A 144,179-nucleotide genomic window follows, 5' to 3' on the forward strand; every position below is an offset into this window, starting at 1 on the left:
ATTCATATTTTCTAAATGTCAATAGCATTGTATGATAAAATAGTATCAAATATACAACCATGACAATCCTTCTATGAGCATGTACAGTTACACCCTAACATGCAGACAGACTAAAGCTGAGATACAGAAGGAAGAGGAGCAGCAAACCTGGCTGGTCCCCAAGGAGAAACAAGGGGGGACAGGAGACACAGCCTAGATATAGTTTAACACGGTCAATTGTTCTCCAAAGTGCAGCTTTCAAGAACTGAAGCAATCAGAATTATTGTTAATTACTTTATATTAGTTCTGTCTGTCTACAGATGGCTAAATGTTTGGCCATAAATGGGTCAGACAAAATGGTTAAACTTGGTTTTCTCAGAAATGTGGACTTACTGTGAACTGCAGTATATTAGATTATGTGTCAGTGACTATCATACAGACTGTCGTAGTGGCAGGTTGCACCATGCAAGAATTGGCCAATTGAAGGGAGACAACTCTCTGTATATTCGTTTTATTTAAATAATATTGAAACCTTGCTTTATCATGCTTGATTTGTGTCGGTCAAAAATTTGATGTTCACGTTGAGTACGTAATTATTGTTCCTTAGTAGAGATCACAGAAACATGTTGTTATTCCACACTTTCTCTTTATCAGCATCAGCCATACAAGTGTTATTGCTTGCTTCTTCACTTTAACATTATGCATCATGCTTGTAATAGGACTTGTGACATCATCTTACATTAAATTTCTTCAAACTTTTTATTTTATTTAATTGAACATTCCAAAACTTATTAATCAACATACTTTCATTAATTTGAATAATCATCAAAATATTTGAATTCATTTTTTAACAATCATTGTTCAGGTTTCTCTCTGTGAAATGAAAACTTTACAAACTAATGTTAGTACACACGCATACACACACATTTCCAACTGGCCCTCTAAATGACACACTTAAGGAAGATTTTCAAGAATGAACAATCTTTGGATGATAAGACTTGACAGAATTTAAGAAAGGCAGCAAATGGTAGAAACTCCAATTCTGTGCACACAATTCACATTCTGAAAATCTGGCAAACATGAGAACCATGTGACACATGTTTCATCAGAAGCACATAATAAATATGGGTTAACATACAAAAATACAGTAACAAACCCAGTAGTCTGCTACAGTCGTATAATGAGGATTTGCTACTAAACAATTACCATGCATTATTTCCTACCTCCAACCTGCAAAAGTGGAATCCCTTTGTCAAACAAAACTACGACATGAGCAGAATGTTTACATTTCAAAATAGAAGCATTAATTTCATTTAGAATGAAACATGTTAAAAATGTCTACCTAAAACTTTTGGAATAAATAAATATTGAGCACTGCTCCTTTCAATATTTGTATAGGGATTGGTATATAAATCTGTATCTACAATACACCAACCAACAACAGGGGAAACGGCAAATTTTAACCATGTGAGTTAGACACATCAACATGATATAAAAGAACAGAATGTAACATGCAAACCTTAAAAGAGGCCATTATCACAGAATAACTCTGGTATAATCAAAACAGTCTAATATCTCGCCACCTAAACACCAAGATGCCAGAAATATTTATTTATCAATCACATATATATCCTTTAATGCAACCATCTATCACGACCATAAGATTAAAATCAGGATATTCAACACAAGATAGTGAACTTCTGACCACTCCATATTAAGACTTAAAATATACATGTCATTATGATCGTTAAAAGGGAAATGTGAACATAAAACAGACCTGTAAACAAATCTGTGGGAACAGTGTTGCTAAATGGGTGTAGTATTTCAATATTATGACATGCATAGATGATACAACAGTTAACGGAGTCTCCCAGTGATAAATACAAACTACTTCACTGGGTTTAATATAAAACCAATACACTCCCTATAGCATAGTTTCATATATAGATGAACAGAGTGACAATTTTATCTTTAAAAATGTTCATAGTAAATTAATTCTTCTTGTAACACATTAAAATAATAAGATAAAATATTCCTTGTGGGCCACGGTTACAATTGCAACTATGGTTATAGGATTGGTTAGATCTTAATGCATTTGTTTATTAATTAATATTAACAAAATATGTTTGCATACATGTTGGTTGTTGGTTCTTCTGTACATTTAACTGGTTTATTAACCTGCCATGCTTGACATGACAATATATATATATCTACACACATCTGAAGCAGGGCAGTATGTGACTAAGTGAATCCCCTATAAAAATAGAACTGTACACATTCTGAAATCCTCCAGCCAGGAAGTATGGACAATAATAACGTTGTGACTCTCAGTTGGTGGGCGTTGCCGGAACAGAGTGGTTGATATCATCGTAGATGGGAGGTCTTCACACTACGAGTATGAGGAACCGATCTGAAGGTAAAGAAGCACAAGTTAAACCTTCATTTACATTCAAGTAGTTGTTGAGAGAGAATGCACATTTTCAGCTTTAACATTTTCAACCTCATTTCAGCTACTTGCCAGTTCAGCATGTTCAACACATCATGTGCATTCTTAGAGTTTAATCCACCAGTTAATACTCTCAATAATCAGGCTATCATATTTCATGCTCAAGAGATTCTGAAAAAATAGCTAAATAAGACCAATGTCGATCTGATTCTGCTGACTGCGTCTTCAGGTTACACATTCATCCCATATTCCTGCAATTTGGTATAATTATTTCATTGCAGCTCAACATTAACAAACCATGATAATGAAAAACATGTATATACACAAATATTTTTCCCTTTAACAAAAACCCACATACATACAGTTTCTTGCATATCGACAACCTTACAGAATAAATGCTACATAAGACGAACCATGCACTTCTGCAAACATGAGGTATACATTTCTGGAATCTGCTAATTGTACACGTTGGAAACGAGTAGACAAGTCTACAGACGTCAAACCGACGACAGAGGACACGACAACACAGTCAAATCAAATCGGATCAAATTCCTTCATGACAATCTAGTCTATGGTTCAACTCTCTTCATGGCCAACACATCACAATAACATGCATCAGTTGGTTTACCTGATATGTCAGATGTCCACGTTATGAGAGGTGTTTTCATTCAATAATCTATGCATTATAGATGTTTCACTCAGTAATCTATGCATTATGGCTGTTTCACTCAATAATCTATGCATTATGGCAATATTACTCAGTAATCCATGCATTATGGCTGTTTCACTCAGTAATCTATGCATTATGGCTGCTTCACTCAGTAGACTATGCATTATGGCTGTTTCACTCAGTAATCTATGCATTACGGCTGTTTCACTCAGTAATCTATGCATTATGGCTGTTTCACTCAGTAATCTATGCATTATGACTTTTTCACTCAGTAACCTATGCATTATGGCTGTATTACTCAGTAATCTATGCATTATGACTGTTTCAATCAGTAATCAGTGCATTATGGCTGTATTACTCAGTAATCTATGCATTATGGCTGTTTCACTCAGTAGTCTATGCATTATGGCTGTTTCACTCAATAATCTATGCATTATGGCAATATTACTCAGTAATCTATGCATTATGGCTGTATTACTCAGTAACCTATGCATTATGGCTGTTTCACTCAGTAATCTATGCATTATGGCTGTTTCACTCAGTTATCTATGCATTATGGCTGTTTCACTCAGTAATCTATGCATTATGGCTGTTTCACTCAGTAATCTATGCATTATGGCTGTTTCACTCAGTAATCTATGCATTATGGCTGTTTCACTCAGTAAGCAATGCATTATGGCTGTATTACTCAGTAATCTATGCATTATGGCTGTTTCACTCAGTAATCTATGCATTATGGCTGTTTCACTCAGTAGTCTATGCATTATGGCTGTATTACTCAGTAATCTATGCATAATGGCTGTTTCATTCAGTAATTTATGCATTAGAGATGTTTCACTCAGAAAACTACGCATTGTTGCAGGTTCACTTACAAATCTAGGTATAATGGTTGCTTAAATTAGCAATCTATGCATTATGGCAGTTCCATTCAGTAATCTATGCATAATGGCTGTTTTGCGAAGAAATCTATGCATAATGGCTGCTTTGCAAAGAAATCTATGCATAATGGCTGCTTTGCAAAGAAATCGATGTATTGTTTGTTTCACTTTGCATTATGACTGTTTCACTGTGTAATCTATGCTTTATGACTGTTTTACTGTGTAATCTATGCATTATGACTGTTTTACAGTGTAATCTATGCATTATGACTGTTTCACTGTGTAATCTGTGCTTTATGACTGTTTCACTGTGTAATCTATGCTTTATGACTGTTTTACAGTGTAATCTATGCTTTATGACTGTTTCACTGTGTAATCTATGCTTTATGACTGTTTCACTGAGTAATCTATGCTTTATGACTGTTTCACTGTGTAATCTATGCTTTATGACTGTTTCACTGTGTAATCTATGCTTTATGACTGTTTCACTGTGTAATCTATGCATTATGACTGTTTCACTGTGTAATCTATGCTTTATGACTGTTTCACTGTGTAATCTATGCTTTATGACTGTTTCACTGTGTAATCTATGCTTTATGACTGTTTCACTGTGTAATCTATGCTTTATGACTGTTTCACTGTGTAATCTATGCTTTATGACTGTTTCACTGTGTAATCTATGCATTATGACTGTTTCACTGTGTAATCTATGCATTATGACTGTTTCACTGTGTAATCTATGCATTATGACTGTTTCACTGTGTAATCTATGCATTATGACTGTTGTACAGTGTAATCTATGCATTATGACTGTTTCACTGTGTAATCTATGCTTTATGACTGTTTCACTGTGTAATCTATGCTTTATGACTGTTTCACTGTGTAATCTATGCTTTATGACTGTTTCACTGTGTAATCTATGCTTTATGACTGTTTCACTGTGTAATCTATGCTTTATGACTGTTTCACTGTGTAATCTATGCATTATGACTGTTTCACTGTGTAATCTATGCATTATGACTGTTTCACTGTGTAATCTATGCATTATGACTGTTGTACAGTGTAATCTATGCATTATGACTGTTTCACTGTGTAATCTATGCTTTATGACTGTTTCACTGTGTAATCTATGCATTATGACTGTTTTACAGTGTAATCTATGCATTATGACTGTTTCACTGTGTAATCTATGCAGTATGACTGTTTTACAGCGTAATCTATGCATTATGACTGTTTCACTGTGTAATCTATGCATTATGACTGTTTCACTGTGTAATCTATGCTTGATGGATGTGAGGTGCCAAGTAATCACAACATCCTAGAAACACCCATCCTTGGTTACCCTGTGTATCAGATCTCCATTCTATTTTGATAAACACCCTGGACACATGGCTCCACAGCTTTGTTTTGAGTTTGAATGACATGATGCTATACATAGCCATCCTATTGCATCGCTCTATATTGATTGAAACAAGTCGTGTCTCAAAAACAACTGTGAATGCCTGACAGCACAAAGCCTTCCCTCCCACATGAAAATACACAGGAAATGATCTTTTCAAGCTAAAAGTTCACATGTAACAAGTTCACTTAAAATTGATTTGAGTAAATACATTGAGGACACAATTCTGATTGTAGAGCTACGCTGAAATATTATTCAGAATGTCATTTTGTTGATTTCACGTACAAGAGCAAGAGACATTTGCTCCAAGTGATAATTACCAAGTAAGTGATCAAAGTGATTTTACCAAGTGGATTGAACTATCGTTGATCTGGTAGTATGTATGTTGTAATAGCAGAGTTATTTCCCTTTAGCTGTGCCATCAATGCACCTATTACACTTGGTGAAACCAATGAGAACAGGTATGTGGCTGAGAAACCAAGAAACAAAACCAGGGCGAACCGGGATTCGAACCCACGATCCCAGGTTAGAAGGCTACACAGCGCATTTTATAAAGGAAACAGAAAGCTTGTGCCTTGAGGGCATAAAATACAATTATGAATTGTTATTCTACAGGTCAATATCACAAGGAAACAGACTGACAGGAAAAGAAACTACAGCTTTAGTTTTAGTTTTGAACATACCATTCACTGAAGCAGCTGAACTACTCTGTTACGGTTAAAACACCATCTGCATATCACCAATGATCAATATCCCCCCAAAATCCTCTACTATTATCATTACTGCAATGATTTAGTCAAGGACCTCAGAAACCCTGGAAAGCTAATATCTCCGCATCGTCGTTTATCCAGTGTATTGTATCTCCATTCTATTATGATAAATACCCTGGGCCTATCTCCTACCATAGCTTTGTATTGAGTCTGGTTTGAATGATACTAAAACTTAACAGTTGTCCGATCAAATAAACCATGGTTGTGTGAGGACAATCCTCCCTCTGTCTTCAATTTAAGGAAAAAATCTTTTCCAGCAAAAAGGTTATTGATAACATCTATTGTTCCGACTACATATACTGAGAGTTCGCTTCTAGGAGGCCACAGTATTGATTATTGAATGCAGATCTATGTTAAACTCTGTTTCAAAAGAGTCATTCTCAGTTGCTGTTTTCTAGCTCATGATCAAGTTAAACCCTGTCCTAATATACTAGTAAGAGAGATGGAAACGGTGACTTCCGAAACGAAGTGGCAAATTAGTCGAGCATATTTAACATAGTAGAGGTGAAATAAGGCGACCAGTGCTAGCAGCGTTAGAAATTGGCACTAGTCCTGTAGTCCTTGCCAATCTGCCCAATAGTTATGGTATCATAAGGACTAGTAGAAATTTGACATTCTTAAGGGGTTTGCTATATGTGATCATCATAAGGGATATTGGACGAAAAATGTTAGTGTCTTCCGCTGGCTAGCCTACAAAGATACCATGCCACAGTTTCATATGGATACCCAACAGAGTGCCAGGCAGGGTAACAGCAAGTACCATCTTTTGGTTTTGGGGATCAAACTACCAATCTTAAGTTCTCTGAGCAGATGTTCTTCCCACTTCCCCAAGATGTTATCATAATAACAAGGACACAACAAACACTGGATTATCAACGATGCATGACCCAAACAAGGATTATTTGCAGCCTTCTGAATGATATGACAATAATGACAGGTGATGCTCCACAGTTGTTCTTCCCAACTAGTAGGAATTTACTAATAATCAACTACACCTCTTCCATGTTTAGCATATTAACCACACCAGTCATTGTTCTGAAGTCTCCCATGCGTCAAGTACAGAAATATAAATTTTGTGATATCTGCATCAGTATTCTTGAATAGTTCACTAGTTGCCATTTTGGATACTATCTGAGTGACGGTGAAGGTTCATTTTAACAGGACAGGTGAAGTGATATAGATTATCTGGTGACAACATGTCTTTGTCATTTGTCCTGCAGAATCATGGCTAGAACATAGTCCTCATAAACCTAGAATTCACTGAAATAATTTTGAATTATCTCCTAAAATGCTATAGCTATGGTTAGGGTGGAAAGCATTGAGCCGTTTTGTTAAGGCGATAAGACTAAAGACTATTTTTTTTTTATAACGTGATAACCATAAAATACTAAAAACTAACTGAATTGACAAATAAAAACTAACTTATTTTCATTTAATGAATTCAACAATTGTGTTGTGCTCAGTTTCGTTGTGTGTCTGACAGAGTGAAAAATGAGTGGACTTGACAGGAGTAGAGAAGAGTTAGACTTACTGTATAGTTGGAGCGTAAGTGATATTTGTAGGGCCAGGAACTGTTGATATCAGCTGTGGTTTTATAAATATCCCTCGAACTAGAATACAGGTTGCTTTTATTGTCCAAACTCTTATTATCATGGTAGTCTGATTCTAAATCAAGGCTACGCCTAGTCCAGCTGCTAGATGAGACAAAAAGAAAGGACAAGGTCAGACATGTTGAAAACGTTCATTTAACGATCAAAGTGTGATCGAGTCATGCCACACAACAACATCTACATCTACTCTAGCATCCAATATAAGGTGTCACTCGTCACTTCACATGCAAAGCTAGGCCACTCATGCCATGGTTAGTTTCATAATTAAGAATCATGGTCAATCTTTACTGTTATTAGTAGGTATGTGAATATCAGTATTATATTCCCTTCACCACTTCAGATATTATTATTACTCCTTACATTCAATGTAAAATAAGTGAGACACTCAAAGTAAGACATGATTTGAAAATCATGAAGCTAACACCAACTCGACTTATTTTGGCAGTGAGAACAGTGTGAGACAGCTAGACTGCAAACATGCAGCAACATTGACTGAATTGATGACATTCTCATTCAAATCTGGTCTTAGTTCTCGCTACCGCTAAACAAAGATATGAGGACATACCATTACAGATCACATCAGAACGACCATTCGCTAACTTTAACTGACCAATGAAATTACTAACCCGTCAACATTAGCTAATCAGAAAGCAGTTTTCTCGGGTTATACGGCACTAGTTTTAAATTGGCAACTTCCATTCTAGACTACTTTTGGAAAAATATTTTGAAACAGTTCTCGATTTGAAAACTGAAGAAAAAAACATTCTGGAAAGTCCAATAGATGGCCAAGATTGTATGGCAGTACCTCTCAAGGGGCAATGCTAAGTGTCTTCCATTTAAATGTTTATCCTATTTAAACAAGAGATAGGTAATGATTTTGACGAAATCTTACAGCCCGTAACTGTCACTCAGAATACCCTGTTTTCACCAATTTGAGGTTGCATGATTAGAAAACACATTCCGACTGTCACTTTTCTGGTCTGGTAAGCGACGCTATGATTGGTCAGATGAAAGGTCGTTCTGATGTCCTCAGATCTTTGTTTGCGATAGTGAGAACAAAAATCTAATTTCAATGAGACTGAACTGAAGCAGGCCACAACAACCTGCTGACAACACTGGTGCACCTTAGAACCAAGTAAAGGGAAATGTGCACACAACAGTCACTAACGTTATCGCTGGTTACTTCAACTTGATATGTTTATTTATCACTGATTCGTGAATGATGTCCATGCTACCAGTGGGTAATTTACCATTAACAGTTCAATCATAACATGTAGATAGTCAAAACGAAAAACTATTTTTACTAAAACTTATAGAGTCATACCTCAAAAAATAATACTGAAGAAAATACTAGGAATGTTCTGGTCTTAAAAATAATTTACTATTGAAGGTTCACATCCCTACTAAAATCAGAGAGTAAAATTCAACTTGAGTGAGTGAGTGAGTTGGGTTTAACGCCGCTTTTAACAGTATTCCAGTTATATCACGGCGTGTCAGCTTAATGTGGGAGGAAAGCCCGAAGTGATGCAGGTCTAAGACGTTTACCACTTCGGTGAAACCCACGAGCACGGGTATGGTGCTGACAAACCTAGAAACATAATTGGGGCGAACCGGGATTCGAACCCACAATCATAGGTTTCCTGGTGTGCCCAAGGGACGCAACTCTGCACAGCGAATCGCGGCGCCTTAGACGACTGGGCCACCCGTGCCCCCAAAATTCAACTTGAAAACATGATGACCCCTGTCCATGTACAGCAGCAAGGACATCTCACTACAAAGTATTATTTTTAGTGCATAGATTATCAAAAGTATAACGCATGTAGGCCGTGCAAATAGAGGAGCACATACATCATAAACACGATAACTGTACCAGAACCAAATGGGAAGACAGACCACAAAATGTCAATAAAACAAAGATGCTAGTAACCATGGTAATGGGTGAATGAAATGGAACAAAATGAAGATGGAACATTATCTTGTGTTGTCATGCAAGGAGAAAAATAGCATTCAATAGTTAACACTGTAAGACATCAATGTGACTACAATGAAGTACCAACAATGACTTAATATGCACTAATGCATAGTGGGTGTCACACAACTGCACTGTGGGTACCTTCGCTGCTCAAAATCGAAGTGTTTTTGTCACATTCTACTTACTTCTAAATCAGTTTATGTAACCTCTGTGCCAAAATCTTTTGAGTCTACAAGCACGAACTTGTACATTCTGTTCGTGCATGGCTTATCACTGACCAACTCAAATCACAGTTGACTCTGTGAAATGGTAGTGGAAGACCTAAAGCCAGTGTTGTCCAAGGACTGTGTAATGCTTTTAACCATTTTAAGGAGATGAAGTTTTGTGCTGAGAATGGATGCTTTAGTGAGCTTCTGACGTTGGAGCAGCAAGGGTACCCAGATACAAATAAATAAAACACTTGGGACAAATTTGAATGGAAGATTATGACAGTTAAAAAAACATGAATAATGCACCACAAGGGGGATATAAAACCAATGTGAGCAATAAAACTTAGTGAACTAAATAGTTGATAAAATAACAATATCAAATGAGGAGGTACTGATAAAAGCAGGCAGTAAGTGTCGCCCAGGTCAAGGCGACCCAGGTGACAGGAAGCTGTACCACAGCACAATGCCCGCCTACCTAGACTGAATGGTTTTCCTCAAACAATACTGCTGATGTTTTCTACAAGAAAACAGGCACTTGTGTCAGTATGAAGGAGATAAATCAGCATTCAGTGAATCGTTAACTGGACTAAACGTTAAAGTGACATCTAATGTTATCTTGATGCCTCTGATTTGGGCATAAGCATAAAATGTTATCTGACAAGTGAATCAAAACATATTTCATATATCCAGCAGCAATTATATAAAACATATACTTTCCCAAAACATAGTTTTCCCTTATTCATACTGAATGACACATCTGGCATCTTCTCCAATAATAGATTTAGCCTGTCGAGCCAGACTTCATTGGGAAGAGATAGGACTTCTACTTAAATCAAATCAAACTGAGCTGTCTATCACTGGATCTGAGGTTATTCCTCCCATGTCAGCCTACCATCTCCCATGCACACTGTAGAAATATGTCACCTGTCCCTGCAACAGATGGGGTCATACGCTGATCTTTCCAACATTATATTTCCAAATGTTCCTGAGTGAGTGAGTGAGTTTGGTTCTATGCCGCTTTTAGTAATATTCCAGCAATATCACGGCGCAGGACACCAGAAATGGGCTTCACACATTGTACCCATGTCGGGAATCGAACCCAGGTCTTCGGCGTGAAATGCAAACGCTTTAACCACTCGGCTACCCGACCGCCCCCCAATGTTCCTGAGAACTTCCTCCTGTTCCAGAGCATGCAGCATCACCAACTTGGGGCTCATATGATCCTTGTAGACCCACTCTACTCTACTTGATATATATATATATATTTTCTATTCCAAAATATAATCAAACAGTTATGTCTTTCTGTTGTTTCATGCTGCTTTCGGTAATATTCCAGTTATGCCTGTAAAAGATCGAGTCCATGCCAGAAACACTAGTGCTTGACATGATAAGTGAAGTCATCAGCTGCTGGGGTATGACTAAACTATCATTTCCTAGTAAGGAAGAAAATTATTTTGACCAAATCGTTATTGAGTATCATTAGTGTTGCAATGTGTTATGTGATTAGATCCAGGTTGAATGTCCAAGAGAGCACACATAGACTGAATAAACACACTGAAAGGAGGGCGGTTATGATATTCTGTTGGAGCAAACTCTATGATGATCTCTATGGGGCGTGACAGGAGACATTTCTGAGCATTGTGCATGGGAGTGGGTAGGGGTGCTGATGTCCAGCAGGGAGCAGAGTTAGGATGCATACTGGCGACAGCAGATACATACCTCTTGGCACTTGATAGTGAACTTCCCGTCAGGCGGGTACTTCGCTTGGTGGAGGCGTTAGCATGGTTGTTTGCAAGCACAGCTGAGGAAACCTTGGAGGATTTCAAAGGGGACATAACTCCCTGAGCACTCTTAGATCCTGCCATGCGCAGAGGTTGTGTTGTCGACCTCTTGTGAACTTTGCCATCATCGATGCTGAGGGAGAGAGGGGTGGTATGGGTAAAGGTGCAGTGCGCAGGTTGCATGTGGCTTGTTGTGGGTAGAGGAATATTAAACACGCTCACACACACTTTCATAGGCTACTACATCCAAAATCTCAACTCTCAAACAGTGTCTGAAGTAACTTTTACTCCCAGCAAGCCAGGAGGGTTAGTGCATAGTAAATGGAACTAGGCCTTCTTGAAAGTTGCAGGCCCACATTTGTAAATAGATGCTAGAGTAGATGAACTGATAATCATTATCATTTTTTTCACATTAGCTCTGCTCGATACCTCTACATTTACAGCTTTAAAATCACAAAGGTATCTCCTTCTCTCAGTAAGTTATTCACATATATGTCCGATTCATAATTTTCAATGAAATTGGATGAAATTTACCACTAGACAGTCAGGCAGGTGGGAATAAATTTCACCTATCCCGACTTAATGTTACCAGCCACAGGATAGAGGGCAGGCAGCTATTTCGGACACTGTTCACACATGCAGGCTTCTTGCAGTCACTCGGTACACAAATTCATGTCATTCAGTGAAGAACAGTTTTGCAACATATGTCAGGAATATTGCTGTAGCATAATTTGGAGATAAATGGGAGAGAAAAGCCAAACTTCCTTACTTGCAAAATTATTCAGATCTGTACAAGAAAAGGTTTGAGTTATAGTGTTGTACAGGGCAGTCAGAACATGACAGCCACCACAGCAGCCATTAAGTGATCAACTACTGATCAGGCAAACCAATGATTGATCACATGAGCATCTATCTATGCCATGTGGCCACTACGTATTACTATCTCATACACTGTAGGATAATGACCACTAACTTATTAGCCAGAACAAGCAAGCAGTGAACTGGGAAACTATTGTATTCCCGAATCTACAACTCATCATTAATCATTATAAAAAAACAAATCCCAAGAAAACATTGAAGATCTCCACATGCAATTTTAGCAAACAGTAGTCATGACACTTTCTTATAATTTCTGCATATCAAACAATTTATTTTCTGTTCCTGGGTCCAATCAACATCTTTGAAAGACAAAAGGTCACCCATCAATCCCCAACAGCCCACTTTTTAAAAAAGAGGAAGAAGAAAAGTAAATACCCAAATACCCTTCTCCCTCAACAACCAGACAAGACTGTACTTAGGAAATGAATGCAATCTCATTATAATTCAATCTTAGTTCTCACTATCGCTATACAAAGATCTGAAGACATCCCATTATGGGTCACGTCAGACCGACCTTTCGCGAACTCTGACCGACCACTGAAAAGACTAACAAGAGTCGACATCAGCCAATTAGGAAGCAGTTTTCTCGAGCTTTACGGCACTCGTTTCACTTTCATTTCAGACTACATTTGAAAAGTATGTTGACACAGTTCTCGATTAAAATTTTGAAAACTGAACAAACGAACATTCCGGAATTTCTAATATATGGTTGAGATTGTATGGCAGTGCTTCCCACATACTGTGCAACCCCTCCTCCGATCAAATGTTTATCCCACAGACAATTTTGGCGGAATCAGTCATACAGATCGTAACTGTCATTCGGAATAACCTGTGTTAACGTTTTCGAAGTTGCATGATGAGACAACATATCCTGACTGTCACTTTCAAGATCTGGTAAGCGACGCTTTGATTGGTTGGATGAAAGGTCGTTCAGACATGACCCGTAATGGGATGTCATCAGATCTTTGTTTAGCGGCAGCGAGAACTCAGATCTGACCTTAATGAGATTGGAAAGGAATGTAATTTTCAGTAGGCTTATCTCCTCTTTCAGAAATCCTTTACATTAGCAGCCATTAGAACAGGTGTCACATAGTTCCTAAAACATATTGCTTAAAATCAGTTCATCCCTGCCAACTCAGCCTAGTAATAAAGTCATATTAGGGTTACAGAGGGCTAGACTGATGGTGTACGCACCCAAGTGCTCCAGTAGTGGCTGATCGAGGATGCCTTCTCTGCATCTTCAGCTGGTTCAGTTTGTCTCCTTGTGTCTCGATGGCACTACTCCTTGTCACGGGCCCAGAATAGATCTGATGACGAAAAGGTTTCAGTTGGATCCACTTGATATGTAAATAATATGCATTAGCAAATACCACAGATACAAACACTTGCTGAAGGACAGCAAATTAAACATACCTCATGTTAAAACATTTCTAGGTCAAGGCTAAAAATGATGGGCTTGTGTTAATTTCTTTACTACCCCTATCATGAAGAACTGCCATGCCTTAACTGTTTTCAACAAATGATGTGTCAAGAACCTACCAGTTCTTATAACCATAACGCTTAAGAAGTCGGGAAGGGGACGGTCACTTTTTTGTTCCCCATTATGTCACTCCAGATTTATCATTTCAATGAACTTTTAAAACGTAATTTGACAAAATCATTAACATCTTATCACTGCTGATGTCAGTTTAAATGTGTTTTTTATTATCAAGGACCTGTTGTTGAGTACAACAAATCAGTGGCTGACGGCATAACCATTGATGGTTGTTTGTTTTTTCTTTAACGCCGCACTCAGCCATATTCCAGCTCTACGACGTCTATCTGTAAATAATCAAGTCTGGACCAGACAATCCAGTGATTGAGATCATGAGCACTGATCCATGCAATTGGGATATGATGACATGCATCAATCAAGTCAGTGAGCCTGACCACCCGATCCCGCCTCTTACGACAAGCATAGTCGCATCTTATGACAAGCATGGGTTGCTGAAGACCTATTCTATTCCAGATCTTCACAGTTATCAGGGTATGATGACACACATATTATGTAGAGAAATGAAAAAACATAATTATGAATATCTTACGTTATCCTCATCATGATATTTGCCATAGCTGTATTTGTCGGAGTCCAGGGCATCTTGTATACACATGTCATCCACACCCGTCAGGATCTTTGACACGCCCCCATACCGCTCACGACTTCTTTCTTTCTGTTTGGCTCGGAATAGATCTCCTTGCATCCATAACCAAGCCTGTTTCCTAATAATATATACGTGGGTAGTCAGCAGAGCTACAGATAAGCAGTTTATTTGAGTAAAATACCTCCCCAAAATATTCAAAACCCAATTACTTTCAATTAACTTGCGTACAGAAACACATGCATTAAATGAAAAACTCAAATGTAAAAAAAAGGCACGTGTAAATACCCAATGAAGCTTTTTCAGCATGTGTACAAAGGAGCTAATTTCCGAAACACAATTATGAGCTAATTTACTTTCCAAGTCAAGCCTATATATTTACAACAGTTATATCCATCTAAAACATTATTTATTTTTTTTTAAATCTTAAAATGTTCACTAATTTTGGCAAAAACTTATAGAGTGATGAATAGATGAGTGAAAAAATATTGGTTACCCAATGAAAAATGTAATAACATAATTAAAATAGAAACCCTAGAGAAAAAAATAAATTGCTCAAAGAGTTATCTGGAGACAGGCACTTGTGTTGCAATTGTATGGTGAATTCCGGGTACAAACCACATCAGGATCAACAGGGATTACAGATCATTTTATTCAAACTCACATAATGGTGAACAAAAACCATTTCAGAACTACTTTTGTGATAACTTGATATATATCAACCTTGGAACACAGCATTCAAGCAGTGGTCAAGAACTTTACAATTTCAACATTTCAATTTTGATGACCCTTCACTTAAAGTGTTACTTATTCTACTTCATTTTTAAAAAAGAGAATGTTTAAATACAAGATCTAAATAAACACTAAACATTTACAAATTGTGTAAATGTATTACCAACTAACTTTCCAATTTGGTGATATATTATACGACTACAGTGCACTGCACAACAAGACTTTCTAAATAACAAAATGCATCCCTCCATACAAATAAAGCTGTATCAGTGCTTGGAAAGTAGTGACCAGTATCAACAGCTACCTGTGTCATGAATCTCTCATGAACAACCAAGGAGTTAAGTTAAATTTTACATCGCATCGGCAATGAACAACCAAGGATCTAAACATCCGTAAGAGTTAAGAAAGGGTAAAAAAAATAATAGTTTTGGTTCTCAGGCGCCGCATGCATCATCAGAAAGTCTGCTGCATGTTTTGATTTTGTTTCAATTTTCAAAAAAAAAAATAATCCTAATACTTAAAAACAATGCGATCCCATATAAAACACAGTTACTTCCCTTTACATGCGCACTGCTTTACTGTGTATCTCATGTTATGGTAATGGTGGCAATAGGAGTTTATATGCTTGTTGATGTAGGGAGGCCCTTTCAATGTTTATTTGGTTACATTCTAGTTTGAACAACCCAAAAAAAAAAAAAAAAAAAAAAAAAAAAAAAAAAAATGCCATCCTGCACTATATTTTCAAAAGTCATTGCCTGAGAACCAATTCTCTTATTTTTTTCAAGCTTAACAGGTGCTTGAAACTAAGGACTCACTCTTCTAGGAAGTTCTGCTGCGGCCCGATGACGGACCCAGGCCGCGATATCCTGTTCCAGCCAATGGCCTCCGCCGCTGTGAACTTGTAGTGCTTCATCATGTAGCAACATATCAACGAACCCGTCCGCCCCAGGCCAGCTGCAACATCATGGGGAGGGAGTGATGGGGGTGGTGATGCAGCCAGCAATGTAACAACCATCATCACAGTCTGCATGCACTATGTATTGGTGGTGGGACGATACACCGATGTATCGCGATTGTTTACTTCTCGATACAAGTAAATGTTTGATTTAATAACTGTTCCACTAAACACTAATCAGCAGAGCAAGTTAAAAGTGAAAACATAACTATTTTCATTTGTTGTGCCATACTTCTCACTGCCAACTGTAAATCATCAGTGTGCCAGTGCACCACAGATAAGAGAAAATGCAAGTATCGTGATACATATCGGAGTTGGTGTATCGTCCCACCCTTACTATGTATACTTGACATTTCAAGTTAGAATTATCTAAAAAGAAGCTGCACATACTTTTACTGTAACTAGACAAATAGTGAACCATCTTTCTTGAAGTAAGGGTTTTAGCCCTGAATATCAACAGAATATGAATAAGATGACTCAAAAGCATTTAAAGTGTTGTCAGATGACAACTAACAATAGCTTTAATGTGAGGTATGTTTAAAATACGAACGGGTTCCAAATGCATGGGGTATTGTGTGGTGTGTGTGGACCATATATCGTAGACTGTCCACAATTATTGATAAAGGCTTCACATATGTATCAGTGAAATCTAACTTTATATTATTCTATACAGAACACAGCAAAACATGTAGGCTACCTTTACAATGTACTGCAATACCCCCATCAGTGTTCTCAGACAACTCAAGGAACTGTCTGACGATGCTGTCGCTTGGAACGCTGCCATCGATGAAGAAAAGATCGTAGTGATCAAAGCCAGCATCTGTGAAGCGTCTGGCATCATAGATCTTCTTATTGAGCCGAACTATCGTTGTCACGTTGTGTTTCCGAAAGTAAGGGAAGTATGCTTCAGGTGCATGCAAAGGGTAACCTGAAAAGAGTAAAAAATAGTGTCTTGTCTAAAGAACTAAGGATGAAAGTTCAATAAATAAATCAAACATTATTTTAATTAGTTTTAGAATCAGGCGACAATTCCTTGCTTTCATTGTTAATCATGGTAATGCCTTTGTTGCATCTGGATCCCGAACCTTATAATGTTATATATTACTCAAAAGAAGTTAAGCACTACCTGATTCTTTCATATTACTATGGCTTATCTGCCACAGCATTACAGATTAACTATAGTAATATGAAAGAATAGGATGGTTCTTTTGAGCAGTATATATTATAATTCCCTACGATGAAGATGTTGAATACCTGGCATATTACCATACAGTCCTAATCAACTCCATAACAATTGGCAAATTAAAACACATCTTATAATGTCAGATATTGAATAAACAAAGATGTAACACCTTATAACTTCAAAATTTACACAAAGAAACAATAGCACTGGTCGGTAAATCAAAATATAATAGAATAAGGAAACCAAATTATATAAAAGCATGGTCAATATACTCAATGCAAAACCGAGCTGGCAACTTATGACACAACTTAAAAACATGCAAAACATGAATATGGCCAAAACAAGATCATATAGCAAAGGCATACATGCTTTAGGCTTCTGGTTAGTTTCAGAGATGGCATAAGCAAGGCATTCATGGGAAAAGCAAGGCATTCATGGGAAAAGCAAAGAGGAGGACAAAGCAAAGGAAGAGGATTGCCCGGATTAAAGCATACCATGATGGCTTGTCCCGTTACCCTCCAACCCACAAACAATGAACTCTGTCCCGTTATCCTCCTACTCACAATGATCTCCCCTTCCCGTTACCCTCCCACTCACAATGAACTCTGGTCTGTTACCCTCCTTCCCACAAAGAATGAACTCTGTCCCGTTACCCTCCTTCTCACAAACAATGAACACCGTCCTGTTACCCTCCTACTCACAAACAATGAACACTCTCCCGTTACCCTCCTACTCACAAACAATGAACACCGTCCTGTTACCCTCCCACTCACAAACAATGAACACTGTCCCGTTACCCTCCTACTCACAAACAATGAACACCATCCCGTTACCCTCCTACTCACAAACAATGAACACTGTCCCGTTACCCTCCTACTCACAAACAATGAACACCATCCTGTTACCCTCCTACTCACAAACAATGAACACTGTCCCGTTACCCTCCTACTCACAAACAATGAACACCATCCTGTTACCCTCCTACTCACAAACAATGAACACCATCCCGTTACCTTCCTACTCACAAACAATGAACACTGTCCCATTACCCTCCTACTCACAAACAATGAACACTGTCCCATTACCCTCCTACTCACAAACAATGAACACCATCCTGTTACCCTCCTACTCACAATGATCTCCCCGTCCCGTTACCCTCCCACTCACAATGAACTCCGTCCTGTTACCCTCCTACTTGCAATGAACTCCGTCCTGTTACCCTCCTTCCCACAAAGAATGAACTCCGTCCTGTTACCCTCCTTCCCACAAAGAATGAACTCCGTCCCGTTACTCTTCTACTCACAATTAATGAGCTCTCTGTCCCATTATCCTCCTACTTGCAATGAACTCCATCCCGTTACCCTCCTACTCACAAAGAATTAACTTCCCGTCCCGTTACCCTCCTACTCACAAACAATGAACACGTCCCTTTACCCTCCTACACACAAACAATGAACCCCATCCTGTTACCCTCCTACTCATAAACAATGAACACTGTCCTGTTACCCTCCTACTCACAAACAATGAACTCCCTGTCCCTTTAACCTCCTACTCACTAAGAATGAACTCCCTGTCACGTTACCCTCCTACCCCTGAACCCTGAAATCCCTGGGATGTGACACGTTACACACATGCTGGTAACAAACCTCTTTCATGATGATGTAGATGGTAGTTATCTTGTTACAAATGGCTCATGAGATGATGGCTAAATCATGCCTTCATTCACCCTTTGATGAAGAGCTTGTTTACATTTTTACTATTTCTTCACATAATTAATACCACTGTTCTGTCTTCGAAACATAGGAAATAGAGAGGACACATTTCTAATCAGTTCTGTAACATTAGCTTGATAAGAGGGTGTGGTCACCATCAAATAGATCCTTGTTCCATAACGTTTGTGTTTAGTAATGTTAATAATTTTGTATGCAACGTCACACTTAAATATAAATAATGGGTTGATGAGTGATTGAATGCTGTTATAAGATCTACAGCAAGCAACATTATTGAAAGAAATTCAAAACAAATTAATCCTTAAAATCAATTGAACATTGAAGACATATGCCTCTAACAAATCAAAATATGAGTACTATCCTTAAGAGCAAATGCTTTGCTAAAGGGAAGTAACTCTTCCAGGATTAACTAGACAATCACTGTTGATAAACCCAAAAACTTTCTTGTCCAAGGGTGGTTATTTACCTAGAAATCTATGATTCGTCAACATCAAAATGAAGGATGATCTGCCTTATTCCTCATGCCTTGCACATTATTCCATCAAATTACAAACAATACATGTATACATATCAATGATGAAAACATGAAACATGCTCAACCAAACGAAGAAAATAAAAAAAACACTTCCAAAAATTAAAATACACTACCATCACTAGTGTTATCTACACGCTGTCAACCATACCATAATCTAGACGACTCTTTGGATGCGGTCCGCTAAACGCGAGGAACTTGCCAGGAACGATCCAGTTAAGGTCGCCGTTTTCTACCCGCTGGATGGGGGAAGGAGAGTGAGACAAGACGAGGATTAGTGCGTGGCTGGACACAGCCCGGCAGGGGCGGGATCACACATGAATACGAGCTATGTCTGGCCCTTCTACATCCTGGTTAGTAAAGACATGCATCAACATCTCAAGGTGCATAGGTCAGTGGACCATCATTAGTTGACATGCATCAAAACCATTCCTGTTTTTCAGAGAACATGGATCTCTGTCCCACCACGACATCTCAGCTGTCTGCGCCTTTACTTTAACCAAGTTTCTTTCAGGAGTAAATTGTATTGTCATGATTCACTAGTACAAGGTATTAAAGCATCATATTTCCCCAACAATATTCAGTGTACCTACAGCATGTACAGCGCATCTAGAGCAGTTATGGGGTAATGTCATTTCATCCATCAAACATGACCACTGTCCACATAATCATTGATTCATTCAAGGCTCTTAAGCAATCATCAAAACGTACAGTGCACTACACCATTTTGTTACTTTAAAGAACCTTCGTATTGCCTGTCCCCTGGACCTCTCTTTTGTAAATCCTGGTGTGATAGTTACTCCTACAAGTGTTACCATACTGCCCATCATGAAACAAAATGCTGGATCTGATTATGTAATGCTAGCAGCATGAGCCTAAATTAACCAGAAATATGACTTAATAGCAATATCCTGTTTGAAGGGTCACATGGATCAAGGACAATTTTACCTCCAAATAGGTCAGCATTTAAGTTTGCATGGATCAGTATAAAAATCAAACAATAGGTGCCATTGTTAATAATTCTAAGAATATTACCTCCCACCCACCTCAAACATTATCTGCATTTATGTTGATATTTGTAATTGAAAAGAAGTGAGGTTTCCCATCTTTGGAATGCGCAAGAGCACTGTGCAGTGGTATTGAAGTGGTAGTGAGTATTGTCCGAACGACTGATTACAGATAGCTGACAGTAAAGAGGACTTCTCTTGAAAATCTGAACCTTTTTATGGAGTGATGACAGCCAAAATACAGGATTACGGCAATCATGCAACAGAGGTAAGCTATTCGCGCAGCAAATAATGCTTTTCAGGTTGTTTTTCTCTCTCTAATTTTCCTTTCTTTAGAGTGAACATTCTGTGCAGCAAGTACAGTACCCCAGTTCTTTTAAAAGTATATAAACCTTAGTTACAGACTAGACAGTAAGATATCCATGTGGGACAGCCTGTGTATCAATTAGTTGAATCTTTGAGGACGTACCAGAGCCACAGACATAGCTTGCTAACATAAACCACAACCGGGAACACTTATTTCCTTACAAAATACAACTGTTTGAACAACACAAACATTTCATTAAAGTTTCATCAAACTTTTCTTCAAAAATGACTTGGAAGGCTATCATTTCAATGATTCCATCATATTTGTTGTATTTTCAAAAATGTATTCTACATGTTCTGTGATGTTGCAGACAAGCTGTCAATTGTAGTGAAACTGTGCATTGCTAGTTAGGACATTCACATGGTGCTTTGTTTTCGACACAGCATACCATTTTCTATTTTAGACTTGGGGTGAGGTCCACAGAATGCCAGGTACTTCCCTGGCATGATCCAGTTGAAATCACCATTTTCTACTTTCTGAAAGAAATGGTCAACACTAAAATTGAAAAAGGGGCCACTACTCCAGCAAGTCATCCCAGCACTGATGGCTGCTCAATCAATATGGAAGAAAATAGGGTGTAATTATAAAACTGTCAAAGGAATTTTGTCGGCAAATTAGGGAGATGTTTTGTCATAAATCTACCACCCACTTTCTTGGCATATACTGAAATCAATCATTAACATTTCCAAATAATCTTCATAACAGTAACAATACATCTGTTATTCTCAGTCATAGACGGATCCAGAGAGGGGGGGGGGGTCTCCGGATCCACCCTTTTTGAAAGCCAAATGTACGTTGTAGACCGCAAAATTATCTGAGAAGAATTTTGAAAGTTTGGACCCCTCCCGTCTTGGCATATCATTCTTATTTTATTCTTAAGGTGTACTATGTTGAACTGGGCAGAGATCTTGTTAATTGACTGTCTGTTGTTTAACGCAACTCAGCAATATTCCAGCTACGTAACAGCGCACTGTACATAGTTAAGTCTGACCAGACAATCCAGTGACTGACAGTGAGCATCAATGAACACAATTCCGATACGTTGATACAGGACTACACATGCCGAAGCATTTAAATGAATGGAATAAACCAAACTGCAATTCCCATATGCTTGACGTGGCCTTTTGTTGTATCAATGGTGGGAAACAGGCAAATCTTCCATTAACAATAATAACATTTCCATTTTCCGCTAAAATAAACGACGACAGAAGTGACATCATCCATTACTCACCTCATAGTGCTCATACTCATCGACATCAAAAGTGTCAAAGTTGAAAAAACCATTAGCTAGAGCCTGAAAAAACAGTAGGAAGCATTAGATAACAAGCAGCATTGAAATTCAGTTCAGTCGGACTTCAATTAATCAACAGTGTGAAATCATTTCAACAAAATAATAGTCATGCCAATATTTTTTTGAAATTTGAAATAAAATTACAATTTGTAAGTTAAGCCACTTGTCCATGTTGTCCTAAGAGAGAATTTAGTAAAAACATCTTTTTTACAAGTCTTAACAGCTGCTAATAAGAAGCACAATTAATTGATTACAAGAATCTGAGACAAAATTCAGGTCGACATATTTCTTTGCAAAGGTCAAATCATTATATGCATTACAAACCTTACATCGCAATACTGAAAGTTACCACATAACTGCTGCATGAATTATTAATATCAGTGACCTCATTTATCCAATCAATTATTTACCTGTAAGTCAAATCTAAAAGTGCAACGAGCGATACTCTGAATGAGCACAAAAAGTCTGATGGCAAAGGACACAACATAAAAATTGAAGCTTGCTTCTACATGTTTTAGGATTGCAAATATATTTAAAAAACATATGGTGATATACTAATAACCATTCTTAGTGATCTCAATTATTCGGAACAATTGTTAAAGCACAGCAAGTAATTGAGAATACGTTTACCTTGCTCAGTCCATGAAGACAGTCAAGGAGGGTGAGGTTGTAGGTACAAGCCCCAAAAGACGCATCCCTACAACACAAAACAACAATAATCATCATGATCATCATCATTACAAATGTAGCCAACTGCAGGGTTAGACCTTACCCTAGCAGGGCCTAGTACAAGGGGCTGGTACAAACTTCCCAGTCACCCCACTGTTTTAACATCACATGGGCACTTTACCTTTACCAGGGCTAGGAACGCTGTAGAATTTAGTTCTAACCCTGTAACTGACTGGCCCGTAACTGTCTTGTAAACATTCATAAAGTCAGCTGGCTAATCTGTGTGGATACCATGATGACAAAGTCTACGGCAGTGTCACTTGTACATCCATTGCAATTGTCCATATGGCACCTGTGGCCCATATAGAAAGGCTGCTTGCAGGCACACCATACATTTATCTGTCACACACATCAATTTCGTGTGTGTGTGTGTGTGTGTGTGTGTGTGTGTGTGTGTGTGTGTGTGTGTGTGTGTGTGTGTGTGTGTGTGTGGTGTGTGTGTGGTGTGTGTGTGTGTGTGTGGTGTGTGTGTGTGTGTGTGTGTGTGTGTGTGTGTGTGTGTCTAGAGTCTACATTTTATGATGAAGGATTTGAAACCTAAGTATACCCAAAATGTATCCTTTTTAACATAACAATTGTAATTGTGAACATTTAGTCAACAACAAGTCCTGTGTTTCAAATAGCAAATGTTGCAACAGGTGGCACAAAGGCTTATGAATTTACATATTTCACGTTATTTGGTCAAACTTCTGATTAAAGTTTATTGTTCCGGGCCTAAACACCAAGTTCAGGCTCAGCCACTAGGGAAATAGGAAAAGATTGCCGACAATATGTAAAATTATTCAATGTTGGACATATAACCTCAACCTATGCACCGAATAGGCTGGTTCTCTTCCAGGGAGGATCTCTTCATGAGTTGCCGATAAGCGGCAACATTTTATGGTTTTTATGGTGCATAGAGTGACATTTACATTACATCCACCAGTTTTTTGTGTCTTTCCATATATTTTGATAAAATAATAGCGATGTAAAACAAATTGTTGATAATAATTGAACAAAATTTGAAGCCCCAACTATAGTCACAGTGCAAGAGAAGTAAGATGCCAAGTATCTTTGATCAGCCAGTCACCCAACAGGTGCTTGGAAAGACATGGATCAATCGGTCAAAGGCTTGCAAGCAGATTCAGATTACCAACTGCATAAGACATATTGTGGTAGCGTCACACTTGACTCAGCTGTCAACAGGTGATTGTGATCAGCATTATATATATACTGACTGCACTCGCTACGACTGCAGATCACAACAGTAGGAGGATTATCATTACAATGGTAACATATAACATTACAAACTAGCGTGCCACCAGCCTAACTGTGTGTCCACCTGATCTTACCTAGATATATGTAATTCCAGTTCAATAACTGAAATGTTGCATGGCAGTATAACCTTTCCTTAACCTGCTGTTTACATATTTCAGATGATCTGATGTATTCTTTTTCTGACAATACTAAGGAGAATGTCAATGTAGTTATTTGGACACTCTCATTGTTTGAGGGATATTGATGCAGTAATGATGCAATAAGATGCAATCCAACCTGAACTGATTGAACAATGAACCTCACGTAAGTGTTACATATTACTGAATGGGGTGCCAGGTCTAGTACCCCCTTACTTTTGTCCTCATCTATACCTGTTCAGGTTTCACTCTAGGAATTTTCTGACTGCGGACATTTATGGGAAAATTTCAAATATTCTAGAGGTACGCCCATACAGCACAATGTTAAAGTGCCCCATTGTGTTTGAAAATTGGGGCTAAAATTAGTTAAAGCACAAGGCCCCACCCTAGAATTATCCCTGCATATTAATCTATTTGTAAATATTTACCTTACTGTACAACATCAGGGTAATGACGAGAAACCCCCTCTTTGGTCATTAATTTCAAACACTGTGGACCGCTGGATTCCCATTAATGTCCAACACTGCTATTAGATACCACTACGTATCACACACCACACTGGGGGCATGCAACCAGCCTGGTAATGCTTGTGAAGCCCATGTCAGAAAATTCCTAGAGTGAACCCTGAACAGGTATAGATGAGGACAAATGTAAGGGGTACTAGCCTTGGGACCTGTCCCACAAAGTGATTGCAGCAATCATAGATCAATGTTGATGTACAATTGCTCCTTCTTGTGGAATAGAACCAGTGCCACACAGTTCAGTGGTTGGTACTATCAGCTGGTAACTTACACATCCCAGGCAGTGTGCTAATATCTAGGCGTAATATAACTGACCAGTAACTGACCATGTTGACAGCAGCCTACAATAGTATACACACATTAGAAATTGGCACTAGGCCTGTAGTCCTTGCCAAACTGCCCAATACTAAAGGTATCATAAGGACTAGAAGAAATTTGCATGTTAGTTTCTAAGGCTGCCAGAGCTACAGATAAGCAGCGTATTTGCGTAAAAAACGCCCCCAAAATATTCAAAACCCAATTACTTTTAATTAACTTGCGTACAGAATTGAATGTATAAAATGAAAAACTCAATTGTATAAAAACAGTTCACATAAACAGCCAATGAAGTTATCAGCAAGGGTACACAGGAGCTACTTTCAGAAACACAATTACAAGTTAATTTCCTTTCCAAGACAAGTCTATATATTTACAACAGTTTTATCCATGTAAAACATTATTTCATTTTTTTTAAATTCTTAAATGTTTACTAATTTTGGGAAAAAACTAATAGAGTGATGAATAGATGAGTGAAAAAAAATTGGTTACCCAATGAAAAATGTAATATCCCAATTAAAAGAGAAACCCTAGAGTAAAAAAACTAAATTGCTCAAAAAGTTATGTGGAGCTCTGTTACTCACTGTCTTGTAATTGTGAAGGGTAACATTAAGTGAAAGTGTTTGAAGCAAAGTGGGTCCTGGGGTCTTTCAAGAATGCTGCTGCTACAGTACTTGATTATAGAGTCTCCTGAATTTAAATATTTTAACATTTGAGTACTTCGCTTAAGTTAAAAAACTATTGATTTTCTTGATTGTTGATACAGAGTATACTCATGGTGAATTTAGGACTACTTCAACTGACCCTCACAAAGTTATTATGGCCATATGACACATTATCCCCACCTAGTAGCGAGGAGAATAGAGAATAAATCCTGTGGCTGATTACATGATCATCATTTCCATGATTTAGCCACCTGTTGCCACTAACAGCACCCATCTGATATGCAGGATATACACATACTTAGCAGTGGTATAATTAACAGCCTCTATCAGCTGATGAGTGAGTCAACATTGTGTGAGGCCAGGAAATGCTGAATGGAGATGTGTTCCATATTAATTTCATCATGCATGATGATCATCAGGATCATTATAAGCTTATTACCAGCTGGGAATACTAAGGCTCTGGCCAAAGCAAATTTCCCACATGGTATATGATAAAAATATGCTTTGGACAATGTAAAATGTATTTTTCTAATGGTAGTGAGTGTGGCGAGTGCTGTGAAAATGAAAGCAATTGTGCCAGTTAAAAAATAAGGAAGTTGAAATTTTACTCCACATAAACAATATATTTCTCCACCAGGACATGTCTGTCTATGTTGTGCTTATTCAGTGTAATGAACATGATGAAGAAACTCTTCGAATGTTATCAGTTTACTGATTGACTTAACCAAAATCAAATTAACAACACAAAACCAGTGGTGCATCAAGGTCTTATGGTGAGGTGAGTCAGGGACAACATGAGGTGCAGCGAGGCTTGAAATTCCTGATATACATGACACCAGTGGCGCAAATACTATAAATAGCACTAAAAACTATTCAAGAAAAGTGCATTTGAACTCTTCTCTATGTTCCGAATCAGTGAATTTGAAGCCCGAACAGTGTTCAAAATTAAGGGGGTCTTGTGAGGTTTGCTCCTATTGATTATGAATCCAGAGACCTATAAATCTTAAACTCTTAATATTAGAATAATGACAAGGACGCTTTGACATCCTTGCTGAAGTTGGGAGATCATAGGATTATACAATGCTTATGTAGTGTAACACATGAAATGAATGCAGAGTAGCGACTACGCCTGCCTCTTATCAACCAAGCAGAAAGGTATTCAGACATCAGTGTATACAACAAGGATGTAAGATAAACTAATCAGGTCACAGATGCTGAGCTTATGTGTCAACACTGAACAGGACCCATCACCAACTGTAGGTACAGGAGGAATGTGCCACTCCCACCTTGACCCACTTACAACCATAACACCTGGCTCCCTGCCAGCAGGTTACTATTGTAGAATACTACATGGCTAACTGCTGTGAAGCAGATGTTGAAGGCAGCTGTTAGTGATGTGGGGTTATATCATGGCGTTACACTTAGCAGCAGCCAGTGGTGTTTACAAGCTCAAGGTACAGCGCAGATATCTGGCGTAGTGGTGTATCTATCACTACTGACATGTCCTTGACAGTAAGCCCTTGGCCAAATTGTGCTTTCCTACGCAGTGTGGGAAAACAGTATCAAATTTCCGTGCCTGGAGTAAACATTGTCATATATAACAACTTCCACGAAAAATAATACAAATATATCATTGTGAAAACAGCAAATCTACAAAAATAGAATGAATATTATACACGACATGATGAAATGGAGAAACTTGATAATTACTTATCTCAATTCCTCTACAATTTCTGATGTTGTGTAGCCTAGGTGCATTTATTTCAAACATGATGTATTTAACAAGTCAATTCCTTAATTTCATGACCCTCCCGGTAATGCCCAATTATGAAAATACATTAACATAAACATGAAAAACATGATGAAAATTACACAAATATCACTATTTCTATTTTTCTATGATCAAATCATATTAATTTTCCCCCAGGCCCTCGCTAGATGATTGTGGCTCTCTCTTCTCACTACTTTTATAGTGACAATCTCAAACAAAATCCCTTTCTAATACTAAAACTTGTTGCAAAAGTGTGAAACAGAAAAATGAATTAAATTAATTATAAATTTTTTTAGAAGAGACTTGTGCTGGGACAAAACACCAACTGTGAGATGCGATACGTATCTCAATCCTAAATGTATCACTAGACGTGCATGTGCTCATATCTGTGGTGCGTAAGCGATCTTTTTTTCAGAGACAGGATGGCCAAATACATTCAGCAGTGTATAGCACAATGGATGAAAATATTTATGTTTTTCCAACACAATAAGTGTTTGGTTTGAAACTTACTAAAGCAAACATTTAAAGTAAAAATCTATACTTTTTACTTAGTTTGCGTGCAACTGTGACCTTATACTTTTATCAAGAAGTTAAAAAACGTGATCCACCAATGCTTCAGTGTGCATCAGAGCATTGTCCCACTACCAAAAATGACACTGAAAGATTTGATGCTGTTTTCAATCTTGTTTCCAATAGCTCACCTGAACGGTAGGAATGGTGGGTTGGACCCTGCAACAAGTGGCCGGTAAGCCTCCTCGGGTGTCTTCTTCAGGTATATTATCTGCAATATGATTGTGTATAACATAATGTTGGAAAAGGAAAAATATTAAAGATTAATCACCAATCATTAATAATGACATGGAATATTATGGATAACAACTTCTTTATCATACACACACAGTCCATAATACTTAATAGTTCCTTGTATTACTTATATCCAACTTCTAAATATCAAATAAGACTCTCATCCTTAATCAATAACAAAGAGGCAAAGAAAACAACAAGAGCATTTTTTCTCAGCATGCCAAGTGTCCTTATGTTCATGCAAATAACAAATATAAGGGCAAAACTTCAAAATGATGTCTACATTTATCATATAATGGGTAGGTTTCTCGGCAGGATAAAGCCAACGGATAAAAACAATATCCGTTGGGGGCATGTGCGGATAGAGATGCAAATATCAAAGGTCAAGTAGGGACTACTTTCAGTGTTTATAAACAAACATGGAGTCGCACTTGTCATTCGGCGATTGAGTCAGAATTAACCATCGTGAATCTGGATAAACTACAGGGATAATTGATACAATTATTTAAAAAAACAGTCTTATATACTGAAAGTCAGTGTCGAACTGCGACGTAACTAAGGAATTTTATAAGTTTGGGCAACTTTGGAGATATAAATTTCGAAACAATTTTGCGAGGGCACTAGGCCTAGCCAAGCGGGATCAGTAGCCATATCTGTGCTTGTAGACCTCTGCGGCTTGAAACCTTTTCCACAAATAAAAATAGTTGGGTTTAGGCGAAATATGTATGAATTGTTACCTTGTTTCGTTTTGGCGCTGTGTATACATCTGACTATACTTCTTAACGTTATGACAGAACAGGCCGACTGTGAACAATCACTGGCCGTGATGTCTCATAGACTAGGGTTAGAGTAGCTTCCCTTTGACAAAGGACAGTTACTCTAGCGGACAGACCGATGGATCGTCGCGAAAGGCAAGTTAAAACAATTGATGTTTTGCGTATATGTTGCTTCGCCACTGTATAAGAAACAGATTTCAGTTTGAACTATATTGGCTACTGTCACTGTCCGACTGACACAACACTTACCCTGTGACGTAATAAATATTAATGCGCGCATTCCAGGAAAACTCGCAATGTTTAGGTAATGTTTGTGAGTGAGGGGAAGCGATTTTCAAGCACAGAATTGAAGAATGACATTATATGATAAAGAGGTTATCACGCTTGTGTGTTTAGGGATGGTAAATATCCTGTATTAGGAATAAACACAATGTATTTAGATCGCCAAGGCTCGCTAAATACAATGTTTATTCCTAATGCGGGATATTTACCATCCCCAAACACACTCGCGTGATAACCTCTATGTACCTCCTGCTGAAACACAAACAGCCATGGTCTATGATGGAAAATGTGAAATGTGCAACAGTTGATGATAAAAACAACAAAAATGTTGTGATAAACATTTTGTAGTCAATCCCAATTCATCAAGACAATGTAATTTTACAAACCGCTGGAACATAGTTCACGGTGCCGTTGTACAAAGCAATCTTAGTGCTAAGGTGATCGTAACTCTCATACCTTAACATAGACTTACAACAGTCGTAGCGGTAAGGTTGTTTTGTACAACGCCACCCAGGTCATAAATGTTATTAGCGTATATTACGTAACAAGCGCCTCGCTCTAGCAATCGCCCACAGCCATATTTACCAATATATTGGCTTGTGAGCAAACCCGATTAGCACCTCTTCCAAATGATCAATGTACACAAGACTTATTTATTCGCATATAATACACACTCATGTGTTATATGCACCCCTAATTATGGGCAATTAATTTCTTGAAAAATATATCTGTCGTATTTAAACATTTCAGGCTGTCAGCATAAACCACAAAATTTAACTTTCAACTTTCAGGCGCTTATTACGTCGAATACGGTAATACTTCATACACAGGGTTCAAATATAGGAACTGAACAAATTCAAAAGGTCATATACAGAAAGTCAAGTATTCATAAAACCAAGCTTATGAATCATAATCATGATAATGGGTATTTATGACAGTGTTGTTTTCAGTTTGATTTCAGTCCTGTGTCTGCCAATGAATGTAAATCCTTGTAGGATACATGAAGCCAGCTGATTATGTCACCTGGGACAGTCTAATCGCAGACAACCAGCCACAGACAAGTATCAGGTTCCCTGATTGGCATCAACTTGAGTGTCATGATGCTACATTTTGTCAAGATATATCATGTGCATATAGAATGTACCAGAAACAGTCAAAGAGAGCAGAGAAAACAAAGTCTGTTGCCATGGTTACTAAACCCTGTGAAAATAGATGTTGCCTAATCTTTTTCATAACAGTGTAATTAGACTAACATATCATGCCTGAAACATAGATATCTATGAGGATAAATAAAAATAATTGGACAAGTGAACCTTCTAATTTTGAGAAAACTTCAATTTTCTTTCTTATTTCAGCCTAGAACTGAAAATGAGATGAGTACAGGCTGCAAGAGCTGTGAGGGGGACAAGAAAGAAATGAGTTGATCATATATATTCTTAAATATATGCTCTCGGCTCTGGAAGAGAAAATACAGTTAATTCAGCAAGAGTTGAACCAACAACTGCCAGTCAAAAACATGTTCCCCCCAAATCCTAATCTAGTTACCAGTATGTTAAATAAACAACTTGTCTGAATTGATCTGTTGACAAGTTGGAGTTCACTTCCTGATATTTGAGTGTGTGGAATATTGATTGTAAGGCTGGGAAATAAGTGTTTGAATGAAATCTACTACATCTGTATCTAATGAAGCCAATAATCCTTTACTTCCTCTATCAGCGATACGAAGTAACATTTTCAGTACACTAGTGCTTATAATGATAACATAGAAAATCATTGGAAAATAGCAAATTTCAACTTGTCCTTATGATACATTTACTACTGGGCACAGGGTTCGAGATTAGCTGCCGATTTGCGTAAAATATGCAAGAAAAAAACTGAAATATGCAGACAAAACAAATCCTAGCATACAAATTCCAGAATAAAACAAAAACAATAAATACACTATTGAAATAAATTACATATATTACAACTGTTAGATAAAGTCATTGTGTATCAGACGATCGCAAAATTCACCTAACGACATTTAAATTCAGAAAAGCTGGAGCTACTAACAAACTCAAATGCCAAAAGATTCAAAGGGAAAAAAACATTGCTGCCTGGTCCATGTATCTTAAACATGTTAAACAGTTGCTGAATGGTGATTACACAAACAGGGCCTTTCTTTCAATTTCAATGCTAGGTTTTGCAAACAAAAACAGCTTCACGGAAAGGGAGCCACACGCAGACAGGTATACTGATTACCACTATTTATTTAGTTTCAAAAGATTTACAGGGATTGTTACAAAACATGTTTTCAAGTTATACTGGCCAAAAGTCAAGAAAAATTTGAATACCCCCAAAAATTGCAGACACCCTATCAAAATCATACCCCAGGGTAAAATACCCCCAAAACCAAAAGCTTTTCTGGAGCTCTGTGGCAGTGTGAACTTGTGGCAATTTTCTTTGCTGTCTATCAAGCTTTATCTACATTATGTTTATATGTAACGGTTAACACCCATACTTTATAATTAATACAGGGGTACCCTGGAAAAATGTCTGCATGGGAGAAAATCCTGTGCGTGTCAGAATAATGGGACTTTTGAGAATGGTGATGCAATTTCTATAAATAGTAATGCAATTATATTTTGCTAAAACTATGTTGGCAATGTTCCAGCGGTCCGTAAACAGTTATTGATTCCGGACTACACAATCCAGTGGTTGGCTAGAGTATCGATACAGGCAACTGGGATACGAACCCATGCAATCAGCCAAGTCACCGAGTCTGAACATCCGATCCATTTAGTAGCCTCATATGACAAACATGGGTTTTTGGATACCTACATCTTTCTTAGATTCTCCATGGATACTAACTTTTTTTTTAAAATATAACATTAATCAAGTATGTCCCACTGTCATCATTTGTCTATGAACACTATCAAGACGCAAATTTTACAACTTTACATATTCTCGTAACTAATATGATCACGATCTCACACAAGACAATAGAGTTACAAGTCTTGAAGAGGTGGGTGAAATGGGATTTGATCCCATGTTCAAGATTATTGCACTGACATAGTGACATGCATGCACATGCATTGGGTAGTTCCGCAGAGTGTTGATGATATACTTTGGGGTTTTCAAAATTTACCATGTGCATATTTGTACGCCACCAACTCAAAATTATTTAGGTAATGGTGATTTATTTAGTATTTTACCCAAATCTGCAGATTACCAAGAGCTCAGTGGTGAGATGTAGAACTATTTTGCAACCGTAAAATCGAAATGAGATTGTTGTTATGTTAGATTCTTTATCAATGCAAGATTGACCAAAGAAATCAGATATCACAAAATCATGTACCAAAGTTTTGTTTGCTTGTTGTCTTACGCCACACTCAGCAATATTCCAGCTGTATGATGGTGGTCTGTAAATAATCGAGTCTTGACCAGACAATCCTGTTAGTCACCTGTTGTGTGTTGTTGAAGCCAATTCTAACCCGAATCTTCATGAGTTTGCACCAAAGTAATCCCAGTTATTACAACTGGTTATTTATTACTTACAGCATAAGATGCAATGAGAAATGCTGCATTGGCTCTCTTCCTGGCATCAAAGCTTGTGTAGTGTACAATCTTCTTCTTGGCGAGGGAGAATGACTGAAAAGAAAAAATACAACAACATAACAGATATAGAGTACAAACCTGCTTATAACCATGATTACTATCACCCCATAAAACCACTACTAATCAATCTATTGTAGAGAAGGTAAAACATGCTGGTTGGTGTTCAAATCAGGAACAAGATCTTAAGATCCTTTAAGGTTGGTTTGTTTTTAACGCCACACTCAGCAATATCCCAGCTATATGATGGCAGATCCTTTAAGGTCTCCAGCCCGAACTTGTCTTCCTTGGTATGATGTATTGAGGATAGTTATACCTTGATCTAACTAACATGCTATCATGACAGAGCAAATGAACTAGACTCAGGCTTCAGGGGGACTGGGGACTGAAATGATGCATTTAAGTTTTAACTTACATATTCATATCTTTAAGGGAAAGGTCATTTATTACAGTAAGGTGGGCGTCAAGGTTTTTGATGTGCTCATGTACTGAAAATATAATGACCCTTCCCCCTAATAATCTTGGGTGACTGCCCCCTGCCATGTACTTGTACATTTGTTCATAACCATATCTCTCCCCGAAAAGAAAAAATGCAAAAGCACTTTATATTATAACATTAAATGTCCATTGTTTCATGACACTCCTCCAATATGTGTATTATTTTTTATGACCCTACCAGACGTCTGATTTCTTGGGAATATATGATTGTCTCTCATTTCTAGTTTCTAGCATATTCATACCGTCTTTCAAAATAGTTATTATTTACAGACATTTAAAATCCTGGCTGTTGAACATGTTCAACATGATAAATGTCAAAATAATCCTTATGTGATTCTCTTGTTTTCTTGTCTCAGTTGAATAATGAATACATTCTCTGTTTTATATTTCTCCAGTTTCACAAGTGAGCATAGTTTTGTGTAGAAACCTAAAAAAGCCAGACATTATGTTTATTTAAAAAACAGCCAACAAGTTTGACAGCAACACTTCAGTTGCAATCAATTTCAAAAGTGTATTAATCAGCACATTCCCTCTTGAAAAGGTAATGTTATTCTTTCCAGACATAACCAAGACCACATTTTTTTATTTTGTGTTCATAATGCCACATGCACTCATCTGACAACCTGAGCTTCATATAATTCAAAGACAGACTGAGATAGTGGCGTATTCCCTCTACAGCCCAATGTTCTGTTACGGTTCTTGGGCAACAAGGTCAACACAGGCAGTAAGCCATAAGAGTGCTGTGTCAATATACTTCTATAAAGTCCTGTGTCAACAGGGCACTGAGGTCCGGTTTGGACTGTAACTGCTGCAAGCAGATTGGCCAGGTGGAGAAAGTTGTATCAGCTAGTCAACATATTACATATATCACAGTTATGCAGGGTTAGACATGGCCACTTAGTCCGATAGTCCACGACCACTGAAAATCTACTTGTTCCCTTCACAAATCTGGAACTTTATTTAACATAAGCCACTTGACCAAAATTATCTGTGGACAAGTTGGATATGACTAAAATGGCTAACCTTGGTATGACAAAACACTTGAAGCTGAAGATTTAGAGGGCCCCTAGATTCAAGTTCTATAGGTGAAGACCTCAAGGACTTTAGGACCCCCCTCAATTTTTGAACATAGAATAGGCAAACGGGTAAACATGGTAACAGACTTTTCTTGTTTCTGATTATAACTAACAGATATATGGGTTTTCCAATTTCAAATTTTCATGTTCAGTGCTAAGTTCTGCTGTGAACCATGGCTGACTTGACCTATATGTGGTCAGTCCACTACCATGATACAACTACAAACGGCAACCCTTTGCAATCAAACAGTTTCTTTCAGAATATCTAATGTATTCTATACTTGACGTTTCTTTTTAACTATTAATAAATACGAATAAATTATATATATATATGTGTGTGTAAGCTACACAAATAGTATATCAAGCACAATGTTCATTTTCAGGAACTCTTTTTAAGTCATACAAGTATCAAACCAATCAATCATGTTAACTACCATTCATATTCAGATGGAGAAAATCTTATTTTTATTTCCGATATATCAGCAACATTGGGCTATAGGTAAATGTGGTTATTGCTCCTGACTGCATCATACATACATTTGGGGTAGTGCTCCCAACTTGCACTTTTACACCACTGCATTAAGAGCCAAACTAGTCAACCAGTGGTTTCAGAGACTGCCACATGCAATGGTAACTTGCCATGATGGCTTTTTTTATCAGCATGATAAGTCATACAGATTAACCTTAAATGTCAGTATTCTTACACGAAAAAGAGAACCTTTGCATTGGATTCTTCACATCAAAAGTAAAGACAAATTTACAAGCCAATAAATAAAAAGCTTTCTTTGAAGTAAAATGTCCTATTATTTCCTATGTTAAAGTGATCTCAAACTTAGGTATTAAACCTGGCCTCTAATCACTTCTCTGAGTAAATGACTGAAACTCAGGAAGGACAACCTTTTGTGAAAATATAAAATATGTGTACCTTACATGCAAGCCCTACAGCTCTGGTCTAATCTGACATGAGCTATGGGCTAGTTGTCTATGGCCTAGTGGTCTACTCTGTGAGCTGTAGTTGTTTGTTTCTTGTTTAACGCTGCACTCAGCAATATTCCAGCTATGTGACGCCTGTCTGTAAATAATCAAGTCTGGACCAGACAATCCAGTGATTGACATCATTAGCATCAATCCACGCATTTGCGATACAATGACATTTATCAACCAAGTCAGCGAGCCTGACCTCCCGATCCTGTTAGTCACCTCTTATGACAAGCATAGTTGCCTTTTACATACAGCAAGCATGGGTTGTTGAAGACCTATTCCATCCCGGACTTCCAGCCCTTATGATCTCTCTGCATGAATGTTTTCATTTAACATTTTTTTTGTGTCATGAATGTTTTAGGAAATCTTTAGATTCTACCTGGGGAAAACAGTGAAATGGCATTTTAATATAGCAAATTTTCAAATCAGATCAGCTTCTAGACCATGGACCAACCGTATTCCAACCCTGTATTATGCCCCAAAGATTTTTTTTTAAATTTTGGTAACAGTACACATGGTGTAGGAGAATGTCCTATAAAACATTGAAAAAAATCTTGAAAATGTCCTAATATCATTTTTCAAACTGCACAGTACTCAAAATGAAGCCTGAAAGTAAAAGGGCGATCTTGGTGATTGTCCGACCTAAGGTTAAAAGTTGATAAAAAAGGGGTCCATAGTTTCAAATAAAATAACAAACGTGTGATTTGCAAGACAAAAGGCATCAAGACATTTTTATGATTTATCATTTTTGGGGGGAACATTCTTCAATATCATTAAAAAGAAATTTTAAATCTCAGAGATTTGGGTTGACAGCCAGTCTGTGTCCTAGAAAATGGACAAATCTGAAACACTGCTGAAACAGACAGAAACACCAAGAAGCTCACAACCCAACTTAATTTCAAACACTGGGATATGTATACCCGGGGCTGTGACTCATGTTGGTGACATGGGTCAACACCAGAATCTTGCCAACTGTGGAACTGGGCAACCTGCCAGGCTATCTTACACCATGTACATGCAATTAACTTTTCATACATGGGCCATATCAAAATAGTAGAGCTTGTAACAGCAATGGCAAAGACTCACTTATATCTTGCTAATAAAGTACATGTTCTTCTACAAATGTGATACTGTAAACTCATTTGGGGGGTTAATCTGCGAAAGAATAAGAGAAACAATGCCATTATTTCAAGATTTCAGATTTACTGAGGTGATTAGACTTGTAGTCAAGCAGCATTAGGCTGTCGTTCCAGCCCATGTTTATAGTGTAAGGTGTTATAGTGTTGCAATAGTAACTTAATAAAAATTGTAGATGTCACCAAGTATCATATTCAGTTATCCAACGGTTGTTTAACAACAAAAGCGAGAGTGAATCTTGGGACTCCATAAATCTTAATTTAATTACAATATATGGATTATCATTGTTATGATGAGTGAGTGAGCTGTGTTTAACGCCGCTTTGAACAGTATTCCTGTTATATCACAGCGTGTCGACCTAATGTGGGACGAAAACCCGAAGAGATGCAGCTCTCAGACGGTTACAACTTTGGTGAAACCGACGAGCACTCCTATGGTGCTGACATACCTAGAAACATAATCGGGGCAAACCGGGATTAGAACCCACGATCATAGACTCTGGCACAGCCAAGGGACGCAGCTCTGCACAGCAAATTGCGGACCCTTAGACGACTGGGCCACCTGGGCCACCCGTGCCCCCTCATTGCTATGAAGGGTCCCTTACTTTCATTCTTCAAACATATAGTGCGATTTATTCTCATTAAAATATTTTTAGGGTCCAAGACATGAACATGGAGGTCCCAAACTTGATGTCCAAGACATTTACTGACGTCATAACACTGCACATGCTCAGAAGCCTGTCAAGGTGGGGATTTCAATATCATTTGAAGAAAACCATTGACAATTTGACAACTTGAACTACCAGAATACAGATGTCAATTGAATTAGGAAACTCTATGCAATCTACAACTGATCAGGCGGATAAATTTAATGATTCAAACAGCCAGACGTGTTTGAAAACCACAATGTAAACTATTTGCATCTATTCACTGTCTATCCGTATGTGCAAAAGAAGCACATTTTGCTTCAAGTAAACACAAATGTTATACAACATATTCGGAAAGTATAATATCTGCTATCACTGGCTGTGTATGCCTCACTGGAAACAGGCTTTTTTAACACGGCCCACACTATCAGATGCTTAATCAGTTAAGAAGTTTTTTGCCTCAAATGTATTTAATTATCATTAGGAGTCATCACGACCTTCAGATTGAAAGAGTTAAAAGAGAACCTAGATAAACCTGTTAGTGTTTCAGGTGGGTTCTTTTGCAATGGCATTGACTGATTGCTATCCACAATGTCCCAGTACAACACATAGTTTTCAAATTGGTAATGATATCAGTGAATGCGTGAAAAGCATGAAAATGTCTGGTACCTTTTGTTTCAAGAACATCACTGACAGTTAATAAATACTAAATGCACAGGTACATGAATAACAGTGACAATATCTCAATAGTATCAGTATCAACCAACAACTCATACTGAGTCATAAACAGTGATAAAAGAAAGAGGTAGGTCCCATAAAAGTACCGAGCAAATGTTTGATGATAGCCTGCTTTTGTCACCATATTAAAGCAAACAGACCATATAAACCTGTTCGACAGTTCTGCAACAGTCATTCTGAATCACATCAGTCTGGGAGGAAGTAAACATGCAAAGGACCTAAACATTCGTCGTCTCCTGCAGCAATGTCAGTGTGGGTTCACTGGGTTGTCAGTGTATTTACCCAGTAACAAACCAGCCAACTGTCTGTTCAATCTGACTCCAGGGCTCATGGGGATGTTTTGAACCATTCAGTATTTTCTAATAAGTTATCATACACATTGCAGTCTGTGACTTTAGTCACTTGTCCAAAGTCAGCATCAAGTAAACTTCTGTTAGGTCTAGTAATTTCAGCTGATGAAGTACCAAATATGATAACATGAAAATGAACTGAAAATAATGATATTACCAGGTATTTTATCTAGACGTGCTCAGAGGCCAATATTCAGCCACAAGTCTGCAGCAAAAACGTTACAACGAATTCCCAATTGGGAACGAAAGATTTCCCAATTCATGTAACAGTGATTATGTATTATTATATATAACAAATAACTATTTTTATGGCTTTGAAGAAGTAATCTGTATTTATTGATAACAGGACCAACAAATAGGAACAGGTTTTGAGGCTTCTTTTTATAAGTTTGCATTGAAAAATCAAAATATTGCTTTTTCGCAATTTGCCTGCCAGGGGCACTTAGTGAAAAATCCAAGATAAGTCCCCGACTACAGTTTTTTTGTTTCTTGTTTAATACCATACTCAGCAATATTCCAGCTATATGACGGCGGTCTGCAAATAATTGTGTATGGACCAGACAATCCAGTGATTGACATCATGCTCGTTGATCCACGCAATTGGGATACGATGACATGCATCAACCAAGTCAGTGAGCCTGACACCCGATCCTGTTAGTCGCTGAAGGCCTATTCAACCCCACATCTTCACGGGTCCCCTGACTACAGAGGGGCTGGCTCATAGACTTTTGGGCACAGACTGGTTTGGGTTTTATTAGTTTCTTTGAGCATTCAATATATTTTAGATATTTTTTTAGCAAAGATGGCAACAGTAATCTCACCTTTAACTTCTTGTTCACTTTACAACAGTATCTGTAGAGAAGGGCTAAATTCAAGGGTCCAAAGTCTGCATAGAAACTGGAAGGAAGAACATGCATATCATCACAAACAGACCTGCAGTAGTTGTACAACTCATTATCAAAAGGGTTAGGAACAGAGGTTCATATTTTTTGCATCTGGATTTAAACCATTATGATGAAGCCACACTACTGTTCTTGCACAAGGAATTCACTGGCCATTCTGAATGTACATATTAAACAAGCAAAACTGAAGTAACTTCAGATCATTATGCAAAACCCATAACAAAATTATGTTCTACCATAACCTGATTTAAAGGTCAGAGAACCACTCGAATCTGCTGATTCCGGGAGTAAAGCAAACTCTCCCTTTCTGGGCTCAATGATACTCCTGCCCTTTTTTAAATCTTTGATTATATTCTTACGTGGAAGATGATTTTTTCCCGAGGACTACTGTTCTAAAAAATGTGATTTTCCACGTTTCCGCAGAGATTTCACATCCCTGAATATTGTGGGGCATGTAGTAAATATGAATGCTGTTCAAAAATAAAAAACACATGAACTATCGTCGGATCATACGTTTTCGGATGTCATGTTTTTTGGACGGACATGTTTACTGCAATTTCTCGCGCTATAACGAGGCATGTGACATCATCAAGGTATCACCTGGAAGCACTTTCGCGGTCAGCTGAACAAAATGCTTCTTTAACACTAGTTCGGAAGCATTCAGAGTTTTGACGCCCATACCACAATAACGAAGAAGAATAAAATTGATCTACACTGACTGATCACAATGTAAATTTGTTAAAAACTTAATTTCCATGTTGAGAAGGTTCTTTAAACTTTTCTTAAAGCTAACTCTGTATTTCTTTGGTATTATGACTAAACTTGGACACTGTACATTGACTGGAATACCCCGTCTTCCGCCAACCAATCAGTAATAGGTGAGTGAGATGTTTTACAGTTGTTTACGTTATGAGTGACATAACAAGGTCAGCATCCGAAAACACTTCCACACGGGGATATGCAAGACTACATAAGACATTTGTAAGAATGCTGTAAAATATATTTCTTCTCACAGTATGAAATTAAGGTAAATTCTGTGCATTCGTGATTACTGAAGTAAATAATCAAAGCTAAATCAACACTTTTAAAAAACTGGCATAGCTTCTGCACACCTGGCTACCAAGTAGGTTTTGGGTAAATACTGCCATAAACCTCACACACCCCCAACTGCAAAAGCATGCAATGTCTGACCCCTTCCCCCATGTTGAAGTATATTGAACATGTTGAAAGAAAGCTGAACTTACTATCTTAAAACCTGGAATAAGCTTTTAATGGAAAGTAATTGTGTAACACGAGTTAGACATCACAAGTATGTAATACGCCCTAGGGCCCACGATATCCAGTTTTCTAAGCATTAATTATTACAATAATGTGTCAATGCCGCAGAGATCTAGATCTAACCCTTTCATTGTCACACGCATAACTATCATTACCAGCCAATTATTACTAGTAGCAAAGACTCCAGTCATCAGGTCATCACATATTAACACAATGACTATTATTAGCCAATGATTAGCTGACAGATAGACACGACCATTGGTGATTGTAGATTTCTCCCAAAATCTAGCTCTTTCACATGAACTACTAGTCCAAAATAAGGTGCCAACTGGTCGGATTTGACCAATGGGGTCTATCCCTGGCTGAACTTACAAGACAGAAGGAATATTTTCTTGGCATGGGCGGAGGACTAGTTAGAGATTATTAAATTTTGGGAAGAGGCTACTTCTTGTCCCAACAGAGATGACGATGCCATTCTTCAATGTGATTCGGCATTTCCAGCACCCCTTGTTTAGTCATGTTAGTAGGTACTAGGTATACAAATAAATCTACTCGGACGTTTCACCACCAGGCACAGAATGTTCAACTTGATAATATGATATGTACTCACTTTTCATACACAAGTTCTTCATCTATGCAGAAGTAATGAGTATGGGCTGTAGACTTTGGCTTCACTCGCAAGGTTGCAAAATAGAGGCGATCTGAAAATAAACAACATTGCTCTGTTTTAATTACCATGCTTACATGCTCAGGGAAAAGCTAGCCATTTAAACACTTTCAAGAAGAATCCAATGGAAAACCTGAGAGTATACATGCTTTGTGTCTGTAAACATGGTAAATCTTACTGTAGCATGCTCTATATCATGTAAACACTGTGTAAATGTCTATCAAGTATCATATCTGTATGTATAAGAAGTTTCATTAAGTACTACTACTAGTAGGGCTATAATATGACACATATATCCAAACTCACAGTAGAAACGTCTCATTCCAGTGACTGTAACATACTCATGTTAAATACTGTGGTCAAACCATAGCAGGGTGTCATGATACATAAACCCCATGCATCGAAAAATATCAGGATACTCAGTGACAGTACAATATCGACCACAACACATAATTTGTGGTCATTTGTATGTAACTCAATTAACAAGTTGAAGAGCTTGTTGCTACAAACAAAAAGCCTCATCTGTGAGTGAGTGAATGACTTCATCAGCACTTTGAACAATATACCAGTAATATGACAGCGTGTCAGGTTAATGCGAAACTCAGTGGGAGGAAAGCCTGAGGTGTTGCAGGTCTTAAATGTTAACCACTTTGGTTAAATTGACAAGCACGGCCTTGTCTGTGTGTCTGTTAGCCTAGCAGATAGAATATTTATTACATGGTCCTGTGGGCGCAGTTATTGTAAAACACTTTAAATATTACTTTTAGAATTCAAACATGAATCAATACATGGAAATAAGTATCGTCTAGATCAAGTAACATTTACAATTTTCATGAGTGAGTCTTGTTTTACACCGGTTTTAGCAATATCCCACCAATGTCACGGCAGGGCACACCAGAAATGGGCTTCACACATTGTTCACATTCAAACCCGGGTCTTCAGCAAGACGAGCAAACACATTAACCACTAGGCTACCCCACCACGCCAAGATTTTTCATGAACTTGTTCAGTGATTTGTCTACAGACACACGTCATTATGATATTTTCATGATTTTACCAAATTTGGATAAGACATTCCTCTCTATGCCATCACCAAAATTGACAAAATATCTCCATGACATTTTGGATGACAGTCAGTCAATGCTCAAGGAAATGAACCGATCTGAAACCCTGCTTATTAGCAGTATCAATAACCACAATTAACGCAACTGAGAAAGTACTCTTGGGGGGGGGGGGGGGGCGTTCGTGTGTACATAGCTTATAGGGTTATTGACCACTTTCTCCATTTCACAAGCCCACATGATCACATGCCAATGTGTAGAACCGTTTCTTACAATCGGTAAGAACGATTTCGCTTTACACTTTAATAGTAGTTGGGACCTTTGAAAGAATATTGCTAAATCTCATGAGGATATATTCTTAATAAGAAAATAGAAAGAAAATGATAGTTAGCGACAGTGAAATGCTTGACACGATTGAACACGTTTGATTTGCCTCGAATAACATACAAACGAGGTCTGTACACTACTAAATAATAAAGGAGACAATAAAATCTTACCTTTGATAAACTCCGATGCGCTTCCTATGATATCATGTTCATCTGCCATAATGTGAAAATAGCCTAACCTCGAGTGTCAAATTCTATCACGCGAAGTAAGACCTGTGGATTTGTTTACAACCGAGTCCTGCTCTGTAATCACATGCATGGGAAGAACTCTGTCCAATCTGGGATCTGTAGATCCCCAAATATCACCGATATGCTTTCTATAGTAATTAACCAAATGCATGAAGTGGTGGCAGATCCAGATGTCCGGGGATAAACTCAAATATTGAACAGTTATTTCAAAATGTCAAATTCACTATCGTCTGTGTAGCTGACGGCCATGTTTGAACAGAACGAATAGACGGGAACTGGCACGTGATCTACATTCGACCAATCACGTGCAGTACAACAACAGTAGTCATGACGATTTCACCTCTGACCAATCAAAGGTTTGTTTGGCACATCTTGGCTAGAAACACTTCCGAAAAGCGGGGTTACTGCCCCATTTAGCATTCTGATACAGACACCAATGGATCGATGGCAAGTAACGGCACATCGTTGAATTCGTATTTCATCAATTCCGTATCGACTCCTGTTCTCATATGGTTAACTATGACACGTTGAGCATGTTAAGACGAGAAACAAATTAAGCGCACCGAACGTGTCGTCGATCCGCGGAACATGAATGAAAACCTGACTTGAGCTTCGAGTAATTAATAAATTATGAAATGGTGTACGTCGTGAACTTAAGTCGTGAGAAAGGAATACTGTCATTCTGCTCGAAAACAGGCGTGTGGTGTACATGACGGTGGTGTGTTTTTGTTTTGTTGTTTGTTTGTTTTTGTTTTCTTTTTTTCTCTTTTCTTTTTTTTCTTTTTTTGGGTGTGTGTGTGTGTGTGTGTGTGTGTGTATTACATTCCTTTGAAATAAACAACAAAAACAACAACATACGTTTTTTATGTTTTTCAAAATACAATTGCTAACAATTAACTAGGGTGGTTTATATGGCCATTGCAAAATTATCACCGGAGTGATCATGTAGACAGGATTTCTTCAGAGTTTGTGATTTTTACAGTTGCCCAATGTTTGTTTGCTGTTAAGCGCCACCCTCCGCAGTATTCCAGCTATATGACGGCGGTCTGTTAATAATCGATCTGGACCAGACAATCCACAGTGATTGATACCATGAGCATCGATCCGCGCAAGAGAGTACTATAACCAGGAGCCTGACCAGCCGATCCCGTTAGTCGCCTCTTGCGACAAGCATGGGTTGCTGTACACCAATTCTCTAATACACGGATCACCACGGGTCACCATTGTCCAGTGAGCATGCTGAGTATTGGTGCTTGGGGATATGAAAACAGTTTATAATTTATTATAGAGTAAATTGGTAGTGAATGCTTAATACAATGTAGATATAGGTTATCGTTATAGTTTCATCATCTCCAAGATCTTCTGTTACTTTTCATTGTGTTATCATTTGTCAAATTGTAAATAAAACTGTCTTATGATTTGTTTGTTTGTTGTTTAACGCCACAATCAGCAATTTTCAAGCTATATGACGGCGGTTTGGAAATAATCGAGTCTGGACCAGATAATCAAGTGACTGATATCATGAGCATCGATCCACGCAATTGGGATACGATGACATGCATCGATCAAGTCAGCGAGTCTGACCACCCAATCCTGTTAGTCGCCTCTTACGACAAGCATAGTCGTCTGTTACGGCAAGCATGGGTTGTTGAAGACCAGTATTCGACCCCGGATCTTCACGGGTCTATCGATGTAAATTATATTGTGTATTTTTCGGTATCAGTTTATTCAGGGGAAATGTCCGTGTGGGTTATTGTCCGAGTGGGAAATTTTCATGTAGGGAAATGTCATTCACTCAAGTATACCCGGGCGAAAGTGCTAAAATAGGTACTAAATACTAATAACCGTCAAACATATAACTGTTGACATTATTCAGTTGGTTAAAAAATAAAAATATATATTCCGTGTTTAAAACAGCGAATATTAGATCTAATCCCAATGATAAGATTTAAGACAAGTCCACTGCAGTTCATCTGTATCTTTTACACGAGATTTTGTAAAGAAGTTGTAGAACATAACTATGGTTTAAAATTGTAGTTTAACTGTTATATTTACCTGTAAGTACTTGGAATTAACAGAAACAAAAACAAAGTAACTACAATGTGAAAATACAATTTTCTTTGTATGCGAAGTATCTTCGTTTCTACATTCATACTGATGCTGTCATGGTATGAACCCCCGACCTTCAGACTCTCCGGGGGTTGGTCGGGTAGCCTAGTGGTTAAAGCGTTCGCTCGTCACGCTGAAGACCCGGGTTCGATTCCCGACATGGGTACAATGTGTGAAGCGCATTTCTGGTGTCCCCCGCCGTGTTATTGCTGGAATATTGCTAAAAGCGGCGTACAACTATATTCACTCACTCACTCAGGCTCTCCGTTCTTATTGTCTTCAATAGACGTGTGTCCAATAGGAAGCCATGTTCCAATGGGACAGCGTCGTTATGCTTGAGAACTACTCATAGGGATACCAGTGAGTGAGTCTTGTTTTACACCGCTTTTAGCAATATCACGGCGGAGGACACCAGAAATGTGCTTCACACAGTGTACCCGTGTGGGGAATCGAACCCGGGCCTTTAGCATGATGAGCGAACGCCTTAACCACTAGACTACCTCACCGTCCCCTAATGGACAATGAACTGTGTTATTTTATATTAAAAATATAAACCTGCATGCTCATAATTATTTATCATATTCCTTCGCCCACAAGTGTTAGATATCAGCCAGTTCGCCACAATATTTAAACATATACAATTGTGAAACTTAAGTGTCATTTCAGCGCGCAGTAAAGTCCACTCAGTTACACCATTCATTATTCGTTTCTTGCTGGATATATAACATAACATGTGATACATTCACCACGCCAGGCCTGAATTAATAAACCAATCGTACAGATTGCCTCAGCGTAAAGCCAAATGGGAACTACAGATTGCTGTATATCTATTAATTTTTAAATTATCTTCTTCATAGTAATTTTTAGACAATGTTGTATCTCATATGCCTCATGGCCGGGTATTGTATAACTTTTATGTATTTTTTTTATTGGTTTTGATAGATATACGTGACATAGTCATTAAATACTTTTCTTATTCTCCTCCTACGGACCTTATCATCCGATTAAACACACACATCCGAGGTAATTGACACCAATGATTGTGTTATTGTGCATGTCTTTGTCAGGTAATCGGAGGGACTGAGTGGTGTTATCACTAATTATACTTGTAATACAGTCATAAACTGCGCATCAGACGCACAAAGACAAATACACATGTGCCGGTTATACCCTGGAGCGTGGATAACAACGGACGTTGTGATTGTTGTATTAAATGCAGCTGATTTATTTTTGTTTTGAGGCGAAGTGAAATACGGTTAAATTTAACGTGGCGTTCAAGATCATAGCATATGTAGCGACGAGCATGCACATGTGTCTGTGTGGGCGTGTGCATATATGCCGGTTTAATAGTGCAGCTTACTGAGATGTGGTGCCGCGATTCATCTTCCCGAGGCAAAGGCGTTATGGACGCAGTCTTCTGCATTACCGAGACTGTCAGAAGGACTGTATTCCTGGTAGCAAACCCGGGGACTCTCCCAATCAGTCAACAGATTGGAAGGTACCAAACCTAAGGCACCGATAACAATAGGGAGTTGGACAACTTGGTACTTGGGATGCAAGCGTGACATTTCGAAAGCGAGGTCCGCATATTTGCCATGTTTTTCCTCAATCTTGTCAATCACATTAGTGTCAAAAGGGACAGAAAATTAAATGATATAAAATATTTCATTGGATTTATCAAAAAGGACAATTATTATTATTATTATTATTATTATTATTATTATTATTATTATTATTATTATTATTATATCAGCAGATAATAGCCAAATAAACCTGTGTGTAGACTTTGCCTAGTTGACCTAATTAGACATCCTGTGTTTTGTTTTGACTGTTGAACATCTGGTACATAGCAGAGTATCGGCAAGGTCATTTGTTGGACAGTAAGAGACCTTATCAGATGAAGTCCTGACAGGGGCAGTGTGCCTGCCAGTTAGTTTCCCTGGGAAATTAATTCCACCGTTCACGGTCTTTACATCGATACCCAATCCAGACACATTTAGGGACTCCGAGCCGTAATGCAGAGCGTCAGGCAGGGTAACAACAAGTACCATCTTATAGCTTCTCTTGGCATATGCCGCAGTAGGGGGATCGAACCACCGACCTCTGGCTCTCAGGGCAGACTTTTGTTTTATATGATGAACTGAACATCGCTGTTGCAATAATACGCCCCAATCACTGCATACTATGGTGTTCTCAGTTGGGCATACACGTTTAGTTTACTAAGAGCCAACGGCAGAAACACAACCAAACGCCAAGAGCCTAAAGCTGTAGTTTATAAAACTGACTGCAACTGTGGAAAACCCTACGTAGGTGAAACATCCCGCCCAGTCAACACCAGAATCAAAGAGCACAACACTTCAACCATCAAATCAGACAGTAAATCGGCCATCTCGGACTATATCAGCGACTGCCCCAATCACAACATCAAATGGTAAAAAAAGGTCCAAATTCTTTTCCAACAACCTCCATGACTTCACTAAAAGAAAACTAACAGCAGTCCACATTCGCCGCCACAAGCCATGCATCAATCAACAGAGATCAAGGCTATTCCACCCCACCAGCCAAGCATGAACTCATTGGGCAATATTCACCCCACCTACGTGAACTTATCCTGTTTAATTGGCTGAAATTCATGTCTCATTGACTTCCACCTCATGTGTTCTATGTCCATCATGTTGTTATACAGTGTTATCCTTCTGTTGTCATTACTTCACCTAGTCATGTTATCCCACTCATGTATGCAATTGTTGTTACTGTTAATCCTCTACTGTTCATCCTACATCTACTATATATATTCTGTACCTTGTTCATCCTTCAGTCTTGCTTGACAACGGTATACGGATCTATACCGAAACGTCGCCTTCACAGTTATTAAAGAAGTTGTTATCCATAAATTGTGCCTACTTTTACATTTAGTTTGATTGTATTTAGTCAATGTGCCGCGAGTGCGGTTACAGATACAATCCGTCAAATCAACGAGCAACATCTGCATTGAAAACATAGTGTTTATTTTATATATATATTAATATTTTAATATGCCTTTTTAATATTTGAAAGGAGAGTTCCATTTTTTAACCAGACACCAAACACACTGTTTAAACTTAACTCCCCCACACCCAGCTCCACTCCACACCTCAACCAACCTATGTATTTGTAGTCATCAACCAATTCGAAAATAAAATATTCCGATTTTAGAAGCGCTTCAAAGTGTTATACTGAATGAATTGTGTTTAACGCCGCTTTGATCACCATTTCAGTTATATGATGTGGGATGAAGCCCAAGGTCTAGACCATAGTATGTCGTCCCTGAAATAAAGTACTAACTGAAAAAGAAATGTCTTTAAAGGAGGCCACGAGCATTAAGGAACCCTCAAGTCTCTCTCATGCTAGAGCTGAGAAGGGGATGAGTATATGCTTCCAGAGCTTCTCCCTATCAGCACGTATGGTCATACATTCTATGTGAAAGTCCCTTGTACCAGCTGTGTACACTGATATAGCTCAAGAGTTTTGTTTGTTTTCTGTTTAACGCCGCACTCAGCAATATTCCAGCTATATGACGGCGATCTGTAAATAATCGTGTCTGGACCAGATAATCCAGTGATTGACATCATGAGCATCGATCCGCGCAATTGGGATCGATGACATGCATCAACCAAGTCAGCGAGCCTGACCATCCGATCCCGTTAGTCGCCTCTTACGACAAGCATAGTCGCCTTTTACGGCAAGCATGGGTTGCTGATGACCTATTCTACCCCGGAAATTTTCACGGGTCTGGGATAAGATGACATGCATCAACAAAGTCAGCGAGCCTGACCACCTGATCCCGTTAGTCGCCTCTTACGACAAGCATAGTATAGGTTGCTGAAGACCGATCCTATCCCAGTTGCCTAGATCGATGCTCATGATGTCAAGTACCGGATTGTCTGGTCCAGCTTAACATGGATGCCCCAGTCAGACGCATTATGCTGACTCCGAGCTGACCAGTCCTTGTTTTAGCCCCTTATGTAGTCCTGCCCCATGGCTGTGGAATATATTTATTTTATGAAAAAAAAACAATCAAGAAAAATATACAAAAGCAAATCTAGCCAGCTCTATTACACATAAATGTTAATCTACCCCTTATGCCCAGCGCCAGGTGGATAACATCTGTTTGTATGACGTGGCCGGGGATCGAGCCACCGACATTCACCTATTCTGGTAGATGCTCTACCACTAGACCACGGAGGAGGTCTACCAACATATTAGAACTTTTTCATGTTGTTTTTGAAAACGTCACGTCACCCTCACCGTCAAACCTGTAAAACAGGCATAAACTGCGCACTCTCCGAGCACACTTAATGCTTTACCCCCCTTCTGTGTACAGCTCTTTAAAGCGAGTGAGTGAATGAGTTGAGCTCATAACGGTATTCCAGTTATATCACCACGTGTCAGTTTGATGTAGGAGGAAAGCCTGAAGTGATGCAGGTCTCAGATGGTAACCCTTTTAGTGAAACCCAAGAGCAGGGGCATGATGCTGACAAACCTAGAAATATAATCGGGTCGAACCGGGATTCCAACCCACGATCACAGGGTAATGTTGGGTCCAAGGGACGCAACTCTGCACAGATAAACTGTTTAAAGATCTTCACATTCAACCACAATACCTGTATTGCAGATTGTGCAATTTATTCATAATATTGATGTTGTATCTGGAATAAAGCGACATATGTCACATCATACATATAGTTCTTTTCAAACAGGACACAAACAGCCATAACTGAAATATATTTTATTACAAAATCTCAATAATTTCAAATCAGTAATTGTATGGCTTGATGTGCATTACTGCTCCAGGAGTTATGTCCCCTGTTCAAGTCCTTTTCACACATGGACCAAGACCTTCAGTTAGTCCCAGAAATAAAATTTACTTATTTATAAATTGATATCTACAAAACAAAATAAAATCCAAATGGGGCCCAGAACATAGCTTTATTGCCATATTCTAGACTTGAGCTAGGATCATTTCTTAATAAATATAATCTCTAGGGTCTGGGAGACAGGCTAATTTGGACTCACAACCAGGCATTTCTGCTAATCAGTTCTTTCAAGCTGGGGCTATTTTCAAACCTAATTAACCCACTTCCTGCGTAGACATTATTGACATTTTCAAAGCATGCACCTAGATCTGAGATAGCTAAGATGATATTTGATGATTAACTACCTGTAAATTGCTGTGTTCAAATGATCATCATAATCCATGATTGATTAGCATCCTTGTACTGTTTAATGATCGATTGTAATAAATGGACCGCAGAGAGAATTTGAAATTAATATCTTTTAATGTTTATTCAAAATCTTTCACCCATTCCTTTGATTTGGCTCCAGCACAGTGACCAATAAATAAAAATTATAATTGGTTTGTTTTAAGAGTTTTGTTCCATAATCATAACATTGGTTATTTAAATAGAATTGGAATTAAATTTCCAATAAAGAAATTGAAAATGATTCCTGAAAGAATTGTCAGTCTGGTAAAAGTCTGGTAAAGTTCGAAAAAGAAAAATGTTGAAGAAGAAGATGTTGGTTTTTTTTAGTTTTTTTTATCTTTCTTCACTTACCCGATTTCTTTCATTAACAGGATAATTCACAAACTGTTCTCCAAATTTTAATTATATTCTGTCTTAATTAATTATCAGGCTTGTGTTAACCAATTTATTAAAACTAAAATGCCTCATTATCATGATCAAATATTTATCCTATCATATTGTCTTGTGCATCATTAGAAGGAGAAAAGTTTAATCGGGACTGAACTTACATCAATATAGCTCACACACCTATGTACAAACACCACGGTAAACACTGAAGATATGGGGATGACAGTATTTTCTATTATGCACAATTCATGTTCCATGTCATGTTGAGGATGTACAAGTATGCAACTGATGACTCACTCAATGGCTTCCCTTCCCTCATCATCAACTTCTTATTTTTCTTGAAGACAAACATTCAAACTGAATCTGAATCAGCTTACTGAAACCTTCAATTTCAGCCTGTTGAAGTTGAAGAACTTATACCACATATGCCACAGTATGACCATCCTCGATTATCGAGGGTATATTATCTCCATTCTATTACAACAAACACCCTGGACCCATTTTCCATCTTAGCCTTACTTTGAGTTTGAATAAGAAAATGCTATAAATAGACATCCAATCCAATCAAATGTGGTTGTATTCCTCTCCCAATATCAGTAACCAAGCTACAAATTCTGTCCCAACAGGCTCTTAATTTGATTAAGTACATCAAGGGCTCACTCCCATGAGTCAGTGATTAATGTTGACGTATGAAGAAATCCTGTCCGAAAGAAACTTTTTTCCGTGGTGTTGAATGGGTCCATAGGAATACATGTATCACAGTACAAAAGAGATATATTACAGTGGATGATTGTGTCGGGCCTTTTTAAAGAAAAAAGAAAATCTCTCATTAAAAAGAAATTAGACATAGCTATAAAGAACACTACGGTTATAACAAACTCAAAGGGACCACTTGTTTTACTTTGTAATAACCGTAATTCGTTATAAGCATACATACAGCATACATACAACAAATTGGTCAGTTCGTTATAAACGTGTTCGTTATAAACTTAGTTTACTGTATGTGGTCATGATAAGACAAATGATGACAGAGGCCTAAAATAATTTACAAACTCAGGCCAAGTGGCAAGTCCAGTTACATAACAAGTGATGTTGAATCCAGTTGGGGACCTTGAAATCTTGAGCAAGTTATCGTTGGAATAAATATGTTGGACGGCATCAGCTCTGCTCTGTTGCTGGGTTAAAGTGGTCAGAGGTCAAGGACACGAGGGTCTTTTGGGAAGCTGACATTCTGCACCCCGGCAATGGTCAGTAAGTCATTGATTTTGGCATGATCTGTGGCGTTCTGATCAATATGGGCGTGGTGAAGCACATCTCCTGTAACCAGGCAACCAGACATTAATACAAAACCACATGAGCATGGGTAGGGTGCTAATAGACCAATGAACACAAACAAGGAATCAAAATCAACATTGGAAGCTTGATTACACCTAACCGAGAACCATCACAAGCGTATGGTTGTTGCCCCTTAGATGACTGTGCTGTACACCCAATATACCAGTGTTATAACATGTTCCTATCCACCTCAACTGGGCCCATGTTGCATGAGACTTTGTCCATACATTTGTTTCTTTGTTGTTTAACGCCAAATCAGCACTATTCCAGTCTTATCACTGCATCTTCATAAGGCAAGGGAGTTAACTGAGTATAAAAGTCCAGTTTCCACCCCTGGAAACTAGGCTGGAATTTCTGGGCTCGATCATAGTTATGTCCCTTCTATGTCTCTCCAATTGACCAATCAGATTCCACATCTCTTGTCACTTGCATTTGCTTCAAACAAAATGGCGGGGCCCAGTGATGTGGATCTGATCAATAATTAAGATCTTTATTGTAATAAAACAGGTCTTATTTCGCTAAGTACATGAAATAACCTGAGCACATTGATTAAAAACATGAAAAGATTGGAAAATATCTGTTGACACTAACTTGACGCTATACATGCTTTGCAAATCCTGCAATTAACCGAAATCGGCACAGCAACTTCTGAACCGGATGTCGATTTGGTTACATGATTTAGATTGCACTATGCATAAACTCGTTAGTCCAGCCAAAACATAACTCCATAATTCCAGCCAAAGGAACTGGTCTATTATAGTCAGTTAACTCCCTTGCCTCAGGAAGATGTATCATGTAAATAATTGAGCCTGAACCAAACAGCTGTTGATTGATATTAGAACCTCTCATTGAAATATGATGACACGTAACTCACTTATCCTTAAAGTCTTCTCTTACGATACAAGCATATGTTGCTGCAGATTTATGGCAACTTGAAATCCCCACATGGCCCTGCTATAGACTACATGGAGATACACAATAATACACGTCAGAGGTCACAAAATGTTTACCTGGTCCCATAATGAATGAGGCACCCTGTTGTTTGACGTCACCGTTCCTCAACCGTGATTCCTGCTGCATTGCCCTCCACGTGCTGCGCAGCACGCCCATGATGATGCCCGACTTGATGTGCTTACTCTCTGAGCGAAAAGAAGAAGCAAGTCAGAGATCAGTTTTGATTATCCCATGTATCATATTTCCATTCTTTTATGATACGTAACCTAGACTCATTTGTCACAATCGCTTTGTTCCGCTAGTGATGTTACCAGCTCCATGTCACTTAATATCACGAACTTAGCTTAGGACTTTTATTGCTCACGAACTATTAACCAACAACTAATCAAAATGGTAAAGATCTTTAATCAAAATCACGGCCTCATTTGAGCGAGTACTCAAGTATATAGTAAACTACAGTTATAACATACTCAATAGGACCACTTATTTTAGTTTGTTATAACAGTAGTTTGTTATAAACAATATACAGCAAATGCCTGGGACCAAAAATCCAGTTTGTTATATCCGCCAGTTTGTTATATCCGCCAGTTTGTTATAAGCGTGTTTGTTATACATGTAGTTTACTGTATTAGGAGCAATATTTAAGGGAACACCTCTCTTTTCAGCTGTAAGAACGAAATGTCCAGGTGTGTTGCACGAGATACAGCTACTGAAGGCAGAGAGCAAACTCACTCAAACTTTGCATATGTACAGCATGCCGTCCACAGTGACACACTGGTAACTGGCAGGTGCCAATAAGCTGTCACAACCACATGGTTCATTGACCGTGTATAAAGAAGGAAAATGCCTCCAAAGTGTACATGACAGAAAATGAAACATTGTGCGCGATAGGCATGATTGAAGCTGGCCAATCCCAGAATGCAGTTGCCAGACACTTTGGTAAATCCAAAAGTGGGATATCCCTACTGATGAAACGATATTGGAAAACGGGTTGGGTTAAGATTAGGGTGGGAAGAGGAGGGCCTAGAAAGACAATTCCCAGGCAGGATCTATATGTATGCACAAATACCTTGAGCTACATATATATTTTGCACAAGAACTGAGGGACAACTTCAGGGTAGGGTTGTGACGGGTCGGGTAGCTTAGGACTCGAGTCCAATTTTCAGGACTCGAGTACACGCTCAGGGGTGATAACTCTAATCGCCTTTCGTAACTCGTAAGTCACTTCAAAATGGACGACAAAGCGGACAAACGTTCAAATATTTTAGGTAAGCCATGCAGGCATTTAATAAAAAACAATATACCTTAGAATAGATCAATAGATGTTTGATGACCTTTTATTCGCAAAAGCTTACAAACAAGTGGGACAACATTGAACTACGGGTACTCGCGTCCGGTTCGGGTATTGTCTGCCGGGTACTCGAGTTTTCGTACCCGGTCGCAACCCTACTTCAGGGCTGCCGTAGGAATCCGACTCTTGACGTTCACGATTCGAAACAGGTTAGAAACTGCACACAGGCCCTTGAGACAGGGCACAGCCCTTAAGAGGAAGCCAACAGCGGTATTGGAGATACACCATGTTTTCTGAGGAATCAAGGTTCTGTTTATGCTTTACAGATTTTAGACAACGTGGTCAGAGAAGGCTTGGAGAGAGGTGTTATCTGTAAGCAGTCAAAGAGCAAGTTATGTAGTATTAGGTACGGTGGTGGCAGCATCATAGTCTTGGCTGGCATCAAATCAGACAACAGAATGAAACTTATGATCAACCAAGGAAACATGACCGGTCAACATAATGTGGACCATATGTAATCTCCAGTGATCATCCAATCTGCCCAGCACCTAGGTCAGAACTTTTAGATTCAGGATGACAATGCACCTCCTCACAGAGGCCATGTTGCAGTCGACTGTCTGAGGCAGCAAGTTGTCACAGTATTGCCCTAGCCAGCCAAATCTTCGACACATCACCAATTAACAACCTTTGGGTTCGCAGCTGGCCTCAGCGTTCCCGGAATTTGCAACAGCTTGGGCAGGCCTTACAAGAAGAATGGCGAAGGATACCAAGAGACACCTTCCATCGTTTGATCCCCAGTCATGCCTGAATCGATGCCCAAGGGCATGGACCAGATAAGGACTTAACTTTGAAGATTGAATTCCAAAACGTCATTTCTTTACATATTATTTCTGTATAAATTTGGGTATTCTCTTAAGTAGTGTTCTTCGTAAATAATTGAATAAGAAGATTATAGCTGGAGTACTGCTCTAAGACAAGTCTTTATGCTATAAAATGATCCAGTGGTATTTGAGATACCACGAAAAGTATTGCTTTTTTCAATTATGAAAGAACAGTGTGCTTTGATTAAATGTCTATTTATAGCATCTTGTCATTCAAAGCAGAGTCGAACAAAGCTTTGGTGGTGAATGGATCCAGGGTATATATCATAACAAATGGAGATATAATACTCCGTATCGTGGAAGATGGTCCGATATAGTCTATCGAGACTCATCCGCAGGACTATGTGACCTATTTTGGCCACACACCCTGCACAGACTGGGTCTTGAGGCCATGGTGTCACAGTATATTTTGTTTTTGTTGTTAACTGCCAAAGTCGGCAACATTCCATCTATGACGGTGGCCTGTAAATAATCGACCAGACATTATTAATCAAGTCACAGAATTTGGCCATCCGAGCCAATGAGTCATGCTCGTTAGGCAAGCATACAGGTAGATGGCGGCCAATTGTTACTTGGAATCCTCACGGGGTTCTCAGTACGAGAGTTCCTTATATACATGTATCAAAGACATCACTCTGAAGAAGTGAAAATCAAGATGCAATGTTATTGTCTTTAATCATGAGCAGAGGAAGACAATGAAAATATAAATCACTATTCGTGTATAAAAAGATTACACCTCGCCCCTAGATGTAGTCTACCGGTGATTAATGTAATGTTACCGAATACTGAATATGATTGTGTGACATGCGAATCAGAAGTGATTCAATTCACACAGCTGACGTGCCCAAATAATTTCCAAAAACAAATCCTGTCCCACAATCATATTCAATATTTAGTAACATTACAAAATCCTTCATTGAATCAATTCTTTTAGTCACTGAGTGTTTTACTCAGACTCCGAGTCATTTGAAGGATGTGTCTCATAACTAGATTTAGAGATTAAGGTGTAAGTGGCAACTACTTGATCAAGAAAGATGTATTTAGGAAACTCTGTGATAGATACTGATAAATTTACAATATCAATAACTACAAGGTGTAGTCAAAATTACAGGTGCTGATTTTTTTTCTAAAAGTTTGATATGTTTTTCACTTTACAGCCTGAGGCTTTCACCACTACTCAAAAGCCTGTGTCTAGCACATTTCTGTTTGGTCAAGTTAGATCAGCTAATGTTACACTAGAATGTACAAAACATGTTAAAAGCCAAGTTGTCAAAAGTCTTGGGCACAAACTGTGTTATCATACTGGCTGAATTAGTTGCAAAGTATTGTAATAGTTCTACCAAAATCGTAAAAGTGTGCATCTCTAAATTTACCCACAATCATCAATAACATGCCACCATCTGTAGATTAGAATGAGGAGAGGAATTACCATCAATCTTGCCAAACGCGAGAGTCTCCACACAACCCATTGCCTTGAACAACTCATAGTCCGGGTCACAGTACACTGTGTAATTGAAGCTGGTCACCTTCTTAAACCCCTGAAACCATGGAAACAAACATAAATATTTCATGATCAAACCCTAAAGTGATATATGCATTTAAAGCCATTATTTTTTTACTCACATGTTATCATTCACATTAGTTATTCATAGTTTTCATTTTTACTCCCCTTGGTCCAGTCTATTGGGTACTTTTAAGCCGTTGAGAAAATCTTCTTTTGTTTAATTCAGTATATTTTTACTCCCTTGGGTTCAGCCTTATTGGTACTTTGGACCCAATGAGTAAATATTTGTTTAACATTTAATACATATTTACTCTCTTGGATCCATTCTATTGGGTACTTTTAATCCAATTAGAAAACCAGTTTTTTTGGTAAATTCAGTATATTTTACTCCCTTGGGTCCAGTCTAATGGGTACTTTTAAGCCAATCAGAAAACCAGTTGTTTTTTTTGTAAATTCAGTATATTTTTACTCCCTTGGGTCAGTCTAATGGGTACTTTTAAGCCAATGAGTAAACCAGTTGGGTTTTTTTAAATTCAGTATATTTTACTCCCTTGGATCCAGTCTAATGGGTACTTTTAAGCCAATCAGAAAACCAGTTGTTGTTTTTTGCATTCAGTATATTTTTATTCCCTTGGGTCCAGCCCAATGGGTACTTTTAAGCCAATCAGAAAACCATTTTTTAAAACAGGTTTGATTTACCCACACATCAGATTGCTGGAACTCATTGTCATGAGTTTTTATATGAAGACCATCAAAACATAAGGTGACACAAAAAGATTTTCTGAAGAACAAATTTGCTTTGGTTATATTTTATTACATACAAATGTACATATTTATCGGGAAAAAATGTCGTAATACATTACAATTCATACAAGACTTCTGTTGATTGTTCTGGCCCCAATAACCATGGTAACTACACTTTTTGGGTACACTTGCACTGGCTACTTACCCTAATCAGTACATAAGGTGATGGAGCGATGATGACAAGTCGAACACCAGCTTCCTGCACAAACCGTTCAAGATCAATGAGTATGCAATCATAGAGATATAATACAAAGGGCCAGCCAGTGTTTTATGGATTTTCTACTTATGTAATGATAGTAATTATGATGATATATACACGATTTCCACTTAAATGATCCAACATGCCAGTACTGCCAGCTAAAAGTAGCCTATTCTCTATCTCAGAGAAGATTATTAAAAAAGGAGGCTTTCTATTTTTTATATTATATTTTGTTTTTAAAATGTTCATTAACATTAACTCTAAATGAATGTGATGCACATGAAGAATGATTGTTTCGTTGGACTATATGTGGGTGTATTTAATATACAGTCAAACACTGTTGTGTCGAAGTTGAAGGACATACATAAATACTTCGAGTTATCCGCAGTTCAACACAACCGAAATGATGAATAAGGAAGGAACATGCAGGGACAAAGTTTTAACTTCGAAACAACCGCAAATTTGACACATGAAAATTCGACACAAATGTGTTTGACTGTAGTAACGTGAGATAGGAATCAAACATACTTGACCCTTGTACCTGGTGACAATATAATAATGTGAGACTGGGTGTTTAGTATTTAGATAAAATTTAACAATGAAAATATCATGGCCTTATGGACATCTCAATCATGAAACTTACCTGTAAATATTCTAGGGGCACAGTCCCAAGATCTGTGGAAAAAATAATGGAAGATAGTTTCAAAACACAACGTCTTACATTAAACATTAAACCATTGTTTGCCAACATTTTTTCAGTTCTTTACTTAAGTTTTAATTTTAACCATTTAACCAGTGTTTATAGAGACCCATTCACCCCAATATTAGTCAAACTTTAGTCTCATGACATGGTCAGAACAGCGCCAAAAGTGTTGTAAAAACAACCCCATAGGATAAATATATATATTAAAGCAATCAAAATTGAATGATCATGTCGTATGCAGAATACCTTTCATGACTTGACATTTGCATGCATTTGATAAACAGAACAAACATCTCCCACACTCAGGTACCAAAGTGGCATTTGACATATGTTACACACTCACAAACCCTTGATATTTGTATATACTCATTTTCATCTTTTCCTGTGATCAAAGAATAAACACTTTACATTATAAATGTTTGAAAAAAGTCAGATGGTTAAATAGAGACATAGTATTAATTTTATTGATGATGACATATTGGTCTACCTACCATCTGCATACTCCTGGCAGACAAAGTCAAGGAGATGCTGCAAAAATATAAATAAACAGAAAATACATATGTACATATATATTTTGAGGCTGTATTGATTAGATCTCTATTCCACAAAATCATTCCATTTATATATATATATATATATAAATATATATAAATATAATATATATATATATATATATATATATAACAATGATTTTTTTTACATTTCTATCTTTATTAGAGTTGGATTGTTTGTTATTTCACATTTTAAAAGTACAAAATAGTATTACACTTCATCAAAATGTTCATTAACAATGTTTCAGTTACATCAAGGGACATTTTACAAGCTGAAAATATTTTTTTCTGTTTCTTAATTTTAATAACTGATCATAAAAATACGCCTCCTAGTATTTTCAACTCTGCATTCCGATAGCATCTAAACAGTAACTCTGGTATTAACTAGATTCTATATATTTCTTAAGAAACAGACAGACGTATACAATGTAAAATAACATTTGACTCGAAGCGTCTCTATAGCAACGGGTCATCAAACATAAATATTGCCATGTGCGTGTGCTACTTACTCTTGTAAACACAACAATTGTTTTTTGTTTCTTGTATACATCCCCAAAGCGTATTTTGTTTCCCATCTGATCATAGACAAACATATCTCGACATTTGTCAAAATTGACTTTTACTTCGGCTCTCATGCCACGAGACATCGATACTTCTTCATCCATCTCATTGAGAGCTTTCGTTTCAGGTTCTACGTCAGCCATTTTGAATAATCTGTTGACACCGACGCTTTCAATATAACAGCCAGTGATTATCAATGTGTCTGTTGGATTGGGTTCATTCGGGTTGCGACAGGTGCGGGAAAACACCTCCTAGCGGTGGCTTTAATGTTATGTAGAGTTGTCTCCCCTAGACCAGAGGCGATGCGTGCACCGTCTTGCCCCCTGTTGTCTTGGCTAAGGTGAAAGAAGAAATGCTATGGTTCCTCTAAAGAATAGCTCCAAGAATTACAATCCAATGTCACGGCAGCTGACTATGTAATTTTGGCGCATTGCACATCAATTTCTGCACGCGTTATTATGAAATTTGATATGCAAGAGGTATTAGGAATAAAAAAATAATTTAAAAAAAGTTATTTTGATGTTTAACCCAGCTGCGACCTTTGGCCTTCACTCACCACTGTTTTTCTAGTATTTCGCATTCTCGACTTCTCAGAAACTACAAGCTTTGAGGATGTCTGTTGTTGCATTTACCAATCTCATTAAAAACAGATCTTTGTACTCGCTACCGCTAAACAAAGATCTGAGGACATCCCATTATTAGGGGTCACGCCAGAACGACCTTTCATCCGACCAATCAGAGCGTCGCTTACCAGATCATGAAAGTGACAGTCGGAATGTGTTTTCTAATTATGCAACCACGAAATATTTAACATGGGGTATCCCGAACGACAGTGACGGGTTTTATGATAATATCGATACTATCTAGGCCATCTATAAGCCATTCCGGAGTGTTCTTATCAGTTTTAATTTTTTTGATCGAGAATACGTCAAAATATGTTTCGAAGCGTAATCGCCAGTTTCATTGGTCGGTCAAAATTTACGAAAGGTCGTTCTGACGTGACCCGTAATGGGATGTCCTCAGATCTTTGTTGAGCGGTAGCGAGAACTAAGATCTGATTTTAATGAGATTGTGCTTTTACTCGCTGTACCTTAACCTTGTATTACCTTCCTCATGTCCCAGGTAAACAAAAATGGGAAACCAAGCCTTTTGACTCCTTTTTTGAAGAGTAACATATCTTCTTTTTGTATTCACTTTGAAGGCTTACTGGTACTCCTTAAAATATAAAGCAGCGTTAAACTCAATTCGTCTTATTATACAGGGCTACTTGTCACTCAATCATTAAAAGCCCTCCCAAGTCCAAGATTCTCATTTGCACGTAAGTCTTCTATCAACATAACCCTGTTTATATGTTTAATATTGTCAAAGAGAACGGCTGATTGAATACGTTTAACTCAATAACATTATATCTTACTTCATACTTACACTATTTCTTGTAAGCAACACATTAACAATTACATAATACTCCCAAGCAATGTTTCAAATCTCTCGTGGGGCTACGATGTTTGCTCTTCATGTCTTCATACAATTACGTGTTTCTAGTATTACTGAATTTTCGACTTCACCTAGGATTTGTTTGTTTGCTTGTTGGTTAACGCCCCACTCAGCAATAATGCACCTATATGACGACGGTCTGTAAACAATCGAGTCTGGACCAGACAGTCCAGTGATTGACATCATGAGCATCGATCTGCGCAATTGGGATACGATGACATGCATCAACCAAGTCAGCGAGCCTGACCACCCGATCCCGTTAGTCGCCTCTTACGACAAGCATAGTCGCCATTTTACGGCAAGCATGGGTTGCTGAAGACCTATTCTACCCCGGATCTTCACGGGTTACTTCACCTAGGAAGCTATTATATGTATATGTAGGAAAGAGCACGGGGCTATCATATCAGTATTTATTGATAGAAAGTATATTCAATATACATGCAAAAGGATTCACAGTCTATGCTGCTTTAAATCATTTCTTATACAACGCAAACATCTTTGATACAATGGTTATGACTTTCGTTATGTTACAAGCTACAAGAATTAGGTCTTTGTGGTACAAATACATATCTTTGTTTCGTGTGTGGGAGTGAATTAATGAGTGGGATTAATGGCCACTTACAGTAACATTACAACAATATCGAGGCAGGTTATACCAGAAATGGGCTTCACACATTGTACCCATCGAACCCGGAAAGCGAATGATTTCACCACTGCGCTACCCCACCGCCCCTTGTTTTTTAGCAGGTGAACAATCAGTATTACCCTTTTCCTTTAATAAGCGCCCTAACGCTTATTGTTTTAACAAGCTTCCAAACCTGGCAGGAAACTAGAGACCCGCGCTTAATATTTCAACTAAACCACAGTCACAAATAATTTGACACATCATACCGCTCAATAGAAGTTTATGTTCTTGATACAGAATTTATTTAAAAAATAGAACGTGAACACAGTAACGTGAAATTGCAACACAAGCTGGAACGGGGCCTTCGTTTCTGAGCTTGTATTTGTTCCGGGGAGGAAGTGATTTAAATCTAACATACCCAGCGTGTATTGTGTTGGACGCTGCTTGGTACTAGGCGCTTATCGGGAATCGTGCCTATTAGAGGAAATATGGCCGAGTTATATCCTTATTCATGTTTTCAACAATCTTTTTTGAGTCTGAATAAAAGCAGAATGTTATATCGTGGATATGGCAGCGGTATTCGTGCAATCATGCTTGCTTACAACACGTCTCATCAGACCCTTGATATTAAAAAGAGATGCTTTCTCACAGTGATGGCAAGGTTGGAAACTCGACTTTTATAGTCACTTTTAACTCCCTTGCCTCGGGAAGATGGTGAAAATGTGGCTTCGACTGATATTCTAATCTCATTAAATCAGATCTTAGTTCTCTTAGCGATAACTAAGATGATGGGTTCTGGAGTGACCGCAGGCGGGGACAAGAACTAAGATCTGATTTAAATAGGATTGACTGATATCCAAAACCAGCCTCAATGGCTAACAACCCAATCTATTGGAAAGGACGCAAAACAGATGATGTTTATGATACTCATCTAATTAATTATACACTCCATGAATCATATTTGTGGTAAGAAAACAATTTTTCTCTTTCTCATGTATTTACTCAATCTCATTAAAATCAGATCTTAGTTTTCGCTACCGCTAAACAAGGATCTGAGGACTTCCCATTACGGGTCACTTGAACCTTAAAATATATGTTGATTTTGAAATGCATAGTGAAATGTTTTCAGATATATGCTAGACATGTTTTTTTATAAACATGATGCGCAAGAACTAGTCATAAATGTGTATGACAAATAAATGCATATTGTTTACAGTTTACTATTATGAAATATAACAATAGCTCTTAAGAAAAACGTACAAGTTTTGGGATAACAACTGGTTTATTGCATATAGCGACGATTCTCTGTAGATTCTTACACCATTAACAAGGAGTGTGAGTGAGTGGGTGAGTTTGATTTTACACCGGTTTTAGCAATCTTCCAGCAATATCACGGCGGGGGACACCGGAAATGGGCTTCACACGTTGTACCTGTGTCGGGAATCGAACCCGGGACTTCGGCGAGACGAGCGAACGCTTTAACCACTAGGCTACCGCCCTATACCGTTAACAAGCTCGGGGTTATTATCCAGCTTGATAACGGTGTCGCTATATGCAATAAACCAGAAGTTGTTATCCATATAGCCGTACGGTTTTATTTGCCAACTTCTAGAATGCCAATCAAATAGTTAACGGTAACTCTGTTGCACATCAACACAAACACACACACACACACACCGCCCCCAAACAAGAAGAAAAAATCCCCTGGGGTCGAACTGGGGTCTTCCTACTTGCCCAGCACCTGTTGTTCAATATATAGGTACAGATTCGGTCGACAGTGGTCAGTGGTGAATGGTAAGGCAATATGGGATTGAGAGGGGGCATCTCACATATGACACAACCATTGGGGAATATCCACTAAACAAAACTATCTGGGGGCCATCTTGAAATAACATAACTCACTGGTGCATAAAGTTTTATGGAGGCGAAATGCACTGTGGGCGAAAGTAGACGACGCCTTGGGGATAATCACGCCTGACTGCTTTTGTACCTCTATAACACTATGAATTTGGTATGTGGGAAGAAGCCGGCTGTGGATGTAAAATATAACAGTTACCCAAGTCACGCAGTGAACATAAGTATGATGGAGGGACTCTCTCCGTGAGATACCGATGTATTGTGTATGTTACGGAATAAGCCGAGTGGACCCGAATGGATAGAGTTGTGTATGGTTACGTCAATATATACAGAGCGGTGGTTGAGATCACGGTACGAGCTGTCCCCAAGCATGGCTTGATTGTGAGGAACGGGGATGTATAGTATAGTGTGTCACCATTCGCTAAAGGCGTGAATCGTTACTCATGACATCAAACACTGGTTTGTCTCGCGATCGTGATGTTCTAGGCCCCATTCAATCAGCAACTATAGCAAGTTTTTCAAATTTAAAAAAGCAGTGACGTACGTAATCTAATAACAGAGACTAGGTCTCAGTTTCGTACGCCCCGTCTAAACCTTTCCTTCGAATGAAGACCTCGTAAGCATTTTCCCTCTTTTGTATGATTATTGAGCTGTTAATGACGAAGTAAAACTAGACAAGAGTTGTTTCCCTTTCGTAATAGCTCAGGTTTTGCGAGGGCGTACCGGATGCTTCAATGCATTGATTGTATCGAACTCTCTTCCCTCGCCTACCACGTGTCGCCCGTGCATTAACACAGGCTGTGCTTTCATGTAGCCAGGCAGAATTGTTTGAATGTAACGATCGGTTGTCTGTTTGTCAGCTACACGTGTTCAATGACAACAATTCGATCTGGCTGCGTGTATTCAACATGAAAATTCTTAATACTGGATATTTACAAAATTAGGTCAACCATATTTCGTCCCGCTTATGTAACTTGAAGTACTTCTCTCTTTACCATATATTTCATCATCCAACGAAAAAAATCTCCATTTCGCAATGGAGGCTTCGTCCATGTGATTGACGTGAACGCATGACTACTTTCAAACAAGGGCAAAAGTGAGCATGGCTCACTAATACCCCCGACCCGCCTAGAGTGTCAGTAGTTTCAAATTGAATAATGGATAGGGTTAGGGTTTGAAAAATTTATTAAAAAATGGAAAATTAATAAAAACATTTTTTTCTTTTGACTGCACCCCTCCATATGACACAGAATATATGTACTAAGTTTGAGATGAATCCACAGAATAGTTTAAGAGAAATCGCGCGGACAAAGTTTTCGGACGGACGGAACCTTGGTATAACTATTTACCCCCGACCTTAATGTCAAAATACTCTGATAATTGACTTCAACAATTCAAAGGTCTATTTACTTTGAAAAAATATCATATCATAACCAGTCATTCGACTGCTAGTTGGATATAAATATCCACACGCATTTGTTTGAACTAAATAAACGAGACGCGCACACATAAGTCAAACAGACTGGAACGCTAAGCAATGGGTGGGACCCAATTCCTTGTCTCAAGGACATACACCAGCGTTGTAAATAACATATCCAAATGCCCATAACCCCAATTTGACAAGAAACATTCCCATCTGGAACATATTACTCCATACATGATCCTTCAGATGTAATAACAACCAGCGATGCTGGTTACATCACGGCGCTTAAACGAGAAACTGCTTAACGTCTTTCAATTTCACATTTGGCACAGTAGTGTTCAATGGTTTCAAAATAGTCAAGTCTGAGCAGGACGCACAAGAGGCGGGTTGGGTAGCTCAACAGAAACGTATGATTTTTGTGACCTAAATACTACGAGGCGCTGAATATATACACATGTGAAAGCCATACGAAGGTACAGGCGGTGAGTTAGCGCTTCTGTATCATTCACACAACGTGACTTTGGGGTGCCTCGAAACAGGCACATGAATGACGTCAGGAGAGGTGTGCGAGGACACGGTACGCAAATTCAGTTTTGGTGTACTTTTCCGTAGGCTTTCGGAAAATATGTAACATGTCCCAATTCAATACAGTCATAGCCATAACCTAATATAATAGTCACAGATTTGTAAATGTAACCTAATACATTTTACAGCCGATAAAACAGTTACGGAACAATTAACAATCGAGGTTACGATGATATTGTCAAGACAACATGTAGGTCACGGTTTACAAATAGTGCGCGACCTCAAATACCCTGAAAACCACATACGTGATGGCAAAATGATTTGCTTCATCACTCCCTCCAAAGTAACCATAATAATATACAATAGTTCTCCCATGGTAAAAATGTCATCTCCACATTTCTTTCAATGAGGTTGAGAGTGAGAATTCCTTGGGAACGAAAAACAAAACTGGGGGGAAGGTTATCTTTAAATAGAAATTTATTACATTGCATTTTTGACCAAAAAATGATACATTCTTGATTTACAGAGCACATTATCTACACATGTACAATGGAAATTCAAACGTTTTTTACAGCCATACAAACAGAGCCACACTTGATTTGCAGTCATACATCTTTCACATTCTCTTGCTTCATAAGCATTCATTCTCTTGTACACTGAATCTGTTTTCTGCTGTGAGATTCACAAATACATTATGTTCTTAAACAATATACAAGCAGCTGTACAGGATGTTAATATACAAATTTTATACAGAAAATAAACAAAACATTAAATATATTAACACGATGTGACTTAGCCCACTGAGAAACAGCTCAGTAGGTTTTGCATTGTGAGAAAAGGTGCCCTCAAAACTAGAAACTCAGCTGTACGTGCATTGTAAAAACTACATTATCACAACCAAACAAATGAGCACTTTTAAACCAAACTTTTGCATTAGCCACATCTATGCACAATATTGACCAAACTCAAAGTGGATTTCAATAAAACATCAAAAATGCAGTGAAAACGAATGGTAGATGGTAAAAACATAGGCGGCATAGGTGTTACTTGTAGTACAATTGAGATTTATTGGTTGAGATGTTGCATGCTTATTGGTTTCACATGGTAGAAGTCCTGAGATTGAACACCTGCCTGGCACACCCGAAGAATTTATATATTTGATTGCAGTGGTGGCAGGAAGCTGATAACCTGTGCTTACCCTGTGTGCCCTGATGGCTGTGACTACAGCTCAAGCAGCAAGAATACTTCGAACTACGGAATGGCTGATCTAAATACTCACTACTGCCAGTAATTCTTATAGCAAAAGCACAAGGGAAGCTGTATATGGAGTCAGTTGTCTAGTGATTCTACTAGCTATGGCCCTAAGTCCTTAATAAGATTGACAAACTTGGCTCCGATGAGCTCCGGAGCTCTGACACAGCCTGATGCAGTAGCAACACTAGCATGTTAACACACCACACTATACACATTACACTATGTACACACATATCCATACACACAGGACGTATCATCACATACATTACAGGAACATTAATATGTACACACTTGACTGAAGGACATTGTTTATTACAGGAGGTGAAGGCACATGGGTCTAGCCAACTGGCCTTCCTCCATGGAATAAATAGTTATCGTCTTTTGCTCTCTGCCTCACTGATTAAGACTGCACTTTGTTCTTGCTCGGCCTGGTTGTCCAGCCCTTTTCCTGGGTCGGTGGCTCGAGTTCATGGAGATTCATCATTGGTTGGATGTTCTCAGCAGTTGACGAAGGGGAATGATTGTTGCTGAGGGTATAAGCACTGTGATAGTGCACTGATGGGGAGTAGTCCATGAGGTCTCCATGAGACATCCTCAGTGATTGGGGAAGCTCGCAGCACACTGGGGTGTGCTTGTTGGGCATTGATGAGCACCAACATGTCCTGTCTAGCCCAGATGTTTGGTAATGTGTCTTCTCTCCAGCCCACCGTCCACGAATACAATCCTTCCGTCTGGCACATTTTTGTTCAGTTTGTAACATACCAGTGCAGAGAGCTAGCATTGTCAGTGGAATTTTTGTGTTATGGGGAACACATGATCAACTCAGTCATGATCGAAATCAACAACTGAGGCGAATGATGAGTTTTTCTGTGATAAAGCATAAATAATGAGGGCCTCAGCCCAACTCTCACACTTTCAGGCATTGCATGCTGCTAGTGTACACACACAGACAAATCAACAAAATAATTTAATAATGAAATAAACATTCTCCGTTTCTATGAATTCATCCAACAGTCTTAACAACCATAGCAAGGGAAACTGATCACAATGATGCACTTTTTGCCATGCTGGCGTGGCATGAGCAGACACCAAGTTGGCAGGGACGCAGTGAGTAGACACATGACCACATCGGTCACTTGGCGATGATGGTAGTGGTAGTCGTGGCGATGACAACAGCGACAAAATTCAGTGGGTCAACAATGAGAGATGATGAAGTTCCACACACGCATCACATTCATGGTGGTTCAATAAGGACAGCCTGATGGCAATAAAGGCTGTTTACCGTTATTCTGCTGTTACTCATGTCGTCACCGTTATTTCACTGCAACATAACAGCACATTCCTGCTGTTTAACAAAAGCCACTTGTCAGATGATGATTATAGCCAAGCTGATGGTACCATGTTCAACATATAACATCACCGTTGTTCTGTGTTAAGGGCTGCATACTCTGAAAAGATAAAAAGAAAGGGATCTGTTAAAAAATATTGCACAATATATATGGATATTCTAACAGAATGAGAATTAAAAGAATAAGCAGGTATAGTCTCGCTGTAGAACATAAACAATGTACTCTCCATAATATTTAATGTAAACAATTTGTTAAAAAGAATATATGGGAAATTTGGGGAAGGACAAGCTTAATGTCAGGCTCAAAATCATAACTATTAAGCCCAATTCATAATTGTTGGCAACTCTGCAAAAGCAATGTTATTGTTGAAAACTGAAAACTATTCTTGTACAAGGACCATAAATACTAAGAAAATAAGCGGTACTTACAAAGGAATGAAATGTTAACCAGTTTCTTGTACATATTGTATGCTCTTACAGCAAGAATTCCAATGAACCTACCGGTGGCAACTTGTTTTCAATAGTGACATCATCTGCTGTGGTTGTCTTCCTGTAGACGGGATTATCAAAGTTCATGCTCTTTCCATGTCCTCTGGAGTATCTTTTGTACAGCACGTAACCAACCTGCACAACGAACCAGTCACATCAGACAAATGGACAATGTAGAGAGTAAATTCTAATATAATTTTTACGCCACTTTAAAACAATTATCCTAGAGATATCATTGGTAAAACCTAGGAAGAAAAAGGTGCTGATTGAGAAATATGACCAGGGAATGAATCCAACAGATCCTGGTCAAGAGGGCTGCTTTGCACAGCAAGTTGTGGCACTTTGTACCACTGTGCTACCTCGGCCTACCAAACAGACAAAGCTCTGCCAATAAATACATGTTTCCGATATCTAATACTTACAATGCCAAGAATGAGGAAGAGGGCACACAAGACACTGATGACAATGCCAGCAATGTGACCAATATTTTCTTCAGCCATATGCTCCGGTGTGTGCTGTTCTGTTGTGTTCACCTGGTCGGGATGACTGACGACTGTGTAGCCAGGACCTTCTGTTACTTCAGATCCTGTGGCTGGTACTGCCGTAACCTCAGACACTGGAGTTTTACTGGTGGTCACAACAGCTGGACCTGAAATGAGAGGGGCATTTTAATTCCAGGAAACTCCCTCATGTTCACAATTAGTCACGTTCTTGCTACATGTACTACTACAAGTATGCTGTTACATGAGTGTTAGTGCACACACACCAATAAACAGTTTAAGTATGTATACAGTGTTGATTACATGCTTCAAGAATTGTCAAACGTTTGATGGAATCGTACAAACCATGCCTATACTTTGGTTTCATGCATCTACATAATGTTACAAATGCATTCATGTCAAACAATGAGGATTGGATACAAATATGCATGGTCAGTTTCAATAACTATGGACATGTAAGCCACCCTATAAATTATGTACCTATTGTTGCATAAATATTAACAGTCAAATTATGACTTTAGTGACAGAGATTGACAAAAACCGAATGAGTGTAAGATTGATCATCACAAGTTGAGACCAAAACTCCTACATGTGACATGGAGCAATATTGCACACTATCCTCACCATGACTAGATGAGCGATTGTGACTTCTATTTGGAGAATCTGGTTCGACCGGCACTGGAGTAGGACTGGCTTTGCTGGGTGTAGTCCCGGTTGTAACGTCTGTGGATAACAACCAGGTTCATGCAGTTGTAGCATACAGATGGGTGGTCAACCATCAAGAGCGAATCTCATGATCGAAGACGTTCATAGAAACTATCTACATGACATCCTAGAAAACCATGGGTATTATATGCCATCCAAGAACTTTTCTCCCTTCTTTCAGATTTAACAGGAAGCTTGTCAATCCCTTGCCAAGTCTCTCAAATTGTTCCAGAGACAGTCTGTTTAGGTTCACTAAGTGAATGATGTAATGGGTATTTTATTACAGTGAATGCTGTAAGTGACAATTCTGGTTTGGGAGGATGTCTACAAGGTTACAGTTATAATGACATGCAATACAGGTTAATGTCTAATATCTACAGATATGATCAAATATACATCCATTGCAGTAGCAGATAAACTATATTAGATCTTGGAAGCATATATTGATTAATTACTGGAGAAGCTACATATCAAAATATGTACCAACACACTTCTGGTTCAGTGCTGTGGTTTTGAATTATTAGCAGTGGTAGAAATTAAACCTAAACTTTTACTAGCTGAAATTATGCCCACAAATGAACATCAATTGAAAAGCTTGCAAGTCTTCTAGCCCCTAGATTACCGTTAACATCAGAGATACTGATTCAGAGAAGTGGGCTAGTGTGAATTGTATCCATGAATTTGGAAAGAAATTAATCTTTTTGCTTTGTCACACAGACATTCAGGAAGTGCACCAAAATAGCTAACTAATGCACACACATGTTGATATTAACGTACCTCCTTCAACACAGCTCTTCCTATCTGATGATGACAAGACGAATCCATTGGGACAGTCACATACATAGAATTCAGTGTTCCTTGCATCATAAGCTTTAGGCAGGCAGAAGTGGGAACAGCCACCATTGTCAGTGCCACATAACCCTAGATTAAAAATAAATACATTTGTTAGAAAACACAGTAAAGTTTACATAAAAAAAAAGAAAACAAATTCTTAAAACTGAAATAACAAACCGTCCAAGGAATCAATTCAGACATGTCAATAGACTTAAAACTCTTGAATGGATTAAAAGACAAAAATGAGCTCTAAATATTTTAAGTGTGATTAACTTGCTGTGCCAAGTTAATTGTTACTAAAGCAACAACTTTGAACTTTAGAAAAATTCAGGTTTCATTTCATTTTCAATGTACTCACTTCTCTGTATTTGTTGTCTGTAGGGATGGAATACATGTACATCCATGGGTGAGTGCAGATTGAGGGCAATTGTTTCCACCTGGCTTATTTCCTCACCGCGTCTACCAAATTTGCTGAATTTCCTTACAGACTCAGATGGCCAGTCAGTCCAGTAAAGGTAATCCTTAAATAGAAAGCAACACAATACAAGTAACTGCATCAAAAAAGACTTAAATGCACATATGGTAACACTTTACTGATCAGAAATTATTTACAAAATCTATCATTACAAACATAATTCTGTAAAACTAACCTCAAACACAGTGATGGCAAAAGGATGGTTCAGGTGCAGGTGGCTCTTAAGAATAGACACTCGCTCCAATCCAAGCATGTTTGAGCTCTCGATGGTGTGTCGCTTGGCATCAATCCAGTACAGTCTGTTGGCAACATAATCTGAAATGACAACAAGTTGGTTAGAAACACAAGATGGCAATAAACTGAACAATTGATCAATTGCAATTATTAAACAACAAAACATCAATAACATCCTTGGATAACAATAATGTCTACATAATCAATACCTTTAGACAAAATAAAAAAAAGGTACTGAAAACAATTAAAAACGTAATTTTAAACAAACCTAGTTGTAAGTGACTCTTGTAACAGTTAAGGACAAGAGATTCTTACAGATATAAAACACTAAATTCGAGGCCTTTTCAAGGGTTTTCAATGTCATTTTCAAGGCTTTTTGGCTGGGTAATCTGCCTTTGTCAATATTTTTATAAATGCAGCATATGATAGATAAGTCGTAAAACCTATAAAGCAGTATGAATATCACAAATTTTCCAACAGATTTATTTTCACAACCAACCGGTTAAATAATTTAAGTCTTCTGAATTTGAAAACTTTCTTAAATAATTTTTTTTTATTTTGTACAAATTTCAAGGCTTTTCAAGCGTTTGGTGTATTTCAAGGTTTTACAAGTGTGACACTAAAAATCAAGGCTTTTCAAGCAGAACCTTAAAATTTAAGGTCCTTTCAAGCCTGTGTGCACCTTGAAGGGCAACAATTACCTTACATTCTGCACATTACTACCAATGTTTTTCTACCTACCTATTGTGAGTCCATTGGGCCAGGTGATGGTTGTGTTGATGATAACCTTCCTGTCATTGCCATCCATTCCACATCGCTCAATCTTAGGCTGTTTACCCCAGTCAGTCCAATACATAAGTCTGCAAGGAAAAACAAACAAATTGAAAATTTCTCCCGAAATGTTCAGGTAATGCGACAATGACATCCTCTCACTGCTATAAAATGGGACTTGTCTAATGGGTTTGTCTGTTTCCTGGTTGCAAGACTCGTTGAATTTATTTTGATTAAATCTAGAATTCATTACTGCCTGATTAAGGAGGAAACAACTGGTTACTTACCCATGATTGGGATCCAATACTATGGCTCTAGGCTCATCTAATCCAGTGTTAATAAGAGTTTTCCTCATTTTGCCATCCAAGGAGGACACTTCAATCCTGTCAAAGCCAGTGTCAGTCCAGTAGAGGTGCTTGTTGATCCAGTCTACAGCAAGGCCATCTGGGGTGCTGACATCTGTGGATGCTACCTCTTCAACTGATGACTTGTTGCCGAAGTCAGCCCTGAAAAGAATTAATTTCATGTTATTATATATTACAGAATGTTGAATTTAATGTTCCTTCTCACTTCAATTATGACATGATTGGTTATTTGAATATTTTGAATTTAACTGTCATTTAACAATGTACACATTAGATTTAAATATTGACACAGCTTCATAAATAATTTCACTTTAGTGAGTTTCTTTGACAGTGACCATATAAATAGAATTGTTTCTTAAAACTTGGGTCTTCACACATGAGAAAAACGCCTATGGAACAAGACAAGCGATACTCACTTAAGTCCATATATATCTAAACATCCAAACAGGACTGCCATATGTATACATAATAATACACAATCTATTATTACAAACTCACCTGAAAACAGCCTCCTTGGCTACATCTGTCCAGTAAAACTTCTTTCCAACAAAGTCAAAATCCATAGCAATTGCAGCAGATATATGGCCATCATCAAGGAGGAGGTTGTAATCAAAAGTTTCCAGGGTGATTTTACGAAGATCCTTCCTGCTTGCAAGCAGCAGCTCTGGGTGGCCACCTGAAGACATATCAGATTGCAGTCAAGTCATGGGGCTTGATGTGTCTTTGCAAAAATATAGCCATAATCATTTAGATTATTACATAAATCAGATCAGCTCAATTCAACTGACATCCTAAACAATTGTGATCCATGAATTCTTTCATCATTATTCTCAAATATTGAGATTGTTGCTTGATATATCAATTTCATCATATCTTTTTTAAATTTCTTGCATAAAAGACTTACCATCAGCTTTGCAGTATCTCCTGTTGACCAGGGAGTAATTATTAACACATTCACACTTGTAGCTTCCCTTGGTGTTCTTACAGATCTGTGAGCAAGTGCCATGAATGAGATTGTCCTTGCACTCATCGATGTCAGTACACACAGTCTCGGAATCATTCATCAGTGTGAAGCCTGGTTTACAGTCACACTTGCGCTTGTTTCCGAACAGGTTGACACAGATGTGGTCACATCCACCATTATTGTCTTTGCATGGATCATCTGCAAGAGTTATAAGGACATATTTAAATGCTAGTGCATCAACCAATAACAGGGCTAGGATGCTGTTAGGTCTGATTTAACACTGTAAAGTAGATTAAACTTCACAGACCATAACAGCCATCATTCCAGCAAAGTTGAACCACAGATTTCATTGTTATGTTGACTAACTAAATACAATCACTAAAATACAATAACTTTGAACTAAACCATTAGCTATGTCATTATGGATTAGTAGGTGTCAATTTTCACAAATAGAATAAACAAATTTGACTGTGGATCAGAACAAATTTTGTTCCATCAACATGTATCATGTTGTGACTTCACCATTGTGAAACATATGTGAGCATCACGCAACAGCAAGTTTAGTCCTTCCTCTCGTCCCCATGTTGCATGGCTTTTTTTTTAGGAATACTTGGAATTTTTCTTGCTTTATAACGCGATAGTAATTGCAAAATGATAGGCACTGTCTGTATGCCTGAATTTATATCTTGGCATAATTTTCAGTGGCATTTTTTGTATTATATCATTATGGACAATTATAAGCCAAGCTTACAACATTGAACAAAGTTACTAGACTCAGGATTCAGACAAGTGGCTAAAACCACAGACTAGTCAGGAACAGTGTGTATTACAATTAAACTGAAAAAAGGCACAATTACTCTGACAATACTTCAGATATAGTAAGGTCATTGACATGGTGGTTCTCCTCTCCAACAGGTCACAGAAACAACATAAGACAAAAACTACAAATAACAGAATCATCCTTAGCTTGAAATAAGACTTCAGTGCTTGCAACAGTGTGCTACTCAAAATTAAATAAATGAACTGTGTACACAGAATTATTCTTTTCTATGTGCCATGTGTGAATCACAAAAAAAAATATTAAAAAAATATTAAAGTTTCAGACTTGTAATTTTAAACAAACATTTGTTTTAAGATCTGAACTAGGTTTTAGCAATTTACACATTAAAAAAAGAGCAACCAAACTTTCCAAAATTGAACTTCAAACATAAGGATATATGTTTAGTGTTTCTGCAGTTATTCTTAACATCCCATGTAATCAGACAATTGTGAATTTGTTTCAAAATATAATATCATTAAAATTTCTTAAACAGAGATTCAAAGCACAAAACAAGAGTCACAATCTACATATCTACAGAGGACAACAAACACAATACAAGAGTTTTAACATACCATGAGCTGCATTAACAGTGAAAGAATAAAATACCAAAAATAAATTTACCTTCAGATACAAGTGTTTTGGGCTCATGTTTAACAAGCCAGACAAATATGAGAAATTAAGAGTTTTTCTGGATGCATATAAATTAGAAACCTTTGTAAAATAAATGAATCATGAATTACTTTCTAGCAGAGATCTCGAGACAGACGGCAAAAACCCAACCTGTCTTATGTACCAACTGTGATATACGCTTTTGAATAAAAATCTGTAACCAAATTACTGAAAAGTCTGAAAGTTTCAAACAAATCTACAAAATCATCCTCCAACATTGTCAGATAGAATAATAGGTAGAAACTTACGTGCACAACCCTGGTCCACGTTTTCATCTTCCATGTTCTTGCAGTTCGAGGTTCCATCACACACAAGTGACTTGTCAATACAAACTCCATCTCCACAGTGAAAATCAGTTTCCTTGCATGGACTTGGAGCTGCAAAAAAAACCACAAATTAATAAGACAATTTAAAACTGACAGTAACATTAAAACAATCTCTGCCAATGTTGTATAATGACACATTCAGTTAGGCGTAAGCTGATAATGGTGTCTTCCCAACACAAGTAATTTATTCATACTTGGCATCCAATTTGACCATCTAAACCACAATTTGGTTTGTCTTCAAAGCAAGTCTGGTTACACAGTACTAAATCCCTTTGTGTGAGTAAAAGTGATAATTGAGCCCTAGATGTCTATTTTTGATATTAGAAAAAAATCTATGAAAAACAGTTATAATACTCTTTATTATCTGTGCTAACTGAACATATTCTGTGTTCACTTACTGGTGCAATTATGTTCATCAGAACCATCTTGACAATCCTCGGAACCGTCACACTGCACAGACTTAGACAAACAGTAACGTCCCTCTAAGCACATGATCTGATCACTGCGGCATGTAGTATTGCCTGAAACAGAAAGAAATTACAATTATTAGAAATTAAAAACTTTTTTTCAGCGATACACATTAAAAGCAACCTTAATTTAAAACAAATTGGACACGAAAGGTAAACATAATCAACCAGTTTGTAACTTTTCTTGACAAATGTGAAATTTAAATGAAAATAGTCAGTTTTGAGTGAGAATTAACTTACAATTCTCATCAGACAAATCCTCGCAGTCATCGTCATTGTCGCAGAACCAGGAGCTGTGGATACATTCGCCAGAGGTTTTGCATTTAAACTGTGACTCCGAGCATTCAGTAGTGGTGCCATTACAATTGTTTTCATCACTCCTGTCATTGCAGTCAAAGTCCCCATCACATTGCCAGTCTTTCTTAATACATGGGCCATCATGACACATAAACTCATCTGGTTCACACGACTGTGGGGACTCTGGAAAGTAATTGACGTTCAATTTAATATTTTGCATAATTAAAGCATAAAATAAACTTATTGTTTTCAATATTGTTCACTGAGCAATTTTTTTTACAGCACAAAAATAAATAAATCAAAAGTACACCAATAACAGCTGGCATATTTACCCAGGCTGAATTGTTCCATAATGCTTCCATAAACCATCATGACCGTTGAAATAAATTGTATTCTGTTGTTGAATAATTTCTGTTTAGCAACGTACCACACTTTTCCTCATCAGAGCCATCTTTACAGTCCTTGTCTCCATCACACTTCCATCGCTGTGCTATACACTGTCCATTATCACAGCGGTATTCATCTCCTTCACACGTGGAAGCTAAAAAGAAATTTCAACGATAAAATAACCACTAAGAAGTTATAACATTTCCACATAATATACAACAGAAAGATACCAAATAGGTGTGTGAATATTATGGGATAAGAATAATTCCTGGCACGTAAGTATAATCAATATTAAACAAAGTTTAAGATCAAAGTTATGTCATTGCTGTCATTGAATAAATACTTACTGCAGTTCTTTTCATCTTCCCCTCCCTGGCAATCTGATGATCCATCACACCTCCAGTCCGAAGGAATACATACACCAGAATTGCAGACAAACTTATCTGGACCACACGTTCTACGATCTGAAATACGAAAATATATTGTTTTGACTACAAAGTAATAAAAGTTACCTAAATGGTCTGCAAACATTACATATTTCTCACATATCTCTGAAACAGGATTTTGCAAAACTATTTGCCTGAACGTTTGTCTACCATCATGAACATTTAGTTTCATGAAATAAAAACTTAGTACAAAACATATGGTTTCCATAGTTACTGAGATCATAATAATGACATAAAGCACTTACTACAAAGGTCTGTTGATTCGTCTGAACCGTCTTTACAATCACTATCCTTGTCACAGGTCCATCTCATGGGGATACATTTCTTGTCCTGACAGTGAAACTCGTCTTCAGCACATGTTGTACTTGCTAGAGGTAAAAGAAAACTGCCATTATATTTCCGCATTAATTTCAACGTTCACTGGGTCGGAATACAAATTCTGAGTTATATTCTCATAGTCTCGATTCATCATGAATTTCATGTCCATCATTATCGAGTTTTAGAGAACGTTCTTAAGTAACATATGGATTTCTTGTCCCCTTAGTTGATTGGGTTAAACCGAGCCCTTCCTTACGTTAAATACATAGGCTACTCGCAGGCTCCAACGAAGCATAGCGGCTAACCTACGCGAACAATTTCTTTTTTTAATATAGTCTATTTGAACGTCATTTTGTCGGGTAGATCTAACATTCTGAGTACAATGCTTATATAATATGTCTTGAATTATGATTCATAACAACAGATACTGATTTAGAGATACTGTTTTCTTGAGATTAGGGCTGTCAATGACACTGAATATTCTATTTGTACGTATATGTCATGGTTTACTGATCATTGACAACAGCCACACCTACACATTTCGTAACACAAGCATGGAGTGAGACACTTTTTACTCTCAATACTGACCTTTGGTCTTAACGCCAAATGTATAATTTTAATCTTGAAAAATTGACGTTATGTTTCGTTAATGCACGAAGCTGGTGTTCATTCATTCAAAAATAACGTTTTATTTTCAAAAAGAAAGTGTTGTTTTATTGAGGGGGGGGGGATGTAAGGGCCAACAAAAATGTTATGCATGACAATAATTTGACCTCGTAAAGTCATGCGCAAGGCGCGAGACGGTTACTGGGATTTGATTGGTCAATACAAACCAGCCGACCTCAGCTGAGTTATTTCAGCCAATCGCTGTCGAGTAAATGCGAGCATGACCTCTTGGGGTTACACACTCTACAGCATGATCCGAGTAACGAGAATGGAACGATGTTATCGAATATACACGTTTGTACGCCTAACAATCTGCCACGCCTACTCAAACAAAATGTTCTCTTCAACAGAGATAAGAAGATTCAATGTTATATCTAACCCAGTCACTTCATGATTTCAATGGAAATCTTATAGTTGCTTGACGTTAATTACACGAGTCGAGCATATCATAAAAATTAACCTATCCTATACGACCCTTCTTCAAATATTCATTCCGAAATATTGCTACTTACGACAATCTATCTCGTCCGATTTGTCTGTGCAGTCAACGTCCCCATCACATCTCCAACCCATTGGGATGCATTTCGCATCTCTACATTGGAACTGGGTGCTTGGGCATGAGCTGTTGGTTGGAGGGTTTTCACCTGGATGACAGAACAAATTGGGTAACCTTCACAAATCTAAACTTTTCAAAACAAATATAGGCATAGATAAATAAACAGTAGTAATTAAATCTTCAATTATGTAAAACACATGATGCCTGGTGAACATACCTCGATCTATCGGCCTGAGAAGTCGATCGATTGACAGGACAAGTCGGGAGACATTACGCCTAAATTATATTGGAACCTTGTAACATAATTAACGTAACTGGTTGTTTACTAGGTGTTGGACATCATATGTTCATACATGTATATTTTTAAAAAGTCATGATTCAACAATGTGGTGAAACGTGTCATAATCTGTTGCTTCATTTCTGAACTTACCGGTGACACCTTGTAGAACTATCAGGAACACGATCAGAATTGCCGGAACAAGGACCAACTTATCTATCCTCCTGGAGAAGATCTTCATACTTTATATCCCTGTCTTGATTAGAAATCACTGGAAGAGTCTTGATCCAAACAAACAGTGAAATCACAATTTCATACGAGACAAGCCGGCCGGCGTGTTCTGAGTTGATGAACGCAGTTAGGCTGTGGGGTGACTTGAAACCGTCTGTGGACTACTGTGGCTATTCAGTCAAATGAACACCCGCCCTCTTCTGGAGTTGAATGGGGTGGTGATAGATCGTGTTGGGCCCTGTTGCTGTTCCAATGTTAGTATTTTGTTGTTTCTTGTAATAGGTACCCAAGTCCTCCTGATGCAAAGCCACAGCCTGAAATAAAGTGAACCTTCGCTAGACTTCAGTGGTGTGACTGGCGGGCGTATCCCATGCTACCAATCCCTGAACAGCCAGTAAACAGACTCGTCAGTCGACATGAATATTAATGAGGATCACGCGATTGTATACGTTGTGGCATGCTGACCCAGAAACCATCACATTATCGTGTTTTTTCTAGGGAACATAGGTAAACGAATAAAGTTTCTCTGTAGTTTTATGTTTACCTATGAGCATATTTACTATTTGAGTTATTTCAATTTTTACTGCGGATATTTTATACCATGATTCCTCGGGGGCGAGCAAAACATGAACTTACAACTGTGCGTAAACCTTTCATTCATTCATTGGGTGAGTATCGCGCGAACCATGACCTTTGTCAGTGGCACGTTCTGTTGGTCCGATGGCCAAGCGCTTATGTTTTCAACGATTTGGACAATGAAACAATGCATTCATCGGTGCTATTCAAATTTGTGTCTGCGTTTCAATTATTCCGAGTTCTCTGTAAGAATAAATTCTCTAAACCTAATCAATTTAACCGATCGATAGTATATGATAAGTGATAATTAATGCATCAGATGAGACACGCGGAAATATTCTGCTAAATTCGCATGCACGTTCATATTTCAAAATATAATTGATGGTAATCTTTGCATGATTGTGCTAACGTAAGGTCGCATCGTATAAAATTCTTATCAATTCATATATAAATTGAGTGGATATATATTATTTTTACATATTCCATTCGTAACAGTCTGGGTTTATCATTAAATGTAATTCTTTTCATCATTATGATTGAATAATAAAAATAATAATTTTATAATGTGTTTGCAATATTTATCGTCTTAATTTAAGACGTCATAAAAATTGTTACGAATCTTTAGTCATACAGTCAAGAAGGAAATCATTAATACAGAAATGATTAAAAGTGCAGGGTATCTTTGCCCGTCGCATACATGTTTAAATGCGCATTATTACTTATTTGATAACGCAATACAGCGGTGTTGGTATTATCATGTGGTATACATGTACATTAATCATGATTTGATAGTGATATCATGAAGTATGCTGAAAGACAAAAGATATTATGCTGTAACATGCATCTATAACCTCGAATTCTCACAATTCGAAAGAGATGTCATGATCATGTTGAGATATTTTCCGATAACGAAATATTTTCGCCGAGAACAAAATTCCTGCTACTTTCAGCTAAAGACAGTTGAAATACCGCTCAAGCAACATGTTTAATTTGTTATTAATGTTTGTATCAATTATTCTTCAGATGGTTATATATCTTATATTCTGTATATTTCCTTTGACGTTTAATCGTATTTGTTTTGCGCGAGTTCGAATCAACTGTAGCTCTTGCCAAACAAATACAATTAAACTTCAAAGGAAATAATATACATTATTTTCGTTTAATATTTTCATATATTGCGAAAGTTAGGCTATTTGTTTACGTGTGACGTGTGTCAGACGCAAATATTTCTGTGTTATCACAATTAATCTGACTGATAACACTGAATACAAGTTATGTCGGATCATTTGTCTTTTAAACAATACGATAAGTTTAAACCGACATATGCTAGTATAATTAAAACAGGGAAATGCATGACATACATATTACTGATGGTGTATTGTTACGAGGATATTTGTCATATTTAAGAACAAATCTAGGTCACTAATGTGATTTTCCAAGATGTTATACTTTGCAAACAATTTAAGAATTAATCGATCGTTCACTGACGGGATATTGTTGTCTATCACATAATTGCGACTTCACTAACAATTTCATGTGTTTTAGTTATATAACTCGAATATAAAAGTTTTGGATCGACTTGTACCATCTACTTGAGATGTGTCACGCTATCACAGAAACTTTGGGATATTCCCAATTCTGATTGGTCAATCAGAAGTTTCAAATAACTATACCATGCCTCTGATTTAATAGCTGTATGCGTTCAGTTTCGTATCCAACTTTACGCTGTGAAATCTACAGTTTATATTGCTAAGCATTGAAAACATATTTGTTTATCTCCTATTGTAAATGTTATTGTTCGATGACTACTTATGTGGTGCGAGTGTGTTACAGTTAAATGTCGCCGATTCTTCATGTTACTATACTGCCAAAGGAATATCACGGAGCTATGGTTACATAGGTCCGTGGTAACCTATGAGAGAATCGGATGTTCTTTTACTTTCTTTGAGTAGTAAAAAACGAGCTCTTATTATATAGGTATCTCTATACATAGAAACTGCGATGTGTCCAGCGATTCGTAGCTTTTTTAACCAAGAAATGATAATCTGAAAGAATGATACTTATGTCAATTAAACAGTATATATAAATATATCTGTGTGTTTGAAACGACAAAAGCACTGGCGTGATGATGCTATCACGTCAAATGTTGACGTGTCTGTTTATGTAAGTTCCCTGTGATCAACACCCAGTGATAAGAAAACAACAAAGGTGGCGTGATGGCGTAGAACCAGTCACCGCTGCTAGCGTATATTGTTGGTCGGAGTGAAAGGGCAATAAGTATGTACGCTGTACATGCCTCGGGATTATGGCTCACTACCTGCTTGGGTAGAACAACGTCAGGCGTGCCATTGATGAAAGTGTCACGTGACACTATGACGACAGTCACCACGCTACCCTGAAAGTATGATTACACATTGCGAAAGAATGGTATATAAACATGTCCGATTCTAAACATTCAAAAGTTAGTCGTGGAGGACAACAATCACCCTCTACAATAGCTTGCTCAGTGCTGCACTTAGCAATAAAGTGAGAGCACAAGCAGAGGCTTTGTCACGGAACATGCAGGTACTTTTTGGCCAATGTCCAGAGTTGCTACGCTGCTCTTAGTGACTGACACTGCCTGCAATTCAGTCACAAGTCAGGCCATGCGTGTTTATGCCGTTGCTAAGTCTAGGTCGATACAATTAAATTGCCAGTGTACAGTCTCCTATTCACATCAATATATGCTTTATGCTAATGTGGTATCGATCGAACGTGGTGCTAGGGCATTACGTATTATATTTTAAAGAAATGTAAGTGCATGGTATAATGAAAAAACTGATATGATAATAAAAACAGCAAAACTTATAATAACAACAAATAATATGAACAAATCCTACTACTACTTCTACCCCCCGTGAAGATCCGGGTTAGAATAGGTCTTCAGCAACTCGTGCTTGTCGTAAGAGACGACTAACGGGATCGGGTGGTCAGGCTCGCTGACTTGGTTGATGCATGTCTTTGTATCCCAAGTGTGTGTATCGATGGTCATGATATCAATCACTTGATTATATGGTCCAGACTCGATCATTAATAGACCACCTTCATACATCTGGAATATTGCTGAGTGTGGCTTTAAACAACAAACAATGTGATTTGTAGTCTTTCACGATCTTGTGGTACTGCCTTATTATTAAACAAACCATATCCTGGTGTGACTATATACTATATCAGGGTATAGACTTATCAGTTGTACCCCGATAGTTGTACTGGCGGGTGTGGTAAAATGAGAGAGTCACGATCGTTGTTGATCTCTGATAAGGACATTGTTCAGGTCATGTCAAGCAGTCTTCGTCTACACGACACGGGTACGTGGCGTATCAGAGACACGTATGACCAACTTGAGGGTTGTGGTTGTCTAAATGTAGATAACGCCATTTTATATATGTCAGAGTGTAGGAGTGGGCTTGACTCCTTGAGTGTTTGTTTATTGTTGATATATGTGGTATCACCGCGCCATTGTGCCCTACACTTCCTGGTATTTCCTGATAATGTCCAAGTATTTAAACGTACTTGGGGTGTTTACGATAATCAAGGCATGGGAGCAAAATAAGAAGCGTCATGATTACGATATTATAGTTTGTTTGTTTCATGTTGTTTAACGCCGCACTCAGCAATATTCAAGCTGCATGACGGCGATCTGTAGATAATCGAATCTAGACCAGACAATCCAGTGATTGACATCATTAGTATCGATCCACGCAATTGGGATACGATGACATGCATCAACCAATTCAACGAGCCTGACCACCCGATCCCGTTAGTTCACACTCGATTATTTGCAGATTGCCGTCATATAGCTGGAATATTGCTGAGTGCGGCGTTAAACAAACAAACAAACAACATATCCAACATAGGCTCGGTTTACGTACGGCCGCCAGACACTTTCAGATGTCATATCAAAGATTATGTGTTCAGCGTTTGGAGATGATACGTGCAGCCTAGCCTGGTGGGCGTCATAGAATATAGATGGTTACAAATGAGGCCGACATATGATTGACTTCTATTCCAGGGAACAAATTCATGAATAATCTGGTAGTTCTGTAGACCAGCGGTATCTGGTTAGACAACTCGTGCGTCAGATTTTACAAAGGAAAGAAATTGTACACTGTACACTGGACCGGCTAGATGCCCTGTGAAAAGAAAATCCCCAACTAATCAGCTATTAGTTGCATGCAGTTTATGGTACACAACAGAAAATATAAACAGTGACGAAAAGGTTGGTATTGAACAGAGAAAAACAGCGATGAAAAGGTTCATATTGTACAGAAAATATGTGGTGATGAAAAGGTTCATATTGTCCAGAAAATATGTGGTGATGAAAAGGTTCATATTGTCCAGAAAATATGTGGTGATGAAAAGGTTCATATTGTCCAGAAAATATGTGGTGATGAAAAGGTTCATATTGTCCAGAAAATATGTGGCGATGAAAAGGTTCATATTGTCCAGAAAATATGTGGTGATGAAAAGGTTCATATTGTACAGAAAATATGTGGTGATGAAAAGGTTCATATTGTACAGAAAATATGTGGTGATGAAAAGGTTCATATTGTACAGAAAATATGTGGTGATGAAAAGGTTCATATTGTACAGAAAATATGTGGTGATGAAAAGGTTCATATTGTACAGAAAATATGTGGTGATGAAAAGGTTCATATTGTACAGAAAATATGTGGTGATGAAAAGGTTGTACTGAACAGCTGCATTTATGTAAAAGTTGGTATTGAACAGAAAAAAACATAGATTTAAAGATTGGCATTGAACAGAATGCCATTTATGTAAAGGGTTTTTATTATTCAGAATGCCATTTATGTAAAGGTTGGTATTGACCAAAATGATATTTATGTAAAGCTGGTATTGACCAAAATGACATTTATGAAGTCTGGTATTGAACAGAATGAGCTTTCTGTAAAGGCTGGTAATAAACAGAGTGATATTATGTAAAAAGGATGGCATTGAACAGAATGACATTATGTAAGGTCTGGTACTGAACATAATGACATTATGTAAAATCTGTTGAACAGAATGAATTGAATTCCCTTCCATCTATGCATGTGGCAGGTAGTAAATAAGTTTGAAAATGACATCATACCAAAATAGGATTCTAAAATAATTTTTGGTTTACTCATCAGCAGTTGTCTCCCGAGGATCCGTTGATGATTAGTTGCTGGTGCAGTGCCAGGTACATTCATTTACTTGCCAAGTGTGACGCAATACGTATCGTTTTGGGTGTCAAGTAACCGCGTGAGTATGTAACAAACAGCTCTATGAAACTGGACTAGTTTAAGATTTTGTCAGACAATGACCACCACTGATAGTGATGGTCATGGGCTTTAGAGGATATCCTCCAATGGGCGTCTTAGAAATGGACCGGGCAAGGAGAAGGTCAAAGTTGAAGTTCACAAGCGAAAATTATCATGAAAACGTTACACTTTGCTTAAAAAGTGTTTCAGATTTTACTATAAACTTTGTATTATACCTTCTTTTGGATGGGCCTCTGCTTGAAATGTGACCAAGGTCAAGATAAGTCAAAGGTCAAAGCCAGCACTAAGGTTAAATCATGGATATGTTATTGTCTGTTTCTGAGGCTTGCTACCTTACCTTGGTAACATATCTTAATTTTGCAAGTAGGTCACCACATCTGACCACATCTGATATCGATTACATGGTACCGTTGGGCAGGACATGCTTTCTGTTTTCGCGAACACCTGGTGTCAGCACTGATTTTCAGTGATCCATTCATATAATCTTAATCGCTATTTTACCTTTCACGTCCGACTGAATCCATGTTGGCTGATCATCGAGACTGTTTATTCTCAGGTGTTTACGTTTTATATTTCAAAGGTCGGTATCATCTTTGAAGTTACTGTTGCATATTTACTTGTAGTTTTGCATATTAAGATGATTGAGGTCCTGGTCTTGAAGTGCAAATGTGTATATTATGATTTTCAGGGCTATGAGGAAATGGCAGTGACGGGACTGCGTTTTTTTTTTATGCTCCTCAAAGTAAAGTTCATTTTCCTAAACGCTGTAGTCTACAATATTCTAACTATATCAGGGTTGTCTGTGAATAACATAAATCTTGGATCAGGCAAACCAACGGTTGATAGCACTAGCAGCGACCCACACAGTCGATTTATTATAATTCACAGTCAGACAGGTCAATAATTGTACATAACTAACCCTGATGTCTGTCGGACTTGATCTCACTAGAGTTCAGAAGAACCAAACATTTGTTATGTTTTTGCCGAAAACAAATATTAACACGACAGTTCGCAAATGTTCACTGGTCTTATCTTAAAACGAACGGGTTGCGAATATAACATTCATTGCAATACCTGTTTACAACTGCATCGAATAACAAACAGTGAGAGTATCGCCTGATCATAACATGCCACTTCAGGAGGTCGCGACCTTCCGGACACGTGACGTCAGTTCGGTTTCCGATTTCTGATTAAGGAAATTGTTACTGCCTATCGTATGATTATAAGCGATTTCCATTGGCTCAGCATACACAGAGCGTTGGGAGTAAATGGTTTCTTGGCATTTTGAGGAGAAGGAAAATGTGACTTGATATATTGAGGAGACATATTCTTAAAGATGCTTGCACAGACAGGTTTGATGCTAGTGCATATATATGTTTAGGTAATTTTCTCTAAGACGCTAAAAGGGGCTAACACAGACTTGTTATGTCATGTTCACCTAGGTGCTAACACAGACTTGTTATGTCATGTTCTCCTAGGTGCTAACACAGACTTGTTATGTCACGTTCCCCTAGGTGCTAACACAGACTTGTTATGTCATGTTCTCCTAGGTGCTAACACAGACTTGTTATGTCATGTTCTCCTAGGTGCTAACAGAGACTTGTTATGTCATGTTCTCCTAGGTGCTAACAGAGACTTGTTATGTCATGTTCTCCTAGGTGCTAACACAGACTTGTTATGTCACGTTCTCCTAGGTGCTAACACAGACTTGTTATGTGATGTTCTCCTAGGTGCTAACACAGACTTGTTATGTCACGTTCTCCTAGGTGCTAACACAGACTTGTTATGTCATGTCATCCTAGGTGCTAACACAGCCTTGTTATGTCACGTTCTCCTAGGTGCTAACACAGACTTGTTATGTCACGTTCTCCTAGGTGCTAACACAGCCTTGTTATATCATGTTCCCCTAGGTGCTAACACAGCCTTGTTATATCATGTTCCCCTAGGTGCTAACACAGCCTTGTTATATCATGTTCCCCTAGGTGCTAACACAGACTTGTTATATCATGTTCACCTAGGTGCTAACAGAGACTTGTTATGTCACGTTCTCCTAGGTGCTAACACAGACTTGTTATGTCACGTTCTCCTAGGTGCTAACACAGACTTGTTATGTCACGTTCTCCTAGGTGCTAACAGAGGCTTGTTATGTCATGTTCTCCTAGGTGCTAACACAGACTTGTTATATCATGTTCACCTAGGTGCTAACACAGACTTGTTATGTCACGTTCTCCTAGGTGCTAACAGAGACTTGTTATGTCACGTTCTCCTAGGTGCTAACACAGACTTGTTATGTCATGTTCTCCTAGGTGCTAACACAGACTTGTTATGTCACGTTCTCCTAGGTGCTAACACAGACTTGTTATGTCATGTTCTCCTAGGTGCTAACACAGACTTGTTATGTCATGTCCTCCTAGGTGCTAACACAGACTTGTTATGTCATGTCATCCTAGGTGCTAACACAGACTTGTTATGTCACGTTCTCCTAGGTGCTAACACAGACTTGTTATGTGATGTTCTCCTAGGTGCTAACACAGACTTGTTATGTCATGTTCTCCTAGGTGCTAACAGAGACTTGTTATGTCATGTTCTCCTAGGTGCTAACAGAGACTTGTTATATCATGTTCACCTAGGTGCTAACAGAGACTTGTTATGTCATGTTCTCCTAGGTGCTAACACAGACTTGTTATGTCACGTTCTCCTAGGTGCTAACACAGACTTGTTATGTGATGTTCTCCTAGGTGCTAACACAGACTTGTTATGTCACGTTCTCCTAGGTGCTAACACAGACTTGTTATGTCATGTCATCCTAGGTGCTAACACAGCCTTGTTATGTCACGTTCTCCTAGGTGCTAACACAGACTTGTTATGTCACGTTCTCCTAGGTGCTAACACAGCCTTGTTATATCATGTTCCCATAGGTGCTAACACAGCCTTGTTATATCATGTTCCCCTAGGTGCTAACACAGCCTTGTTATATCATGTTCCCCTAGGTGCTAACACAGACTTGTTATATCATGTTCACCTAGGTGCTAACACAGACTTGTTATGTCACGTTCTCCTAGGTGCTAACAGAGACTTGTTATGTCACGTTCTCCTAGGTGCTAACACAGACTTGTTATGTCACGTTCTCCTAGGTGCTAACAGAGGCTTGTTATGTCATGTTCTCTTAGGTGCTAACACAGACTTGTTATGTCACGTTCACCTAGGTGCTAACACAGACTTGTTATGTCACGTTCTCCTAGGTGCTAACAGAGACTTGTTATGTCACGTTCTCCTAGGTGCTAACACAGACTTGTTATGTCATGTTCTCCTAGGTGCTAACACAGACTTGTTATGTCACGTTCTCCTAGGTGCTAACACAGACTTGTTATGTCATGTTCTCCTAGGTGCTAACACAGACTTGTTATGTCATGTCATCCTAGGTGCTAACACAGACTTGTTATGTCATGTCATCCTAGGTGCTAACACAGACTTGTTATGTCACGTTCTCCTAGGTGGTAACACAGACTTGTTATGCCATGTTCTCCTAGGTGCTAACACAGGCATGTAATGTCATGTTCAAGGGGTTAACACAGGCATGTTATGTCATGTTCAAGGTTCTAACACAGGCATATTATAGCATGGTCTAGGTGCTAACACAGGTATGTTTACGTCATGGTCTCTTAGATGCTTACACACACGTGTTTTATCATGTTCTCTAAGGTGAGATGAGGTGCAATGGGGTTTAACGTCGCGTTTAAGATTATTACACTTATATCGCGACGTGCATGCACGTATGTGTGTGTGTGTACTAGTCCGGACTAATTCCTGTTTATAGTGCTAGCCCACTGAGATACCATACCGCAGTTTAACATGAATACCATACTCAGGCACAGTATACTCAGACTCCAAGCCCACCAGTCCTTGTTTTAACCTCTTAGTGCCGAGCGCCAGGCAGGGTAACACCAATTAAAATCTTTTAACGTGTTTTGGTATGACCTTCCGCACTCTTGGCAGACGATCTACCACTAGACCGCGGAGGCGGTCCATGTTCTCTTCGATGCTTACAGACGTAGTATGTCACGTTCTCTTAGATGCCCACTCTTACATATGTTTTGGTAATTTTCTTCTACACAGACATGGTTGGTTTCCGTTTATATGCTCACACGCCTCTTCTAAAAGCTAAACAAATAAATAAATAGGGTTTAGGTCATTTTATTTAAGATGCAGCACAGTCGTGCTTTGTGCTTTTTCCCATGGATGCTTGGGGCAGTTTCTCCTGGATGCTTACACATATAGGTGTTTGGGGCAGTTTCTCCTGGATGCTTACACAAATAGGTGTTTGGGGCAGTTTCTCCTGGATGCTTACACATATAGGTGTTTGGGGCAGTTTCTCCTGGATGCTTACACATATAGGTGTTTGGGGCAGTTTCTCCTGGATGCTTACACATATAGGTGTTTGGGGCAGTTTCCCTGGATGCTTACACATATAAGTGTTTGGGGCAGTTTCTCCTGGATGCTTACACATATAGGTGTTTGGGGCAGTTTCTCCTTGATGCTTACACATATAGGTGTTTGGGGCAGTTTCTCCTTGATGCTTACACATGTAGGTGTTTGGGGCAGTTTCTTCTGGATGCTTACACAGATAGGTATTTGGGGCAGTTTCTTCGTGATGCTTAAACACAGCTGATGGTGAGGTGTAAATGATAGGTCCGAAAAAGTCAGTGGTTGATATCATGAGCAGCCCCCAACGACTTGAGAATACGATGACACGCAGCCAAAAAAGTCACCGAACCTGACCACCCGATCCAACCAGTTACCTTGCACGGCCAGCATGGATTGGTAGGACCCTATTGTAACCCATTTATATTTAGGTATGATAGGGTCTGAGCCCACTCGCAACGTGGATGATCACTCCGTGGCAAGCGTAGCGGAACACACGTATATTTTGTCAAAGTGTACTCGTTAACTTTCGGAGGAGGAAGTAAGGTTGAATAAAACTGTCATCTCCAGGATGTATTGTCATATGCCACGTAAGCAGGACACGAGGAATGTTCAAGAAATAACTCAAGTATATACTCCCTAGGTCTCCCTAGGTATACTGAAACCTCCCCCCCCCCTACCCCCGCCGCACACACCCACCCCAACCCCACCCTCACCTCTAATTTACATTTTCTCATGTAACTCCCGACGCACCCTCCCTATAACAAATGACCAGTCTCTAAATAATGTTTAAAACACCCCATCCTTTCGCTGTGTTCTGTCATGACCCCCTCCCCCCTTATCTCCACCCAATTCCTCCTCCCCACCTCCCCTAAACCCCATTTTTTTCAGTAATCTGAATAAACCGTCTGACAGCCAAGGCTTGTGATGAATGGGGGGACTTGGGTCAGATGAGTGAATGGAGGCCGTTGCTCCGACGTAGGTCTGACAGTGCTGTATTCCGAGAAGCACATCATCCGAGCCCAGACCTGCATGCGAAACAGATCACGTGACAAATTCGACATCGTAAATGTATGTCAGTCCGTCACACGTGTATATATTAAAGAAGCTAATTTGTTTTTAATTTCGAATAACACTGAACTAATACAGTAGGATCACCAATGATGAAATTAAAATAATGATTTTCTCGATCCTTAGTTTTTCGAAGGCGTATCAAATAATCGTCTTCTCTAGCGCCATGAAACAGGTACGATATACATATATATGAGAATGCTAAGTTACAAAACTGTCAACTGTCATCCACTTTATCAAGATAAAAAAACTGGATTCAGTTTTCCAGCCCTCCGGCCTCAAGAACATGTGAGACAATTATAGTTGAAAACAGCCTCACAAATATATACGTTATTCTACAATACCACCCCGTGAGTCGAGAACCCCCTAGTCTGGAAACCCGGCTAACCGGGCGATAACCGTTAGGAATATCTACATGCATGTAAAGACCTTACCCTGTAGCAATGATTCGTTTATCCGGATATGTGTTAATGTGGACGATTTCACGGGAGAAGAACGGGCCGGATTAACGAGGTTGCAATGTTTATTCAACGGAGTATCAGTATGTATTATATGCTCATCTGTATATATGGATCAAAACGATAATTCAAAATATATACACAGAAACCGGGTTGATCTGGAGTGAAGGTTTCCCTAGTAATCGTCCAGAAGGCGGGAAGTCTGGTTTAATGAAGTTTGGAATAATAAGGTACATTATAACATGATTGATTTCCATCAATATATCTGAGTTTTGTCAATGAAGGACTTATAAAATATAATTGTGATATAAGTCATCATTGTTTGAAATCCTTCGCGTTAGATATTTCAAATCATAATTTAGAGGTATCAAATGAAAGTTGACATTTTCAGTGAAACACACCTGTTTCTTAAAAATTAGACAAACCTAATGTGTTGATAATTTTTATATATATCATCATTGATTTGAATGCATTCGCGTCAACGAGGTTTGAACTGCATAATTCACAGGTATCAAATAAAAGTTTTAAAATACAATGAAACTTTCTTAGTACGAACTGAGTTGTCCGAAACCTCAACTGACGCAGTATTACTCTTAGGAACATCTACATAAATATAAATCAACATTACTACTGAACTATTACTAGTTTATCCGGAAATGTTTTATTCCGATTGCTCTCCGTGATAACAGTACCGTTCGGATTTAATAGGTTTCAAATTTCTGAGGGCGTTAAGGTCCATTTTACCATGATCAAATTGGCTGCGAAATATGGTCGTGAGTGTATGTGTGGTAAAAACATGGGTTGGGTTTAATATATTGCGTAGGCTGGGATTTAGACTTAACGGATCATCAGTAATCGCATTTGAGAAAAGTCTGTCACTGTATTTACTCCATGAATGAATGTCATCAATATACTTGTTAGACGCGTACAATATATATGTATTACAGCTACTTTGTAAGCAACATAATTGTTATAATAAGCCTTCTAAGAGAGATGAGCGGCCCTCGTGAAGGTTCACCTGAATCATCATATCAACTGTATTGTGATGTCCACCGTTCCACGGACGTCACAGAATACAATGAAACCTCGTTAATCCAGGCGGTGTTCTCCTGCAATGGTTCGGATCAACGGGTTTCTAGATAAACAAATCTTTGGGACGTTGGAATGTCTCAGTGTTTATTTCACACTCCAGCGCAGTGATGACGTAACCATAACGTTACTGCCACGTGCGATTTGCGTATTTGCATATTCTCTTGCCTGTAAAACAAATGGGCTAATACTGAAGTCAGAGGAGTCTTCCAGCGCGATTAAAAGATTGTTTTGCTTAATAATTAAGATATCCTACTAAAACTACAATAAAGCTTTCCACATTAAAGTGACGTATCGCTGGCTATCCTAAGAGCCACGATGTCTGCCCCCATGGGTATATGTCTGGTGTCCCCCGCCGTCATATTGCTGGAATATTGCCAAAAACGGTGCAAAACCATACTCACTGACTCGATGTCTGTACGTGGAATGTTGTAACCGTTATAAACAAATCAGAAATACGCAATGGAAATGGTTTTCACGTTGTTGTTTTTTCTTTGTGAAAGTTCATTTCAAGGAATGCATTTATTTAAATATGTAGACTGTTTACTAAAATGGGAGATAAAGATGTATGATGTGACGAATCGTCAGGGATGCTGGTGATTAGCGCTCACGAGAGTTTGACAATGCGCGCTGTATAACGTGAAGAGATCATTCCGATACAACACCTGGTGACGGACTGGCGACACAAGTATGGTATTGGGAACTATAGGATGGTTTGTGGAAGGCGTGATTCAGTGACCATGCGTTAACATACACTTACGATAGTCACAGTTCACATACTTTAACACACACTTACGATAGTCACAGCTACCACAGTTTAACGCAGACGTAAATAGTCCAAAGCGAGAGAGTGAATGAAATGTTTTTGACAATATCCAAAATATCGACACCAAAGAATAGTGTAAGAAGTCGGCAGTCTCGGCTATGTCGGTCCAGTCTTTAATAGCAAGCGTTACTGACGCGTTACTAGCCCACAACAGATCCACCCAAATGATATGAGCTTTATGTTTCCAGTTGACTGAAGTTAGGCTTGGGGCTAGGAGTGAGGCCATTGACCCACCTGGCATTCGTTATAGTAGCCCCCGACCCAATATGTTCTTGGCACCATTCATTTTGTGGTTTTCTATACACATGTGAGCATTTGTAGCAATATTAGAACAATACTTTAGAACACAATATGTGTCGTTTAATGAAACGAGTTCACTGAACTGAAAACTGATTCTATTGGTAATTAACGAAGGTCTGAAAATTTCCGAAAATTCCATATTACATTTCTCTTATTGAATTTTTAATTTAATTCACACCGACACAGCTTGAGCCGACAAATTATTTCAGTTAATATCACGTGTCTATTTAATGTGGGAGGAAAGCCCGAAGTGATACAGATCTAAAACGTTTACTACTTTGGTGAAAACCACGAGCACGGACATAGTGCTGACAAACCAAGAATCATAATCAGGGAAAATCAGGGATTCGAACCCACGATCATAAGAAGCTGCACGGCGAATTAGGGGTGCTATCTGTGCTTCACCAACCCAACCCTCAAAACGAGGGTGGGCGTGGACCAACAGAAAAAAAGAGATCCGTTTCTAAATTTAACTACATTCTAAAGTTTAACTTTCTTCCCAAGTCAGTAAACGTTTAACGTCGTCTTGATACACTAGTGGTTAATGGTGTTATCAAGGGCCCATGACGTCGGGGTGCGACACCCGATCAGCCACACATTGTAACCATCCGATCCTACACATTATTACCACTTGCTCCAATACGTTTAGACGTATGTTGTGAAACCCGTGAAGATCCGGGGTGGAATTGCTCTTCAGCAATCCGTGCTTGCTGTAGAAGGCGACTATGCTTGTCGTAAGCGTCGACTAATGGGATCGGATGGTCAGGCTAGCTGACTTGGTTGTTGCATGTCATCGTATCCCAATTGTGTGGATCGATACTCATGATGTCACTCACTGGATTATTTGGTCCAAACTCGATTATTTACAGACCGCCGTCATATATAGCTGGAATACTGCGGCGTTAAACAACAAACAAACAAAACAAAAGACGTCTCTTGTAAGAAGAATGGAATATTTGGATCCTATTCTGTCCCTGAATGAATTGAAAATTTAAGTTTGAGTAATGTTATCTTATGCCACAGGCAACAGTATTCTAGCTTTGTAACGATAGCCATGAAATAATCGATTTGGTTCCAGACAAACCAGTGATTGATAATATCAGCAACGTCGCCCGGGTTTGATGACCCGCCATCAACAAAGTCACCGAGACCAACCACCCGAGCAAATATTAAGTGGCTGTTTACGACAAGAGTGCTGGCGACTTATTCAAACCCGGGTCCACATGGCTGTTGCGTTTATGTAATAGCATGCACTAAGGACATATACTAAACCGCAAAAGAAACGTCTCCCCAAGTAAAATTGCATGAAAAGTTTTCATTTTAAATATCTGGGTAATTTTTGTCAAAATTTCTAAAATTTAACATTATCTTGTCTGGAAAAATGAAATTTGATGGTAAAAAACAAAGCAGATGACATTAAAACCGATCGCCCAAATGCATCACGGCAACGGCCATGGTAACCCGATGCACGTGAGTTCCGTGCAATTTGAAATGCACATGTGTTACCCCATTTCTTACCCTATAAAAATCCACCCAGATCAGATAACATTCATTCGTTATTGAATTGCTACCACATCCCAAGATTGACAAGAAATTAGCGACACCAAGCCCTTGGACGATTGCAAGCTGGACAAACGCCCGGCAAGTAGCCAATGCATTTCAAGTCCACGTAAGGAACATATACAGGCTCCAGCAACGGTACAATACTACAGATGACCGACCACGTAGTGGAAGACCAAGCGTCACCACCCGACGTCAGGATCGTCAGATTGTGCGACAGCATCTTCAAGATCGCTTTGTTACTGCTGCGGAAACTGCTCGACACACCATGGGGACACACGGGCGACAACATTAGTGCGGACACCGTGCGTCGACGATTGACGAGCAGACACCTCCACTGTCACAGGCCACACCGAGGACCCATTCTGACACCACGTCATCGCTGGGATCGTCTTCAGTGGGCAACACAGCACCAGCATTGGCGCCACCAGCAGAGGTGAAGAGTCCTCTTCTCAGACGAGAGCCGTTACTGTATTTCAACAGCAGATGGGAGAGAGAGAGAGAGAGGGTCTGGCGACGCCGTGGGGAACGTTATTCGGATGCTCGTGTTGTTGAGAGAGATTGGTCTTGCACGGAGGGTCGGCCCCGTGGTCTTCCAGAACATCGGTCCAGGGAGAGGCAATGGTGTCACAACAGTTCGGTACATTGATCAAGCCTTGAGACCACACGCAATACTTCATTTGGCACGTCGCCGCAAGCACGGGTTTCAGCATGATAACGCCCGTGCACACACTGCGAGAGCAACAAGGGACTTCCTCCAGCAGAATGGCATCAGAACCATGCAGTGGCCTGCCCTCAGTCCCGATTTTAATCCTATTGAGCACCTGTGGAACGAGATTCAAAGACGGCTGAATGACGTCCGACCAAGGCCGACAACTGCAGCTGAACTGCGTCAGGCGTTCCTCAGAGTGTGGGCTCAAGTGCCTATGGCCTTTATCAACCGTCTCATCCATTCCATGTATTGACGTTGTACGGCAGTCATCAATGCACATAGCGGACACACGAGACACACAGAGACTAGTGTTGTGTTCCACTCTAAGAACATTTGACACTTTAATTTCAACTATATATGTCTCATTTCACTGTATGTCTACAGTGTTAGGACAAATAAGGTTTCTCATATATCTATCCATGGTGACGTTTTCCGGTTCAGTATACAATGGTGTATACCAAGACTGATCACGTGACATGTGGCATGACGCACAAGGAAAACGTGACATGAGCAAAACGAGCCACCCGACACATATTATGCAATCAGATCTGACGCACATCGAGAAATAGGCCAAACAAATACCCAGGTGAACCTGTGTTGTCCCCGTCATCTGATTCAACATAAGAAGCCTGATACAGCATCATGCACATGGGCTTCTGAGCAATATTCAGTGTTGCCTAACTTACGATTTAGCATAGAACGACTATCGAAGTCTGTCAAAGGATTTCGACTAAAATCTCATTGTGTATGAAGTGTCATGGGGTATGTTTGGTTTACATCAGGCCATGTGCGTTTGTTTAGTGTCGGTGTTAAGGGCGTAGCAGGGTGGGTTGGGCAGACTCTGTGACCTCGTTGTATCTCAACTGCTACCTGTAAATGATAGTCTCGACAATGTTAACCAGTGGACAATACACTGACCACCTATACAGTAGGTAGAATCTTTCATGGACCACTATACAGAAGGTAGAATCTTACACGGACCACCTATACAGTAGGTTGAATCCCACACGGACCACCTATACAATAGGTAGAATCCGACACGGACCACTATACAGTAGGTAGAATCTTACATGGACCACTAGACAGTAGGTAGAATCCCACACGGACCACCTATACAATAGGTAGAATCCGACACGGACCACTATACAGTAGGTAGAATCTTACATGGACCACTATACAGTAGGTAGAATCCCACATGGACCACTATACAGTAGGTAGAATCTTACATGGACCACTATACAGTAGGTAAAATCCTACACGGACCACCTATACAGTAGGTAGAATCCTTCATGGACCACTATACAGTAGGTAGAATCTTACATGGACCACTATACAGTAGGTAGAATCCTTCATGGACCACTATACAGTAGGTAAAATCCTACACGGACCACCTATACAGTAGGTAGAATCCTTCATGGACCACTATACAGTAGGTAGAATCCTTCATGGACCACTATACAGTAGGTAGAATCCTTCATGGACCACTATACAGTAGGTAGAATCTTACATGGACCACTATATAGTAGGTAGAATCCGACACGGACCACGATACAGTAGATAGAATCCCACACGGACCACCTATACAGTAGATAGAATCCCACACGGACCACGATACAGTAGATAGAATCCCACACGGACCACTATACAGTAGGTAGAATCCGACACGGACCACCTATACAGTAGATAGAATCCCACACGGACCACTATACAGTAGATAGAATCCCACACGGACCACCTATACAGTAGGTAGAATCACACATGGACCACGATACAGTAGGTAGAATCCGACACGGACCACCTATACACCGATCCGATACCAGATTAAACAGCTCCAGAGTTTAGACACTGATTATTTATTATGGGTGTATGTGTGAAATGTGTTTACAATGTTAAAATACAGGGTTCAGCAACAGATGATACAGTCCTAGCTACTCCCGCAGCTAGGCAAGCTATCAATGTATATAAACACGGTATCGTTTCAAATCCCCAAATACTAAACCAAAATCCTTTGTGCATATAATGACAACATACCAGGAACTATCTGAATAGTATGTTTCATCACGGACCTATATAACCTTACGAAACACAACAGATAGCCTCTGGTCAGCTCCGCCGCCGCGCTACCGCAAAATGTTAAATATATGCCCGTGTTTTATGTCCTGCCATTGTGTGGAATACATACATGACACTAGCTCTATGATAAACCAGCCTGGCCCAGCGTTAGCCTACCCAACTATAGAACGCATGCAAGAAGTAGGATCGTGTTGGTGACGGTTCTCGCAATCTATGGAGCATGTAAAGGGCCACATTCCACAGAGTGCATGTATCTATTATGAGAGCGCCTCAGCTTGGGTTACATGCATTGCATCAGCGCGCCACATTTACCCCGCTATAGCGCGATCAAGACCCATCAGTGAACCGACCCATGAGCTCAGCAATATTTCATAATCCACATGCAACCATCACACTTTAAGTACATATACATATGAAGTTAAGCCATCAAATGTTTAGGAAGACACCATACGTGCTGGGGCCTGTTCAAGTTTCTGCGTCAATGCGTTCTATGTTATGTATTCTGCACAGATTCAATCGTATGTAAACAAAGCACGTTGTTTATGGAATTTTCCCGTTTTTCTATACTACGCTCGGCAAGCAATACGTTGCGTAAAGACGGACAGCTGACACCACGTGACTACAGCTGCCGTATAAGGCTGACGTCTACACGTGAGTTTAACGCCGCTTTGAAGACTAGTTTCAGTTATATCACGGCGTGTCAGCTTGACGTGGGCGGACAGCACGAACTGATGCAGGTCTTAGACGTTAACCACTTTGTTAAACCCGCGATAATGTGTGGGTATGGTGCTGACAAATCATGCAAAAATCTGGGATTCGAACTCAGGATCATAGGTTTCTGGCACGCCTTGAACTACTCGGCCACCCGTGGGCCTGGCTGAGTGTATAATATATGTATGTTTCATAGAGTTTTGTTGCCTATGTTTTCCCTTGTTTGGTTTGTATAACGGCATTGAGTATATAGGCAAAATATCGAGTCCATTGCCACTCTCACAGCGTTAGTGTGTGCGATCGAGGTAATTGAGGAATTGAGGCCATTTTGGCCCAGATGATCTGACTATTTTAAGAATAGGACAAAACGTTTAGAAATTGTTATGAAAATTATCAGACGTATTCATTTAAATGAGAACTTGACTTTGTTGATTTCAACAAATGAATGTTTGGACATATTAGAACACTATAAGCATAAACAATGATAAATTTGTCAAAAACTTGATTTTGGAGGTTTTCGTGAAGCGAACATTCTAATATTTGAACATAAGCAAGTCTGTTTTTCATAGGCGATGAAGGTAAAACCACTACAGACCTACGGTGAAACATCGTCTTTGGGAACGGACCTGCATTTACTTAGACTTCCATTAGAAGTTCCAAAACTCGGTTTCTTCATTCATCATAACCCTACATATGTTTTTGATCATGTCAGAAATCCAAAACTTGCAACTGTAGGAATTTAAACATGTCTTAGGAACCGTCCATTTGAAAATTCTTGAAAAAAATAATTATGTTTCAGACTTTTGAAAAAGAAAACTTTCCAGAAGTTACATTGATGCAAGGTGTTTTTCTCAACAACAAATTCAGGCTTATAATTTCAAATAATAAATTATCTGGTTTTGTAGCTGTAGATGAAAAAAATATCTAATCTCGATGCAACAGCTGAGTGATACCTTTCACATCCCATACACTGATAACCTAGCCCCGCTCCAAGGCTGCACTGAAAGAAAAGTCCGTGGATGTGTAGTAATTCTGGCCTCCTAATAGGCAAGTCTATATATGTGAACATTATTCGTATAGGGACAATTTCTTATTAATTACATAATCTAGAAAATATGATTGAAACTCATAACTATTGCCTTCAGAGACTTGTGCAAGTCTAACTAATGACCCTCATGTGTCAATGGTGTGCTGCATATATACGTAGTCATAGGTGGCCCAGTGACTAAAGAAGTCGCATATCGATGTGCACGTGTACAGACGCCGCTCACTATTTCAGCATCTAGTGATGTCCCCGTCGTTTTGTTGCTGGAATGTTTTCAAATCCAGCGTTAACCCATCCTAACTCACTCACTCCTCCCACATTTAGCTGATTCGCAGTGGTGTAACCGAAATACTCATCAAAGCTGCGTTGTATGAGACGTCGAGTAACACCTAATGTCTGTAATGAACATATTGAATAAAAGAAACCTAGTTGTTTCATTATATTTAAAACATAATAAAAGGGAACCTTTCTTCATTCCTGAAACTACAGTAATCTAGACTTGACAAATATTTTAGGCTTGCATGGGCTGTATTTGATATATTTGTTTCATCGTCAGTATGACTGTAAGATGCGACTAACGGAATCGGAAAGTTAGGCTCACCTACTTGTTTGTGCATCGTATCACAGTTGAGTAAATCAATTGCGTGAATCGCTGGATTGTCTGGACCAGATTCGATTATTTACAGACCACCTTCATATAGCAGAATAAGACATTAAACAACATACAATCAAAAACACACAAACAAACAAACAAATCAATGCTGCGCTCCCCTTCGTCACTCACGGGCGCACTTGATGAAGAACCTAATGCCCAAATAATGATAAGCATTAAAATACATTATATCGTCAGCTGTTGTAAACCTACGCATTTCTTTGAATAAGTATATTAATAAAAATGAATATTTCTGGAGAGAGTCAACTCCTATGGTATTAAGACATGTTCAAGTACGAGTCTAGGTAGCTAAACAAGCGGTTATCATCTTCAGCCCGCACTGATCAGTTTTGTCTTGACTGCATTGCTAATGCATTTCAGCGTAACGAACTTCTTCCTACCCCGTTTGTATGTAGCTCTTCAGTGTGTGTATAGATCCATGCACCATGTCAATGACCCCAGTCTGTCTCAGAGTCCCTAAGTCATATTAGTTTCCCTTCCGCCTAGCCTTTACTATAATACAATAGATCTAAATGAAGCAAGTCTAGATTATCCACATGACAATATGAATCTCAAATCTCACTGGGGCTCCTTTTCAATTTTTTAAATATATTTTTTCAAACTTACATATTTTCAGAGACTAAGCGTTACTCTACAATGACCCTACAATCACGGCCTTTATGTCGGCATCTACACCTCCACGACGATGACTCCTCAATCATTCCCCGTCAGCAAATAATCAAGAAATATCTATCTAGATCAAGACATCAATACACATCTATAAATACAGATCTATGTCAGTATATATATCGATGCTAAAATATGAGCATGGGTGTTCCGTATTAAAACTCGACCGCCTCCGTGGTCTAGTGGGAGAGCGGAAGTTTGGGGGTACGATCCCCGGCCGCGTCATATCAAAAGACATTTAAAGATGGTACTTGATGTTACCCTGCCTGGCACTCGGCACTAAGGAGCTAAAATATGGACTCATCGGCACGGAGTCAGTATACTGTCATGTTTGATGTATAAGGATGTGTTTTGCAACGGAATTATGAACCCTTTTTATTTCACATTTATGTCGTATAATGTCACGTGATAGCAACAGAGAACACGCTGTATGAATATATACTTCGTTAAATATGGTGACATATAGGAATTAGCATGTGTTAAATCTGTTTGCTGGAGCATGCCGGTAACAGGGCATTTGCCGTGTAATTATAGTCAATCACCTATATATTATATTGTCTTCCCCCATGCATCGTCATTTCAGAGCACTCAGGAATCCCAGTGGAACACCGCATATTGTTACAATCATCCGAGATAACTGGCCAATCACAGACGTTCAATTCGCCTCACGCGCTGTATCTGCGCATGCGTCCCGCGCACCTGTCTGTAGACAGTACGTCTGACACACGTTCCATGTTGACATGGCAGAACATGCTGCAGATGTTGAGGCAAATATCGATCTCACGTTTTCTGCAGGTTATCACTTGTTGGGGATGCTGACGACAGAGGGAGCTGTTAACATGATGGCGTGAGACACGCGCGGAGCTCGAGCGATGATGCAATCTTTAACGATATGCGGTTTTAATGATGGTGTGCCCAGGTTTCGCCGTCTAAGATCGGTACATGGCCTCTGCTGAGATATATTGAAGGATCGCATAGGGAAGGCTTGGGTCGTTGTATTTGGATGAGATTATACCCCCCCCCCCCCCCCCCCCCCCCTTTCTCTTTTCCGGTCCTAGTTTGTATATATATATAGATATATATAAAAGCAGGATTAATTAACCATCCTTGACTGAAACAAGATGATTAGCCTTTACGCTGAATGCTCGTTCCTGTTCAGCAATCTATTTACATATAACAGGAAACAAGGTACCGTTATAGATAATAATAATAAAACCGACATTTAATATCATGTTCATAAGGTTGGACGGAGCTACCAGGAAGATTGGATCACGTGTTAGATAAACCGTTCTTGGGATGAACTGATTTCACCTCCGGCCCGGATTCTGTATTGAATACAAAATAGAAGGATGTAGTTTCAAGGAAACTCTTTTATGTTCACACACAAGTGGTTCGATATTAGTGATTGCACAAGTTACTCGTGTAGTAGTTATAAATCCATTCAGATGCAATGGAATCCAGTGTATATGACAGTTATTTCAACCTGTAGTATCTGCTAACATTCTGAATGTCAATGATGCATGTTCCGCCTATATAATGTAGAGCATGTTATGATCATAAAGCGATGGGGAGACCTCAGCACAGGGTTTCATTGCGGAAAAAAAAGAATGTTAACTCACTCTATCTTTTAAAGCAGTCTATCAGTACAAGCAGTAACTTTTGCGATTCCACCTATTTTCATTTATTAGTGAGTTTTACAATTTGAGAAATATTCCGGACAGTGGGGAACACCAGAATAGGGCTTCACACGTTAAATATATTATTGAACATGGAGGGTCATTATTGTTGTATCTGTTGAGTATGGGAATTGTACAAAGCGATGGACATATTCTCTATATATTAATATCAAGTACGTTATGTATCCATATATAGCTAGTAATTGGGAGACACAGTCACATATACCATTACGCATGAATTATACATCCCTGGGCTGCCCGATGGCAGGTTTGATCACGTGACTGATTGGGTTCACTCGGGTCCACTCGGCTTTTCCCGCTACCAAAACAAAACATAGGGTTGTGGTTCACTGCGTAACGCCGTGTTGTTCGTGTTAAATGATGTCCGTTGTTGGAGGTTGTTCTGTGCTTAATAAAATGACGTGTACACTTTTATTTGAGACAAAAAACAGGAGGAAAATACAAATTATATACGGTTCAAGACAGCCAACTTGTGAGTGAGTTAGGTTTCTGTTCATGATTATCCCAATCATACAGTCAATATTGCACTAATTGTAATATCTCGAGTGAGGGAGTTTGGTTTAACGCCGCTTTTAAAATTATTCCACTTATATCACGGCGTGTCAGCTTCATGTGGGAGGAAGGCCCTAAGTGATGCAGGTCTCAGACGTTTACCACCTCGGTGAAACCCACGAGCACGGGTATGGTGCTGACAAACCTAGAAACATAATCGGGGCGAACCGGGATTCGAACCCACAATCATATGCTTCTGGCGTGCCCAAGGGACGCAACTCTGCACAACGAATTGCGGCGCCTTAGACGACTGGGCCACCCGTGCCCCTTTCTAACCCTGATCTTCACGGGTATGATGGGTAGGTAGATAAGGGGGTAAGTGCACGAGTGGGTACGTTGATGTCTGGTGTAGGTGTAGATAGGTATAATCACACTATAAGATGCATGCTTTACCGCTACCTGCACGCAGTTGCACCAGTACGATCAATACATCCGATGGCAATGACCCATGTGTTTTACGGTTGGTTAATTAAACGATTATTCCCACAGTATAATAGACAACGACAGTGAGGTTGGTTGAGTGTACTGTCATCGACCGACGTTTGACGTCGTGCGGGGTAGTGGTTGTTTCAACTGCATTTCAACCCAAACAAACAAACAAACAAGAAGATATAAAAACAAAACCAGAAGCAGCGACCAGATGGTGACACCAAAGGACGGTCTTGAAATGACGTGACAGAACTGATTTCCGTTTGGAAGATACATATGTACCATGAACTTGATAAGGACTTCAAAGGTGTGACACATTTTTTCAAAATGTTTTACCATTTGAATCAATCCACACAAAACCTATATTAGAATGTATCTATGGTAAAATCTTGTTAGAAAACAGAGCCATGAAGTTGGCCGAAGTATCATCGTCCTGTTGATATTGATATGTACTGTAAAACATGTATTTAGATATAAACATGTTTAGGAATGTGCTTAAATCATATATGGTATACATATTTGGTGTCTTCTATCTAAAGATGTTTAGGGTTTCAATACATGTCATGAGCTGTCGCTCACAGCCTCAACACCTCCTTAACAACATCCCATAATATAAACACAACATCCCATAATATAAACACAACATCCCATAATATATACACAACATCCCATAATATAAACACAACATCCCATAATATATACACAACATCCCATAATATAAACACAACATCCCATAATATACACACAACATCCCATAATATAAACACAACATCCCGTAATATAAACACAACATCCCATAATATATACACAACATCCCGTAATATAAACACAACATCCCATAATGTAAACACAACATCCCATAATATAAACGCAACATCCCATAATATATACACAACATCCCATAATATAAACACAACATCCCATAATATATACACAACATCCCATAATATAAACACAACATCCATAATATAAACACAACACCCCATAATATACACAACATCCCATAATGTAACACAACATCCCATGATATAAACACAGCATCCCATAATATATACACAACATCCCATAATGTAAACACAACATCCCATAATGTAAACACAACATCCCATAATATATACACAACTTCCAATAACATAAACACAACATCCCAAAATATAAACGTGTTTCGAATTAAAACATTTTACATTCCATACATGTTTTAACCCTATGTTTACACCAAAGGGAATATCAATGTGTATAATTCTAATAATCTGACGTTTAGAATTTAAACATGTCAAATATGGATAAGATGTGTAATATAATTATATTGAAATTAGATGTGCAGATCAGAATAGTAGTCACTTCAAAAACATATATACCACCAGGGCTTCCAACGAACTTAATACAATTTTAACACAAAAATGCAAATATAAATCAAACTAAGTTAAATGTGACTAGGAAAATTGACATTTGAGACTAAAGTGACGGCAACAGTCTCCGTAGCACAAGTGGCAGCGTGAAGGACGACAAATCAAGATGTTGCGGGTTCAAATCAAGATGTTTCAGGTTCAAATCAAGATGTTTCAGATTCAAATCAAGATGTTTCAGGTTCAAATCAAGAGGTTGCGGGTTCAAATCAAGATGTTTCAGGTTCAAATCAAGAGGTTGCGGGTTCAAATCAAGATGTTTCAGGTTCAAATCAAGAGGTTGCGGGTTCAAATCAAGATGTTTCAGGTTCAAATCAAGATGTTTCAGGTTCAAATCAAGAGGTTTCAGGTTCAAATCAAGAGGTTGCAGGTTCGTATACCGCCGATGTTTATAAATTGTTGTATTAATAGATTTGTTGTTTCTGTGTGACTTGTCATACAGAAACCGGAAGCTGACAATAGAAGTATTCTGATTACTACGTAAGAACTTCAACTTTTAAGTAGCCCCCCCCCCCCCCCCCCCCATACTTCTATATCCCCATTCAGCGCTAAAACATATAGAAAGCGTGCATTCACATTACCTACAATTAATTTCAAGAGGGTATACGGGTTTTACCCACAATTGGACTCGAAACACATTTCTCTGTCAAACAAAACCTAAACATGTTTAGACCTAAACACGTCACCATAGGGGACAAGCAACGGTTTCCGGTATGTGTACATCTCAATACCGCCAGGGGGACATGTGCTTCACCCTAGCGTCTGTCTAAGCCTCCGTCCAGGTATGTCTAGAATACACCGGACACATCCACATAACCTCCAATCTGTCTATATACGACCATACATACATGCCAAATTGTCACATACTGTGCGGACCAAATTCATCGATCAACTTGCTGAAGTCGTTGAACTGAGTGGGTGTGGTTTTACGCCGTTTTAGTAATAATCGACCAATATCACAGCGGGGGACACCCGAAATGAGACTTGACTCCCTGGGTCGTCGGTGCGACGAGCGAAGATTAAACCACAGGGCTACACCCAGCCCTAAAAGCACTGGAAGGTGCATGTAGAAACAATGAAACTCTCTACTGCGGACCCTGCTTGTCCGGAAACCTTTCTTTTAGACGACCCTGTTCCGAAAGTCTTTGGTAATTCTGAAGAATATTTCCTTCCCCAATAGACACATTTGTTATTCCGGACAATTTCGTTGAGATTTACGAGGTTTTAATGACGATCACTGGGTATGTATATAATCGGCTGAATAACATCGTGTACATTAAAATTGTATGAGTCGATGTTGTTCAGTGTGTAGCGTTGCTATATTACTGCATATTGATGATATATAGGTATTGCTACACCAGGTTGTGATAGCAGCTGTGTAGTCCCGCCCCCGCACCTCAGTCTATTACATCTCGTTGACAATATTATGTCCCCAGTCCTGGACAGGAATTCATCTTTTCAACAAATATCGATCTATCTGTACATTTATTGGTGTTTGGTCATGTCAAGGCGATGATTGAAACCGTTTGCTCTTTGTTTCGTGAATTACAACGGAAAATACTAGGTGACGTATGCGTCTAGAACAGTCTAACCTATTATGAAAAAATATGCGGCATGATAGACTTAGATAAAATATAAGCAGAGCTACATATTGTTGCGTTTCGGCGCCGCGGTAGAGGTGAATGGTTAAAAATGGTTACTGAACGAAAAATAAGAACGTTTGTACATGGGTCTAAGAATATGTCTACCGTTTGGTGACTATCATGTTATGAAAGTTAGAGTTGAAACTTAGTTTAAAACTTTAACCATCTTAATATGTCAATGGCCTGAATAAAGTATATGTACATCTGGAGTAGGGAACAAACGGGACAGACAATGTCTTATGAGGTTAAGGCCTTTGAACATTATTTAAGTTACGTTTGGGCTTGTTAGAATGACAGTGTCTGAAACGAAATATTGTGAGACTTGTTTCGTTGAACTGTTTTGCAAAATATAATAGAAAGGAGCACAGATAATCTCATCATTGTGTGCTTGTATCCGAAGAAATCTAGACTTGCCAAAGTATTGTAGACTTGCTTGCGATTTTACGGATATATTATTTCAGTGTCTGTATGAGGGAGTAACGGTGTATCAGCTTCACGTCGGAACAAAATCGCATCTCGTGAGCGTTTTTGAAACCACGACACTGACAACCTGAGAAGCATAATCAGTCCCTATCTAGCATTTGAACCTGTTATTTGCTTATCTTGGTACGGCAAAGCGGCGCAACTCTGCACAGCGAACTCCGGCCATTTGCTCGCCCAAGTCTAATAAGTCAGCGGGGTAAATGAACTTTGCTGGGTTGAGGATTTCAGGAATAATAGGAAACTCAAACAAGAGTACACGCTTCTTGAACAATTCATTCTTTTACATACAATGTAGAAAATATTGAATGTGAAACGAATGAGTGACAAGCGATGACTTGGCTGCCCCGCCATCCCATGACGTGCTGGGATATAACTTAAATACTGTTCAAAGCGGCGTTAAACCCAACTCAATCCTTCATTTCAAACCTCTGAATTTTAAAGAGAAAACAAAACAAAATGTCCACAACTCTCCTAAATTTGTAAATGGTTATCAAAAGTTATGGGCAGGTATTATGGAGCATTGGCGTTGTTTACTTGTATTTTGACAAATTGAAAACCTTAATTTCTCTGAAAACAAGAAGCACTTCAATCAATTTGACGACAGAATATAGGTCCGCGAAACTGTTCGATCGAACACGCCCATACACAGCCACTCGCACCATCAGCACCTGTGGACGTCGGTTCGCGCGTATGAAAATCGATCTGTACAGTCCTCCCACACCTAGACACCGACACACCACGTGTAGCATCGTCATACAAATGCTGCAGTGTGATTGGCCAACCACCGTCAGCTGACCCAACGCGTGAGGTCTGTAATATTTTATGAAATGAAATTATGGGACTTGCCATATCATGTCATCTGAGAGGTCATCTGCAGCGGTACGCCATCTGGCGGAGTCGGCAGAAGGTACTGCCGAATGTCTCACGCGACATCATAAACGGATAGCGATGGCGTGACAGTGCCGTTGACGTCACAGGCCATTGGTGCAACAGTTTATCATTATTTAATCAATATTGAATTGATTCATATCATTCTGTAGTATTTTGTGGATTAGAAACAATAAATGAATGAACTATTCAGCTCATTCATTTATAGCTTATACTCCACTTTTCTTTATCTATTATTCATCAATCTTTCGACGATCTATTCCTTATTATTGTTGTACAACAAAAGCGCAGAGTTTACCAAATAAGCAATATCATGAATTGAAAGCGTGAAGAACGTAACCGTCAATGTACGACCAATAAAGTATCATTTTTATTGTCATGTTTTTAGATGTTTTCCTTGGCAGTGGAAGTCAAGACGCCATTGTTGACATATTTACTTAATAGTAGTCAAGACGGAAATAGTATCACTGTCCACACATAAATCAAGGACGTCATATTGCATTCAAGTGTACTGTAAACACAAACCTGCTAGTGTCGGTGATAGTACTGCATGCCCGTGCACTGTATACACAGAGCCGATAGAGTCGGTGATAGTACTGCATGCACGTGCACTGTATACACAAACCTGATAGAGTCGGTGATAGTACTGCATGCCCGTGCACTGTATACACAAACCTGATAGAGTCGGTGATAGTACTGCATGCACGTGCACTGCATACACAAACCTGAAAGAGTCGGTGATAGTACTGCATGCCCGTGCACTGTATACACAAACCTGATAGAGTCGGTGATAGTACTGCATGCACGTGCACTGCATACACAAACCTGAAAGAGTCGGTGATAGTACTGCATGCCCGTGCACTGTATACACAAACCTGATAGAGTCGGTGGTAGTACTGCATGCACGTGCACTGCATACACAAACCTGATAGAGTCGGTGATAGTACTGCATGCACGTGCACTGCATACACGAACCTTATAGAGTCGGTGATAGTACTGAATGCACGTGCACTGCATACACAAACCTGATAGAGTCGGTGATAGTACTGCATGCACGTGCACTGCATACACATAACCTGATAGAGTCGGTGATAGTACTGCATGCCCGTGCACTGTATACACAAACCTGATAGAGTCGGTGATAGTACTGCATGCACGTGCACTGCATACACAAACCTGATAGAGTCGGTGGTAGTACTGCATGCACGTGCACTGCATACACAAACCTGATAGAGTCGGTGATAGTACTGAATGCACATGCACTGCATACACAAACCTGATAGAGTCGGTGATAGTACTGCATGCACGTGCACTGCATACACATAACCTGTTAGAGTCGGTGATAGTACTGCATGCCCGTGCACTGCATACACAAACCTGATAGAGTCGGTGATAGTACTGCATGCCCGTGCACTGTATACACAAACCTGATAGAGTCGGTGATAGTACTGCATGCACGTGCACTGCATACACAAACCTGATAGAGTCGGTGATAGTACTGCATGCCCGTGCACTGCATACACAAACCTGATAGAGTCGGTGATAGTACTGCATGCACGTGCACTGCATACACATAACCTGATAGAGTCGGTGGTAGTACTGCATGCCCGTGCAATGTATACACAAACCTGATAGAGTCGGTGATAGTACTGCATGCACGTGCACTGCATACACAGACCTGTTAGAGTCGGTGGTAGTACTGCATGCCCGTGCAATGTATGCACAAACCTGATAGAGTCAGTCAGTGTGTAACATCAGTCAATGTATAACATCAGTCAGTGTGTAACATCAGTCAGTGTGTAACACCAGTCAGTGTGTAACATCATTCAATGTGTAACATCAGTCAATGTGTAACATCATTCAATGTGTAACATCAGTCAATGTGTAACATCAGTCAGTGTGTAACATCAGTCAATGTATAGCATCAGTCAGTGTGTAACATCAGTCAATGTGTAACATCAGTCAATATGTAACATCAGTCAGTGTGTAACATCAGTCAGTGTGTAACATCAGTCAGTGTGTAACATCAGTCAGTGTGTAACATCAGTCAATGTATCAAAAGGCAGGATGGTCCGTTGTTTTACTGGTACTGGCTAAAACGTAATGGATTGAAAGCAGTTTACTTAAATCCACTATTTTTAACAATTGAGAAGTCTTGAAACGTGTGTGTATCAAGTTACACACGGCAGATCATAGTGCATGTATACATTAAAACCCGAATACCCCCCTACCCCAACACCCCCACCCCATCCCCGTCCCACACACCCCGCCCACTCTCGAGAGCCACCCCAAAACCATGTGCTCCATCAATTCATACAACATGCGGCCCAGACTTTTTAATCATGGCAACACCTGCACACCTGTACACACCTGCAAGAGCATTCAGGGACACAATTGCAATTTGGCTCTCGGAATCCACTTCAACTTATAAATCTTCTTTCGTCCAACCTGCCTTCTCGTCATCCTTTTTGTAAACATACAGCATGCCGCGAGAGAGGCGCTTGAGTTCTTAAGTTGCGACTGATAGGATATATTGCCGTCCCGTGGCGTTGACACGTGACCTGTTTCTAATCTGGGATGTTTATATCCTAGTGAAGGCTTGTGAAGGTATGGGAAGCAGTGAGGTCACTCGAGTAAGTGAGTGAATGTGGATCTCTTAAAGGAGCTCGTCGAGTACCGATAAACTTCAGTGTTAATTTAACTTGTTTCAATACTGCTCTCGAAAATGTATCTTACGGCCAAGTCAATATTTATTTCTACCCTTTCGTTGTCAATTTAGCTGTTTGTTATTTGCAAGTACTTGTTTCGTGTATTCAATCGGAAATCCCCTTTAAGTTTATTACGAATTTAAGCCGGTAAATTTCGCAGCCCAATATGACAATGCATTTTTTTATTCTCTTGAAAATTCAAGATCAACCGAATTCAACATATGAATTTTCTAAGGCTTCACTTTCTGCTTTGAGCTGACGTTATTTCCCGATAAAAACTTGATTTTCAAGATACAAACTTGAATTTTCAAGATAATATTTTGAATTTTCAAGATAAGAATGTGAATTGTCACAATTAAAACATTTATATTGTGGCCCAAATGGAATTCCATACTAAAATGCTTGCTCAGTAAGTGACTCATGGTCCTAAAACTACCCTAATAAATCTTTGCAAAAAATAGTAATCTGTTCCGGAAAAAGAACCCAGCGGAATTCTACATAACACTATGGATTATATATTTAGATGAATTGTCCATAAACTCTACTCTAGAAGTACGTGACATTACTAAATAGTTGTATTCGCTGTCACAGGCAGTAATAACATAAAACACCCAATGTCACGGTGTAGCCACACTAGCTCAGACCACACATTCTTATTTTTCGGTTTACTCATTGAAATACAGTAATCCTGAAAATGTATTTTCATAATTATTTATTATTTAAAACAATATATAAAAAACAGCCAAAAGAAATCAAAGTTGAAAGAACTGTAAAAATACGAAGCAGTCTAAACAAAATCACCAAATTGCTTCCCCACTAAACCCACCTACGAAAACATGTCAAATAAAACAGATATTTCATTTTAATTGTTTTATTACGACCTGCCTAAGCTAAACTATGAGGTAAAAGAAAGTATACCGAGTAAGTTTTGATGTAGTTGAAAACTGAGACAACTGTTGTTAAATTTCATTGTGTCTATTTAACCATCACTCATTCATGCAACAGTTTGTTAAAAGTAATCTGTGGCTGGGTAATGTTGTATAAAAGTAATCTGTGGCTGGGTAATGTTGTATAGAAGTAATCTGTGGCTGAGTAATGTTGTATAGAAGTAATCTGTGGCTGGGTAATGTTGTATAGAAGTAATCTGTGGCTGGGTAATGTTGTATAGAAGTAATCTGTGGCTGAATAATGTTGTATAGAAGTAATCTGTGGCTGAGTAATGTTGTATAGAAGTAATCTGTGGCTGAGTAATGTTGTATAGAAGTAATCTGTGGCTGAGTAATGTTGTATAGAAGTAATCTGTGGCTGAGTAATGTTGTATAGAAGTAATCTGTGGCTGAGTAATGTTGTATAGAAGTAATCTGTGGCTGGGTAATGTTGTATAGAAGTAATCTGTGGCTGAGTAATGTTGTATAGAAGTAATCTGTGGCTGAGTAATGTTGTATAGAAGTAATCTGTGGCTGATTAATGTTGTATAGAAGTAATCTGTGGCTGGGTAATGTTGTATAGAAGTAATCTGTGGCTGAGTAATATTGTATAGAAGTAATCTGTGGCTGAGTAATGTTGTATAGAAGTAATCTGTGGCTGAGTAATGTTGTATAGAAGTAATCTGTGGCTGAGTAATGTTGTATAGAAGTAATCTGTGGCTGGGTAATGTTGTATAAAAGTAATCTGTGGCTGAGTAATGTTGTATAAAAGTAATCTGTGGCTGGGTAATGTTGTATAAAAGTAATCTGTGGCTGAGTAATGTTGTATAAAAGTAATCTGTGGCTGGGTAATGTTGTATAAAAGTAATCTGTGGCTGAGTAATGTTGTATAAAAGTAATCTGTGGCTGAGTAATGTTGTATAGAAGTAATCTGTGGCTGAGTAATGTTGTATAGAAGTAATCTGTGGCTGGGTAATGTTGTATAAAAGTAATCTGTGGCTGAGTAATGTTGTATAGAAGTAATCTGTGGCTGAGTAATGTTGTATAGAAGTAATCTGTGGCTGAGTAATGTTGTGTAGAAGTAATCTGTGGCTGAGTAATGCTGTATAGAAGTAATCTGTGGCTGAGTAATGTTGTATAGAAGTAATCTGTGGCTGAGTAATGTTGTATAGAAGTAATCTGTGGCTGGGTAATGTTGTATAAAAGTAATCTGTGGCTGAGTAATGTTGTATAGAAGTAATCTGTGGCTGAGTAATGTTGTATAAAAGTAATCTGTGGCTGGGTAATGTTGTATAGAAGTAATCTGTGGCTGAGTAATGTTGTATAGAAGTAATCTGTGGCTGGGTAATGTTGTATAGAAGTAATCTGTGGCTGAGTAATGTTGTATAGAAGTAATCTGTGGCTGAGTAATGTTGTATAGAAGTAATGAAGGCTGAAGTTAGAAATGATTTGCAACAGCACGACCTTTACAATGTTTGAAATGTAAAATTGTCGATATATGCAAATTTATTGAGTTTCAAAGATAACATTTATAACTTAAGAACTTTTCAAGTGAAAAACATGATTGATAAAATCAGCTGAGCGGTATATTTTTCTTTTCTTCTAAGTTTATTTACAAAAAATGTTCAAGTCTACTGTCATGCAAACATGTTATAAACAGAACGAACACTCAGGCATTATACACAAACATGTTACTGTAAAAATACTAAACACCATGCGGTCTAAATATAGTTAGCAAGTAGTTTCCCCACCACACCCACCTACTACATATAATACGTCAAAGAAAAATCAGTCTCGATTGTCTCCCGAACATATATTCCATTGGGCATAATAAACAAACCACTGAAAAACACGCCAAATACAAAATAAATATTCATTGAGATGATTTTTAAAATTTCGACATGCCTAAGCTAGTTGGTCAACAAAACATCCGTAAACATTACTATCAGGGTAACCTTAGGGCTGTGACCTACAGCTTAGAGGCCAATGCTATGTATATATCAATTTAACACCGAGAGCAATGTCATCTCAACTAGAGTGTATATAGCCGTATGTCACCATCTACCTGAGACGACGTTTGACCTCGTTTGACTTATCACATGTGACAGAATGAACCACTTGTGTATGGTAACACACTTGGCATACTGATAACTGGTGTACTGTGATCAAGGTGTGTGGTGGTCTAGGTGGTGTATAGACATGGGTGTAGTGGTGGTCTAGGTGGTGTATAGACATGCGTGTAGTGGTGGTCTAGATGGTGTATATACATGGGTGTAGTGGTATAGGTGGTGTATATACATGGGTGTAGTGGTGGTCTATGTGGTGTATAGCCATGGGTGTAGTGGTCTAGGTGGTGTATATACATGGGTGTAGTGGTGGTCTAGGTGGTGTATATACATGGGTGTGTGGTGGTCTAGGTGGTGTATATACATGGGTGTGTGATGGTCTAGGTGGTGTATAGCCATGGGTGTAGTGGTGGTCTAAGTGGTGTATATACATGGGTGTAGTGGTGGTTTAGGTGGTGTATATACATGGGTGTAGTAGTGGTCTAAGTGGTGTATATACAAGGGTGTAGTGGTGGTCTAGGTGGTGTATAAATATGGGTGTAGTGGTGGTCTAGATGGTGTATATACATGGGTGTAGTGGTCTAGGTGGTGTATATACATGGGTGTAGTGGTGGTCTAGGTGGTGCATATACATGGGTGTAGTGATGGTCTAGGTGGTGTATATACATTGGTGTAGTGGTGGTCTAGGTGGTGCATATACATGGGTGTAGTGGTGGTCTAGGTGGTGCATATACATGGGTGTAGTGGTCTAGGTGGTGCATATACATGGGTGTAGTGGTGGTCTAGGTGGTGTATATACATTGGTGTAGTGGTATAGGTGGTGTATATACATGGGTGTAGTGGTGGTCTAGGTGGTGTATATACATGGGTGTAGTGGTGGTCTAGGTGGTGTATATACATGGGTGTAGTGGTCTAGGTGGCGTATATACATGGGTGTAGTGGTCTAGGTGGTGTATATACATGGGTGTAGTGGTGGTCTAGGTGGTGTATATACATGGGTGTGTGGTGGTCTAGGTGGTGTATATACATGGGTGTGTGATGGTCTAGGTGGTGTATAGCCATGGGTGTAGTGGTGGTCTAAGTGGTGTATATACATGGGTGTAGTGGTGGTTTAGGTGGTGTATATACATGGGTGTAGTAGTGGTCTAAGTGGTGTATATACAAGGGTGTAGTGGTGGTCTAGGTGGTGTATAAATATGGGTGTAGTGGTGGTCTAGATGGTGTATATACATGGGTGTAGTGGTCTAGGTGGTGTATATACATGGGTGTAGTGGTGGTCTAGGTGGTGCATATACATGGGTGTAGTGATGGTCTAGGTGGTGTATATACATTGGTGTAGTGGTGGTCTAGGTGGTGCATATACATGGGTGTAGTGGTGGTCTAGGTGGTGCATATACATGGGTGTAGTGGTCTAGGTGGTGCATATACATGGGTGTAGTGGTGGTCTAGGTGGTGTATATACATTGGTGTAGTGGTATAGGTGGTGTATATACATGGGTGTAGTGGTGGTCTAGGTGGTGTATATACATGGGTGTAGTGGTGGTCTAGGTGGTGTATATACATGGGTGTAGTGGTCTAGGTGGCGTATATACATGGGTGTAGTGGTCTAGGTGGTGTATATACATGGGTGTAGTGGTGGTCTAGGTGGTGTATATACATGGGTGTAGTGGTGGTCTAGGTGGTGCATATCCATGGGTGTAGATGTGGTCTAGAAAGAAGCATGGGTTTGGCTGGGGATATGAGGGACCGACCGTTTAGTATTTCAGGTTGTTGGGGTGGTGGGTGGAGGGTATGAGTGGAATTGGATTTATCCTATTCGTGGTAAGCGAAGAGGTGCTTGAATGGAGGGAATGAAGTGTCAAGTTTATGTCGTGAGGTAGTTTCCAACTAGGCTCGTGTTGTGCCGGCTGGTGGTATGAGGGTGTTGACGTGGGCGTGTGACGGGTCAAGACTGTGTTGGGGTGTATTCATTGATGTGAGACGATGAAGGCCACGCAAATAATTCCTCTTCTCAAGCGGATGTGAACTTTGGCTTTTCTGTTGACAAATCACATTTGAATTTTGAGTTTGAAAGCATTTAGAAAAAAAACCGTGACGATAAGAAAGGCTTGCGTTCAATTCCACAATGATGATATCTTAGCAAACGGTTTTTTTAAACCGGAGACTTGTTAAGAAATTGCCAAATAGCAGGGATCAAAACTTTGACGTCAGTTTGTGGAGTGGCGTCTATCGTGTCAATAGGAATCAGAACAGCATTCAAAAATATTTCCAATAATGTTCAGGTTATCGGGTTTTCGCGCCAGTGGGGTCTTTTGGGCCTTGGAATCAAGAATGTTTTGTTACTGTTCAGTTTCGGCTTCAAAAAGATTCATTTTCTTCTGTGAAACGAAGCTTCTCAGGACATCCATCGAACAATTTGTTTGGGCAGTAAAAAGTGAGGGTAAATGATTTTTCGCTGTTTTTTTCTAGTACAAATTATTCATTTCAAAATTATTTGTGTCGCTGGAGATCCACGGGGTCATGTGATAAAACATAAACAAATAAACAAATAAAATATTGTAAATATAATAATTCTTGTTTAAATAACGAAAGTGAATTCAAGACAGGAATTGACGACAGAGCGTTGCAGACACCACTCGGTCAGTGTACTGGTCAGTGTACTGGTCAGCGTCCTTTGAATGTTCCGTTGTCCCAGATTTATTACAAATGGACGGGACTGCCCTGTCCGCACATCTGGGTCACATTGAACTCATTTTCCTGACCTTCAGGACAGTTTTGTTTGTTGGAAGTAGGCCAAAGCAGGCTTCAGGAACGCTGGGCCAGTGAAGCAGGTCAGAGCATATGGGCAATCACCCCCCCTCCCTCCCCCCCCCCCCCCCCCCCCACACACACACACACACACACATTCAGACATACACACACCACCTAAGGTTACAATATAAACTTTTACCATGAGAATTTATTGAAACTGCAATAGCAAACATTGTTGTCATCATATGAATTCGTCGCTTTTTTCACTATGTGAGTTCGACACCGTCCGAATGAAATCAAAGTTCTGGTCAGTCCTGGTCAGTTGAGGCCTTCAAATCGTTGCTATTGGTTAGCAGATGCAAGATTCGAACCTCTGCTGTGTAAAGTGAAACTATTTCGCAAAGTTTACTCAGAAACAGCCGTGCGTGTGACCACCTGTGACTGTGTGTTTTAGCAGGCTAGGGGACAACCATCGTACAAAAAGCGAGGAACCTCTTAGGGTCAATACCGCCGGCAGATGACGTGACACGTCCGCGACTGTGCTACGTCAATCAATCACAAATGCCTGATGTTGACATCGTCAACACTGTCTACAACGAACAACCTAACCATCTGACATCAGTGATCACAGGACGTCATCAGCATTTCACGCGGGTCACGTGATCCCTGCTGTCTCAACCTCGTCACCAGCAGTGGTTTCAACAAGCAATTGTTCATTTGCACCAGTTTTCCATTACCGTTTCCATTTTTCCAGTTTGACCCTGTACTAACCCTTCATTCGTATATGGAAATGCCAGAAGGCCAAGAAGAACACACTTGTTTCTCGTTGTATTGTTTTTTGATGTGCAAACTTTTGCATCTTAAAATTTAACTGACTTACTCACACCATCACTGACATAATAAGTTCGATGGCGCCGCCATTTTTATCTTTTTTTTGTGTGTGTACACAGAATGCATTCTTAGGTTACTACCTCACAAAGTATGTCGTCACGTATGGAGTTGGATCCAGGATCTTCCATGGGACCTGGGATAGTCATGGTGAAGGGCGGTGGTGAGGGTGGTGGTGATGTCGCATTGAGGGTGGTGGTGTTGTCGGGTGAGGGTGGTGGTGAGGTCGGGTGAGGGTGGTGGTGATGTCGGGCTAGGGTGGTGGTGATGTTGGGTGATGGTGACGGTGATGTCGGACTGAAGTTGATGGTGAGGATGGCGGTGATGTCGGGTGAGGGTGGTGGTGATGTCGGGTGAAGGTGATGGTTATGTCGGACTGAGGGTGATGGTGAGGATGGCGGTGATGTCGGGTAAGGGTGGTGGTGATGTCGGGTAAGGGTGGTGGTGATGTCAGTTGAAGGTGATGGTGATGTCGGACTGAGGGTGATGGTGAGGATGGTGGTGATGTCGGGTGAGGATGGTGGTGATGTCGGAGTGAGGATGGCGGTGATGTTGGTGTGAGGGTGGTGGTGATGTCGGGTGAGGGTGGTGGTGATGTGGGGTGAGGGTGGTGGTGATGTCGGACTGAGGGTGGCGGTGATGTTGGGTGAGGGTGGTGGTGATGTCGGACTGAGGGTGATGGTGATGTCGGACTGAGCGTGATGGTGATGTCGGACTGAGGGTGGTGGTAATGTCGGGTGAGGGTGGTGGTGATGTCGGAGTGAGGATGGGGGTGGTGGTGATGTCGGACTGAGGGTGATGGTGATGTCGGACTGAGCGTGATGGTGATGTCGGACTGAGGGTGGTGGTAATGTCGGGTGAGGGTGGTGGTGATGTCGGAGTGAGGATGGGGGTGGTGGTGATGTCGGAGTGAGGATGGGGGTGGTGGTGATGTCGGAGTGAGGGTGGTGGTAATGTCGGGTGAGGGTGGTGGTGATGTCGGAGTGAGGGTGGTGGTGATGTCGGAGTGACGGTGGTGGTGATGTCGGAGTGAGGATGGGGGTGGTGGTGATGTCGGAGTGAGGGTGGTGGTGATGTCAGAGTGAGGGTGGTGGTGATGTCGGAGTGAGGGTGGTGGTGATGTCAGAGTGAGGGTGGTGGTGATGTCGGAGTGAGGGTGGTGGTGAGGGTGGTGGTGATGTTGGAGTGAGGGTGGTGGTGATGTCGGAGTGAGGATTGTGTGGTGGTGATATTGGGGTGGTATCACAAACCCACGTGCAACGTGACTGAAAAATGGGGGTGGGGATGAATTGTTTAGGGGTACTGTCCTTAAATTTTAATAGGTTAATGAAATTCTTGGTTAAGGTATAGATATGAGCGCCGGGGGCCTTGCGTAACTTCTATCGAGATGCAATGATGGCGAATGTCTCAATGGTATTTGATAAAGGAAAGTGGAGATTGAGCAATCTGGAAAATAAATCTACATTTATAACCAGTATTGAAACGATGATGACGGGGTTGATGATATGATGGAGTGAATATTGTTTCATGCCTCAATTATAAATATTCCAGCAATATCACGGCCGCGGAGATTGCAGTGTACTCATGTGCGCAGTACTAATAACGAGCTGACTACTCAAGGGCAGTACTTATAGCGGACTGACCAAGTTTTAGGCAAGGATTTGTCCTAATGCCAAGGCTGTTTGTAATGACGTAGTTGTACTTTGATTGTTTTTGCCCTTGTTTCAGTCACAACAAAGCATGCATCGATTAACCTATAACAGGTCACCTCTCCATGCTTCGACCCAGATTAATCTGTTAATCCCTTGACCTACTTAATCCCTGATACGATCGGCAGAGAATATCAGTTTTCAGCGTTTGCTCCTGGACGCCGTTGTTCAGATAGTCTGTTTGTTTAGGTGCGCACAGCTAGCTAGATTTGAGGGATTGTACACACGTATTGTATATTGTATTTCATATCATATGTTCCCATAGCCACACGCAGTGTTGATGAAAAGATGACAGATGGAGGTCAAAGGTGTTACCATACTGACACATTGTGTATATATTAATAACGCCGATATGACACGAGCGGAACCTTAAAGGACTGACCATTTATCTTCCAGACAGAAGGGGGAGGTGCCGCCATTTCAGTATTAAAAAATAATCTGTTCCCTGAACAAATACTATGAAAATAATTTGTCCTTAGGTTTTATAAAGATTTAGGTTCGTTTGTTGTTTGACGCCGGACTCAATATTCCAGCTTTATGACGGCGGTCTGTAAATAATCGAGTCTGGACCAGACAATCCAGTGATTGAAATCATGCACATCGATGTACGCAATTGAGATACGATGACATGCATTGATCAAGTCTCCTAGCCTGACCACTAGATCCAACTAGTACTCTCTTACAAGCATGGGTTGTTGAAGACCAATTCAAACACGGATCCTCACGGGTAGTTTACAAAAGAAAAGGACGAGACGTTCTGGATCTTCTGAAAATATTGTATTGTGGGTCCAACTAAAAGCGTATGTCGCCCTTTCTTCACACAAGTGGTCGCTAAAGAATGCATAAATATATCCCAGCCATGACCCCAGTCCCTGTGCTGACCGTACGAGGCTACTGAATAGGATCGGGTGACCTGGCTCGGAGAGCTTGGTTTAATGTATCTCCGTTGTACTTTACAATACTAAACCTAAGAAGAAGAAGAAAAAGGAAAGGAGAAGAAGAGGAAACATATTTCTTTAAATTATAGTGTCACACATTGTACAGTACACGACCAAACATGAGTTAAAACACTCATCCTGCGCTGCACAGGAGACCTAATGTGTATATGTATGCAGTTAAAAGCACGCAAGTGCTAAAAGAAACTAGTGAAAGTAAGGCATTAGTGAAATTACCTAGTAGTTATTGCATTAGTGAAAGTACCTAGTAGTTATTGCATTAGTGAAGGTACCAAGTAGTTATTGCATTAGTGAAAGTCCCTTGTAGTTGTTGCATGAGTGAAAGTCCCTTGTAGTTGTTGCATGAGTGAAAGTCCCTTGTAGTTATTGCATTAGTGAAAGTACCTAGTAGTTATTGCATTAGTGAAAGTACCTAGTAGTTATTGCATTTGTGAAAGTATCTAGTAGTTATTGCATGAGTGAAAGTCCCTTGTAGTTATTGCATGAGTGAAAGTCCCTTGTAGTTATTGCATTATTGAAAGTACCTAGTAGTTATTGCATGAGTGAAAGTACCTAGTAGTTATTGCATTAGTGAAAGTACCTAGTAGTTATTGCATTATTGAAAGTACCTAGTAGTTATTGCATTAGTGAAAGTACCTAGTAGTTATTGCATTTGTGAAATTACTTAGTAGGTATTGCTTTCGGAACATGAAACAGCTTTGGTTCAAACTTATCTGTGACTCGACCATTCAAAGATATTCACATCACTGAATATTTTCATGTTGGTTATTGTGATTTGACACCCCTGACTGACCAACCAGAATCGAGAATTTTCTAAATTCTTGGTAAAAATGACACCTCAACACCTCACTGCTATACCACACCGAAGGCGCTTCCACGAGGAGAAAAACACAACGATGATCCGATGATTCGACATAATCAAGATTAAACTGATATGAAATAAGAAACGATTGCACATAATACATTGTCCGAGTTCAGCGAATACCTCAAATATTGTAAAGGTATTTAAACCCTCAGTTGTTTATGTCCTATTTCGAACACAGTTTTCTAGAGGCCATATTTGTTTATGCCACATTCCAAACGGACTTACGTGATGTCAATACGTTGCTATCTTGAAATGGTCAGGGATTACCGATGGCGCACATGGGTTACACCAACCTCTAATATGCTGGGTTAATAACGGATAAGCCCGGGTTACACTAACCTAACCTGGATTACCGGCTATGACGTATTGAGGTAATCTGAGGTCAGGTACAAGCCTACCATTGACAAGGGAGACAACTGTGTGAACCCCAGCCCAAATACATTGTTACCTGTGTCAAGGCCATTCAGACAACATGTGGCTTAAGACAATGTCATTTATGGTCCTGATATGGTCTGATATCGGGACCATGATTGTCTCGAATTACGGTCATTATTACTTTTTTCCACTGATAGTCTCGAAGTACGGTTCTCTCGATATATTTTCGAGAGTGCCCGGGGCACTGTTTCAAGATGCGTTTCACTAGTGTATATTAAGTTCGACATAGAAAGCCAAGTGCAAAAAACATCAGTTGCCCTGGAGCTTTTGAACAATCTTCATCTCGCTAAAGTCACAACATCCAAACATCCTTTAATGTCTCTGTTAAAACATCTATGTGAAATTTGAGGAAAGGACATTTAGGCAATACGTTGGCCTTCCCTTCTCTGTAAAAAAATGTGTTTAGACTTTAAGCACATGCAAGACATGTTTAGATCTAAACATGTTCAAGAATGTGTTTCAATCCTAAATGGAATACACATTTGCTGTGTTCAATCTAAACAGGTCTAAACACATGAAACGAGCTATCGCCTCACAGCCTTAACACCACCTAAACACCACCCAAAAACACAACATCCCCATAATCTAATATGTCTAGAATTTAAAAACGTTTAAACGTTCTTCTCTATATTCTTTACACGATGAAACCCTTTTTAGCCCGGATCTTGATAATCCGGATACCTCGCCTTATGGACGAATACTGCCGGTAACGTCTTTATATATGCAAAGGCATGTTATTCAATAGCTCTGATTTGTTACTCGGTACCGTCGGTTAAACGGGGTTTGACTATATTTGTACACACAACTCCTTGGAAAGAAGGACACACACGAAGAAAATAACAGGCTTAAAATTAGTTCTGACCTTTGCGATACCCCTGACCAAACAATGATTGAAATTTGACCACAATCAAAACGTTCACGTCTACACATAGGTGCCATTCTTATTTAGGGGATGCCAGCTTTTATTAAGAGGGCGTCACGCCAATTGAATATTCAGTGTATCAATTATTGTGAAGGTGTCAGAGACCTGTCATATCTATCCCAATTGCTAACGTTGAACGAGTCACGGGTCTACCACAATAAACAAAAGAACTAGATGGTTCACTTTCTATAAAATATACGTCGCAATAAAAATTATATCCTGTCAAAATAATTTCTACTGGTGTGGTATAGAATGTCGAATGAGAATAAACATATGGGTTTAGCAATGCCACGTCATGCCGTGGCAGTGACAAATGAAACGCATTCCATATTCCACAACATTTGAGTGTGTGTGCAAACGTTTGCCTCGTCAACAGGGACAAAGTTTGAGAGAACAGAGAGCCAGTTTGATAATGTAAGAAAATATTATTTGGGCAGTCACATCTCTCCCTAGGAGCTCTGAAAATGACGGAGAGATGAATTGAATTGAATAAAAGGACAGGCAATAAAGGCTTCAAATAGAAGGAAAAAGAGGGAACGAAAAGACGAATGAATGATGAACGATTTATACTTACATAGGTTTACTGAATGAGGAACGAACGAATCAAGGATTCAATATTTGTAGGTTCAAAGTTAACAACAGATATATTGTTAAAAGCGAAAACAATACATCCACGGGGATGTAAGAACAAAATAGAAGAACCTGAATGACAGTAAAAAATGATGTCATTTGAGAATTGCAACTTATGTTGAAATAAAAAGTTTACATTTGCTTATTGTTTAAGGCGTATATTATGTACCAGCGTATAGAGCTTCATAACCAAAGACTCGGTTTTACAACGCTTACGTCAGCTGTGACGTCATGCCATTCACGCGACCAATTCAATCGATGATTCTTTATCCACATGGGCAATTTACAAACAATCAAATCTGAAGCCTGGGTTGTTTCATCAACATGGGATTAGTTGCAAACAACATGTAAAGCCTTCGCTGGTAGAGTCACGTGTTATTGTGACTAGTTACCCGTCTAGTGTTTTCGATAGCCTAAGATCTGCTGTGGCAACATGACATCCCCGACACACTGGCGCAGAACCAGTCAAGCCTGGCTTCAAGGGCAGGTGTCGTGTTGTTGTAAAGCGAGACAGGGGCGTAAACATACAAACAAACATAGAAACAGCCGTAGTGACTATTACGTCAGTGAAGCCGGATGTAGCGGTGGCATAGTCCCTCTTGCTACTCTCATACCATTCTCAACCCTACTAGCCATGCGCACCAAGGATCATAGTGTATGAGTGAGTGAGTGAGTGAGTGAGTGAGTGAGCGAGCGAGCCTCATACAGGTGCCGATCTAACATGTGGTAATATGCCTGATGTCGGCAAGCTTAAAACAATTGCCCGATCCAACATGTGGTAATATGCCTGATGTCGGCAAGCTTAAAACAATTGCCAGATCGAATAGTTTCATGACAACGACCCTCATACAGATGTCGATCTAACATGTGGTAATATGCCTGATGTCGGCAAGCTTAAAACAGTTGCCCGAACTTACATTTGGCAATATGCGAATGTCAACCCGATCTAACAGGTGGCAACATGCGAATGTCATTTAAGCCTCACACAGGTGCCCGATCCAACATGTGTCAATATGCCCGATTTCGGCAAGCTTAAAACAATTGCCAGATCTAATAGTTTCATGTCAACGAGCTTCATACAGGTGCCCGATTTAACATGTGGTAATATGCCTGATGTCGGCAAGCTTAAAACAGTTGCCCGAGCTTACATGTGGCAATATGCGAATGTCAACCCGATCTAAAATGTGGCAACATGCGAATGTCAACCCGATCTAACATGTGGCAAAATGCGAATGTCAACCCGATCTAACATGTGGCAACATGCGAATGTCAACCCGATCTAACATGTGGCAACATGCGAATGTCAACCCGATCTAACATGTGGCAATATGCGAATGTCAACCCGATCTAATATGTGGCAACATGCGAATGTCAACCCGATCTAACATGTGGCAATATGCGAATGTCAACCCGATCTAACATGTGGCAACATGCGAATGTCAACCCGATCTAACATGTGGCAACATGCGAATGTCAACCCGATCTAACATGTGGCAATATGCGAATGTCAACCCGATCTAACATGTGGCAACATGCGAATGTCAACCCGATCTAACATGTGGCAACATGCGAATGTCAACACGATCTTACATGTGGCAACATGCGAATGTCAACCCGATCTACAATGTGGCAAATGCGAATGTCAACCCGATCTACAATGTGGCAACATGCGAATGTCAACCCGATCTAACATGTATCAATATGCGATTGTCAACACGATCTAAAATGTGGCAACATGCGAATGTCAACCCGATCTAACATGTGGCAATATGCGAATGTCAACCCGATCTAAAATGTGGCAACATGCGAATGTCAACCCGATCTACAATGTGGCATTATGCGAATGTCAACCCGATCTAACATGTGGCAACATGCGAATGTCAACCCGATCTAACATGTGCCAACATGCGAATGTCAACCCGATCTAACATGTGGCAACATGCGAATGTCAACCCGATCTAACATGTGGCAATATGCGATTGTCAACCCGATCTAACATGTGGCAACATGCGAATGTCAACACGATCTAACATGTGGCAACATGCGAATGTCAACCCGATCTAACATGTGGCAACATGCGAATGTCAACCCGATCTAAAATGTGGCAACATGCGAATGTCAACCCGATCTAACATGTGGCAACACGCGAATGTCAACCCGATCTAACATGTGGCAACATGCGAATGTCAACTCGATCTAACATGTGGCAACATGCGAATGTCAACCCGATCTAACATGTGGCAACATGCGAATGTCAACCCGATCTTACATGTGGCAATATGCGACTGCCAACGAGCCCTCATGCAGGTGCCCGGTCTAACGTGAGTGCAATATGCTTGATGGGGTCAAGCTCTACTGCATGTGCCCTGCCTGCAAACTATTTGTGACAAACTCGTTCAACCAGAGGCACGTCGAGTCATGTTACAAGTATGCAGACAAAACTTGATTCACTGTCTGTTGACCTGCTCAGCTTGTTGACAGCGACAGGGCTATGAATGAGCAGCGACCGAGGACGTCACACACCGGCGCCTCAGGCGGTCCCCCGTCATCCATTACCCCCGACTGCACTCAGCCGCCCTAGAGGCGCCTGGGAGTGAGTGTGGGTGGGTGGAGACAATCGGGTGGGGTGAGGTGAAATGTGATACGGGTGAAGGCGGGGACAGGTAGTCTGACCCACAAACACTCCCGTTCAAACTACCCAGGGGTGGGCGGAAGAAGGGTTACTGATTAAATTTGATAAGAAGGTGGATGGTATTGATTAACCAGCATGGATCCATAGTTTTAGTGACTCCGTATAATGTACCCGAATTACGAATTATGAATACTTAATTTTTGTTTGCTATTTACGTAGCATTTTTTACATTATTTATTATTCCGACGATAAACCGGTTAGGACTCCGGGTAAGAATGTAGGTTCCACAGAAAGATGTGCTGGTTGTAAGAGGCGACCTTGAGACTTGGTTGATGCATGTCATCGTTTTTGTTTGTTTGTTTGTTTGTTTGTTGTTTAACGCCACGCTCAGCAATATTCCAACTAAGCGCGGCGTTAAACTACAAACAAATATAACTACGATATAAGAAACGTGTGATGAACGAATTTAAGACCACACGAGTTATCTCCCTGCAAATGCGTGTGCTTGTTTTTACATAGTCACTATCCAGTCATTCAGAGAACGTATTTAATGATTTATGTTTTTTAACTTATAAAACAATGTTTTTCAACAAGTACTAAAGTATGTCTTCTCTGTCTGTAACAAGTAACTCTCACCAGTACTGCTAGCTCATACGTTCAGATTCTGAAGGCACGCGGGTATAGCAAATGAAGCGTCCCTAAAATATTGACTCTTGACGTTAGCGTGGACAAGTGTTTTCTTTGACACACCAACGTCATTTCTCGTTGTTGGACAAACTCTGTGGATATTTAGACACGTCATTGTGCAGGGAAACTTGATGCAGATGTTGAAGCGCCTTTGCAGTTTAGAAACAACCTGTGTACAGCACTTGATCGCCCGAGAGGAATACAACCGAGGTTTGTTGGAAATGCACTGTCCAGTACATTTTTTCCATGTCCGACACGTTGCGCCCAAGGATCAGTAGCCGCAGGTACTGAGACTAGTCTGTCTTACTGACCCTGATACAAATATATATCAAACACATCCCAAGCAAGTCTAAAATGTCTGGCAAGTCTAGATTACTGCAGTATCTGAAAATGAAGAGAGTCACTGAGCTCCCTTTTCTTATATTTTTATTAAGATAACTGAACAACTGGGTTTTTCTATACGATATGTTCATTTCGGAGACTAGAAGTTAGTCTAGTACTGAGAAGTGTAGGTTTTAACACGACTCCCAGGTTTTGGCTGAAAATGTAAAACCACGAGTCCGGGAAATGCTAGAGCTAGAGGTAGAGGTTTTACACTTTCAACTATAACTGAGAAGGGTTCCAACTAACATATAAACACGTCTAAAAGCAACAAATACCAGAAAGAAAACGAAAACATCGGGATGCCATGCGGTGAAACAATACAATAGTTGCGGTATGAAAAAAACACCCATTAGTTCCACTGTAATTACCGGAGTATTATGTTGAAAGCCTCTACAAAATCAAAAGGCATTTTGTGATAGTTGATCTGAGGAATCAACTTTGTGTTTTGATTATGGTTCTGTTTGTAACATAATGCCCTATCTGTTTTGTGTGTTTGCTGTTTAACGCCGCAGTAAGCAATATTCCAGCTTATGACGACGGTCAGGACCAGGGAATCCACTAATTGATAACATAAACAAAGATCCACGCCTTCGGATCACGATGACACCGCCAGGTCGGCTTGGTACCCTCTGGTAGACCTTTTCTTACCCGGAATCTCAACGGGGTGTACAGCGTTAGGTGCTACACATACCCATGTACATTAACATGTATTGGACATAAGAAAATTATATGAACATTGAACAGAAGGCGTTATTTTAATATGATAGTTATGGTGGTCGGGTTGAAATAATTTTGAATTAATTTCACGTGAAAATAATTTAAGACTTCTATTGCCGCACAGTTATTTCGCTTATGTATAGATAACCAAGAATAACCTAGCAGAATAATGTAATTTAATCAGTAATGATATACACAATAAATTAATATCCACAATAAGGTGTTCTCAGGACAATGCCTGTCGACACTGGCACTGGACTTGGTCCCTGGACCGTGGAGGGAGCCCCTCTCTTGTTCTCTTGTAACACCTTCTGTAGCAGCTTCAAGTCCCTGAAAGACAGCAAATTCAAAACGTTAACCCCTGAGAATGATTATCATCTACCGAAAGAGATCAAATTGGGCGTAACATGTCTGTACATTCTGTATACAGTCAACTACGGTTATACCGAACACGCTTATAACGAACTGACGGATATAACGAACTTACTTTTTAGTCCCGACTATTTGCTGTAGTTGTGCTGTATATATGCTTATAACGAACTACGGTTATAACGAACTAAAAATAGTAGTCCCTTTGAGTTCGTTATAACCGTAGTTTACTGTACTTAGATATTTGTACACTCTCGTCTATTTTTGAACATTCTTGTTCGCTCTTATAAACTCTCGTACATTCCTGGACATTCTTGTGCATTAATATGCAAATTAATACACGGGTTTCAAGTCTCAGTAGCTCTTAAAATCCAACACATAAACTGTTATACTTATTCTAATGACATTTAATCCAGAATCATATTTTGCTACATGTTGTAGATGCTATATATTTTGTAAACCATTTGTTTCAGTTGTGGTTTGGGTATAATTGAAATATGGATGTGTTTGAGGTGGCCTTGTTTTCAAAATATGATATTCGAAAACTCAGAATGACAATGGTTTCAGAACGCCAGTGATACTCCTAGGCACTGGCAAGTCGAGTTCTGTATCTGTTTTGTCTTTGATCTGTTTGGTCATATTCATTAAGGCGGGAACTCCTAAAGTGGTATTTAGCAGTTTGAATGTTTTCAAACTTTAATAATTCTGCATTAAATGTTTTTTTACGGAGATTGTAAAGCCCTAGTTACATATTTCCCCACTGTCAATTTAGTTTAATAATGTGCTACAATGTTCAAACAGTACACCATTATTAACCCTGTCCATGCATCAGTGTGCTCTCGAATGTCAATTTCAACCCTCTGACTGGTATATAACCAAAGCTGCCACAATATCATCTCTTCCTACCGGGTACCCATTCGCGGCTTGGTGAACAGAGGCAGAGTCACCTGACTGAGGAGACCCAACGTGTAACATCTATTTCAGTGTGGGGCGGGACCAAAGTCTTAAAACTCACATGCACCCGGTCACCCATGCGCCTGCTCTCCGCGACCTACGATGCTTAACTTCGGCTGATTTGTGACCTATGTACTGTAGACAGGACCACGTTTTACTAAGTGCGACCAATTTAATATGTAATACATACGACCGCCCTTCACAAAATAGTTTACTGTCTCAAATAAAGATGTATGATGTTGCCTGTCAGTTATATAAGGGACGCCTAGTAATATGAATGTGGCTACTGTGTCCCTGTGCCCTCACTATACTTTGTGGATGAAGTCTCCACACATCTCTATCATTGGTTTGGAATGACAAAGGCTGTTCCCATCAAAGTTGTGAAACATCGTGTATATTCTCCTCCGCTCCCCGAACTGTTCGTCTTGCACAACGACGTTGTTGGCTGCGAGTGTAACATATCATGGCAACGCTCTGCTTCCTGGAACTAGAAAATGTTTTATCTGAATGTGATATATAATATGGAATATGAGATTTCCACATATACATAAACACACATATAAACAATGGCCTATGCACAGCCAGTGAAACAGACAGTGATATATCATAGGGCATGCATGATGGGGTGATGGAATTCTGATGGGCAAATGCCAATATGAAACTTAAAATGAACCTGGATATATTTGAAAAGAGAAAAAAACAAAGACAAGTGGCATGATTATACATTAAGATTCACATATATAAAATAAGTGATGAAAATAAAATATATTCAAAATCAAAGTTCAAATCCACACAGTGTCTCCACGAAACAAATTTGAATCATGAAACTTTGAATGGATAGCAACTTCTTATGTTCTTTGTCAGGACGTTTCAGAGCTACCACCTGATGAAGGAGCAAGAAGTAGTTCTGAAACGTCGTGACAAGGAATAAAAGAAGGTGATATCCACAAAAGTGTCATGTATTCCTGTTCTTCCAGGCTCTAAATGCCTTTCAAAGAATCCGAAACAAAGTCATTCCATGATGTATACCCCCAAGAGCTGTCGTTTGTCGGTGTCTAACACACTACGTTCCAGATATGTCATCGTGTTTGTGTCTTTATACAATGAGGAAAAGCAAAATGTATCGATCGATCAGTGATAACAGTGAAACCCCAACCACTACAACCACTTGACATCATCTGAGACATATTGACGTTTTTGCATTTGCAGCATACAATGATGGGACAAAATATGCATCGATTAAAGTGCCAGATAAACTATGTAAGTGATGCCTAAATTGAAAGGTTACATGTGAAGCGTTACATTCAAATATGAACAAAGTAACATTCAAAAATGATATCTACACAGTGTCACACCAACATTCAGAAAGTGAAACCAAACTAGCTAACTAATACACACATGTGTGTTGCTATGAACGTACCGCCTTCAACACAGTTCTTCCTATCTGAGGACAAGATGAATCCCTTGGGACAGTCACATACATAGAATTCAGTGTTGCTGGGATCATACGCTTTGGGCAGGCAGAAGTGGGAACAGCCGCCATTGTTACTGCCACACAACCCTATCAAGAAAACAAAGTTAACTTGTTTGACAACAAAGAAAGTTTACACACAAACAACTTAATATTCTTCTTATGCTTTTCAATTATATCTTTGGAGTGACGACCTTGATGGTGCATGTTGATTTTTACAAATAGCCATAACAGCTGTGGACTTCTTACTTCTCAGTATTTGTTGTCTGTAGGGATGGAATACACGCACATCCATGGGTGTATCCAGTTTCACGACAACTGTCTCAACTTTCATTACTTTTGCATCACGTCTACCGAACTTGCTGTATTTGCTGACCGAGCTAGTGGTCCAGTCAGTCCAGTAAAGGTAATCCTCAAATAGAAACAAATAATAGGAGAAGATGTGAGGCCAAAGATTTAAACGCAACAACACACATGGGCAAAGTTTTCCTTGTCAAAAAAAGGTTATTCATATAATTATTTGTATGATATATATTTATCATGATAAAAGATGTTGTGCGAGACTAACCTCGAACACAGTGATGGCGAAAGGGTGTCTGAGATGCAGCTGACTCTGAAGAACAGACACACGCTCCAATCCCAACGTGTTGGAACTCTCGATGCTGTGAAGCTTGGAATCAACCCAATACAGTCTGTCAGCAACATAATCTGAAAGGCCAGCAAACCAGTCAGAAACCTGCATCAATCATACGATTAATTGAACTGCTCATGTTATTCTATTATTAATAGATCAAGAGAAATTCATCGTCATAATATCAACAAGAAACAGCGTTTTCACTACCCCCGCCATGGGGAACATCGGTATTCTGTTTGTTCATATAGAGGTAAAAACCAAGGAAGTTGATGTTAACTATGAAAAAAGAACCCTATCTGTCCTTGTGGAGAGAGAGGCACAAGCGTGGCTTTATGTCATGAGAAAATCTGATTCTCGAGCTCTCAGATGTAACCCTCCCCATTGCAGATACTGTGCACTAAATAAAAAAAATTAATATGGCTCAGTGGTCATACTCGTGTAAGCACAAAATCGAAAAACATGTAACTTGGGGAAAACATTTTTGGCACAAATTTTCGAACTCAGTCTGAGATAAGCATGCAAAAAACGGACGGAAAGACGAGCGGACGGATGAACTCGTTTCTTATATCCCCGGCCCCACTTTTAGACAGGGGATAACAAGTGAGTCTTAGATAAGCATGCAAACTTTCGTTCATTGAGTAGTTTCTGAGCAAACGTGTCCCCATTTCATGCAGTGTGCACGAAGTAAGAACGGAGCAAGGGCCCGGACGCTGTAACAAATGAAATGAAATTACGACACCAATTTTCGAATTCATTAAAGATCATGACCAGTAACATCAGTGTGTAAAGTGTCATTTCTATACTAAAACAGATTTTGAGAAAATGTGTCCCCATTGAGAAGTGGACGAACGGACGGACGTTCCTAACTTGGGTTTGGTATCTACCTATTGTGAGTCCATTGGGCCAGGCGATGGTTGTGTTGATAATAACCTTCCTGTCATTGCCATCCGTTCCACATCGCTCAATCTTAGGCTGTTTACCCCAGTCAGTCCAATACATAAGTCTGCAAGGAAACACAAACAAATTGAAAATTTCTCCCGAAATGTTCAGGTAATGCGACAATGACATCCTCTCACTGCAATAAAATGGAACTTGTCTAATGGGTTTGTCTGTTTCCTGGTTGCAAGACTCGTTGAATTTATTTTGATTAAATCTAGAAGTCATTACTGCCTGATTAAGGAGGACACAACAGGTTACTTACCCGTGATTGGGATCCAAAACTATGGCTCTTGGCTCATCTAATCCAGTGTTAATGAGGGTTTTCCTCATTTTGCCATCCAAGGAGGATACTTCAATCCTGTCAAAGCCAGTGTCAGTCCAGTAGAGGTGCTTGTTGATCCAGTCTACAGCAAGGCCATCTGGGGAGCTGACATCTGTGGATGCTACCTCTTCAACTGATGACTTGTTGCCGAAGTCAGCCCTGGACACAATTTAATTTCATAGTAAAGCATTCCACAAATGTTAATTTAACTTTGCTTATTATGTAGCATATCTATAGACCTGATTTCTATGTCATTTTACACTGCATGTGTTATCCTGAGTAGTATTTGATAAAATCGTTACCATATTAAATAGAGTTGTCTCCCTCTACGTAGTCACCGCACAGATCCTGTGTTTTTAAGACAAGCACTTCACACTCTATGAATGAGTTATTATTACAAACTCACCTAAAGATACCTGCTTTTGCTACATCTGTCCAGTAAAATCTATTTCCAAGAAAATCAAAGTCCATAGCAACAGCAGATGATATATAACCATCACCAAGGAGGAGGTTATACGCAAAGGTTTCAAGGTTGATTCTCCTTAGATCTCTTTTTTGTGAGAGCAGTAGCTGCACGTTGCCTCCTGTAGAAAGATCAGATGAAGACAGTTATTAGGCTTGAAGTGTGTTTGTGTCCTAAAAGTCATATGAACGAAGAACAATCAGATCACCTGACATTCTAAAAAAACAAAATGTTATATTATCGGTAAGTTTTGATTTTGATGTTGTTATCCATAATTTGTCATTCTAACAAAAGTAAATGTCTGAACAGACAGTGCAAGAGGATTACAAAACTGGCTCGTCAAACACAAATACAATATATTTTCAGTTGTTGCTTTTCATATCTACTTAAATCAATTCAAATGTACTAAAATAACTGCTTCAATGATTAATTGCTTTGATTGTTTTCTCACGTGTACATTTGGAAATAAGTTATGTCAAGTGATGTCGGCGGCAGTAAATGGTATTTAGTGTCATCAGCCCCCGGTCGTTTACAAATATGACAAACTTCGGGATTGGACAGTTTCAAGAAAGATGGCTGTACCAACAGTAGAGCGACGAGCGGGCAACTTAATTATCTCATAGTAAACACCAACTTCCCACCAGCCAGAGAGGTCTTTTTCATTCGTGAACATACGTTCATTTATTCCAGGGACTGTTACATATTTGATGTCTTGTTTTGAGCTTAATCTAAAACTGTGTGTTTGTATGTAACTTGATTATTCATTGATCTTGTTTGATCATTTATTGATTTCACAATTTTGTTTGTACGAACACATTCAAATTGGTAATCGTATCGCAACAATACACAATGTGCTGCGTCTCTCAATATGATGAATACCACTTTCTAAAATGTCAATTTTGTTGTTCTTATTTATCGAGAAAGAATCCTGTGTTTCTATGCCAGCGCACAGGCATGCACCTTATGGACAAAATAGCAGGGTTCTCATAACCCTTTTTCCAGGTCATAGATTCCTAAATGACTTGCATCAAGCATTTACCTCCAGCCTTGCAGTATCTCTTGTTGACCAGGGAGTAATTATTAACACATTCACACTTGTAGCTTCCCTTGGTGTTCTTACAGATCTGTGAGCAAGTGCCATGAATGAGATTGTCCTTGCACTCATCGATGTCAGTACACACAGTCTGGGAATCATTCATCAGTGTGAAGCCTGGTTTACAGTCACACTTGCGCTTGTTTCCGGACAGACTGACACAGATGTGGTCACATCCACCATTATTGAAGCTGCATTGATTATCTGCAAGAGCAACAAGGACATACTTAAATGCTGGTGCACCATACCAAACAATAACAGGGCACGTGGGCATGTGATCTTGAATCTTCATGTAAACAATAACAGGGCACGTGGGCATTTGATCTAGAATCTTCAGGTAAACAATAACAGGGCACATGGGCATTTTATCTTGAATCTTCAGGTAAACAATATCAGGGAATTTGGGCATATGATCTTGAATCTTCAGGTAAACAATAACAGGGCACGTGGGCATGTGATCTTGAATCTTCAGGTAAACAATAACAGGGCACGTGGGCATGTGATCTTGAATCTTCAGGTAAACAATATCAGGGCACGTGGGCATGTGATCTTGAATCTTCAGGTAAACAATAACAGGGCACATGGGCATTTGATCTTGAATCTTCCGGTAATGAAGACTTTGTACTTTGACACGTGCTTCCGGTAGGGCAGGGCATGTTTACCTTTTCCGCGATCACCTGGTATCAGCACATATTTTGAGTGATCCATTCATATGATTTTCATCGCACTTTGCCTGAAGGCCCTAATTGAGACTGATTATTCGCTGGCGCTGGTTTAAAACGAAATGACATGTAGTATGTTCCAAAGGTGACTGTACAAGACCAAACTTTGCGTTCAGCATAATTTTCAAAATGTTTTTGCATTACTATAAAGGCAATTATTACCGGAGCTTACTGAACCGAACAGAGTGTTAACAAGACGCAGATTGTATACTGGGATTCTGTCTACTTGAACACAACTGAAACAGTCTTATTTATGATGATTCTCCAGTTTTCTTATTAAACATCCACAGAAATAACACCAGGCAAAACAAACTACAAATAACTGCAGAATAATGCTCAGATAAATATTGTTTGACTTTGTCTGAATATAAGAATATCTAGTAGAGGTCAAAGCACAAATTATTCACAAATGGAATTTCAAATACAATGGTTAAGGATGTTTTGTTTGATGATGTTGCACTTGTTATTAGCCATGGTAAAGTGAAGTAAGAATTGAATGATGATTTAAAGTATAAAACAAACGACACATATAACCACTCATCAACAAGTGGAAAAAGAGAAAAAAAACAAGTATTTTAAAGGTGCAGAAAATGCAGAAGAAAAAATACCAAAAATATATATACCTTTAATTCAAGTGTGTTCGTTCCCTCCTTAAAATGCCAAATACATAATGTTCAAAGAGTTTAAACTTGAATATATTTCTCTAGATTCACATATCAAACCTGCCTTTGTAAGACTAGCGGGTCGAAACAGGATGATTTCTTTAGAGATGTTATCGACAGCAGAGCAATACGTATGACTTGCCATGGGCAGGACATCCACGTGTTACTTCACGTAATCAAGACGTCCATATTTGGTTGTTGCATCTACGGAATTGATACCAAGTGCCACATTAAGAGCTCGCTTAATTTCTGAGTTGAGACCAATTAGTAGCAGAACCGTACGCAACTGGTTGAGGGAGCACAACATCCGGCCCCCACGCCCATCTCTACGCCCAGTTCTGCTGACACGTCACCGTCAGGCACGTCTAGCTTGGTGCAGACTGGGGCGGTACACAGTTCACAGTTGAGCCCAGGTTTTATCTGGTAATCTCTGATGGCCGTGCAAGGCGCTACAAACGTCCAGGAGAACGTTTTAGCCACGCTTGCGTTGGTTAACGTCGTCAGTTTGGGGATGGAAGTGTAAGGTATGGGGCGGCATAATTTTGATGTATTGCCATAGCTGTTTCTCCAGATATTTCCACCATAGAATATGTCTGGGATGAGTTAAACAATATTTGGTTGACATTTGAAAAAACAAAAACAAGGCTACTTTCAATCATCTGCCTCGCCTGTATCAACGCAAATGGTGGTCACACCCGATATTGACATTGCTTATTGTGTTGTTACACCTCCCTCTTCAAGGACGTGTCGTTCTGTCTCATTCTACCAGGTATAGGTTTTGTCAATGAATTGTGTTATGACGAACATTGATCAGACAACTGAACGCATATTATCTTGATAAATATAACCATAACTTACAGATTTTTAAACATTGTCATATGCATCTGGGACTTTTACTACTGCGTTATGAAAGAAAACCCCATAAGTCATACACAAATCTACAAAGACATTGTCAAACAGTAACATAGGAAGAAACACATATCACAGCATTGAACTGCAGTAACGACAGAAGAAAATACCAAAAAATACAAGTATTTTGGTCTCATCTTTAAAAAGCCGAACAAATTATGCTATATATATATGCATGAGAAAATATGAGTATTTTTTTTGTATGCATATAAATCAAACCTTTGTAAAATTATGAAACACGATATGAATGACACTATCTTGCAGAGAGTTCAAGACGGATATGAAAAGACACAACAGCCTTATGTATTGTTATGATAAACTTCTTAAAATCTGTAACTGCATGACTGAAAAGTCTGAAAGTTTCAAACAAATCTACAAAATCATCCTCCAACATTGTCATATAGGATAATAGGTAGAAACTTACGTGCACAACCCTGGTCCACGTTTTCATCTTCCATGTTCTTGCAGTTCGAGGTTCCATCACACACAAGTGACTTGTCAATACAAACTCCATCTCCACAGTGAAAATCAGTTTCATTACATCGATATGAGGCTGAATTAAAAAAAGTAAAATATGCAGAACGATTGAATTCTTACAGCAAGTATTCCCTTAGACGTTGATCTTCCGTCAAAAGACCCCCCCCCCCCCCCCCCCCACACACACACACACACAAACACACACACCAACGGTGCCCAACCTCTTTCTTACTCAGCAAAGTTCCCACCCAATCAACATTTTAGCACAACCCTTTCCATAATCACAGGGGTCACGTCACAGTCTATTGTACAATTCTTATTATATCATAAGCCTGACTTTATGAATCACATCATATTGACACCAATGCATGCTTTTTAAATGTCCTCCTCAAGATAACCGTAAAACCCTTGAAAGGTTTACTAAGGTATTAATGTTGAGTCTTCAGATGCTCTTTGAAATTTTCATAGAAATTGTAACAGAAATTGTATCCTTTTTGCTATTCTTCCAAAGGACGTAAATAATCTTATCTCTATAAGGACTAATATGAAACTATATGTAGTGTTAATATACTTACAGAAAATGCTTAATTAGAAAGACCTTACATCTAAAGAAGTGAAAATAGATAGCCCAGGAGTCCATCACTGATATTTATTAGTGATAGAAAACAGTTCATACCAATCCATGTGATCTATGCTGCAGGTATATATATACTATATGCACCTACCGCTACAGTTAATTTCATCGGAACCATCTTTACAATCCTTGGAACCGTCACACTGCACAGACTTCGACAAACAGACACGTTCCTTTAAACACATGATCTGATCTCTGGCACATGTAGTATTGCCTGAAATATATTACTACATATTACAACTAAAAGCTAATGTGAACTTTATACTACACAATTTCAGTTTGATAAATTTTTATAATAAAGAAGAAGCAAGTTTGTAAAACCAACCAAACAGCAAGTAATATCTTCCTGAGACAAGAAACTAACTTTATAAACGGCAAATGTGAAAAAGATTCAGACTAGCAGAGAGACAATTTATTTCAGTAACACGCCATCGGCCCATAATACATTTATACAGCATGAGAAATCACTCATGCTAGAGTAAAGTACATGTATAAAAAGAAATAAACGACTCGTGGTCGTTGTTTATCGTACAATAAAACACTACTTGAGAATAAACAACTTGGGGCGCCGCTACATCATGTAACAATTTTCCTAATGAAAAATGTATGCAGGATCTGGGACTTCTGAATTACAGTCTACTACCGATTTTCGAAAGGAAACCTCATAAGTCATACACAAATCTACAAAGTCACTGACAGACATGGTCAAATAGAATTTACGGCAGAAGGAAAAATACCAAAGCTAAATACAAGTGTTATGGTCTCATCTTTAACATGCCTGTATGCATGCGTAATAAGGAGTCTATTTTGTGGATGCATATAAATCAAATCTGTCTTTGTAAGATGATGCCACACGATATGAATGACACCATCTAGCAGATAGTTCGAGACAGTGCTGGTCTTCTGCTGGGAGAATAAACAACTTTGGGCGCAGCTATATGATATGACAATTTCGTCTAGCAGAGAGCTCTAGACCGTGCTGGTCTTCTGCTGGGAGAATAAACAACTTTGGGCGCAGCTATATGATATGACAATTTCCTCTAGCAGAGAGCTCTAGACAGTGCTGGTCTTCTGCTGGGAGAATAAAGAACTAGGGGCGCAGCTATATAATATGACTTTCCTCTAGCAGAGAGTTCGAGATGGAGATGGAAAGACACATGTCTATATGCAATAGAAATTAGGAGTTTAATTTTCTTGGATGCATATAAATCAAACCTGTCTTTTGAAGATAAGGAAACACGACATGAATGTCACTATCTTGCAGATAACTTGCAGTCATGATCATTGTCACAGACCAAGGAGCTGTGGATGCATTCGCCAGAGGATTTACATTTAAATTCTGAATTGGAACATTTAGTAGTCTCACCATTGCAATTGGTTTCATCACTCCCGTCATGGCAATCAACGTCTCCATCGCAGTACCAGGCTCTGTTGATACACGTGCCTTTATCACAGAGAAATTTATCTGGCGCACACGAATGTGGGGACTCTGGAAAGTAAAGGCTGTTCAATTTCATATTTGGCATTATTTAAACATAAAAAAATCTTCCTTAATTCATTTCCAAAAATCTAAAATTTCAATAATATGGAGTAACTCACAAAACAACCATTTTAAATAACAAAAAAGGATTCATAACAGCAAATATTTATTCCACGATACAAGAAGTGCTTTCATGGGTCATTTCCAATCTTTAGGAACGAACAAAATACAGTTGTCAAAGTGCTGAAGAAGGTATGCGAATGTTTAGCAAAGTACCACACTTGTTCTCATCAGAGCCATCTTTACAGTCCTTGTCTCCATCACACTTCCATCGTTGTGATATACACATTCCATCACCACAGCGGAATGTGCCTCCCTCGCAGGTGACAGCTTAAAAAAGTAATTTCAGTTATTTAATATCCTCCCAATATAAAATGAACCGCAAAAGACACGTCACCCCAAGTAACACTGCATGAAAACAAAGTTTCTAAAATTTAACATTACCTTGTGCGGCAAAATGAAATTTGATAAAAAAAAAACCCAAAGCAGATGACAATATAACCGATCGCCCAAACGCATCACGCAACGGCCATGGTAACCCGATGCTCGTGGGTTCCGTGCAAAGTGAAATGCACAAGCGTTCCCCTATTGCTTGCCCTATAAAAATCCACCCAGATCAGATAACATTCGTTCGTTATTGAATTGCTACAACTTGACTAGATTGAAAAGAAATCAGCGACACCAAGCCCTTGGACGATTGCAAGCTGGACAAACCGCCCGGCAAGTAGCCAATGCATTTCAAGTCCACGTAAGGACCATATACAGGTTCCATCAATGGTACCAGACCAACAACACTACAGATGACCGACCACGTAGTGGAAGACCAAGGGTCACCGCCCGACGTCAGGATCGTCAGATTGTGCGACAGCATCTTCAAGATCGCTTTGTTACTGCTGCGGAAACTGCTGGACAGACCACGTGGACACACCAGCGACACATTAGTGCGGACACCGTGCGTCGACGATTGAGGAGCAGACACCTTCACTGTCACAGGCCACACTGAGGACCCATTCTGACACCACGTCATCGCCGGAACCGTCTTCAGTGGGCAACACAGCACCAGCATTGGCGCCACCAGCACTAGAGAAGAGTCCTCTTCTCCGACGAGTGCCGTTACTGTATCTCAACAGCAGATGACAGAGAGAGTCTGGCGACGCAGTGGGAAACGTTATTCAGATGCATGTGTTGTTGAGAGAGACTCGTGGGGTGGTCCGAGCATCATGGTGTGGGTTGGAACTGGTCTTGCACAGAGGGTCGGCCCTGTGGTCTTCCGTAATATCGGTCCAGGGAGAGGCAATGGTGTCACAGCAGCTCGGTACATTGATCAAGTCTTGAGACCACACGTCATACCTCAAGCAAGTTTCAGCATGATAACGCCCGTGCCCACACAGCGAGAGCAACAAGTGACTTCCTCAGAATGGCATCAGAGCCATGCAGTGGCCTGCCCTCAGTCCCGATTTAAATTCCACTGAGCACCCTTGGGACGAGATTCAAATACGGTTGAATGACGTCCGACCAAGGCCAACAACTGCAGCTGAACTGCATCAGGCGTTCCTCAGAGTATGGCCTTCATCAACCGCCTCATCCATTCCATGTATCGACGTTGCACGGCAGTCATCAATGCACATGGCGGATACTGACTTGTGATGCCATTGTCTCAGAGCCTAGTGTTTAAGAACATTTGTCGGTTTAATTTCAACCTTGATGATCAGTTTTGCCAAGTTTCACCTTTTTAATATGTCTCAAAGTATGTTTTCAGTGTTTGGACAAATAAGGTTTCTCATATATCTATCCATGGTGACGTTTCTTTTGTGGTTCAGTATATAACAGAAAGATACGAAACAGTTATATTGTGTGAATATCATGGAATAAAAGCCAGTACCCAGCAAAAGTATAATTTACATTAAACATGTTCAAAGTCGTTACTTTAACTGACTGATTACTCACTGCAATTCGTTTCATCTTCCCCGACGACACCCTCGCAATCTTGCTGTCCATCACATACCCAGTTTGAAGGGATACATTGACCTGAATTGCAGCCAAACTTATCTGGACCGCACGTGTTACTGTCTTCAAATAAAAACAAATAATAATGTTATACTTTTCAATGCAATACAATATCACAGACTGCAGTATCCAAATTTCAAAGTTGTCTCAGTTATCTGTAAACAAAAGAAATGTGTAAGCTATCTCTCTGAAAAGGTTATAAACAACTATTTTTCTGAATATAACCATCATAAACGTTAGGTATGTCAAATGATAACTCATCTACAAAACATACTGTTTAAAAGGTTTTCTTGGCTGCTTAGTTACAAAATAGTTACAAAATAAACAAGGGGTAAGTGCTGTCCATGCCCGGAAGATGGTACGTAGCAACTTCCTATTTCTCCCTGGACAATAAAAAACGTGATTTCATCCGAGCATGAAGCATGATTTCGGCAAGTTTTTCTCTCATTTAATTAATGTTTTGAAATAAATCTAACTTGTGCATCGACAATCAAGTGATCGGTGAACCAAATAGAAAATCTCAACCGAGTGTCTTTTGATATTAAATATATCAACACGAGTTGATAAAAGTGGGAAAGCTCCTAGGCTTGTCGGGGATTGTTTCCACTTTTGTCAACGAGTGTTGATATATTTGATATCAAAAGACACGAGGGTGAGATTTTATTTAGCATCCAACATCATTCTTCCAACTTTTTCAGTTTGTAGACAGTAATAAGCAGTGTCTAAGTGTGAAAAATACTGCTGACAGCTTGAGCGGCAGATCCATTAGTGATGTCATTTGATTGTGACGTCATGGTAACCAATGACGTCACATTGTTCTGCAACGCATTGTGATACAATTTCATTGCAGCGATATCTACAGTGTAGGTATCGCTTAATCTCATCTAAGCGATTTCTCCCATGAGAGCCAGTTTTGGATGATAAAATCCAGTTACAGGACAGTGCATTTACTGATTTTGTTGTAACTAACTTTTGAGCAAGAGTTGCATGAAGCTCTTCTAAATCTTCGTCAAAAGAGCTTTCTCGATTGTTCCTCGAATGTTGTGTAAAGGCTGGAGCTGCTAGAGTATTACATGACGTAAAGGGAGAGTTGTTCCTCGAATGTTGTATAAAGGCTGGAGCTGCTGGAGTATTACATGACGTAAAGTGAGAGTTGTTCTTCGAATGTTGTATAAAGGCTGGAGCTGCTGGAGTATTACATGACGTAAAGGGAGAGTTGTTCCTCGAATGTTGTATAAAGGCTGGAGCTGCTGGAGTATTACATGACGTAAAGGGAGAGTTGTTCCTCGAATGTTGTATAAAGGCTGGAGCTGCTGGAGTATTACATGACGTAAAGGGAGAGTTGTTCCTCGAATGTTGTATAAAGGCTGGAGCTGCTGGAGTATTACATGACGTAAAGGGAGAGTTGTTCCTCGAATGTTGTATAAAGGCTGGAGCTGCTGGAGTCTGTTTACACGGTCATTTGTTATGTATTGTGTAACCATTCTGCATTCATTTGTGTTGTTAACTTATTGAGTAACTTGTGGTTCTGGTTGATGATTTCAACATTTGATGACGTGTTGCAATGAATAAAATATGTATGTATTATTTATACTTATTTTTGCGTTTTTAATTTTTGCGATTGAGTCTTGTTCGCAAAACTCGCAATAATAAAACGGTCGCAAAAATTCCCTGTTTACAGTATTACATGAGTTGACTATTGGAAAGGCAAAGTCGTCCCCCTTGTCATACCGTCATGTTGATAGTTTTTGTCACTCTGAAAGTTTATGCACAGATCAAAATGTGAAACAGAAAGTCAGTTTTCTGGTCGCTTTCATTTCTAGTTCAGGTGGATAAATCAGTGGCTGTTTAACTATTAATGAACGATATCAGACCAACGTTATATCTCAAGCTAAAAGTTAAACTTCTTACCTTGTTTCTATTTTTTACTAATCCAAGCTGAAATTCCATTTCAAATGTATAAAAGAAACAGTTCAGCCAGAGTAGGAAATGAAGTGGTGCTCGTGGGGGTGCATTATTCTTTCCTAATGCCTTATCCTGATATTTCACATTGATGTTATCAATTAGGAAGCCCAGCATTTCCCATATTTCTTTCTCAGTAACTTCAGAGGTGGCGATATTTGTTTTCATTTTGTACAATTTATCCTGAACCTCTGGGGATACATGTAGAGATGTAACTATGGTGACCAGGTTCAGTAAGAGTTGTACCAGGGATCAAGGAATGCAGTTTTTCCTTGCCTCTCGTGTGTGTTATAGGGTTACAAATTTGAAAAATCTAATTTTTAAAATAATAGAACTTATTTCTTTTCTGAGTTTGTGAGCAAATCCCTTGGGAACTTTTGGAAGCCACATGATATTAATTCCTCTTGTCTCAAATACTTTTTGTGAATATAAAGAAAGAAGTCATTCCATGATTGTGGTTAATCTTTGAGACAGGGATTTGGTGGTACATTTGCTTGGCCCAGCAATATTTCTCTCTGCACGGATGTATATGGAGTTTTGAAATCCATTACAAAAGAGGGATGGACATGTCTTCAGGTTTTAGGGTTGAGTCAAAGGTTACTAATACTGTTGTGTGCCATGGGCATATATTAGTATGTGGTGTTATTTCATCTTTCGCATCGATTTGACCTTATTCTTTTTCTTTCAGGGCGGTCGGGTAGCCTAGTGGTTAAAGCGTTCGCTCGACACGCCGAAGACCCGGGTTCGATTCCCGACATAGGTACAATGTGTGAAGCCCATTTCTGGTGTCCCCCGCCGTGATATTGCTGGAATATTGCTAAAAGCGGCGTAAAACCATACTCAACCACTCACTCTTTTTCTTTCAGAACCATGGACATCGAGGCAATTAATTAGTCATGTGTGTCATTTAATACCGATTCCTCAACATAAAGCACCAATGTGAAAGGGAAAAATGATTTAATGTGTGAATTGATGTCTGAAGACGTACAAGTCTGATTATGGCGTATCACTGTATGTCAATTGTTATACTGTAATCAATAATTACAATAAAAATGGCTTCCATCATACCTAAGGTAGAAGGATATATATACTCAACATGGCCACATTTTTAGCTTGTAGTCAATGTGAAGTCAGGGACAGGATAAAAATCACATGTTGCCCAGCAACCACGACTGTCAGCTTATATAAAACACTAACAACCTGGACAGTGTGAAACCATCTACCATCAACTCGTACAGTTTTTGTTTTGTAAAATATTTCAGAATATATTCATCACGCAAAGGTTACACATTGATGCACATCGTAAAACAGCCTAATACTGCTAGAATTGGCACCCCAAAGTACGCTAGTATGAATTGATATTGTCGTTTTCACGATAAAGGGAACCTAGTTTTGGCTATCACGCCAGATGACATGAAAACTTATTATTGAGTGTCCTATATAAATACCATAACGACTTTGGACTGGAAGCCCTTCGGTGCATGATATAAGTTCGATTTAGTTCATCATATTAATTCAAAGGGATAAAATCTTACCTCATGTGCTCGGGTGAAATCAATTTTTGTACTGTCTAGCAAGAAATTGGTAGTTGATTCGTACCAACTTACGATTTGGCGAGGCAGCGCTGACCCATGTTTAGTATACGCACTACAAAGGTCCTGGGCTTCGTCTGAACCGTCTTTACAGTCATTGTCCTTGTCACAGATCCATTTCATTGGGATGCATTTACCGCCTACACAGTGAAACTCAGATCCACTGCAAGTTGCTCTTACTGAAAGAATACAAAATATCATTGTACTCAACAAAGGTGAGATAATCCTACTGGGGACCATGGAGACTTCTAGCATTCTACCACCTGTACGATACACCAGCAGGATTTACACCGGAAGAAAACATCACCTGCACGCTGTTTACATTGCTTGAAATGTAAGTTCATCTTTATGCCAATAATTGTGATTAAGACGTAAACTTACGTAACTGTACGGTCGTTCACACTTAAATTAATTGTATGTTAATTTGGACTAGACAT

General features: G+C 39.2%; 5 protein-coding genes across 11 annotated transcripts in view; all 5 read right to left on the bottom strand.

Annotated features, from left to right (window-relative positions):
• Positions 1 to 1,580: 1,580 nt before the first annotated feature.
• On the bottom strand, positions 1,581 to 43,548 carry LOC139478215 (dual specificity protein phosphatase CDC14AB-like). Of its 5 annotated transcripts, none has more exons than XM_071260603.1 (16): positions 43,211 to 43,548; positions 41,596 to 41,686; positions 39,627 to 39,702; positions 33,323 to 33,415; positions 28,625 to 28,704; positions 23,159 to 23,225; positions 22,469 to 22,531; positions 20,015 to 20,102; positions 17,116 to 17,346; positions 16,279 to 16,417; positions 14,678 to 14,852; positions 13,788 to 13,900; positions 11,653 to 11,847; positions 10,409 to 10,450; positions 7,674 to 7,836; positions 1,581 to 2,389 (listed from the first exon to the last, which is right to left on the bottom strand). In XM_071260603.1, exons 1-16 carry the CDS (start codon positions 43,257 to 43,259, stop codon positions 2,369 to 2,371), a joined length of 1,686 nt encoding a protein of 561 aa, XP_071116704.1. In that variant the 5' UTR covers positions 43,260 to 43,548; the 3' UTR covers positions 1,581 to 2,368. The 5 variants fall into 5 exon arrangements, with proteins under 5 accessions (XP_071116704.1, XP_071116705.1, XP_071116703.1 ...); XM_071260604.1 differs by lacking the exon at positions 20,015 to 20,102 and adding an exon at positions 21,626 to 21,713 and having other exon boundaries at positions 7,674 to 7,833; XM_071260602.1 differs by lacking the exon at positions 20,015 to 20,102 and adding an exon at positions 21,626 to 21,713.
• Positions 43,549 to 51,435: 7,887 nt separating this feature from the next.
• LOC139478792 (peroxiredoxin-like 2C) lies at positions 51,436 to 59,954 on the bottom strand. Of its 2 annotated transcripts, XM_071261418.1 has the most exons (7): positions 59,759 to 59,954; positions 59,190 to 59,226; positions 58,639 to 58,670; positions 57,942 to 57,995; positions 56,918 to 57,026; positions 53,373 to 53,501; positions 51,436 to 52,344 (listed from the first exon to the last, which is right to left on the bottom strand). In XM_071261418.1, exons 1-7 carry the CDS (start codon positions 59,951 to 59,953, stop codon positions 52,217 to 52,219), a joined length of 684 nt encoding a protein of 227 aa, XP_071117519.1. In that variant the 5' UTR covers position 59,954; the 3' UTR covers positions 51,436 to 52,216. The 2 variants fall into 2 exon arrangements, with proteins under 2 accessions (XP_071117519.1, XP_071117520.1); XM_071261419.1 differs by lacking the exon at positions 57,942 to 57,995.
• Positions 59,955 to 66,193: 6,239 nt separating this feature from the next.
• LOC139480325 (very low-density lipoprotein receptor-like) lies at positions 66,194 to 79,519 on the bottom strand. Of its 2 annotated transcripts, XM_071263382.1 has the most exons (19): positions 79,056 to 79,518; positions 78,582 to 78,713; positions 77,331 to 77,453; positions 76,987 to 77,103; positions 76,680 to 76,793; positions 76,196 to 76,435; positions 75,887 to 76,009; positions 75,411 to 75,539; positions 73,614 to 73,871; positions 73,208 to 73,385; positions 72,632 to 72,850; positions 72,315 to 72,433; positions 71,515 to 71,654; positions 71,223 to 71,385; positions 70,808 to 70,951; positions 69,950 to 70,048; positions 69,248 to 69,474; positions 68,838 to 68,960; positions 66,194 to 68,436 (listed from the first exon to the last, which is right to left on the bottom strand). In XM_071263382.1, the coding sequence occupies exons 1-19, from the start codon at positions 79,141 to 79,143 to the stop codon at positions 68,392 to 68,394; spliced, it is 2,781 nt and encodes a 926-aa protein (XP_071119483.1). In that variant the 5' UTR covers positions 79,144 to 79,518; the 3' UTR covers positions 66,194 to 68,391. The 2 variants fall into 2 exon arrangements, with proteins under 2 accessions (XP_071119483.1, XP_071119484.1); XM_071263383.1 differs by lacking the exon at positions 69,950 to 70,048 and having other exon boundaries at positions 79,056 to 79,519.
• Positions 79,520 to 117,126: 37,607 nt separating this feature from the next.
• LOC139478430 (uncharacterized) lies at positions 117,127 to 119,183 on the bottom strand. Its single transcript, XM_071260888.1, has 2 exons — positions 119,147 to 119,183; positions 117,127 to 117,890 (listed from the first exon to the last, which is right to left on the bottom strand). The coding sequence occupies exons 1-2, from the start codon at positions 119,181 to 119,183 to the stop codon at positions 117,127 to 117,129; spliced, it is 801 nt and encodes a 266-aa protein (XP_071116989.1).
• An 11,101-nt stretch (positions 119,184 to 130,284) lies between these two features.
• The window catches only part of LOC139478431 (very low-density lipoprotein receptor-like), a 17,430-nt gene continuing 3,535 nt past the window's right edge, over positions 130,285 to 144,179 (bottom strand). Inside the window, exons 3-14 of the mRNA XM_071260889.1 lie at positions 143,799 to 143,921; positions 140,129 to 140,251; positions 139,016 to 139,297; positions 138,398 to 138,511; positions 138,008 to 138,130; positions 136,733 to 136,855; positions 135,955 to 136,083; positions 133,184 to 133,441; positions 132,088 to 132,265; positions 131,622 to 131,840; positions 131,305 to 131,423; positions 130,285 to 130,494 (exon numbers count right to left, since the gene is read on the bottom strand). Coding sequence (XP_071116990.1) covers positions 130,325 to 130,494; positions 131,305 to 131,423; positions 131,622 to 131,840; positions 132,088 to 132,265; positions 133,184 to 133,441; positions 135,955 to 136,083; positions 136,733 to 136,855; positions 138,008 to 138,130; positions 138,398 to 138,511; positions 139,016 to 139,297; positions 140,129 to 140,251; positions 143,799 to 143,921 — 1,961 coding nt within the window. The 3' untranslated portion in view covers positions 130,285 to 130,324. The remainder of the gene's footprint in view (positions 130,495 to 131,304; positions 131,424 to 131,621; positions 131,841 to 132,087; positions 132,266 to 133,183; positions 133,442 to 135,954; positions 136,084 to 136,732; positions 136,856 to 138,007; positions 138,131 to 138,397; positions 138,512 to 139,015; positions 139,298 to 140,128; positions 140,252 to 143,798; positions 143,922 to 144,179) is intronic.

This window comes from Haliotis cracherodii, unplaced genomic scaffold (assembly GCF_022045235.1).
Source record: "Haliotis cracherodii isolate W230 unplaced genomic scaffold, xgHalCrac1.p SCAF_4, whole genome shotgun sequence".
Taxonomy (NCBI): domain Eukaryota; kingdom Metazoa; phylum Mollusca; class Gastropoda; order Lepetellida; family Haliotidae; genus Haliotis; species Haliotis cracherodii.

Coding starts and splice junctions, on each gene's coding strand:
- LOC139478215 (XM_071260603.1), bottom strand. CDS start 43,259: ATGGCAGATGAACATGATATCATAGGAAGCGCATCGGAGTTTATCAAA. Junction 13,901..14,677: donor AATATCATGATGAGGATAAC/GTAAGATATTCA, acceptor TTTCGTCATCAG/ATCTATTCTGGGCCCGTGAC. Junction 7,837..10,408: donor AGGAAAACCATTCAGTCTAG/GTAGGCGGGCAT, acceptor TGTCTCATCTAG/CAGCTGGACTAGGCGTAGCC.
- LOC139478792 (XM_071261418.1), bottom strand. CDS start 59,953: ATGGCTGACGTAGAACCTGAAACGAAAGCTCTCAATGAGATGGATGAA. Junction 59,227..59,758: donor CAATTGTTGTGTTTACAAGA/GTAAGTAGCACA, acceptor ATATTTTTGCAG/CATCTCCTTGACTTTGTCTG. Junction 53,502..56,917: donor CGCGTTTGGCAAGATTGATG/GTAATTCCTCTC, acceptor CTTTTCGCTCAG/AGAGTAAGCACATCAAGTCG.
- LOC139478430 (XM_071260888.1), bottom strand. CDS start 119,183: ATGGCGGCACCTCCCCCTTCTGTCTGGAAGATAAATG. Junction 117,891..119,146: donor TTCTGTCTGGAAGATAAATG/GTCAGTCCTTTA, acceptor CACCACCCTCAG/TCCGACATCACCATCACGCT.
- LOC139480325 (XM_071263382.1), bottom strand. CDS start 79,143: ATGAAGATCTTCTCCAGGAGGATAGATAAGTTGGTCCTTGTTCCGGCA. Junction 76,794..76,986: donor GGAAGATGAAAAGAACTGCA/GTAAGTATTTAT, acceptor ATTTCTTTTTAG/CTTCCACGTGTGAAGGAGAT. Junction 70,049..70,807: donor GAAGAGCTGTGTTGAAGGAG/GTACGTTAATAT, acceptor TGTTATCCACAG/ACGTTACAACCGGGACTACA.